The sequence below is a fragment of the Bos indicus x Bos taurus genome, chromosome 10, assembly GCF_003369695.1.
Source record: "Bos indicus x Bos taurus breed Angus x Brahman F1 hybrid chromosome 10, Bos_hybrid_MaternalHap_v2.0, whole genome shotgun sequence".
In the NCBI taxonomy this organism is placed as follows: Eukaryota; Metazoa; Chordata; class Mammalia; order Artiodactyla; family Bovidae; genus Bos; species Bos indicus x Bos taurus.
Window position 1 is genome coordinate 53,741,369 of NC_040085.1, and position 105,986 is coordinate 53,847,354.

At 39.5% G+C, this 105,986-nt stretch overlaps 2 protein-coding genes across 10 annotated transcripts in view; both read left to right on the forward strand.

Annotated features, from left to right (window-relative positions):
* The first annotated feature begins 1,233 nt into the window (after positions 1-1,233).
* GABPB1 (GA binding protein transcription factor subunit beta 1) lies at positions 1,234-72,820 on the forward strand. Of its 9 annotated transcripts, XM_027554032.1 has the most exons (10): positions 1,322-1,393; positions 38,280-38,401; positions 40,814-40,921; positions 45,903-46,070; positions 47,728-47,922; positions 49,844-49,991; positions 50,345-50,458; positions 63,874-64,059; positions 66,646-66,761; positions 71,312-72,820. In XM_027554032.1, exons 2-10 carry the CDS (start codon positions 38,396-38,398, stop codon positions 71,462-71,464), a joined length of 1,194 nt encoding a protein of 397 aa, XP_027409833.1. In that variant the 5' UTR covers positions 1,322-1,393; positions 38,280-38,395; the 3' UTR covers positions 71,465-72,820. The 9 variants fall into 9 exon arrangements, with proteins under 9 accessions (XP_027409837.1, XP_027409839.1, XP_027409834.1 ...); XM_027554036.1 differs by lacking the exon at positions 38,280-38,401 and having other exon boundaries at positions 1,234-1,393; positions 49,844-49,955; XM_027554038.1 differs by lacking the exon at positions 38,280-38,401 and having other exon boundaries at positions 1,245-1,393; positions 49,844-49,955; positions 66,646-66,780.
* A 15,217-nt stretch (positions 72,821-88,037) lies between these two features.
* The window catches only part of HDC (histidine decarboxylase), a 21,988-nt gene continuing 4,039 nt past the window's right edge, over positions 88,038-105,986 (forward strand). Inside the window, exons 1-10 of the mRNA XM_027554039.1 lie at positions 88,038-88,176; positions 90,969-91,141; positions 94,543-94,656; positions 95,612-95,734; positions 98,637-98,771; positions 99,000-99,143; positions 99,987-100,053; positions 100,889-101,051; positions 101,144-101,234; positions 105,209-105,307. Coding sequence (XP_027409840.1) covers positions 88,146-88,176; positions 90,969-91,141; positions 94,543-94,656; positions 95,612-95,734; positions 98,637-98,771; positions 99,000-99,143; positions 99,987-100,053; positions 100,889-101,051; positions 101,144-101,234; positions 105,209-105,307 — 1,140 coding nt within the window. The 5' untranslated portion in view covers positions 88,038-88,145. The remainder of the gene's footprint in view (positions 88,177-90,968; positions 91,142-94,542; positions 94,657-95,611; positions 95,735-98,636; positions 98,772-98,999; positions 99,144-99,986; positions 100,054-100,888; positions 101,052-101,143; positions 101,235-105,208; positions 105,308-105,986) is intronic.

Below are 105,986 nucleotides of genomic sequence, written 5' to 3' on the forward strand. Positions count from 1 at the left end.
ACTGAATGTTTACTCAGATAAATCAATGTTAAAGAAAAGCATGTGAGGATCCAAAGAAGCACTGAAAATATTAAAGAAAAAACAGAATACGACTCCTATGTCATTCATTTTATTTTAGGCACAACATTTTTGTAAGTTACACAAAGACAAATCTCTACATCAATATTACAAATAGGTAGGTGGAGAAAGACTGTTTACCTGAGGCCACCCTAAATCAGTGGGCAATATGTATTTCATTTGTAAACTCTTCTAAATTAAAATCTTGGTGCTCTCTCCCATATTCCCAATTCATAGATATAAGATGCCAAAAATTGTTAAGGTTGAAGATTGCAAAAGTCACTCCCTGGCTCATCTGTTAAGAAGTTTATCTACGTTACGGGTTTCTTAGCTACCCATTGTAAGTAAATTAAACTCATAAGACTCTTACTTTGCAAATCACCATTCTCAAATAAATTGGGGGGGGGGGGGGCGCGGAGCATGCAGGAGCTTATTTACCTGACCAGGGATCGAACCTCCGCGCCCTACAGCCGAAGCATGCAAAGTGCTAACCACTGGGCCGCCAGGTAAGCGCCCTCAAATAAACTTTTGCTACTTTCTTAATAAAATGCAACAAACACCTTAACATCCCAACCCCGGAAAAACAAGACTTCTACCTCTGAGTTGACAGTAATTCAAGGGAATTCAGCGAGCAGTTATTAGGATCTACAAAGTATAAGGAACCAACACAATGTTTAAAAAGGAGGGAGCTACACGAACATGTATGTTTTCATCTCAGCGCTCATGCGGGAGAGATGAGCACACGCACTTCAGCCTCCCACTCCTAGCCCCGCAGAAACGAGCGGGCAGGCTGCGTGGCCAGCCCGCTGCTCCTCCGCGCACATGGCCGGCCGCAGCTCCCACCCCCGTGCCGCGCAGGCGCTGGGCGAGCCGGGACTTGCGGTCGCCGAAGAGGGATCATTCCGCCGGTTTCTTTGTGTGGCTGAAGCTGTAGAAATGGCCTATTTCCCTCCTCTTCGTTAAAAACAAAAATCAGACCCTTTCGCCCTTTTTCTCCCGCCGGGAAGGGATCGGAGAGTGGGTGGGAGGGGGATCTGCTAACTAGGGCAGGGGCGGAAAGCCTCAGGCTAAGAGTCGACGAGGGCCGGGTCTGGGAGGGATGCTGGGAGCTTTGACTCACTCGCACACCATGTGTCCCTCCGCGCGCAGCACGGGGGACTTTTCGGTGGGGATTTTGGGCGCCGACCAGACGCGGCATTTTCGGAAAATAGCGCCCTGTGCAGCTGAAGCGCTTTGTGTTTAGCGGGGCCGCGTCAGCCCGGCAGGGTACGAGGCGCCTCGGGTCCCCGAACCACCTCCTGCTGCTCCCCCGTCGCCGCTCCCGAAGCTTTTCCAGGTCAGTGCGGGTCTGTGTAGGGCCCTGTTACCACCGGATGTGGAAGTTGATCTCTTCGCTGGTAAAAAATAATTCCACTTCCCCCGGAACCCAGATCATCCCCGCGATTTCCTGTTTATTGCATTAAGGCGCCGGGTTTCCGGGGCTCCTGGCCCCGCTTATTCCGCGGGGGTCGGCGGGGTGGGCCTGGGTCCCCGCTCCGCCCGCGCCGCCGCCGCGCTTTGTCCGCTGGCACCCCGCTTCTGGGAGGGGCGGGCAGACATGGTGGCGGCCGCCGCCCCCTCGTCGGCCCCGGCGCACCACGGCCTCCCCGCGGCTCTCCGCCGGGCCGGTGCCGAGCGGCGGCCCTGGAGCGGGATAGGGTCGGGCCAGGGCTGCGGGAACTGCGGCCGCCGAGTAGCAGGCGGTGGGCGGGCGAGGCAGGCTGGCGCGTTACGGCCTTGGCGCTGCCGCCCCGGGAGCCTCCGCTGTCTTTGTCTGGGCCTCCGGACCGCCCAGCCGGAGCGGGGAAGGGTCGGTGGGGGTGGCCGGCCCCCGGCACGCTGTGCTGTTCGGGCCGCGGGGCCTGGAGGCGCTCGGGCCGCGGCGGGAGCAGCCGGCTTGGCCGGCTCGGACAGGGTTAACGGGAGCGCCCAGCTGGTTCCGTGCGGGTCGGCCGCGGCGATTGCCTCGGCCTCGGGGACTCGAGTTGCTAAGGGAGGAAGCCAGCTGCTCTGGATGCTGGGGACTTCTGCTCTTGGCATTTGCCCGCCGGCATCTGCGGGTGCACGGCCTCCGGGACGAAGTTGAGAATTTTGCCAGGTCATTTCTGTCTCAGCACCATCAGTGTGTTTTTAGTGTGTTTTCTTTGAAGCTCTCTTACCATGTTGAACCAGCGTGCCTAGCCTCGAGGGTGCATCGTGAAAACCGAAACCAAAGGAATGATATAGGCCTGCTTTGTGTGTGTTTTCCCACTTGAAGCCTGTTTTCAGTACACATAACTCTTGCTTTAAACCTGATTGGACTGTGGCGTGGAGACATCTGTTCAAAGGAGGGGCAGAGACCACAGTACTTCTGAAGGGGGCTTGGTAATGTGGAAGTATCTTAAGTGTTCTCTCTGTACACTTGATTTGCTGTCTCGATTCAGGCAAGTTACTTTGTGAAGTACAGTTTTTATCTAGAAAATGGTTTGGTGTAATGAGTGCAGTAACTTGCCTTCCCAGAGTTAAAGCACCATAGTTTATTATGCAGAAGTTAGAGGCCAGAAGTTCTTTTTGCAGATAGTCTTTTTTCACACAGAGACCCACCCAGCTTGCTTTAAATTTCTTCTCACTGACATGTAACCATCGACCTTGACACTTCCACTTTCACGCTCAGATTTTGAGTTTAAGGAAACGAAAGATGCCTTTGTCTTTTTTAACATTTTCTCGAATTTATTTTCCCACAAAATAACAAAAGACTATTGCATGTTAACGCCAGTGATATTTTAGGCAAGAGTGACATTGTTTTGCATTTCTGATTCTTTTGAATGTTTTACAGAAGATAGCTGGATTCGTGAACCTACTTCTGCGTTCAGTTTGTTGTGGTATCACATCATGTAACTGCTGGTAAACGCCACTGTATACTCATTCCTTTTTTCAAAAGCTGAAAAATGTGTCATTTCTATCCTGCTCTCATTCAAATCAAATCAGGATATTATTGTAAAAGACTCATTTAAAAAAATACGGATAAGAAGGTTGTTTCCTGTGCTTTTTTCTTGAGCTCTAGCTTTTTTTCAATTTGGGATTTAGATGCATAAACATCATGAATAAAGATTGCATAATCTGCATATGATTTTAGAGACTCAGAATATTTGAAAAAAATTTAAATGATTAAACTTAATTTTTAATTCCACAACTTATTTTTAATGATGTACACAAGTAAAACACGAATCCCATGTTAAATTTGCTTGTGAAAACTTGTGTGTAAATGTAATTTCTGAAGTTGAACACTTCAAAGTACTATCGGAATGCTAGATTAAAAAGGAGTCCCGCAGTGAAACCTTTGGTGAAACTGCTTTTGCATTGTAACGCATATACAGATGTAGAGCTAACTTGTAACTTAAGAGTTCATGAGTTATCTATTTCTGAATCAGTCTGGGTGTTCTAGGTTGGAGGACGGTTGTAAATGTGTGAACACTTAAAGCCATACCTGCTTTGGTTTAATGGTTCTGAAATGAAGCTTCTGGTTGTTTTGTGAACTTTAGTCTGATTCTGTCAGTCTGTAGTTCTCTCCTGTTCCATCAACAGGAAGCATCTGGTCTGTCTTCATGTAATTGCTAGAAAATGCCAGGTATATTTTTGATGTTTGCTATTCACATGAAAATAAATATCAGATTGGATTTTGAGTTGTACTTCCCACCCTCAGTTCTAGATATACTTATGATGAGCTCATGGTCTATAGAATGGACTTTTTTTTGGCCCTTGAGTACCTTAAGTTAGCAATAGCAGGTAAAACAAGTTGTGAGGGGTTCAGGAGTCACTGCGAGAAAGTTTTGACTCATGAATTAATGATGAGGGTGCCGTAGCCCTTTGCAAGCAGGTTGAGCGTGGATAGGCTCCATCTCTTCTCTCTGCAAATACTAATAAGCAAACTGAAACAAAACCTTTAAGTTCAGGGCAACTTAGTTTTCCAGTGAGTCATTTCTTTGGTCCCTGAGCTTTCCAACTAGTAATCAGGTTTCTGTAGCACTAATGTGTCTACCTCAGGACAACTATAATTAGTATATTTAACTTTTTCTGAAGATGTTTGTTCCATCAGGCTCTCTGGTCAGTTTATTAGTGTTAGTATTAGGGCCTGTGTGTTACTTCACAATGTTGACAACAGAGTTCTGCACAGAGAAGATACTTTGGTGCAGCCACCTCTCCCGTTCAGACATTGGTGGGCTAATGCAGTTTTTATTTTTTGGGCTAAGTATGTCCATAGTGTTAGAGGCTTGACCATTAAGTGATTTCCCCACTGAAAATAAATCCACCTGTAGGGCCATTGGTCCACTTAGAAATAGAAACCTAAAATTCTTAGCCCTGGCTCTCTTAACCTTTTAATGGGAATGATTATAAAGGTTGGCTGTTAGGGCCCAAGATGGTAATGCACAAATAGTGTGGAAAAGACTCGATCATTTTAACTGATTGTACATTTAATATGAATGAACACTTAAAAAATTTTAAAAAGTAAATGCCATTTTGAAGAGCAAGGTGTCAGCCCCACTTTACTTTGTACTGGTTGTGTTGTACCTGGGGTATTATTTCAAATAGCATACTATCCTATTTTAAGTGGGATCTTGGATCAGTTCTGAAACTTTGTATCAGAATCAGCTGGAGAGCTCATTAAAAAGACCTATGGAGGCTCAAGCTTAAGTAGGATAGGAACTGACCCACTCTGTTTTTCTCACATTCCTTAGATGATAAACAACTAAGTTGAAAAACCACCCAACTATAGAGCATGGCTAGAGAATTTTGATTGTGGAGGGAAATGGAAGGGAGGAAAAGTTGAAAAACTGTGATCTTTGGCCCAAAAAAGAGAAGCTCATCTCTCCTGTCAGAACAATCAGGTTTGATTTGACCAGAAAGAACTAGGAGTAAGGGGTAGAAATTAGAAGAAGGCAGATTTTAACATTCCTGGAAGAAAAATTCCTCAACAGTATAATGGGTTGTTTCTGGTGGTAGGCTGTCCCCTTCCACTGATGGGCGTTCAAGTTAGGAATTCAAGAGAAGGGGAAATGGTGAGCCGAATCAGGATTTCGGCCAGGTTTCCTTAAGTTCCTTACGGACTGAGAGTTTACAAATATGTGTAGGTTTGCAGATACAAAAGTGGAAGAGCAAAAGCTAATTGAAACAAGTTAGCTTAACTGGATCATAGTTTTCATTTTCTTGGATAAGGAAAAATGAGTATTAAATGAGAGAACTATTTAATGAGGGTTTTTTTAAACCCAGCTGTAGTTTGGTATATTCAAAGCCTGAAAAATGGGCATACCTTCTGATGTGGAAATTTTAAGTGAATTTGTCTTGGTGTTTATTTTGGTGTAATAGAAATATACCAACAAATCGGTAGCTCTTTACAACCAGTTGCAGCATCATTGATAATAAAAGCTGCATATTAACACATTTGATTCCTTCCCCACATTAATCATATATAGTAAGTAATGCTGTTCCCATTTTTCATAAGAGAAAATTGAGATATAGAGAAATTACTAGGTAGCTCATCCAAGTTAGCAGAATTAGTAACTGGTAGAGCACAGACTTGGTTACAAGCAGTTCTATGCTGTAAAATTGTAAACAATTGAGATGTTTCACAGAATTAGGATACATGCCTACCGTGGGGGTCCTGCCTAGCCGTTTTTTTAATGCTTTGTTGTTGTTTAGTCGCTAAGTTGTGTCCAACTCATTTGCGACCCCATGAACTGTAGCCCGCCAGCTGCCTCTATCCATGAGATTTCTCAGGCAAGAATACTGGAGTGGGTTGCCATTTCCTTCTCCAGAGGATCTTCCTGACCCAGGGGTCAAACTTGCTTCTGCAATGGAAGGCAGAGTCTTTACTGCTGAGCCATAAAAATGTAAAAACATGAAATTATGTTTTGGTGTATGTTAAGTAAAAAAAGTAAATTTAAAAATATGATTTTATTTTTATTAAATAACAGGTATATTGACATCTGGAAGGAAATTGCCAAATTGTTAAGTGATTATTTCTGTATGTAATTTTATAGAAGACTGTTTTCTTTTTACTTACACAAATTTTCTAACTTTTACAGTGAATTTGTATGATTATGTATCTCTTGGGATTAAAAGGATTAAGGTTATGTTTCAATAAACATTAAAGATACTAGCATAAGCTGAGTTTGAATTTTACACTGTGCAATTTATGCAAGTTGACTAAGGAACTGCACATAAATGAGCATTTGAAAGTGCGTGAAGTGTTTTGTATTTGTTTGATTCCTTACCACTCTAATATATTAATTGAATAGGAAGAAACACCACTGATTCTTGCCACCCTACCTAATCAGTTCTGTATTTTATGTTTTTTTTTCACCTTATGTGTAATATTTTAAATGTTGTGTTCATCCCAGTTTAGTCACTCCCTAGTTCTGTGACTGTAGGCAACTTGCCTAATCTGCTTTACTTTCCTTCTTTGTGCAATTCAAATAATTGCAATACTTAACTCATGGTGCTTGGAAGGATTAAGTGAGTTCAGTTCAGTTCAGTCACTTAGTCGTGTCCGAGTCTTTGCGACCCCATGAACTGCAGCATACCAGGCCTCCCTGTCCATTACTAACTCCTGGAGTCCACCCAAACCCATGTCCATCGGGTCGGTGATGCCATCCAACCATCTCAACCTCTGTCGTCCCCTTCTCCTCCTGCCCTCAATCTTTCCCAGCATCAGGGTCTTTTCAAATGAGTCAGCTCTTTGCATCAGGTGACCAAAGTATTGGAGTTTCAGCTTCAAAATCAGTCCTACCAATGAACACACAGGGCTGATCTCCTTTTGGATGGACTGGTTGGATCTCCTTGCAGTCCAAGGGACTCTCAAGAGTCTTCTCCAACACCACAGTTCAAAAGCATCAATTCTTCAGCTTTCAGCTTTATAGTCCAACTCTCACATCCATACGTGACCACTGGAAAAACCGTAGCCTCGACTAGACGGACCTTTGTTGACACAGTAATGTCTCTGCTTTTTAATATGCTGTCTAGATTGGTCATAACTTTGCTTCCAAGGAGCATATAAATTGATGAGAAGTGTCTGAGACATACTTAATCGCTCAGTGCTGTGCTTAGTCTGTCAGTCCTGTACGACTTTGCAACCCCACGAACTGTAGCCCACCAGACTTCTCTGTCCATGGGATTCTCCAGGCAAGGATACTGGAGTGGATTGCCATGCCCTCCTCCAGATGATCTTCCCAACTCAAGTCTCCCGCACTGCATGTGGATTCTTTACCATCTGAGCCACCCAGGAAGAATTTTTTGTATATAGCTAAGGTGAAGGCAGTGGCACCCCACTCTAGTACTCTTGCCTGGAAAATCCCATGGACAGAGGAGCCTGGTAGGCTGCAGTCCATGGGGTCTCGAAGAGTCCGACACGACTGAACGACTTGACTTTCACTTTTCACTTTCATGCATTGGAGAAGGAAATGGCAACCCACTCCAGTGTTCTTGCCTGGAGAATCCCAGGGACAGGGGAGCCTGCTGGGCTGCCGTCTGTGGGGTCGCAGAGAGTCGGACACGACTGAAGCGACTTAGCAGTAGCAGCAGCAAGGTAGTGTTAATGTAACCTTTCAACAGTTGGTGCAGTAGCCGGCTTCAAACAAGTTACTATTTCTGCTGCAAAATGTATGAACCTTTACACCAAGTGGGGTAAATAAAGACTATAAATAACTTCATGTCAGTTTAGGTAAGGTGTTACTGCCAAATAAGTTATTTTGGGTTTCACAGCTTTTTTTTGGCTTTTGGAATTGCAGTTAAGGAACCTGTGGAATTTACTTAATTTTGAGTCCTATTTTATTTTACTATTACAACATTTTTAATATTAAAGCATGTATAGGAGGTCCAAGATCAAGGTGCCACATCACGGGGCTCTGGTTAGGGCCCTCTTTCAGATTGCAGACTTCTCTGTTGTATCCTTTTATGGTGGAAGGTGCAAAGGGACCCTTCTCAGGTCTCTTTTTATAAGGACATTTATCTCATTCATGATCTGACTGCACCTTCCAAAGACTCCTTCCTAATACCATCACTTTGGGCATTAGGAGTTCAACATAAAATTCAGGGTTGGGGAGACACACAAATTTTTAAACGTAGCAAACAGTATACTGTTTAAGTGAATGATCTAAAAAAATTTCTTACATCCTAACTGGCTTGTGTGAACTTTTGATCTTTGCAGTTACTCCACCTGTGCTCCTTTATCTGTGCTGTTCATGGGGACCCTCAGTTTGTCTCCCTTAGTTTATTCCTGTATGCATTATATATAGCCTCAACTGGACATCATCACTCCTTTCATATTTTACTGGACTCCTGTTGTCAAATCTTCCTACCTGTCTAGTTCCTGTTTTTCCTCAGAGATCGCAGTGTATTTGTTGGGGAAGGTAGGTAATTATGAAAATTTCTTGGCCACTGTAAATTTATGCTGTACAAATCCAGTGGACCCTTGCTACTTAGCAGTCATTTTATTAATCTGATATTTTGCTGTTGTTTTGTATCTTTTTTCTCTCTCTCAAGAGATGTCACTGACTTATATTTAATTGAAAAAGAGTATAGAATGCAAGCTTGCATGTTGTCACCGTGACAGATCTATCCAGTCACCTTATTTTGTAAACAGAATAGAGGAGGAATCTTGCTTTTCTAGGAATCTTGCTGCCATACTTAACTTTCCTTTGATCACTTTGATCATTAACTGCAGGGATTTCTCCTTACCTTCAAATATTGCAGTGTATACAGACTTCTGTTTTAGGAGGAAAAGAAATGACTTTAACTATTAACTACTGTTCTTTTTAGCTATCTTCCTCATTTCTTTATTTCAAAAATTTTAAGACAGTTAAAATATTGCTGCCCTCAGCTCTTTCGCTACTTCTTCCCTACATTATTGCAATTTTGTAATGACATTACATGTGAATGTGACATATTCAGACTGTTGCTTCAAGGGACATCCTTCCCAATGGTATTGGTTTCATCCTGGTTTTATTCAGTCAGTGTGTTGCTATTGACTTCCACTTAGGCTTCTTAACCTTTCCTGTCCTTGCCTTTCATGTTAGTGTGCTGTCTTGATTTTCCTTTTCTAGTTGCTTCATTCCTGGATTTCTGTTGTTGTTTCACGATCCTCTTAGCGCTGTCACTCCTCTCAGTCCTTGGCTCTGTGCTCACCTCTTTTTGTCTCTTCTTCATGGATGTTCTATATGTTGATGACCCATAAGGGTACTCCCCAGGCTGGTATCTCCAGTTGGTTTACCAAGTATTTCCTTTGAGAGGCTCAAGGAATTTCATTCTGTTTTTGGTTTATTATTACCCAACTTCCACCTACTTTATTTTTCTTTGTTTTATCATCATCATGCTTAAATCTTGAAGTCATCTGTGATATGTTTCTCCTTTATTTCTTATATCCATCAGTCAGCATTATTCTTTAGGTTAGTTTTTCCTGGATCTCTATTTTTGGGATTCTGCATTGCCTATTATTTGCCCTTTCTAACTTTATTTAATTATTTTAAAATATTTACTTAGTTATTTGGCTGCACTGAGTCTTGGTTGTGGCATGTGGAATCTAGTGCCCTAATCGGCGATTGAGCCCAGGCCCCCTGCATTGGGAGCTTGCAGTCAGCCACTGGACTACCAGGGAAGTCCTGCCCTTTCTAACTTTCTTCCAATCCATCTTGCATATGGCTGCCAGAATAATTTTCCTAAAAGTTTTTTGAGCCCATTGCCGCTAAACCTAAGCAGCCTGAAGAGAGAACATGTACTGTTGACCTTTGCACTCTCCACTGTGCCAAGCAAAGTGAATTGAACTTGTGCTGAATAAATGTTTGAATGGATCATCGTTTGCTCAAAACATAGAACGACTCTCAATTGTCTACAGGATAAAGTCCAAACTCTGCTTTCTGGCTTTCAAGTCTTTCTGTTTTACACTCTGCTTCTTTAGCCTTATTCTTGACTTCTTAACATCACCAAGATAGTATTTGCTCTATAGGATGCCATGCTTAGGCTTGACTCCATGTGTTCTTCCTTTTCCTTTTCCTGGCTGGTCAAAGCCTCTTCAGCCTAACAGTACTCTGTGCCAGGCAAGATTCCAATCTCTGGTGTTTCAGTAATGAACAAAACAGAAGACAAAATCTGTTTTCTTGGAGCTGACATTCAGTGTTGGGGGAGAGAGGGTGCAGTAAACAAATGTCAGGTGGTAATGAATGTAATGAAGAGTAAAACTGGATAAATGGATGAATACAGACACGAGAATACAATGTTAAAGAGAACGGGGAGTAAAGGATTAGTTTTAAAATGACTTGAAAAAAAAGAAGAAAACTAAAAAAATAAATGACTTGAAGGCAGGTTGGTACCTATCATAATTAAAATTGCATTTATCCCTGTCCCAGCAGCCCAACTTCAGGGAATTTATCTTACAGTTCTATGAAATGAAATGATGCATTTACAAAGTTATTAATTGCAGTGTAGTTTATAATAGCAATAAAGTCCACCTACAGTAAGCTGAGATGTATCCATACAACAGCATACTAAGCAGCTTTATAGAAAATGAGGAAGCCCTCTATGAACTAATAGGAAAGCATCTTCAGGATGCGTTAAGAAAAGCAAGTGCAGAAAGTATATAGTAATGCAGTCATTTGGTAACTATAGAAATATTGGAAGGATGTCCATGAAACTAGCAAAGGTGAATAATTGTGGCTGGGAGAAGACGGGAGTAGCATAAATGCTTCTGTTGAGACTTCAGTGTATACATTTCTATGCTTTGAATTTTTGAACTGTTGAAAACAGAAGAGCAAAGGAGAAGTAAAGTAGCCCCTATAAGACTTGATGATCTGCTGTATGTAGAGACAAGAGGAAGAGAGAGGAGTTGAGGATAGCTCACAGACTCTCTAATTTGGGAGGAAAAGAGGGTGATAGTGTTATCAGCAATACAAGAGGAAGACTAGGTTTTGGCTGGCATGAGAAGTTCTGGTCATGCCAGTTGATGAATGCTTTTACTCTTTTGTAGTTTTGTGTGTATGTGTGTGGCTGCTTAGTCACTCAGTTGTGTTCCACTCTCTGCGACCCCATGGACCATAGCCCACCAGACTCCTCTGTTCATGGTATTATTCCAGCAGGAACACTGGAGTGTGTTGCCATTTTCTCCTTCAGGATATCTTCCCGACCCACCGATCGAACCCACACCTCCTGAGGCTCCTGCATTGGCAGGTGAATTCTGCACCACTGAGCCACCTGGGAAACCCTGTGTGTGATGTGTGTGTATAATTTATGTTCTTTAGATGTAGAACTCGAGGTTGTCTTAAACATGAATAGTAAATAGTCATCAATAAACATTTTTTATCTTTCAATTACAGACATTTATATTCTGTTTTTCTTTGAAAACAGCTTTGTGGTGATGTCATAATTTTACAGTCAAATAGGGACATTGGTACACACAGATAGAATGTAGATAGCAATAGAGAATGTATATCTGATAGCTTATACGGGAAATAGGAAATTTATTAGCATAGTTCCAATTTAATTATATCTTTTGATGCCTGAAATTAAAAGCAATAAAAAGGGCTTTTTAATAAGAAAGTGACCTTTCAGTTCAGTTCAGTCCCTCAGTCGTGTCCAACTTTTTGTGACTCCCTGGACCACAGCACGCCAGGCCTCCCTGTCCATCACCAACTCCCAGAGTTCACTCAGACTCACGTCTGTTGATGGTGCCATCCAACCATCTCATCCTCTGTCATCCCCTTTTCCTCCTGCCTTCAATCTTTCCCAGCATCAGGGTCTTTTCCAATGAGTCAACTCTTCGCATCAGGTGGCCAAAGTATTGGGGTTTCAGCTTCAGCATCAGTCATTCCAATGAATATTCAGGACTGATGTTCTTTAGGGTAGACTGGTTGGATTTCCTTGCAGTCCAAGGGACTCTCAAGAGTCTTCTCCAACACCACAGTTCAAAAGCATCAGTTCTCAGCACTCAGCTTTCTTTATAGTCCAGCTCTCACATCCATAGATGACTACTGGAAAAACCATAGCTTGGACTAGATGGACCTTTGTTGACAAGGTAATGTCTCTGCTTTTTAATATGCTGTCTAGGTTGGTCATAACTTTATTTCCAAGGAATAAGTGTCTTTTAATTTCATGGCTGCAATCACCATCTGCAGTGATTTTGGAGCCCCCCTCCCCCGCAAAAAGTCTGACACTGTTTCCCCACCTATTTGCCATGTAGTGATGGGACTGGATGCCATGATCTTAGTTTTCTGAATGTTGAGTTTTAAGCCAAGTTTTTCACTCTCCTCTTTCACTTTCATTCTGCCATAAGGGTGGTGTCATCTGCATATCTGAGGTTATTTATACTTCTTTCAGCGATCTTGATTCCAGCTTCTGCTTCATCCAGCCTAGTATTTCTCATGATGTACTCTGCATAGAAGTTAAATAAGTGTCTCATGATGCACTCTGCATGTAAGTTAAATAAGAAGTGGAAATATCAGACCACCTGACCTGCCTTTTGAGAAACCTGTATGCAGGTCAGGAAGCAACAGTTAGAACTGGACATGGAACAACAGACTGGTTCCAAATAGGAAAAGGAGTACATGAAGGCTGTATATTGTCACCCTGCTTATTTAACTTCTATGCAGAGTACATCATGAGAAATGCTGGGCTGGATAAAGCACAAGCTGGAATCAAGAAGTGATCTTTAGGGTAGTTGAAATTGTAATATTTAAAACAATATTAAAACTGAGGGAAGTTTGTAATAGAGCATACATTTTTTTTTTTTTTTTTAAATATGGTGCATTGAGGAGTAACTGTATAAGATAAGAGGTTTTAACCTAATGGAGGAAAGGAGTCATGAAATGCATGGGTGCTGCTTAGAACAAACTCGTGCTGTATAATTTTGGATTTAAACTTTCTTGGATGACTTATAGTTCAGAATCTGATTTTGGAGGCCCTGATTTATCCATATGAGTTTTACTTGATTTCTATTTGGCTACTGTCAAAAAAATAAAAGGGGAGCATAGTTAAATCACATAACATGCCAGGACTTGCAAATGTATTAGTAGTTCTTTTCTGGGTTTATGTTAACGAGGATTTGGGTGTGGAATAGCAATAAAAAAGAGCTGTTAAGTAATTCTTGCTTGAGATTTAAAATTTTGACCATTTTATATCTGACAAGAGGATGTTATACTGGCAGTAGTTTTCTTTTAAAAATATAACGTTACATAGGATCATGTAACAGTTGGAGTTTTTGTTTTTTTTTTTTTAACTGCATGTGACATGTGGGGTCTGGCATGCAAGATCTTAATTCCCCAACCAGGGATTGAATCCTTACTCCCTGCAGTAAGCATAGAGTCTTAACCACTAGACTTCCAGGGGAGTCCCCAGAGATGGTCTTATTTGAGTGAGGGTGAAACTGTTTGGTAGCCTCCAACCTGTATTACTTACCCCTTCACTCCCTGTTTTCCTCAGTACTGCAGACCTTTGGAGCTTTGGGAAACCCAATTTGAGAAATGCTGAATTGGGCTTGGCTAAAGTTTTGGCTTGGATTAACTCTTACCTCTTATATATCTTTGTGTCCAGTTGAGTGGACAGTGGTAGAAAGGATGGTGAAAGCATAGTGTATAGAAATTAACTTTAAGAAGCATTTAATTAGTAGTTCTCAATTGGAGTGATTTTGCAAAAGCTAGAGAAATTTTTTTGATGTTGTGAAACAGGGTTGGGGGTTGCTACTGGTATCTTAGGGTGGAGAGTAGGGTTGCTGCTAAATATGGAGACACTCTTGCCTAGTTAAATAGCCACTTTGTATGTTGCACTATTCTAAACTAGTTACGCATTCAAATGACACTAAAAGAAAGTCTTGTCTCTACCCATAAGAAACTTAAAATCTAGCTAAAGCATCTCAAACTTAACAGTCTGTGGCCAACCTCCTTAACATCTGACCCACCCTTTCCCACTTCGACACCTTTATTTCAGTAAATAATCCTATTTTTCACCAAGTTGTTCAGGCTAACAGCTTAGTTGTTATCTTTGACTCCTCTTTTTTTCTTATACATTGAGGTCTGATAGATCAGGAAGTGGAGAAGGAAATGGCAACCCACTCCAGTATACTTGCCTGGAGAATTCCATGGACAGAGGAGCCTGGTGGGCCATGGTCCGTGGTGTTCCAAAGAGTCAGACACGACTGAACGACTAATGCAACATCAGGAAGACATGTAAACTTTACTTTGAAATATATCTTGGCATCTGGGTAATGGTGGGATAGATTATTTAAACCAGCCCTCTTTTTAGGAACAACTGAAAATGCTGGGTACAACATGTAAAGCACTACCTTAAGAGCTTTGAAAACTGGGGAGTGGTGGAATCTGGTGAGTCAGATTCCAGAAGAAAGCCTAAACCAAGGGAGGTTAGAGGAATACCTGGAGAACTGAAGGCACTTTTCCCCTGAGTGTGTTTGCTGATATCAAGAAATTTAGGGTTTCCATTCAACGGCCTTGTGGGATGAGATGGACAGAAATCAAGACTCAGAGCTTACCTATATAAGAGTCATATAAGAGATCTGTCCTTGTTAGGCTTGAACCTGTATGTCTACTCCTGAGAGGGAAGGATGAACCAGAGCACATCCTTGACCCCCTTTCATCCATTGCCTACTTCCCAGTCAAATATCAAAGGACTTCAGGCAAATTGTCTCAGTACTGAGTAGAACAGGAGAGAAAAAAAACACTCTACAAAATTGTAGCCCCAGCCTAGTGAGGTAAGGGCACCTTAATTTATAACTTTATTTGGATTGGTCCCTGACTGGTATTATCCCTTTGGTGTTTTGCAGAAGCAAATAGAAGTGTTCCTTTGAGTAATGTTCCTTCATGTTCGGTTCAGTTCAGTTGCTCAGTCCTGTCTGATTCTTTGCGACCCCATGAATCGCAGCACGCCAGGCCTCCCTGGCCATCACCAACTCCTGGAGTTGACTCAAACTCATGTCCATCGAGCCGGTGATGCCATCCAGCCATCTCATCCTCTGTCATCCCCTTCTCCTCCTGCCCCCAATTCCTCCCAGCATCAGAGTCTTATCCAATGAATGAACTCTTGGCATCAGGTGGCCAAAGTATTGGAGTTTCAGCTTTAGCATCAGTTTCCAATGAACACCCAGGACTGATCTCCTTTAGAATGGACTGGTTGGATCTCCTTGCAGTCCAAGGGACTCTCAGGAGTCTTCTCCAACACCACAGTTCAAAAGCATCAATTCTTCGGCACTCAGCTTTCTTCACAGTCCGACTCTCACATCCATACATGACCACTGGAAAACCATAGACTTGACTAGATGGACCTTTGTTGGCAAAGTAATGTCTCTCTCTGCTTTTGAATATGCCGTCTAGGTTGGTCATAACTTTCCTTCCAAGGAGTAAGCGTCTTTTAATTTCATGGCTGCAATCACCATCTGCAGTAATTCTGGATCCCAAAAAATAAAGTCTGACACTGTTTCCACTGTTTCCCCATCTATTTCCCATGAAGTGATGGGACCAGATGCCATGATCTTACTTTTCTGAATGTTGAGTTTTAAGCCAACTTTTTCACTCTCCTCTTTCACTTTCATCAAGAGGCTTTTTAGTTCTTCACTTTCTGCCATAAGGGTGGTATCATCTGCATATCTGAGGTTATTTATATTTCTCCCGGCAATCTTGATTCCAGCTTGTGCTTCTTCCAGCCCAGCGTTTCTCATGATGTACTCTGCATAGAAGTTAAATAAGCAGGGTGACAATATACAGCCTTGACGTACTCCTTTTCCTATTTGGAACCAGTCTGTTGTTCCATGTCCAGTTCTAACTGTTGCTTCCTGACCTGCATACAGGTTTCTCAAGAGGCAGGTCAGGTGGTCTGGTATTCTCATCTCTTTCAGAATTACCCACAGTTCATTGTGATCCACAGAGTCAAAGGCTTTGGCATAGTCAATAAAGCAAAAATAGATGTTTTTCTGGAACTCTCTTGCTTTTTTGATGATCCAGCGGATGTTGGCAATTTGATCTCTGGTTCCTCTGCCTTTTCTAAAACCATCTTGAACATCAGGAAGTTCACGGTTCACGTATTGGTGAAGCAATCCTTCATGTTACGGCTCCCCAAAATAATTTTTGAAGGACACTGACATGCACATAGTCAAAGATAACCAACCGTACACGCAGACAAACATGAGCAAGAACCAGTGGAAAGGAGAGACAGCAGAAAAAGATCGTCATAGGCATCATATATTAGAATTAGAAGATACAGGTTAAACAACCATAATTACTGTGTTCACAGAAATAACACATCTGAAGAGAGGAAGCAGAAAAAAATGGCATTGTAGATTTGAAAATAACAATTACAACTACTGGAAATAAATAGAGTAAATGAATTAAAAACTTAATGGTGCAGTTTGCAGCACGTTAGACCCATCAGGAAAATTTTTGAACTAGAATATAGATCAGACAGCATTATCCAAGATGTAGCTTCAAGGTAGAAAAGAGAACGATGGAAAATATAGATGACAGGGTAAGAGATGTGGAGGATAGCATGAGAAAGTCTTAATTGGAATTCCAGAAGAAGAGAAAGAAAGAAAAATAGGTCATTTAGAGAGGTGATTACTGATGTTTTCCAGAAACAATGAAAGGTACCAAACTAGGATTCAAGAATCCCAATGAATCCACATTAGAGTGAAAATAAATTCACACCTTGGTTCAGTTCAGTTCAGTTCAGTTCAGTTGCTCAGTCATGTCCGACTCTTTGCAACCCCATGGACTGCAACATGCCAGGCTTTCCTGTCCATCACCAATGCCCAGAGCTTACTCAAACTCATGTCCATTGAGTCAGTAATGCCATCTGACCATCTCATCCTCTGTTGGCCCCTTCCCCTCCCGCCTTCAAACTTTCCCAGCATCAGGGTCCTTTCTAGTGAGTTTTTCGCATCAGGTGGCCAAAGTATTGGAGTTTCAGCTTCAGCATCAGTCCTTCCAATGAATATTCAGGACTGATGTTCTTTAGGGTACACTGGTTGGATTTCCTTGCAGTCCAAGGGACTCTCAAGAGTCTTTTCCAACACCACAGTTCAAAAGCATGAATTCTTCGTCATTCAGCTTTCTTTATAATCCAACTCTCACATCCATAGATGACTACTGGAAAAAGCATGGCTTTGACTAGACAGACCTTTGTTGACAAAGTAATGTCTCTGCATTTTAATATGCTGTCTAGGTTGATCATAGCTTTCCTTCCAAGGAGCAAGCGTCTTAATTTCATGGCTGCAGTCACCATCTGCAGTGATTTTTGGAGCCCCCCAAAATAAAGTTTCTCACTGTTTCCATTGTTTCCCCATTTATTTGCCATGAAGTGGTGGGACCAGATGCCATGATCTTACTTTTCTGAAATTTGAGCTTTAAGCCAACTTTTTCACTCTCCTCTTTCACTTTCATCAAGAGGCTCTCTAGTTCTTCTTCGCATTCTGCCTTAAGGGTGGTGTCATCTGTGTATCTGAGGTTATTGATATTTTTCCCATCAATCTTGATTCCAGCTTCTGCTTCATCCAGCCCAGCATTTCTCATGATGTACTCTGCCTAGAAGTTAAACAAACAGGGTGACAGTATACAGGATTGACATACTCCTTTTCCTATTTAGAACCAGTCTGTTGTTCCATGTCCTGTTCTAACTTGCTTCTTGACCTGCATACAGGTTTCTCAAGAGGCAGGTCAGGTTGTCTCGTATTCCCATCTCTTGAAGGATTTTCCACAGTTTGTTGTGATCCACACAGTTAAAGGCTTTGGCATAGTCAATAAAGCAGAAGTAGATGATTTTCTGGAACTCTCTTGCTTTTTCTATGATCCAAAGGATATTGACAATTTGATCTCTGATTCCTCTAACTTTTCTAAATCCACCTTGAACATCACTGGAAGTTGAAGGTGGCTTGGAGAATTTTGGAGAATTTTGAACATTACTTTGCTAGCATGTGAGATGAGTACAATTCTGTAGTATTTGAACATTCTTTGGCATTGTCTTTCTTTGGAATTGGAATGAAAACTGACCTTTTCCAGTCCTGTGGCCACTGCTGAGTTTTCCAATTTGCTGGCATATTGAGTGCAGCACTTTCACAGCGTCATCCTTTAGGATTTGAAATAGCTCAACTGGAATTCCATCACCTCCACTAGCTTTGTGTGTAGTGATACTTCCTAAGGCCCACTTGACTTCACATTCCAGGATGTCTGGCTCTAGGTGAGTGATCACACCATTGTGGTTATCTGGGTCATGAAGATCATTTTTGTACAGTTCTTCTGTGTATTCTTGCCACCTCCTCTTAATATGTTCTTTTAGGTCCATACCATTTCAGTCCTTTATTGTGTGCATCTTTGCATGAAATGTTCCCTTGGTATCTCTAATTTTCTTGAAGACATCTCTAGTTTTTCCCATTCTGTTGTTTTCCTCTATTTCTTTGCACTGATCACTGAGGAAGGCTTTCTTACCTCTCCTTGCTATTCTTTGGAACTCTGCATTCAGATGGGTATATCTTTCCTTATCTCCTTTGCCTTTAGCTTCTCTTCTTTTCTCAGCTGTTTGTAAGACCTCCTCAGACAACCATTTTGCCTTTTTGCATTTGTTTTTCTTGGGGAAGCCCTTGATCACTGCCTCCTGTACAGTGTCCAGAACCTCCATCCATAGTTCTTCAGACACTCTATTAAACCTAATCCCTTGAATCTATTTGTCACTTCCACTGTATAATCGTAAGGGATTTGATTTAGTTCATACCTGAATGGTCGGTTGGTTTTCCCTACTTTTCTTCCAATTTCAGTATGAATTTGCCAATAAGGAGTTAATGATCTGAGCCACAGTCAGCTCCTGGTCTTGTTTTTGCTGACTGTATAGATCTTCTCCACTTTTGGCTGCAAAGAATATCATCAGTCTGATTTCGGTACTGACCATCTGGTGATGTCCATGTGTAGAGTCTTCTCTTGTGTTGTAGGAAGAGGGTGTTTGCTATGACCAGTGTGTTCTTTTGGCAAAACTGTTTGCCTTTGCCCTGCTTCATTCTGTATTCCATGGCCCAATTTGCCTGTTAATCCAGGTATCTCTTGACTTCCTACTTTTGCATTCCAGTCCCCTACAGTGAAAAGGACATCTTTTTTGAGTGTTAGTTCTAGAAGGTCTTGTAAGTCTTCATAGTACCATTCAACTTTAGCTTCTTGAGCATTACTGGTGGGGCAGTAATCCACAGACCTGGATTACTGTGATGTTGAATGGTTTTCCTTGGAAACGAACAGAGATCATTCTGTTGTTTTTGAGATTGCATCCAAGTACTGCATTTCGGACTCTCTTGTTGACTGTGGCTACTCCATTTCTTCTACGGGATTCTTGCCCACAGTAGTAGATATAATGGTCATCTGAGTTAAATTCACCCATTCCAGTGCATTTTAGTTTGCTGATTCCTAAAATGTCAATGTTTACTCTTGCCGTCTCCTTTTAACCACTTCCAATTTGCCTTGATTCAGGGACCTCACATTCCAGATTCCTATGCAATATTGTTCTTTACAGCATTGGACTTTACTTCCATCCCCAGTCACATCCACAACTGGGTGTTGTTTTTGCTTTGGCTCCGTCTCTTCATTTCTGGAATTATTTCTCCAGTCGTCTCCAATGGCATATTGGGTACCTACCAACCTGGGGAGTTCATCTTTCAATGTCCTATCTTTTTGTTTTTTCATACTGTTCATGGGGTTCTCAAGGTAAGATTACTGAAGTGGTTTGCCATTCCCTTCTCCAGTGGACCACATTTCATCAGAACTTTCCACCATGACCTGTCCATCTTGGGTGGACCTATATGGCATGGCTCATAGTTTCATTGAGTTAGAAAAGGCTGTGGTCCATGTATCAGTTTGAGTAGTTTTCTGTGATTGTGGTTTTCATTCTTTCTGCCCTCTGATGGATAAGTATAAGAGGCTTGTGGAAGCATTCTGATGGGAGGGACAGGCTGTGGGGGAATCTGGGTCTTGCTTTGATGGCCATGCTCAGTAAATCTTTAATCTAATTTTCTGTTGATGGGAGGGACTGTGTTCCCCCCTGTTGTTTGTCCTGAGACCAAACTATGGTTGAGGTAATGAAGATAATGGCAGCCTCATTCAAAAGATCCCATGCACGCACTCAATGCCTCTGACCCTGCAGCAGGCCACTGCTGACCCACGCCTCCACCAGAGACTCCTGGACACTCATGGGCAAGTCTGGGTCAGTCTCTTATGGGGTCACTGCTCCTTTCTCCTGGGTCCTGGTGTGCACAAGGTTTTGTTTGTGCCCTCTAAGAGTCTGTTTCCTCAGTCCTATGTAAGTTCTGGCATCTCTGTGGTAGGGTTAATAGTGACCTCTTCCATGAGGACTTATGCCATACCCAGGTCTGCTGCACCCAGAGCCCCTGCCGCTGTGGCAGGCCACTGCTGACCAGTACCTCCACAGGAGACACTCAAACACAGTTCTAGCTCATTCTCTGGGGTCTCTGAGTCCTGGTGCGCACTAGGTTTGTTTGAGCCCTCTGAGTGTCTCTGGCGGGTATGGGGTTTGATTCTAAATGTGATTTTGCCCCTCCTACCATCTTCCTGGGGCTTCTCCAGATATCTTTTTTTGGTGGGATCCAACATTCTTCTTTTGACTGTTGTTCAGCAAAGAGTTGTAATTTTGGAGTTCTTGCAGAAGATGAGCTAATGTCCTTTTGCACTGCCATCTTGAATTCACACATCATAATGAAATTGTAGAAAACCAATGACATTAAGAAAAATTTAAAAAGTAGCTGAAGGAAAAGATAACCATTGAAGTAGCAGGAATTAGGCTAACAAATGACTTCTCAACAATATAAATCAAAAGATAGTGAAATAATATCTGCAATATGAAATGAAATAAAAACAAAGGAAAAAGCCTGTCAACCTAGAATTTTATGGCCAGTGAAAATATCTTTGAAGAATGATGGTGGAAATAAAGATATTTTAAACAAAAACAGATTGTTATCAACATTGATTAAAGATAATTTAAACCAGCTTCATTCAGTAGAAGTTTTTGTAATGATAGAAATATTCTTTGTGCTGTTCAGTTTTGTAGTTATAAGTTACATAGGACTGGTGGACTCTTGAAATGTGGCTAGTGTGATTGAGGAACTGAATTTTTCATTAATTTAAATGATTACATGCACCTTATTAGTGCAGTCCTAAAGTATATACATCAGGTAAAATGAACCCCGGAGAAGGCAATGGCATCCCACTCCAATACTCTTGCCTGGAGAATCCCAGGTACAGAGGAGCCTGGTGGGCTGCTGTCTATGGGGTTGCACAGAGTTGGACACGACTGAAGCGACTTAGCAGCAGCAGAATGAACCCCACATGGTCAAAATAAAAGATATGAAGGGCTGAAAAATAAAGTGATATATATTTAGAAAATGAGAAGGAATAAGGACTGTATAGAACAGTAAAAATTATTTAATGGATTAAAAAACAAGACAATAGCAGAATGGAAATGAATGGGATTCTAGATTCTGGGGTCCTTGTCTAGAAGGAGGGTAAATTTAAAAAAAATATGTGGAAAACTTTGAATATATAAAAGGAAAGGTAAGAGTATGATGAACCCCACATATTCATTACCTAACTTCACCAGTGATCAACTCATGGCTAATCTGGTTCCACATATATCCCTCAATTAATTTATAACAAATTTCAAGTATCACATCATTTAATGTGTAAATATTTGTTTTTAATCCTAAAATGTTATAAACTTAAATATCATTGTCAGATCCAGTTTCTTATTATCAATATTAATTTCTTAATATACATTTAAGCACTGTTTCTTAATACACATTTAAGCAGTGTTTCAAATCTCCAAATGATCTTTTAAATTTATTTTATTATTTTTTTATAGTGATAATTTAATTGTTAATGCGTAAGTTCCGACAAAACTGTATGTATATTTAAACATTTTTATTTATTTTTTATTGAAAACATTTATTTAGATATAGATTTTTAACGTATATCACAAGGAAAATGTTACTTAAGGAAATTTGTTTATTCCTAAAAACTTCTTCATTAAATCTAAATGTATAAAATCTTGTTTTTAACTTGGAATCATTGTATTCCATGTTTTTCAACATAATCTGTTTGATCAAATTTTGTTGGTGATACAGCATTTCTTTTTTTAAAAAATTAGTTTATTTAAAATATAAATTTATTTATTTTAATTGGAGGTTAATTACTTTACAATATGGTATTGGTTTTGCCATACATCAACATGAATCTGCCACAGGTATACATGTGTTCCCCATCCTGAACCCCCCTCCCTCCTCCCTCCCCGTACCATCCCTCCGGGTCGTCCCGGTGCACCAGCCTCAAGCATCCAGTATCATGCATTGATTTGGTGATTCGTTTCACATATGATATTATACAAGTTTCAGTGCCATTCTCCCAAATCATCCCACCCTCTCCCTCTCCCACAGAGTCCAAAAGATTGTTCTATACATCAGTGTCTCTTCTGCTGTCTTGTATACAGGGTTATCGTTACCATCTTTCTAAATTCCATATATATGCGTTAGTATACTGTATTCGTGTTTTTCTTTCTGGCTTACTTCACTCTGTATAATAGGCTCCAGTTTCATCTACCTCATTAGAACTGATTAAAATGTATTCTTTTTAATGGCTGAGTAATACTCCATTGTGTATATGTACCACAGCTTTCTTATCCATTCATCTGCTGATGGACATCTAGGTTGCTTCCATATCCTGGCTATTATAAACAGTGCTGCGATGAACATTGGGGTACACGTGTCTCTTTCAATTCTGGTTTCCTCAGTGTGTATGCCCAGCAGTGGTATTGCTGGGTCATAAGGCAGTTCTATTTCCAGTTTTTTAAGGAATCTCCACACTGTTCTCCATAGTGGCTGTACTAGTTTGCATTCCCACCAGCAGTGTAAGAGGGTTCCCTTTTCTCCACACCCTCTCCAGCATGTATTGCTTGTAGACTTACGGATCGCAGCCATTCTGACTGGGGTGAAATGGTACCTCATAGTGGTTTTGATTTGCATTTCTCTGATAATGAGTGATGTTGAGCATCTTTTCATGTGTTTGTTAGCCATCTGTATGTCTTCTTTGGAGAAATGTCTGTTTAGTTCTTTGGCCCATTTTTTGATTGGATCGTTTATCTTTCTGGAATTGAGCTGCAGGAGTTGCTTGTATATTTTTGAGATTAGTTGTTTGTCAGTTGCTTCATTAGCTATTATTTTCTCCCATTCTGAAGGCTGTCTTTCTAAATTTAGGGCAGTTTTAGCTGCACAGCAAAATTTAGGGGCAAATAGAAAGGTTTCTCATACACCATCTTTCCCCATACATGTATAACCTCTGCCATTGCCAGTATCCGCCGCCAGAGTAGTACACTGTTAACAATCGAACCTGCGTTAACACATCATAGTCCATAGTTTACATTGTGGTTCATTCTTTGCTAAGTTGCTAAGTTGCCTCAGTCGTGTCCGACTCTGTACGGCCTCAGAGACAGCAGCCCACCAGGCTCCCCCGTCCCTGGGATTCTCCAGGCAAGAACACTGGAGTGGGTTGCCATTTCCTTCTCCAGTGCATGAAAGTGAAAAGTGAAAGGGAAGTCACTCACTCGTGTCCGACTCTTCATGACCCCATGGACTACAGCCTACCAGGCTTCTCCATCCATGGGATTTTCCAGGCAAGAGTACTGGAGTGGGGTGCCATTGCCTTCTCCAGGTTCATTCTTGGTGGTGTGCATTCTAGGATTTGGAAAAATGTATAGTGACAAGTTTGAGCATTCTTTGGCATTGCCTTTCTTTGGGATTGGAATGAAAACTGACTCGATGGACGTGAGTCTGAGTGAACTCCGGGAGTTGGTGATGGACAGGGAGGCCTGGCGTGCTGCGATTCATGGGGTCGCAAAGAGTTGGACACGACTGAGTGACTGAACTGAACTGATAGTGACAAGTATCCATCATTAATGGTATCATGCAAGTAGTTGTTCAGTGCCCTAAAAAAATGACTTTTAAAAATTTACATTTAGTTTCTTCAGACTGAATCCAGAGTCCACACATTGCATTTGATTGATGTGTTGGTTGGATCTTCTAAACTCTGTAGGTTTTGGGGGAAGGGGGAACTAAAGATTTTGACTACCTTTAGACTTTAATACCTGGAGAAGGCAATGGCAACCCACTCCAGTACCCCTGCCTGGAAAATCCCATGGATGGAGGAGCCTGGTAAGCTGCAGTCCATGGGGTCGCTAAGAGTTGGGCAGGACTGAGCGACTTCACTTTCCCTTTTCACTTTCATGCATTGGAGAAGGAAATGGCAACCCACTCCAGTGTTCTTGCCTGGAGAATCCAAGGGATGGCGGAGCCTGGTGGGCTGCCGTCTCTGGGATTGCACAGAGTCGGACACGACTGAAGTGACTTAGCAGCAGAATTTAATACATGGTATGATATCTAGGGAACCACTAAAGAAAGAGAGGATGTAACTTCCAAATCAGTAGATGAAATAGATAGAATGTTTAAAAAAAATCAATCTGAAAGAAGACAAGAAAGAACAGAAACTGAACAGAGAACAGTGGAAAGCATACAATAAGATGCTAGATTTAAACCTAGGTAGATGGCATCCCACTCCAGTACTCTTGCCTGGAAAATCCCATGGACGGAGGAGCCTGGTAGGCTGCAGTCCATGGGGTCACTAAGAGTCGGACACGACTGAGTGACTTCACTTTGACTTTTCACTTTCATGCATTGGAGAAGGAAATGGCAACCCACTCCAGTATTCTTCCCTGGAGAATCCCAGGGACGGGGGAGCTTGGTGGGGTACTATCCCTGGGGTCACACAGAGTCGGACACGACTGAAGCAACTTAGCAGCAACAGCAGCAGATAGTACTTAAAGGTAGAAATGTCCAAATGATTACACAGGTATCATCCTAGCACAAGGCACTATCAGCCTGAAATATTTTCGTAACTAGTATTCCTGTGTCAGTTCTTCCCACCTTCTATGTATTTCCCACATGACTTGAGTTGTTGTTGTTCAGTCACTCAGTCATGTCTCTTTGTGACCCCATGGACTGCAACACACTAGGCTTCCCTGTCCTTCACTATCTCTTGGAGTTTGCTCAAACTCATGTGCATTGAGTTGATGATGCCATCCAACCATCTCCTCCTCTGTTGACCCCTTCTCCTCCTGCCCTCAGTCTTTCCCAGCCATCAGTGTCTTTTCCAGTGAGTTGGGTCTTTGCATCAGTCAGGTGGCCAAAGCATTGGAGCTTCAGCATCAATCCTTCCAATGAATATCCAGGGTTGATTTCTGTTAGGATTGACTGGTTTCATCTCCTTGCTCTAAAGGGTCTCTTAGGAGTCTTCTCCAGCACCACAGTTCGAATTCTTTGATGCTCAGCCTTCTTTATGGTCCAACTCTCGTACATGTGTAGTTTTTTAAAAAACTAATTCAGTCACATCACAACCCTTAAGTTTAAAACATTCTAATATCTTCCTAGTAAACCGAATACAATCCAGACTCCTTAAAATTCCCAAAAGGCCCTACATGAAGTGGCCCATTCATACCTTTGTGATTGCATATCCTACTCTTCTACTTTTATCTCAGGGCTCGTATATTGGGTTGGCTAAAAAGTTCATTTTGCTTTCGTGTAACATCTTATCGAAAAACTCGAGTGAACTTTTTGGCCAACCCAGTGCTTGGCCTCTCTCTGGATCACAAGGAACAGTCAGAATTCTTAGCTTTAAGCACCAGAAAGCACCTCTGGTGAATTTTATAGGAAAGGAATACATCACAGAAAGAAACTCCTATCGTTACTGTGATTGGAATCTGCTGCCGCTCTTGTCGTAATGGATTCTATGTACTTCCTGCTTTTTTAATGGCACTATCACCTAAGTTAAATTCCGGCTTAAATACTTCTCTTTTGGAGAGGAGATCATATGACTGTATCCCAATTGCAAGGAAAGCTGGGAAAGCAGTTAACTAGCTTCAATAATAGGTGGAGGTTTCTTCTTTCAAGACTTTCTTCACTTTCTACCATAAGTGTGGTGTCATCTGCATATCTGCTCAATATCTAGAATTCCCTAGATGTTGAGCAGCTTAAAGATTGTTATATCCACCATGGTGCTTTTCTCTGGGATCCTTCCTTGCTTTGCCTCTTCCTTCATTTGTGTCTCTACTCACATGTCACCTCCTCAAGGAGGCCTGTCCTTAGACTTTTCTTAAATGGCAATTCTCTGTCCCTAATCCAGTACTCTGCATTTTCTTCAGTTCAGTTCAGTTCAATTCAGTCGCTCAGTCGTGTCCGATTCTTTGCGACCCCATGAATCGCAGCATGCCAGGCCTCCCTGTCCATCACCAACTTCCGGAGTTCACTCAGACTCACGTCCATCAAGTCGGTGATGCCATCCAGCCATCTCATCCTCTGTCGTCCCCTTCTCCTCCTGCCCCCAATCCCTCCCAGCATCAGAGTCTTTTCCAATGAGTCAACTCTTCGCATGAGGTAGCCATAGTACTGGAGTTTCAGCTTCAGCATCATTCCTTCCAAAGAGCACCCAGGACCAATCTCCTTTAGAATGGACTGGTTGGATCTCCTTGCAGTCCAAGGGACTCTCAAGAGTCTTCTCCAACACCACAGTTCAAAGCATCAATTCTTCGGCACTCAGCTTTCTTCACAGTCCAACTCTCGCATCCATACATGACTACTGGAAAAACCATAGCCTTGACTACACGGACCTTTGTTGTCAAAGTAATGTCTCTGCTTTTGAATATGCCATCTAGGTTGGTCATAACTTTCCTTCCAAGGAGTAAGCATCTTTTAATTTCATGGCTGCAATCACCATCTGCAGTGATTTTGGAGCCCCAAAAATAAAGTCTGACACTGTTTCCCCATCTATTTCCCATGAAGTGATGGGACCAGATGCCATGATCTTACTTTTCTGAATGTTGAGTTTTAAGCCAACTTTTTCACTCTCCTCTTTTACTTTCATCAAGAGGCTTTTTAGTTCCCCTTCACTTTCTACCGTAAGTGTGGTGTCATCTGCATATCTGAGGTTATTGATATTTCTCCCGGCAATCTTGATTCCAGCTTGTGCTTCTTCTAGCCCAGCGTTTCTCATGATGTACTCTGCATAGAAGTTAAATAAGCAGGGTGACAATATACAGCCTTGATGTACTCCTTTTCCTATTTGGAACCAGTCTGTTGTTCCATGTCCAGTTCTAACTGTTGCTTGCTGACCTGCATATAGGTTTCTCAAGAGTCAAGTCAGGTGGTCTGGTATTCCCATCTCTTTCAGAATTTTCCACCGTTTCTTGTGATCCACACAGTCAAAGGCTTTGGCATAGTCAATAAAGCAGAAATAGATACTTTTGTGGAACTCTCTTGCTTTTTTGATGGTCCAGCAGATGTTGGCAATTTGATCTCTGGTTCCTCTGCCTTTTCTAAAAACGGTTTGAACATCAGGAAGTTCACGGTTCACGTATTGCTGAAGCCTGGCTTGGAGAGTTTTGAGCATTACTTTACTAGCTTGTGAGATGAATGCAATTGTGTGGTAGTTTGAGCATTCTTGGCATTGCTTTTCTTTGGGATTGGAATGAAAATTGACCTTTTCCAGTCCTGTGGCCACTGCTGAGTTTTCCAAATTTGCTGGCATATTGAGTGCAGCACTTTCACAGCATCATCTTTCAGGATTTGAAATAGCTCAACTGGAATTCCATCACCTCCACTAGCTTTGTTCGTAGTGATGCTTTCTAAGGCCCACTTGACTTCACATTCCAGGTTGTCTGGCTCTAGGTGAGTGATCAGACCATCGTGATTATCTTGGTTGTGAAGGTCTTTTTTGTACAGTTCTTCTGTGTATTCTTGCCACCTCTTCTTAATATCTTCTGCTTTTGTTAGGTCCGTACCATTTCTGTCCTTTATCGAGCCCATCTTTGCATAAATGTTCTCTTGGTATCTCTAATTTCCTTGAAGAGATCTCTAGTCTTTCCCATTTTGTTGTTTTCCTCTATTTCTTTGCATTGATCTCTGAGGAAGGCTTTCTTATATCTCCTTGCTATTCTTTGGAATTCTGCATTCAGATGCTTATATCTTTCCTTTTCTCCTTTGCTTTTCGCTTCTCTTATTTTCACAGCTATTTGTAAGGCCTCCCCAGACAGCCATTTTGCTTTTTTGCATTTCTTTTCCATGGGGATGGTCTTGATCCCTGTCTCCTGTATAATGTCTCCATTTTCTTATCCTGCCTTATATTTTCTTCTTAGCAGTTATCACTACAACTTTAACTGATTGGTTGATTGATTAATTGCCAGGCTCTCCCTTTACTACAAAAGCTCTATGGGTTAGGGACTTGTCTGTTTTTGTTTGCCTTTCTGTTGGAAGATAGTGTATGCTAAGTAAACATTTGTTTAATGAACGAAGAGGAAGTGTACAGATTATGGCATAAATTGCTGATAAAAATGGAAAGGTAGAATGGTTGAGGAGTTAGCTTATTTAAGAAAAAGCTTATTTGGGAAGAGGAATGTTAGAAATGGGTTGGTTGAATATACAATGGATTAAAGACAATCTCTTTAACAAGTGGTGCTGGGAAAACTGGTCAACCACTTGTAAAAGAATGAAACTAGACCACTTTCTAACACCATACACAAAAATAAACTCAAAATGGATTAAAGATCTAAACGTAAGACCAGAAACTATAAAACTCCTAGAGAGAACTCTCTGACATACATCACAGCAGGATCCTCTATGACCCACCTCCCAGAATATTGGAAATAAAGGCAAGAATAAACAAATGGGACCTAATTAAACTTAAAAGCTTCTGCACAACAAAGGAAATTATAAGCAAGGTGAAAAGACAGCCTTCAGAATGGGAGAAAATAATAGCTGATGAAGCAACTGACGAACAACTAATCTCAAAAATATACAAGCAACTCCTGCAGCTCAATTCCAGAAAAACAAATGACCCAATCAAAAAATGGGCCAAAGAACTAAACAGACATTTCTCCAAAGAAGACATACAGATGGCTAACAAACACATGAAAAGATGCTCAACATCACTCATTATCAGAGAAATGCAAATCAAAACCACTATGAGGTACCATTTCACACCAGTCAGAATGGCTGCGATCCAAAAGTCTACAAGCAATACATGCTGGAGAGGGTGTGGAGAAAAGGGAACCCTCTTACACTGCTGGTGGGAATACAAACTAGTACAGCCACTATGGAGAACAGTGTGGAGATTCCTTAAAAAACTGGAAATAGAACTGCCTTATGACCCAGCAATCCCACTGCTGGCATACACACTGAGGAAACCAGAATTGAAAGAGACACGTGTACCCCAATGTTCATCGCAGCACTGTTTATAATAGCCAGGACATGGAAGCAACCTAGATGTCCATCAGCAGATGAATGGATAAGAAAGCTGTGGTACATATACACAATGGAGTTTTACTCAGCCATTAAAAAGAATACATTTGAATCAGTTCTAATGAGGTGGATGAAACTGGAGCCTATTATACAGAGTGAAGTAAGCCAGAAAGAAAAACACCAATACAGTATACTAACGCATATATATGGAATTTAGAAAGATGGTAATGATAACCCTGTATACGAGACAGCAGAAGAGACACTGATGTATAGAACAGTCTTTTGGACTCTGTGGGAGAGGGAGAGGGTGGGATGATTTGGGAGAATGGCACTGAAACATGTATAATGTCATATATGGAAAGAGTTGCCAGTCCAGGTTCGATGCACGATACTGGATGCTTGAGGCTGGTGCACCGGGACGACCCAGAGGGACGTCATGGGGAGGGAGGAGGGAGGGGGTTCAGGAGGGGGAACACATGTATATCTGTGGCGGATTCATTTTGATATATGGCAAAACCAATACAATATTGTAAAATTAAAAAATAAAATTAAATTAAAAAAAGAAATTGGTTGGTTGAAATCTGGGATTTGGAAAAAAGGGTCATGACCATTGCAAATGGGAAATATGAGGTCTGGAATAAGGTGGGCTTGTATGGAATTAGGAAGAACTATTAGATTCTGATGACTGTTGGAGGTTATTAAATGGGAGGTTAGAAAACTGGATGAAATGAATGTATGAGGTTGAAGTAGTTGATACACGAACTTAAACTGTAGGTTGAAATTTTGACTTGATTGCTACAGAGTAAAAGGTTACTCATTTTTTTAAATTAAAAATAAAATAGTATTTTCACATAGCTGAGTACTGTGCTGCTGTAAAACAATTTGATTTATACCTTTTTTCCCCCAGATTCCACATGTAAGTGCCGTCACGTGATACTTGTCTTTTTCTGTCTGACTCCCTTCACTGTGTATAATCTCTGGGTCCGCCCATGTTGCTGCATATGGCAGTATTTCATTCCTTTCTTATGACTGAGGAATCTGTTATGTGTGTATTGTTTCACATCATGGTTTTCTCTGGATGTATGCCGAGGAATTATTGATATTTTTACTTTGACAGCATTTGATATATATTGTAGGGTAAAATCCATAAGTTTTATGCTTCTGTGTGTGCTTGCTCAGTCACTTCAGTTGTGTCTGACTTGTGACTCCATGGACTATAACCTGCCAGGTTACTCTGCCCATGGATTATCCTGGCAAGAATATTGTAGTGGGTTGCCATTTCCTTCTCCAGGGGATCTTCCTGACCCAGGGACTGAGCCTGAGGTTCCTGTTATTGGCAGGCAGATTCTTCACTGTTGAGCCACCTGGGAAGCCCTTTTTGTTTATATATTAGGAGGCAATAGAGATACTAGCGTACAATTCAAAGAAACGAAGCAAAAAAACCTGACAGTGATAAGTTGAATTATAAATGCCAGTATGAATTTATGATTTAAAATATTTATTTCTTAATTCTACCTAAATACATATTTCTTTCTTAGCTCTGCCCGTGGAAAAGACCTAGAAAAAGTGTGTCCCTTTGGTAAAAATGAGTACTGCTCTTGCTCCAGTTTTGGTCTTTAAATACTTCTACCTAGGATCCAGAGCTCCTCAAGGAATGACTGATTCCAGGATTGTGGCAGAAACATACACAGTACAACTGGAACGTGTTTTGCCAGAAGTGGGAAAACTTTCACAGACACAAAAGCCAACCCAAAGAAGCCCTTGGCCAAAATTGAAACAGATTGAAATAAAAAAGAATAAGGAGAGTAATGTATAGAAACAAACAAAAAACCCAGAATAAATGGAAATGGCATTTATACCTGTTCTTTACTCTGAAAATCAGTAAACATTTGAACTGCCTTTTTAGTAGAAACTATATTATAGTTAATGAGGAATGCCAGATAGTAAATATAGAAAGAATTATAGAATTGGAAATCACAATTTGTTACAACCTTTTATGGAATAATTGACTTGGGCCAGGATCATTAATGGATTATAAAAGTGTTAGTCAAAAGGTTCATTGGTAATTGAATATTCACATGGAGCCAAAGCAAATCCACAGAGTTCTGGTTGGTCTTGAAGTAATATAATAAAGCTTGACACATACACAATATCGTTATGCTTTCTGTTGATGGATATTTAGTTTGCTTCCATGTCCTAGCTGTTGTAAATAATGCTGCAGTGAACATGGGGATGCATCAGTTTCCTTAGAATGAAACTAATTTCGGAGAAGGAAATGGCAACCCACACCAGTATTCTTGCCTGGAAAATCCCATGGACAGAGGAGTCTGGCGGGCTACAGTCCTTGGGATTACCAAGAGTTGGACACGACTTAGCAACTAAACCACCACCAAAACTAATTTAGAGGTGTAACAACCAGATGTAGTGTTTGTCAGCTTTAAAGTACATTTGTTTTTAGAAGGGAGCAGGAGGAAGCAAGATGGCCAACTTTTAATTTAGAATGTGGGTGATGGGGACATGGGTAGGTGTGTTTGTGTACACACACACACACATATATACACATATACATATACTTTTCTATGTTTGAAAATTTTTGTAATAAAAACTTTTAAAATAGTTTTCTGTCGATACTTAAATCGCTTGTAGTTTCCTTTTTTCTATTACAAAAAGTATTTCTATACACATTCTCATACATGTTGCTCTCTTTGTACACATGCTGTAGAATATACAAGGAAATAGGCTAGCTTCTTAGCAGTGGAATTCCTGAATCAGTGGGTAGGTGCTTCTTCAGCTCGACTAGATACTGATGAATTGTTCTTCAAAATGATTGTACTGATGAGAAAGAGGTCATGAAATGTACGACTTTTCTACTAGATGATGAGTTCTTTGATGGTAGAGACTCACATACATTTGTGTGTTTAGTTGCTAAGTTGTATCGGACTCTTTGCAACCGCATGGACTGTAGCCAGCTAGACTCCTTTGTCCATGGCATTTTCCAGGCAAGAATCCTGGAATATGTTGCCATTTGCTAACTCCAGGGGATCTTCCCAACCCAGGGATGGAACCCGAGTCTCTTGTGTCTTCTGTATTGGCGGAAGCCCCCTAGAGACTCACGTACAGAAATATTTAAATTGAATGAAATTGTATTTTAGGGAGATTGCCTGGCAGCAGGATGGAGAAACCAGAGTTAGGTCAGCTAAGAGGCTATTGTGATGTTTAAAGTATGAAGCTGTGAGTGTATAGGAGTAGAGGTAGTGGAGGGGAAGGAAGGAAATAGAAATCTTGGAAAGAAAAGATCAAAGTGTATGCATTCTTATTGTTGGATGTTGATACTTCACTCTTGTGCCTTACAACAGCCCCCAGTTGGTTGGTTCCACTTTATAGTAAACAAGTATGTTATGCTTTCCTGGTTAATTCAAAACTGTGTACTGGTCCAGATCTAATAGAGTTTTAGCCTTATCTCCATTCTATGCTCATACTCATTTTCAATCCTCAGTCTCTTTCTGGGATAAATACACGTGATTTAAGAGAGACTAGTAGTTGAATGAGGTAAAGGGACAGTGAGTTGCAAAGATGAAGTAGAGTCCAAAGTAGAATCTATGGATGTTTCATCCCCAAATCAGTTTGTGAAGTCTTACAAGGACTAAGGCTATATCTTCCTATAGTTTTTAGAAGGAAAGTCTATCTAGTCTCATAATGGAAAATTCATCGCATGCAGTTTTTCTAAAAGAATGCCATATATATATATATATAAACATATACATGTTCATATATATATTTTTCCAGTTTTATTAAAGATATAATTGATGTACTGCATTATATAAATTTTAAGGTGTACAGCATAATGATTTGATTTACATACATCATGAAGTGATTATCACAGTAAATTTTAGTGAATGTCCACCATCTCATATAGATAAAAAATTTTGTGGTGAGAACTCTTAGGATTTATTCCCTTCACAACTTTTATATATAACATACAGCAGTGTTGGAGAAGGAAATGGCAACCCACTCCAATATTCTTGCCTGCAGAATCCCATGGACAGAGGAGCCTGGTGGCTACAGTCTTATCGGATTGCAAGAGTTGGACACGACTGAGTGACTAAGCACACACGCAGCAGTGTTTTGTTTCTTTTTTTTTTTTTACTTAAGCATAAATTTAATAAAATGTGTGCAGGATTTGTTTGCATATAAATGGGAGACAAAGATGAAAGGATTCAAGAAAGATTTACAGAAACAGAGAAATTGCATGGATTAGAAGACTCAATACTGTTAAAATGTCAAGCTTCTTACCACCTTGATTAATTATATTAATCATGTTGCACATTACACCCCAGTACTTACTTATAACTTCTTATAACTGGAAGTTTGTACCTTTTGATTATTTTCATCCAACCCCTTCTCCTCACCCCCTACCTCCGGTTACAACAAATCTGTTTCCTTGAGTTTGTTTTTAAGGTATAATTGACCTACAACACTACAGTAGAATGTTGTATATAGATGCCCAAAGGTGAGGAAAAGAGCTATTAATATATTCTGTATTTTTTGGTCTCTATTTGAATAGAAAACTGTTACAACTTTAAAGGTCAGAGCATTGAGAATGGGCTATCCTGTATATATATATATTTTTTTTTGCTACATTGTAAGGCATGTGGGACCTTAGTTCCCTGACCAGGGATCGAACCCATGCCACTTGCAGTGGAAGTGCAGAGTCCTAACCTGGACTGCAGGGAAGTCCCTGTAGGCAATATTCTTAACCTGTAGCAAAAGCAATAGAATATAGAGGTGAAGGTAAAAGAAACAGATCCAATATGGAGTCAGATTTGTTTTCCTCTATTACAGTATCTTGTATTTATGAGTGTGGGTGGGAAATGTGCTGGGCAAAATCTGTATTTAAGCTCTGTGGTGGTTGTGTGGGATTTTACTATACTTTTGTGTCTATTTTTATATATGCTCAAAATTATCCAAAAAAGTAAAAAAATATAAAGACTACAATATTCCTTTATGGTATATATTAATTTAACTATTTGTAGTAAGGCATTTCAGTGTTTTCCAATTTTAAATAACACTACTATATATACATTGATATTTCAAATAGTTTTCTTGTGATTTCTATGAGTGGAATTACCAGGTCAAAGTGTGAAAATTTTAAAAGCTTTAGATATACACATAGTGTTAAATTTCTTGATGAAAAACTAGAAGAATTTTATTGGGTTTATAATTGTACTCATTGAGCATGGGGTGATATTGCACATTTTATTCTAAAATTTTGAATGAGACAAAGTTTATTATTAAGTATATTATAGTAGGCTTACATTTTCTAAGTGTTTTAATTCATTTTCTTTTTTGAGTGTTAATAGTTCACATAGAACTAATATTTCCATTTTATAGAGAGTTTTCATGTCCAGTAAATGCTGGAATTCTCACAATAGCTTTTTGAACTATGAATTCAGTTCAGTTCAGTCACTCAGTGGTTTCCGCCTCTTTGTGACCCCATGGATTGCAGCACGCCAGACTTCCCTGTCCATCATCAACTCCTGGAGCTTGCTCAGACTCAATGTCCATCAAGTCGGTGATGCCATCCAACCATCTCATCCTCTGTCATCCCCTTCTCCTCCTGCCTTCAATCTTTCCCAGCATCATTTTTGTGTACATGCTTTATTTGTTAAAATACCATTAGATTATTCCTCAGGATAAGAGCAAAGGTCATCCCCTGCAGAAACTTAGGATCTATGTACAGCATTTTACAGAAGACAACACTTGAGCTGAAGCCTGCATGCTGACCAGAGAAGGGTGACATGAGCGGACTCAGCAAAGAAAGGAAGTCAGGCAGGGAAGGGAAGGTGCCATCTGAATCAAACTTCGGCCACCATCAGGGCAAGTCTTGTGATGGTCACAGATTGGAGGCTGTTTTTGGAAGGATCGAGTACCACACAGGGGTTCTATGTGTCTTCACAGCTAGACCCAGGCTGAGGTGCCATTAGGTCAATGTCACTCAAATTTCTGGCCAGCCATACTCTTGCAGCAAAGAGTCCCAAATTGAGAATCAAGTTCCTCTGGAAGTCATTCCTGTCGGTGCCAAAGCAGTAGACACCCTGAAGCCAGTCTCCCAATGTTGTCTGGAATTTGGGGAGCTTCATTTGCTGAGGCTGCAGCGGTCATGCCAGCCCCACTGAAAGCCATAGCAGCACCTCCACTCTCCGTAAGAACTCTCAGTTCAGTCGCTCAGTCGTGTCCAACTCTTTGCGACCCCATGGACTACATAGCAAGCACGCCAGGTTTCTCTGTCCATCACTAACTCCTGGAGCCAACTCAAACTCATGTCAGTTGAGTCAGTGATACCATCCAACCATCTCATCTTCTGTCGTCCCCTTCTCCTGTCTTCAATCTTTCCCAGCATCAGGTCTTTTCAAATGAGTCAGTTCTTCACATCAGGTGGCCAAAGTATTGGAGTTTCAGCTTCAGCATCAGTCCTTCATCAGTCCAATGAATAGGCAGGACTGATTTCCTTTAGGATGGACTGGTTTGATCTCCTTGCAGTCCAAGGGGCTCTTAAGAGTCTTCTCCACATCACAGTTCAAAAGCATCAATTCTTCAGCGCTCAGCTTTCTTTATGGTCCAACTCTCACATCCATACATGACAACTGGAAAAACCATAGCTTTGACTAGATGGACCTTTGTTGGCAAAGTAATGTCTCAGGTTTTTACTATACTGTCTAGGTTGTTCATAGCTTTTCCTTGAAGGAGCAAGCATCTTTTAATTTTATGGCTGCAGTCACCATCTGCAGTGATTTTGGAGGCCAGGAAAATTGTTTGTCACAGTTTCCATTGTTTCCCCATCTGTTTGCCATGAAGTGATGGGACCGGATGCTATAATCTGTGTTTTTTGAATGTTGAGTTTTACACCAGCTTTTCCACTCTGCTCTTTCACTTTCATCAAGAGGCTCTTTAGTTCCTGTTTGCTTTCTGCCATAAGGGTGGTGTCATCTGCATATCTGAGGTTATTGATATTTCTCCCGGCAATCTTGATTCCAGCTTGTGCTTCATCCACCTTGGCATTTCACATGATGTACCCTGCATATAAGTTAAATAAGCAGGGTGACAATATACAGCCTTGATGTACTCCTTTCCCAATTTGGAGCCAGTCTCTTGTTCCATGTCTGGTTCTAACTGTTATTTCTTGACCTGTATACAGGTTTCTCAGGTGGCAGGTAAGGTGGTCTGACATTCCTGTCTCTTGAAGAATATTCCAGTTTGTTGTGATACTCACAGTCAAAGGCTTTAGTGTAGTCAATGAAGCAGAAATAGATGTTTTTCTGAAATTCTCTTGCTTTTTCTATGATCAAATGGATGTTGGCAATTTGATCTCTGGTTTCTGTGCCTTTTCTAAATCCAGCTTGAACATCTGGACATTCCTGGTTCACTTTCTGTTGAAATCTAGCTTGTAGAATTTTGAGCATTACTTTGCTAGCGTGTAAGATGAGTGCAATTGTGTGGTAGTTTGAATATTCTTTGACATTGCCTTTCTTTGGGTTTGGAATGAAAACTGACCTTTTCCAGTCCTGTGGCTACTGCTGAACTGTGAATTACAGAAATTCAAAACAAAAAAGACTTTTCAAATTAATTACTGGTAGTAAGTTCTGTTACCACTAGATGGCCCTCTCAGCAGGTACTTTGGAGCAAAAGTAGCTAGTTCATAGACATTTTGAAGTTCTTCTATAGATTTTATTAACATACATTTTAATTGGATTTTAAAAATGGTTTATATCAGATTATGATAAGCTGTTTTAGAAATAGTAAAGAAATTCAAGAGGGAGTTTTTTGCAGTGGGTTTTGTTGTGTTTTCTTCTCAAGAAGAAGAGAGTTTTAAACTAAGTGGCATTCAGTACCATACACATAATATATTTTCAGTAAATATTTTAAACCTTCATTAAAATTTATTGAATTGAATTAGGCTTCTCCATTTGCTTGTGGGAAAGATATTTGCCACTTTGCTAAAACAAAAAAGCAATCTTTTCTGCTAAGTCTTCAAGTGATTTTATATAAATCTAAGTCTTTATCTCTGAGGATTTAATATATAGATAATGAAGTAAGTAAACTGATGGCTTGATGTGGAGCTATGGTCCCCTTGGTCAATTTTGTTGTCCTAACAAAATTGAGCTCCTCTAAGGGTCGATTATTCTACTGTAGTGTTCATGGTTCCTGTCTGGTGAGAAGTATGAGTGAAATTGCTATATTTTAGTATTTTTATCATCCTAACTTTTACTATCTTGACAAGAAAATTAGAGCATCTTTGACTTTGGTCTTATTTGATCTCACATGTATGTTCTTCTGTTGATTTTTCAATCTTATTATATTCATTAGTTTTGCTTTTATAATAAATATTTTATTTTGCATACTCTCCTAGCTTGAAATGAAAGCTATAATTAGTACAGTTAGTATAATTAGTACAGTTAATATTATCTGTACAACTTAAAAATCATTGTATCTCCCTAATTTCAATATAAAGGGAAGTAGAAGAAAAGCAATTTATAATAATATGTGTATTTCAATATGTAAGTACTGGAGCAGATTGCACTAGATGAAGCAGAAGGTAGTGAAATGCTTGTACCTGTACATAGAATCACTATGAATGTAATAACTGTGAAAGCTGGTTACAGTGTAGTATTATATTGGCGATTCAGGTACCCAAGTGGTATTGGCATTGGTGACATCATTTTCCAAAATGGTGAAAAACTCTTAAAGTTCTGAATGAAAGAGATGAATTGTTGCATTCTAGAAAATTTGGGATTCATTAATACTGTGGGAAAATACATTGTGTTTACTTATTATTTATTTCTAGTTTTAGATATATTCAGTGGGACCTTTGAAAGTCAGCCAACATGTGACAGTTGTTTGCCATACTGGATTGTTCCCGGCATTGCTGGACCTCTAGTATCCCTGACACTTGCCCTTTAAATGAAGGTTAAGTATTCATCCCATCCTTCCTCCCAAGTAATCCCTAAAATGCCTCCATATAGCCAAAGGATCCACCAGGCAGTATGTGTGCTGAATGAATGCAGATTGATTTATTACTATGTAAGAAGGGGACGACAGAGGATGAGATGGCTGGATGGTATCACCGACTTGATGGACATGAGTTTGAGTGTACTTGGGGAGTTGGTGATGGACAGGGAGGCCTGGTGTGCTTAACGATTCATGGGATTGCAAAGAGTCGGACACGACTGAGTGACTGAACTGAACTGAAGACATATTTTAAAATGCATATTTGGGGGAAAGACTTATTTCATTGTAAAAGCAGGTTAATATGAAATTTTGGTCATCCATTACTATCTTTGTTAGTATGGCCAGTTTAGATTTTGCTCTGCCTCTGTAGAACAGGGGTCTTTCTTTTTTACCTTATCCACTCCAGTACTCTTGCCTGGAAAATCCCATGGATGGAGGAGCCTGGTAGGCTGCAGTCCATGGGTTCACGAAGAGTCGGACACGACTGAGCGACTTCACTTTCCCTTTTCACTTACGTGCATTGGAGAAAGAAATGGCGACCCATTCAAGTGTTCTTGCCTGGAGAATCCCAGGGACGGCGGAGCCTGGTGGGCTGCCGTCTATGGAGTTGCACAGAGTCAGACACGACTGAAGTGACTTAGCAGCAGCAGCAGCCTTTAGTGTAGGACATTATTATTGTAGATTCTTTGCCTAGTGAATATGATGTTAATTCACATCCAGCTGGTACATATTCCCTAGGAAAAATTCTTCATTGAAGAACAATAACCTCTTTTGATTTTAGTACTTTTAGTGGGATAATGGAATATTTTGGGTTCCGGTGACTACAGCAAGGTATGAATAAGAGAATGGGAGAAAAAAGAAAAGAATATCAGAAACTCAAGAGTGAAAATGTTGTGTCACAAAAAGGCATATAAACCCCCCCCCCCATAAAATCCACAAGAGCATATGGTGGTTTTTCTTATTTTTCACGTAGGTTATATTATGAATTATTTGTATTCTTACAGATTGAACAGCTATAAGAAATTCTTTCCTGTCTAGTGACAAATGCCTGTTTTGGACATAAGCATCTCACCTAGTCACCCAGTATTAACATCTATTCCTGGTTACTCTTTCTGTTTGGTATTTCTGTGTTATGAAATCTACTAAAAAATAGAATAATTTAAGCACAAACATGTTCTTTTGGGGACATTTTTTAACCAGCCCTTTTAGATTTCCTAACACCTCTATGTGTGATGTATTCTGTTCCTTTCTGGTATAAATAACCTCTCTGAGCTCTGTCAACATCCTTCTCAACACATACGCCTTTCCCCTCTTCCTAGATAATACTTGTTCATAGCAGACTGGGATACACTAATCAACCTGACACTCCTCTCTTATAATTTATTTCCCCTCAACTCAAACAGTATTCACTTTTTGAGACAAATTCATGCGCCAGTCATGTTTCTTGTGTAAATTTAAGGTGTTGTCTATCTTCCCTTCCATACAACCTTCGTATTCTACCTGTTGCCTTTCCTGTGGATACATATAACATCATTGAATAGTCTTTCTGGATTTGGGAACTTTCTTCTCCCTTGGATTCGAGCATTTCTGATACTTTAAAAATCTTTCTTTCCCTACGTATTCCTGTTATGCTCTTTCCCCAACAGATATTTCAGTATTTCTTATTCAAGACAATACACACACCCACCCACTCCCTAGACTGTGACGTTAGTTTTTTTCAGATACCTTGTGTATCTTGTATTCAGGATTTCAGTTACAGGGCATACTTACTTTATAGATGCTTAGTGAGACACATACTCTATTGATAATACTGTTAGACTCTCTTTTCCTTATTGTCATTAAATGTAAATTGTGCCTTTTCTGAAAGAACATACATGCAAATCCCTGTACAAGGATTGAAAATACTTATTTTCAAGTTCTGAGCACATTTACAAAAGAAAATTATGATAGATTTATTTTAAATTTTTACCAGTTAAAGAGGGTAATGTATTTACTTTATTTATGTTTATATTTGCGAGCTAATTTTATTGCTGCAGCTCCTCCGGTGAAAACAGTTTATTGCTAGTTTTACATTCTAGAGAAGCTTTCTCTACCTCTTACCTCTTCTATTTTTTTTTTTTTTTTTACTAGCTATGTTCAGAGAATTCAAACTAATTTTATTACCCTAGGTAAAAATTTAATAAGAAAGAAAAATCTGCTTCCAAAGTTCAAATAAAAATTACTTTTGTGTGATCTGTAGTTTCAGATTAACTATATCACAACCTTTTAAAGAGATAATTGAGAAATGACTTATTAATAAAGATAGAAGGGGAAAGAAGTCATGTCATAATATATAAATGGAGATGTTAAATTCACCTGTGTTTTGTTTAGATGTCCCTGGTAGATTTGGGAAAGAAGCTTTTAGAAGCGGCACGAGCAGGTCAAGATGATGAAGTTCGTATTTTGATGGCTAATGGAGCTCCTTTTACTACAGACTGGGTAAAGAATGATTTTAACGTTGTGGGTTTTTTTTTCTTTCTTCTTGTTCTCACTTTTTGTTTTTCCAGTTAAAAGTTTAGTCAGTATTGTGTTTATAAATGGTGAAAAGTAATTTTTTTCTTTGCAAATTTGTTTGCAGTTTTAGACTTACAGCTTTTTTTTATATAGTTTTTTTAAAAAAATATTGGACAACCTTATCTAAATATTCTGTCCAACCATGGATTTTTCCTTAAATTATGCATTTCAGTAATGTAGGATGAATGTAAAAGGTAGCTGCTTGAGATTTAATTTAAAGGCCTTATAAATAGCATAGATAGAATTTATAATTCAGAAAAAACAAATTTGGTGTTAATGTTATAATTGATTCTAAAAAGTAAAAGTGTTTGCATTTCAATTGATACTTGTGAAACTATTACAAACATGACCCAGAAGGAAGAAAGATATGGGAAGGAGTTCTTAGTAATTATAGAAGGCAATTGTGAAGAAGATAAAAACCTTAACTATTCAATTCTGCAGGTAAATCAAAAGGGATGTTCTTGGTAGTATGGAGGGTTAAGAATCTGGATTAATTCTCCCACTGGTAATGACTAAAAATTCCAGAGTTTTGATTTTGTTGTTTTTAGCTTACTTGTTCCATGTTCTTTTTTATTTTTTATTCAGAACAAATTTTTTTATTATGGAAAATTTCAAACACATTAACCCCTGCATACCCTTCAAAAATTATCAAATCAGATGAGTCTTGTTTTCTCTGTAGTCCCATTTACTTTCTTTATTTTGTATTATTTTAAAGTAAATTTCAGGAACCATTTTGTTTCATCCATAGATTTCAGCACCTGTCTTTAAAAGATAAAGATTTTTTGACTGAATATTAAAAAAAAAATTGTTAGTCCACCAATGAGTTAGACAGGGATTATCAGCCTGAAAAACCAGGCGAAGGCCAGAGCCAGAGAAATTTCACACTTAGAACATTTACCGACTCAGTACGTCTATTTGCTTGTTGGTTTTCCCACCTCCCTGGCATAGGTGACTTTAGAGGAAGACCTGAGACTGCTCACACAGAGAAGTCTTATAGAGATACTTTCCCCATAATACTGGAATCCCAGAGAGATGTACCTTCATGGTAAGGGTAAACCAGAAATACCCTTCCTTCCTCCTGCCTGCCCTTGCCCCTGTTGGATACTGCAAGACAAATCAACCGGCCTGATCTAAGTATCAAATGGAGAGAGGAAAATTTTTGTTGATGTGAATTTGGAGTCAAACATTTGTGGCCTTAACTAATAAATACTTATATATTCTGCAAAACCATGAAGTGAAAAATGAATTTAAAGTGATCTTTGGACTAGAAGTTTCCCCAGGTCTCTGACATGAGCAAATGAATATCCTTTTTGGAGGGACCTACTTCATCCCAGACTTTATATCCACAAATGAAATTCCACGAAAAATGAATGGTCGGAAATAATTGAAGACACAGGGACACAAAGCAACTTGGATAATAACCCACTGGAACAACTGATAGCATTAAGCAGACTTATAAGGACTGTAGATAAAATTTTAACAACAGATGAGGAGCAGCTGAAGAGAAAATTAGTAAATAAAAATCATCCACAGTGCAGCACAGAGAAGAATAGAAAATATGAATGATGTCAGGAGTCCTGAAGGCTAGTGTGTGAGAAAGTCTAACATATATCTGATCATAAATCTACAAGGAGAGTGAGAATAGGGATGAAATTATTTTTAAAAGATAATGGTTTAGATTTCCCAAGACTGGTGAAAGATGGTAGCTCACAGATTCAAGTAACCCAGTAAATCTCCAGCAGGATCAATAAAAACAATCAGTACACATCTAGACACATCATTGTGATCCTGTAGTACATCAAGACAAAAAGCCTTCGAAACACCAATGAGGTATCGCCTCACACCTATTAGAATGGCTGTCATCAAAAAAATCTTCACATAAATATTGGCTTGAATGTGGAGAAAAGGAAATTCTTGTGCACTGTTGATGGGGAAGTAAACTGGTGCAGTCACTATGGAAAATGGTGTGGAGGTTCCACAAAGAATTAAAAATAGAACTATCTAGCAGTTCCACTAGTATCATACTGCTAGTGTGATCTAGCAGTTCCACTCCTGGGTATCTTATCTGGAAAAAATGAAAACTCTCAATTTGAAGAGCTGCATGTACCCCAATGTTCATAGCAGTGCTATTTGTAATAGCCAAGATATAAAAGAAATCTGAGTGTCTACCAACACAAAAATGGATACAGGAGATGTGGAATATTACTCAGCTATAAAAGAATGAGATTCTGCCATTTGTAGCAATGTAAGTTAGAGAAAGACAAATACTGTATGATCCCACTTGTTTGTGGAATCTATAAATATATATAGCAAAATAGAAACTGGACTCACAGATATAGAAAACAAACTAGTAGGGAGAGAGAAGCCAGGAGGGACAAAATAGGATATAGGATTAAGAGATACAAACTATGTATAAAATAGATATGCAACAAAGATATATTGTATAACACAGGGAATTGTAGCCATTATTTTATAATAACTTTTAATGAAGTATAATCTATAGAAATACTGAATCACTAGGCTATATACCTGAAACTAATATAATACTGTAAATCAGTTATACTTCCATTAAAAAAAAAAACCTTGAAAAAACACCCAAAAACCTTAAGAAAAATTGTCAATAATACATAGAAATTCCCATGACAGTAATGACAAAGGAGATAGGGCAAATAGCTTGATATGGTACTTTACTAAAGTGAAAGTTTAAATGATCAATAAACATGAAAAGATGCTCAGGTACATTAAAATTGGGCAAATGCAAAGTAAAATCATGAAATACTATTGCATATTCACCAGATTAGCAAAAACAAAATTAAGAAGTCTGGCAGTACCAGCTATTGGTGAGGAGATTCATATATTGATACAAACATTTTGGAGGACAATTTGGCAGTACCTTGTAAGTCTGAATATGTACCTGCCCTAAGGAATAGCTATTGAACTTCAAAGAATATTCCCAAAGGAAACTCTTGTTAATAAACTTGAGACATGTGTAAGACTATTTTTAGTAGCAGCATTATTCATAATAACAAAAAACTAGAAATTTTAATGTTTAGAATAGATTGGTTAAATTAATTGTGGCTTATTCACTTGGTAGAAAGTTACAAAGCATAGAAAATAAGTGAACCACACTTAAATTCATCAACATGGGTGAATCTTAGGATGTTACGCAAAAGAAGGCAAGTCTCAGGGAAATACATGAAATGTGATTCTATTTAAGTAAAGCTCAGCAGGCAGAACCAAAGTATATTACTTAGAGATATATAGTAATAATAAAAAAAGCAAAGTAAAACAATGTTTATCCCAACTTCAGGGATTAAGGGAAGGGTTTTTTAGGGAGTGGCATGTAGAAAGATTTTAAATTTTGGTAATGTTTTATTTCTAGACTGTGATGGTGTTTACCTTATTTTTTCCCTTTAAACTACATATATGTATGAATATATATATGTATTTTTTGTATCATCAACCAAAAAGGTAGGGTCTCAAGAAGAAAAAATAAACCTTATAGCATACTAAGTAGAGCTCATGGCTGCTGAATGGGCTGCTGAGATACTTATTAAATATTAGAATATAAGAGTATAGAAAGGGCCAGTTTAAGAAACAGAATAGAATATGGAGAAAGAAAGGACTGTTTAAGAATCTTCTTTGATCTGCTGGAATGACCATCCCTTAAAAATACAAGGCTTTTAATAGTACTAAAATAAGTATTCCAAGGGTAAGTGAATTCCATTTTTACCATGTATTAAGAGCACATGCCTAGCTTTGTATTATGACTCTTGCTGTGTGACTTCAGGCATATGAATAACCTCTTTGTGCTTAGTTTCTTTTACTGCCAAATGAGGATAGTAATAGTACCTATGTTATAAGGAGATTAAATGAGATAATAAGTGTAAAGGCCTTAGAATAGTGCTTGCTATGGAAACAGAAGCCTTAGTTGCTATTATTACTGTAGTGGTGTTAGCAAATCACGTGTTCTAGTGAACTATCTTGGTTCTTTAAAATGAATGCCTTGATAATCATAGAGTTGTAGGGACTTTCTGTGCTTCTAAATGCTTGGGATATAATGTAATTCTAATTTTGACCTGTTAAAAATTATACCTCTGATAAAGCTCTTCTTCACATATTAGTATGTATTTCCCCTGTATGAATGTTGTGTTAATGTAGTGACTGGGCCACATGGAATCAATTTCAGGAGAACTGGGCTCTGTTTTGGTTCTTTTTTAAAAAATTTTTATTGGCACATATAGTTGGTGATGGACAGGGAGGCCTGGCGTGCTGCAGTTCATGGCGTCGCAAAGAGCCGAACATGACTGAGCGACTGAACTGAACTGAATAGTTGATTTACAGTGTTGTGTTAGTTTCTGCTGTGAATTTTGGATATGTCTTAACTCACCTTTGGCAGTGCACCTCAGATTAGATTTTTCCCTTGAAAAATGACTGTATGAACTCCTTTAAAAAGATTACTGAGGTGCTGTAATTCCTATGAAACAGTTTAATGTAAAAATACACATTAGCATTTATTTGATATGAGTTTCATAGATGAAAAGTTTTGTGTGAGTAGTATAGGGAAAACATCCTAGTACTCAAAAATTTCTCAAACTCTAATTTCTGATGAAATTAATTTTGTTTAGACTATTGATCTGATAAAAAAATACAGCACGTTTGAATTAAATAAAATATTGACTTTTCTTCCTCACTGAGAAACGAATGGGACTTCTTGAAGGTTCCTTTGAAGAGACTGTGATCAGCAAAAATTACTCCTTTTCAGTTTTGAGTTACTGTTGTTAACATTTGATAAAAAGATAATCTGCTTGCTCTGTGGACACAATATATAAAATATAAGGTAGAAATAGAATTATATTTAAAAATGACTATACGTGTGGGTTTTTTTTTTTTTCTTGTGGTGTAGCTGGGAACTTCTCCACTTCATCTGGCAGCACAGTATGGACATTATTCCACCACAGAAGTACTACTCCGAGCTGGTGTAAGTAGAGATGCCAGAACCAAAGTGGACCGAACGCCATTGCATATGGCTGCCTCTGAGGGCCACGCCAGCATAGTGGAAGTTTTGCTTAAGGTATGTGTTCTCTTTTTCTACTCTGCTTTTGAAAGTCAGCCCACAGAGGTTTATAAAACCATAGTGGTTTTGTAAGAGGGAGAAGGGAACTAGTTTTGTTACTGGCCAGGGTCCTTGGACTCCTTAATCAATAGAAGTTAGTAAGAGACCAGACAAGAAATTCAGGCAGGAAAAAAAAAAAGAAAAAGAAATTCAGGCAGGGCTTTTTAGGGACTTGTGCTTCAGCATGAGGGAGTGAAAATAGGTAACAGGTTCTCTTGCTCATTCTTTGAGGAGGGAGAAGCTGGTCCCTTAAATAGGGTGAGGGTAGGGGCCAGTCCAGCCATTAGGTAGGAGGGGTTGCTTGAGTGGACTGCCCTCCCCCTTGCTGGAGCTGTGTATAGCACCCAGCTTTTGCTCCCAGCACCTCAGAAGTGGCAGTTGGGATTTTGGTCGTTTTGTATTTAATGTTCATAATTTGCCCCAATCGCACATGCAGTTATTTTTAGTCCCCATGGTTTCTCTGTATTCTGTTGCTAGAGGAGGTATTTGTCCAGGTGTAGGCACTGCAGCAAAGGGTCTCAGGTCCCAGCCTGTCTCAGTTTGATTGAATGTCTGCCTTTTCTATGCCTGTTATCTCACTTTTTGTGTGTAACCATTCATTTAAATGAAAATTATCTTAAAGTTTTATTTTGTGGGGGGAAAAATTTTGTATGTATGTTTTTAGTTAAGTCAGACAGTTTATTTCTTAGATCTTGGTCTTTGCTATCAGCGACCCATAACTTTGTCTTACTCAACACATTTTAAATGTACATTGAAGGGAATGTTAGTTTGGATAATTAACAAACAAACTAGTATGGACAGGGCTTTTTCTTTAATCATCTAAATGCCAAAGAGAAAATTCTGAAACAGAGAGTGTTAGATGTAGATATTCTTTTTTTTTTTTTTTAGATGTAGATATTCTTAATCTTTTTTATTCTAGCCTCTAGATCAACTTATCTAAAAAATATACAGTGTAAGCCATAAATACAAATCATATGTAATTCTAGATTTTCTATTAGCTACATTTAAAAAGTAAAAGTTTTTCATATTATATTTTATTTAATTCAGTATATATAAAAAATTATTTCAATATGAATCAGTATAAAATTATTACTGAGATGTTTTACATCCTTTTTTTGGTGTGATGTCTTTGAATTCCTGTGTATTTATATACACAACATCTGTATTCAGACTACATATGTCTAGTGACTACCATTATGAATTGTGTACCTCTAGAAAGATCCCTATTAATTCATTATATTGCACTGGTTTTGAAAGCAAAGGATATTTTTGTGTAAATAAGGGGATGGAGGGTTTTGGAGGAAGCCATATGGTTTTCCTTCACTCCTTATGCCATTTTAGCCCTTCATGCTCATGACTGGGTGGCTGAAACAATAATTGCTGTATTCCTGAGAAATTAGAAAGAAGGCAGTTGGGAAAGCCAGCATGATAGGAAACTGACTAAGTAACAAATGTGTGGTGATTCTGGGAACATGGATTATTCAGCACACAGAAATAAGAGTTGATCATGTTAGTAACAAATTCTTGGTTTAAAGCACAATGGTTAGTATTTTCATATCAGGACTTTTTTATATTTCATATTTTAGAAATTTCTTATTTTGAAATATTTTTATAGCATGGTGCTGATGTTAATGCAAAGGACATGTTGAAGATGACAGCTTTACATTGGGCCACGGAACACAATCATCAAGAGGTGGTGGAACTTTTAATCAAATATGGTGCTGATGTACACACGCAAAGTAAATTTTGTAAAACTGCATTTGATATTTCAATAGACAATGGAAATGAAGATTTAGCAGAGATACTACAGGTAACTTTTGGCTTTAACTTAAAATAGAAAATAATAAAGGTCTCTGTCATATGAATGATTTAACTATTTACCTTATAGGTTTTTTTTTTAATTTATTTTTTAATTGAAGTATAGTTGCTTTACAGAATTTTGTTGTTTTCTGTCCAACCTCAACATGAATCAGCCATAGGTATACATATATCCCTTCCCTTTTGAGCCTCCTTCCCATCTCCCTCCCCATCCCATCCCTCTGGGTTGACACAGAGCCCCTGTTTGAGTTTCCTGAGCCATACAGCAAATTCCCATTGGGAATCTATTTTACATATGGTAATGTAAGTTTCCATGTTACTCTTTCCATACATCTCACCCTCTCTTCCCCTCTCCCCATGTCCATAAGTCTATTCTCTATGTCTGTTTCTCCATTGCTGCCCAGTAAATAAATTCTTCAGAACCATTTTTTTAGATTCCATATATGTGTGTTAGAATACGATATTTATCTTTCTCTTTCTGACTCACTTCACTCTGTATAATAGGTTCTAGGTTCATCCACCTTATCAGAACTGACTCAAATGTGTTCCTTTTTATGGCTGAGTGATATTCCATTGTGTATATGTACCACAACTTCTTTATCCATTCATCTGTCGATGGGCATCTAGCTTGCTTCCATGTTCTAGCTATTGAAAATAATGTTGCAATGTACAACAGGATAGATTTTTCTTTTTCGACCCTGGTTTCCTCAGGGTATTATTTAGCTTATAGTTTTTCATTTTGGACATTATTTTGGACAGACCTATTCCTCTTTCACTTCCTTTTTGTTCATTACTGTTTATTTTCCTAATTATAAGACCATAGTCTTTGCATGTAACATTAGAAGATTAGATAAACTGATGAGTTTCGGTGTTTTTAAGGTTCTGAATTCCCTTCTAGACATTTTATTCTATTAATTATTTTATTGCATGTTTGGATACCATATCATTTTTCAACTCTGTTGTCCTCCCACTGAAGTTTTTTTTAAGTAACCATAATAATGTCCCCTTGGTGAGTAATGGTAGTCTTCATCATTCTGATCGGTTTATTTTTTCATCCTCAAAAAAGTCTGTTTATGAACACAGTTATTTATGGCTTTTGGACAAGTTTTCCTAATAACCAGCATTACGTCTCTTTTCTTTAGCTAGACAATATTGATGTAAATTATCTTCTTTACTTATTGCTTCTTGTTCTTCTTCCCAGTAGAACTCTTCTATAAGACCATATGAGTCTATTGAACTTCACCTAGTTACTTAAAATATGTTGTATATTCAGGGAAATAAACACATGCTGTGCTTCTTTCAATTTTTTTTTCTTCTGACTGCAGTTTGGGGCCTAGAATTGAGGATGGAGAACAATTGGGAAGGATGTGCTTTATATAGGTAGTGTTATATATTGCCAAACATAGTAGAGAACATAATTTTGATTTAAATAATTTGTTTTCTCTAACTACAGGGCAGCAGAATATCTTTCAGTTGTAATACATACCTGTGTGTGTGTATATATATATATATATATTTTTTTTTTTTTTCCTTTCCCCTCCGCACAGCTTGTAAGATCTTAGTTCCCTAGCCAAGAGCTGAACCTACACCCTTAGCATTGAAAGCACAGAGTCCTAAACACTGGCCCACCAGGGAGTTCCCTCAACTGTGTTCTGTAAAAGTCTCTCAGATACTAATTTCTCCTCACATGGGATTTTTGCTGCTTTATCTAATCAGGAAACTTAGGATATAAATCCATACCTATGATTTACTTCTGTACTTTCAATAGACCATAAACAAAGCTTTTCATTTGTATTATATAATTCTTGGATTACAGAATCTTCCTTTATATTTGTGTTTGTATGATATTAAAAGTCTGTGCTGTATGTTCTGGTTGTAATTCTGAAAAACAGCTCTGGTAATTTGTTGCCTAGATTGCTATGCAGAACCAAATCAACACAAACCCAGAGAGTCCCGACACTGTGACGATACATGCTGCAACACCGCAGTTTATCATTGGACCTGGAGGGGTGGTGAACCTAACAGGTCTGGTATCTTCAGAAAATTCATCCAAGGCAACAGGTATTGAGATGCATATAGGATAGCTATTGGGATTTTATGCTTTAGTAGGTATACATCCTTTTAAGAAAGGACTGTTGGAGAATAAGGGTAAGATTATATTAGCCACCTTGGTTTTCTTTCTTATAATTGGCAAAAATCAAACTTTTATGAGAAAAATAATCTAAAGAAAGGTGATACTGCAAAACATACTTACAATATGACCTTTCAAAAGCTAATGCTATCCAAGCTTGTTTTCCCAAAACTAATATTATCCAAGCTTCATTTAACAGTTGAATAAAGTAAAGTAGTTTGTCAGAAAAATGCCCTAGATTAAATTCCTTAAAGATTCAAACCTGTTTTCTCCTTTCTTGTAGATGAAACGGGTGTGTCTGCTGTTCAGTTTGGAAACTCCTCTACGTCAGTATTAGCTACGTTAGCTGCCTTAGCTGAAGCCTCTGCTCCACTGTCCAATTCTTCCGAAACTCCAGGTTAGAAAAATAAGTCAAAATGTGTACATCAGAAGTTGGAGATTCAAATATTGACAAAGGCCAGGAAGAAAATTTGGAAGGTGAAAGGGGATAGGCTTGAGTTTATGGCCATCTGAGAAGGTCGGGCAGGGTGAGGGTGCCCATGCTATCCACTCTAGCTGATTTTATTAAGATCCTCAGTCTGTGTCGCCAGGTTCTGTTTTTTTTCATGGGAAGCTGAAAATCTGGGTTTTAAAAGGATATAAAAATTTGGCAATCAATTAAAATTAATTAAAATTATTAACAAACTTGTATGATTCACGGGAAACATATCTGCTTACCCAATTTAGCTTTGTTTTACTAGGCTGTGACTTTGTGTAAAAAGTAGATAAATATATATGAACTTGCTGTCTTTCTCATAACTTAAATTTTGGCAGTTGTATTAGAATGACTTAAAATCTTAATGACTGACAAAACCAGGAAGTAGCATACCAACAACTACCATTATAGGCTAACCTGGGGTTAAATGATTACAGACAATATTAATAGCCAATTTAGATAAGGTTTACCTTATATTATATTATAAGGTTTACCTTATTATATTCGGTTGGCCAAAAAATTCGTTTGGGTGTTGTGGAAAAACCCAAAAGAACGTTTTGGCCAACCCAGTACTTAACCAAACTAGTTCTTGCTGTAATTATGTAAGTGAAATTCTTTTTTTAATTAGAGAATTAAAAAAACTCCACAAAATTATTTTTCTTACTGTAGTTTAAGCCACTATATTTGGACAGTGCTTATGAAAGTAAAGAATAATGTTGTTTTCATTATTTAAATTAATGGTTTTTTTTAGTGTGACTAATAATAATAACAACAACAGTTCACTGCGTGTTTACTGCGAGTGCTTTCAGGTCAGTTCAGTTGAGTTTGGTGTGTGCTTTGCACTGTGGCAAGCATTTTATTTACGATCTCATTTAATCTTCACCAGAAAGATTGAAGGTAGATATTACTGGATTTGTGTCTTTAAGGCGGTGACTGGAGGATGTATTTTTTAGGGGAGGGAGTACCTCTCTCTCTCCTTTCTCTCTCCCTCCCTCCCTCCCAACTCCCTCCCTTCCTTTCTCCCCACACCTCCACCCCCAACTAGTGATAGTAAACATTTCTTCATTCTCCAGCTTCTTTAGCATTGTAACCAGTGTTTGAATCGAAACCTTTGTATTTGGGAATCTGAAGATTTTTCTGAATCCCCTTTTCACAGTAGCAGCTATGTGCATCATCCTATTGACGTGTGGCTTTTATGACCTGTGCCAAAGGATCTCTTCAGAACCTTTGTAATTGCAAAAGCGTATCAGAGAAAGTTAATTTCATTGGTGGGTTTCTGTTTGATTAAACTTGTAAATATTTTTGCCTTTATTAAAGTACATATCACTGTAAATGCATCCTTTCTTCAAAGTCAGCTGAAGTATTGGCATTTAGACGTTTGGCTCCATGAATTGGTCATAACAACTTTTCTTCAACCTTTGAAAATGTTATGTGTGGTCTAGTCTGAGAGAATTGGTAATAATAGTTGACTTTTATTGCATGTGACTTGCAATCTTCTGTGAACACAATAATTTTTCATTTCACTGCTACGTCATAGTGGGATCTTTCTGAAGATACTTTAAGAGTTTGAATTAAGTTTAAGTTCAGGTGAGTACATTGACACCAGTGTAAACAACTCAGCTGAAGTGTGTAATCACATAAAGAAATAGCTTCTCACAGGTTGGTTTACACATGCTCAGTCAAGTTATTTCTCTGCCTCTTGGCTGTCTAGTTTCTGTTGATATCGGTTGTCAGACTCATCCTAATTTAGAAATGTTGTATGATTTTTCAAGGACATCTCAGGATCTGGGAAATTAATTAATACGTCCATTTGTATATGATGAAATTGAGGTTTTGTGAAGGTTAAATAGTTTTGCACAAAGTAGCAAGGCTATTTAGTGATGAAAGGAAGTTCGTGCTCAAGGTCTGACTTATTCCTAAGTTGTGTGTCTGTGGCTACTAAGTACACTGTTTCCTCTATGCAGTTTCTTCAGGTTATAATTTGGTTTGTGATAAGAATAAATATTTGTAATTATCACTACTTTTACTTCTGAGGTAAATATGTTGAAACAGTCTGTTGAAATAAATGTCTTCCTTTTTGTCCTAAATGGCTGAAGAACAAAATATAAGAACCTTCAGTACACTAATTGGTCTGCTCAGATTCTTTCCTTTTACTGGTGCTAAGTATTGCAGTAAACATGTCTTCTGATGCTATATAACCAGACTGTAGCCGCAAGTGAACTGCGTTTGAAATGGAGGCTAGCTGGCATATATGGTCCTATATATAGAAAATTGGTGCTTATGATAGTCTAGGAAACCATGCTATTTCATTTGAACTATGGCTTTAAAACATTCTTTCATGATTATGTTAGAAGCGTCTTTGATGTATAAAACAAACCTTAATGTTAGTTGAATGGGAGCATCATAGAGGAAATTGGTCTAGTATAATGCTTTCACTGTGAAACCCAATGATACCTCCATCTTCTTGATGTTACAAGCAAATATAACTTCGGATTGCCAATTACTTCCTTACTAGTATTTTTATTAAATATTTCCAGTTTTGTTCTTTCCTCATAAACCTTTATTTTGCTAAGCATTTAACTTGTTTGATTAAATTTTTCATCTCCATGCATAATTTTCATAATTATTGGTCTAATAGAAGTACAAAAAAGTAATTCAATAAGTCTCATTATACCCTGATGAGTTTGGTGCTAATGTTCATTTTTACTGGTTTTTTGAGAGTTTTTGTTTCAGTTCCTGAGTCCATAGGCCTATGCTAATTTTCATAGTTATATTAAATAATTACTAGCAGAGAAAGCAATGGTACCCCACTCCAGTACTCTTGCCTGGAGAATCCCATGGACGGAGGAGCCTGGTGGGCTGCAGTTCATGGGGTCGCTGAGTTGGACACAACTGAGCAACTTCACTTTCACTTTTCACTTTCATGCATTCAAGAAGGAAATGGCAACCCACTCCAGTGCTCTTGCCTGGAGAATCCCAGGGACGAAGGAGCCTGGTGGGCTGCCATCTATGGGGTCTCACAGAGTTGGACATGACTGAAGCGACTTAGCAGCAGCAGCAGCTCTATCTTGGTACAGGTGAGGCCAGAAAAAGATGATGAAACAATTGATGTAAGTCATAAATTAAATTTGGCATCTGCCTGTAATGCAGGAGACCTGGGTTCGATCCCTGGGTTGGGAAGATCTCCTGGAGAAGGGAATGGTTACCCATTCCAGTATTCTTGCGTGGAGAATCCCATAGACAGAGGAGTCCGGTGGGCTACAGACCACAGGGTTGCAAAGAGTCAGACGCAACTAAGTGACCAACAGTTTTACTTTTGATGGTTAATATGTACAGGGTTCTTGCTATGAGCTTGTCATTGTGCTGAGTGGTTTACTTGCATTATTTGCATTATGTCATTTTGTTGTCACAATAGTCATCTGGTTAATATAAGGGATTACTCAGCAAACTCATAAGAAAGTGATACATCAATCAAAATGCTAAGTTATTTATTTTTAACTTCTTTTTAAGGAAGGATACAACTGTCTTTTGATACATTAAATTAGCTCATTTTGGAAATAAATCAGTGAAAAAATTTCTAGCCTCTAATAAAAGTATCAGGGCTTCCCTGGGGGGTCAGTGGTGAAGAATTTGCCTGCCAAGCAGGATATGAGGGTTCAGTCTCTGGGACAGGAAGATCAACTGGAGAAGGAAATGGCAACACACTCCAGTGTTCTTGCCTGGGAAGTCCCATGGACAGAGGAGCCTGGTGGGCTGCGGTCCATGGAGTGGCAAAAGAGTTGGAAATGACTTGGCGACCAAACAACAACAACAACAACAACAACAACAACAAAAAGTATGCCTCCACAGTTTACAAAATACTTGTTTAAAACATCCTTTATAGGAACTTCCCTGGTGGTCCAGTGGTTAAGACTCTGCTCTTCTAATGCAGGGGACGTGAGTTTGATACTTGGTTGGGGAATTAAGATCCCACGTGCCCTGTGGGGAGTTCAAAATTTTTTTTAAAAAATCAAAAAAATAAGTCCTTCATAATGTTGGAAAGGGATAATTCAGGAGAAATATCAGGCAACTCAAACATTAATATAATAGTTGTCATTTTCTGTTATTAAAACTAGTAGAATTTTTGCTTGGAGATAGTTGGAAATGATCTTGTTAATTTATGTACCCAATGATTAGAAGGCTGTATTCCTTTAAATATTCTGTGATTCAAGTTTTCTACTAATTTAAATTCCTCTCAGTTATGTAGTTTGAATTAATATGATAATATCATAAGAGTAGCTTTCTTACATTTTGTGTGAATCAGAGTCACCTTCTCAATAATTCATTTGCCGCAGTTCTTTCCCAGTGGATTCTGATTCAGTAGGTTTAGGGTGAGGCCCTGACATCTGTATTTTTAATGTGTTCTCAAAAGTGACTCTGATGGCACACCAAAATTTAAGAATTTGACGCAAATTTTAGAAGATCTATTTCTTACTACTAATACGTTGGATATAAAAACTATCTAAAGATTGTGAGTGTACTACAGCAAAGATTTGCTTGAATAATATATATTTCTTATTTATTTCACTTTTATGTGTAATTTAATATTTATTCAACTCTTTATGGGGTGCATAGGTGAATCTCTACTAAGGAAAAGATGTAGGCGAAAGGAATGGCTTTCTTAATAGCTTTAATAGTTGAGTATACTGCTACTTTGGTATAAGAAGATGAAAGAAAAACTATACAAAAAAACTATAAAAAAAGGTCTTCACGACCCAGATAATCATGATGGTGTGATCACTCACTCAGAGCCAGACATCCTGGAATGCACAGTCAAGTGGGCCAAGCATCACGACAAACAAAGCTAGTGGAGGTGATGGAATTCCAATGGACCTAAAATCCTAAAAGATGATGCTGTGAAAGTGCTGCACTCAGTATGCCAGCAAATCTGGAAAACTCAGCATGGCCACAGGACTGGAAAAGATCAGTTTTCATTCCAATCCCAAAGAAAGGCAATGCCAAAGAATGCTCATACTACTACTACTACTACTAAGTCGCTTCAGTCGTGTCCGACTCTGTGCAACCCCATGGACTGCAGCCTACCAGGCTTCTCTGTCCGTGGGATTCTCCAGGCAAGAACACTGGAGTGGGTTGCCATTTCCTTCTCGAATGCATGAAAATGGAAAGTGAAAGTGAAGTCGTTCAGTCGTGTCCGACTCTTAGCGACCCCATGGACTTCAGCCTACCAGGCTCTTCCATCCATGGGATTTTCCAGGCAACAGTACTGGAGTGGGGCGCCATTGCCTTCTCCCAAGAATGTTCATACTACCGCACAATTGCACTCATCTCACATGCTAGCAAAGTAATGCTCAAAATTCTCCAAGCCAGGCTTCAACAGTATGTGAACTGTGAACTTCCAGATGTTCAAGCTGGATTTAGAAAAGGCAGAGGAACCAGAGATCAAATTGCCAACATCTGTTGGATCATCAAAAAAGCAAGAGAGTTCCAGAAAAACATCTGCTTTATTGACTACACCAAAGCCATTGACTATATGGATCACCACAAACTGGAAAATTCTTGAAGAGATGGGAATACCAGACCACCTGATCTGCCTCCTGAGAAATATGTATGCAGGTCAGGAAGCAACAGTTAGAACTGGACATGGAACAACAGTTCAGTCGTTCAGTCGTGTCCGACTCTTTGCAACCCCATGGACTGCAGCACGCCAGGCCTCCATGTCTATCACCAACTCCCAGAGTTTACTCAAACTCATGTCCATTGAGTTGGTGATGCCATCCAACCATCTTATCCTCTGTCGTCCCCTTCTCCTCCCACCTTCAATCTTTCCCAGCATCAGGGTCTTTTCAAATGAGTCAGCTCTTTGCATCAGGTGGCCAAAGTATTGGAGTTTCAGCTTCAGCATCAGTCATTCCAATGAATATTCAGGACTGATTTCCTTTAAGATGGACTGGTTGGATCTCCTTGCAGTCTAAGGGACTCTCAAGAGTCTTCTCCAACACCACAGTTCAAAAGCATCAATTCTTCGGTGCTCAGCTTTATTTATAGTCCAACTCTTGCATCCATACATGACTACTGGAGAAACCATAGCTTTGACTAGATGGACCTTTGTTGGTAAAGTAATGTCTCAGCTTTTTAATATGCTGTCTAGATTGATCATAACTTTTCTTTGAAGGAGCAAGCGTCTTTTAATTTCATGGCTTCAGTCACCATCTGCAGTGATTTTGGAGCCCAAAAAGATAAAAGTCTGTCACTGTTTCCACTGTTGCCCCATCTATTTGCCATGAAGTGATGGGACCAGATGCCATGATCTTTGTTTTCTGAATGTTGAGTTTTAAGCCAACTTTTTCACTCTCCTCTTGCACTTTCATCTAGAGGCTCTTTAGTTCTTCACTTTCTGCCATAAGGGTGGTGTCATCTGCATATCTGAGGTTATTGATATTGCTTCATCCAGCCCAGCATTTCTCATGATGTACTCTTGCATATAAGTTAAATAAGCAGGGTGGATATACAGCTTTGACATACTCCTTTCCTGATTTGGAACCAGTCTGTTGTTCCATGTCCAGTTCTAACTGTTGCTTCCTGATCTGCCTACTGATTTCTCAAGAGGCAGGTCGGGTGGTCTGATATTCCCATCTCTTTAAGAATTTTCCACAGTTTGTTGTGATCCACACAGTCAAAGGCTTTGGCATAGTCAATAAAGTGGAAGTAGATGTTATTCTAGAGCTCTTGCTTTTTCAGTGATCCAACAGATGTTAGCAATTTGATTTCTGGTTCCTCTGCCTTTTCTAAATCCAGCGTGGTCATCTGGCAGTTCATGGTTAATGTACTGTTGAAGCCTGGCTTGGAGAATTTTGAGCATTCTTGAATAGTATGTGAGATGAGTGCAATTATGCCATAGTTTGAGCATTCTTGGCATTGCCTTTCTTTGGGATTGGAATGAAAACTGACCTTTTCCAGTCCTGTGGCCACTGCTGAGTTTTCCAAATTTGCTGGCATATTGAGTGCAGCACTTTCACAGTATCATTTTTTAGGATTTGAAATAGGGCAACTGGAATTCCATCACCTCCACTAGTTTTGTTCGCAGCGATGCTTCCTAAGGCCCACTTGACTTTGCATTCCAGGATGTCTGGCTCTAGGTGAGTGATCACACCATCGTGATTATCTGGGTTGTGAAGATCTTTTTCGTATAGTTTCTCTGTGTATTCTCGTATTGCAAGGAGATCCAACCAGTCCATCCTAAAGGAAGTCAGTCTTGAATATTCATTGGAAGGACTGATGCTGAAGCTGAAACTCCAATACTTTGACCACCTGATGCAAAGAACTGATTCATTTTAAAAGACCCTGATGCTGGGAAAGATTGAAGGTGGGAGGTGAAGTGGATGGCAGAGGATGAGATGGTTGGATGGCATCACCAACTCAATGGACATGAGTTTGAATAAACTCCAGGAGTTGGTGATAGACAGGGAGGCCAGGCTTGCTTCAGTCCATGGGGTCGCAAGGAGTCGGACACAACTGAGCAACTGAACTGAGTCACTGATACTGCTACTTAATCTTTTTAAGAATTGATTTATTAAGGAGCAAGCTTCAGGTAATTAGGATATAATTTTTTTTCCCTCTTTATATTATTTTTTTTTTCAGTTTTATTTATTTATTTACTTTACAGTATTGTAGTGGTTTTTGCCAAACATTGACATGAATCCACCATGGGTGTACATGTGTTCCCCATCCTGAACCCTCCTCCCACCTTTCTCCCCTTCCCATCCCTCTGGGTCATCCCAGCACACCAGCCCCAAGCACCCTGTATCATGCATCGAACTTGGACTAGCAATTCATTTCACATATGATATTATACATGTTTCAATGCCATTCTCCCAAATCATCCCACCCTCGCCCTCTCCTACAGAGTCCAAAAGACTGTTCTATACATGTGTGTCTCTTTTACTGTCTCACATACAGGGTTATCATTACCATCTTTCTAAATCCCATATATATGCGTTAGTATACTGTATTGGTGTTTTTCTTTCTGGCTTACTTCACCCTGTATAATAGGCTCCAGTTTCATCCACCTCATTAGAACTGATTCAAATGTATTCTTTTTAATGGCTGAGTAATATTGGATTGTGTATATGTACCACAGCTTTCTTATCCATTCATCTGCTGATGGGCATCTAGGTTGCTTTCATGTCCTGGCTATTATAAACAGTGCTGCGATGAACATTGGGGTACACGTGTCTCTTTCAATTGTGGTTCAATTAGGATATAATTAAAATAAAAATGTGATACCTATTGTCAAAATCATATGTCTCAAATTGACATGAGAAGGATATTATCACTTTGAGCACTTCAAATATAAAACAGAGTAATTATTCACTGTCATAGTCTGTAGATTCATTAAGGTTTATTTATCTGTAACTCATGTGCCTCTTAAAAGTTTTTCTTTATTTGTACACACTGTTACTTGGTATACTGATTTCTGCCCAAACAGATAAGAAAAAGTTTATAGATGATAGCTACTCCTATGAAATTGTATTTTAGCAGGTGCTGATTAGTAAGCTTTGATAAAATTTTGATTTAAAGAAAAGATTACCTCTTTATAAAAAATGTATATGTATATACACTCTGTCAGGGACTAAGTGTGGACATCTATTTAAACTGAGGGAATGCGTTTCTTTTTCATCTTTTAACTCACCTCTAAGTTAAGAAGGTTTCTATTTGCTGGAAGTTACCATCATAGTGTTTGATAATTTTAAGAATTATATTTTTCTTTTGTCTGATATTTCATCTTCTTATACCAAATAAATCTGATTGCAGTTTAGTTGTGGTTCATTTTTGCTTGTTAGTATTTACGTTCTTTTGCTTTATTTGATTTGTCATAGTAGTTACCTAGCCAGGTAAGAGATTTACCATCAGAAAATTATGTATGAGTTCTAGATGTTTAGATACAATTGACCATTTCACTTGACTAGAAAGTTGTGCAGAGGTTTCCTTAAAATATGCTTTTTTATTTTTTTCTTATGCTCTCATTTCACTAATTTTAGAAAAAGCAAACATCTTCCTGAAACATACATATTTGAAATGTTCTCTTAGTATATTTTCCTGTGCATGAAACTAAGGGGAGTTTAGTTAGGAGTCTGTGGCACTCACCTGGGGAAGAAGTAATGGTAGCATGGATTAAGATCTGGCAAAGAGATAATAAGAAGTGAATAGAGTTGAGAGTTATTTGGATCATAGCTCAGTAGGTAAAGAATCCACCTGTAATGCAGGAGACCCTTGCTCGATTCCTAGTTTGAGAAGGTCCGCTGGAAAAGCGATAGGCTACCCACTCCAGTATTCTTTGTCTTCCCTTGTGGCTGAGATGGTAAAGAATCTGCCTCCAATGTGGGAGACCTGGGTTCGATTCCTGGGTTGGGAAGATCCCCTGGAAAAGGGAAAGGCCATCCACTCTGGTATTCTGGCCTGGAGAATTCCACAGTCCATAGGGTCGCAAAGAGCCAGACACGACTGAATGACTTTCACTTACACTTTATTTGGATATAGAATTGGAAGTTAAAATTGTTAGATGTAGGCCTTAAATATACAGTGTAGTTTTAGTCCTTTTGAAATTAGCTCTCAGAAAACTCTATTTTATGGCTTTTGTTTGCAGTCTCACATTGATGTTGCATTGCTTAGACTTATTTTTTTTCTTGTGGCACAGCTTTATAATCCCTTGACTAAATGAATATCTGTGACTACCCTTCTTTTTGTCTTTAGTGCATCTTTGACTAATTGTTAATACAGTGGTTTTTCCAAAGGTATAATGAGTCTGGTGGCTGTTTCCCTCCTTTCTCCTAATAGTGAATTGGCTTTCAGGGATAAGTTAGTGGAGCTGATAATACTGTTTTGTTTTTGCCTGGTTTTTTTTTTTTTTAAATTTCAGATTCGAATTCAGGAGATAATACTTTTGAAATGTTATGCTTTTCTTCAGTAAGCATAGTTTCTGTTTTATTGTTGAAATGTTTATATACATAGAATTTTCAGTCTTTTAAGAATACCTCAAAGACAGTTTTTTCCTTATCTTAGTTGAATTTTATGGCATTAAAATTCAAAAGTTAGGTTGAATAAGAGGTCTCAAATATTTTCAAAGATGGTGCAGGTTATCTAGCCTCTCTTTGTATATTACAGCTTGACTTTTAAATCAGCAATGAATATTTATTAGTTATTTTGTTTTATCTAGGAGTTTTATATTTGGATATATCTGGATTTATAGTTTTTTTTAATGACATTTTTTGTAAAGTTTTTAGGTTTTCTCTTTTATTCTTATATGTTTCAACACTTCACTGTTAGGTTGTTCTTAGGATTACTCAGGGGATACTTTGTTTTCTTACATAATTGGTTTCCTTATAATTTTTTCTTAATTCCTCACCAAAGTACAACTTAAAAAGAAAGCTTTTTAGATGAAAGGCCAGAACTCTGTTATCTTAATGATAGTCATTGCAAAGAATACAAAGATGAAAGTTCGAGTTGTGTCTTGATTATGTGTGATCTCAGAAATTTCTTATGTATGATTATGTTTTAGAAATATTTGCTACTTACAGGTACCATTCATCCAGAGTGAACATTTCTTTTTCATGTGGATATTTAAAAGAAAAATCAAAGCAATAGTTAATGTGTTTGAAAACCTCAGTAGTTATTCTATCGAATATATTACTGCTTTATGCCCTACATTTCATTTTATAATTATCTTCCTGAAATTTTCTTAAGTGCTTGGTGATAAAGTGTAATTATTGTTTAAGACAAACAAAAATGAGAGAACCGAAAACATAAAGATTATTTGCATTTTGAATATCATCTGTGGTTTGTATTGTGATCTCTGATTACCCAAGTAACAGAGTCGCAGAGTTACAGCCATATCTCTTGCCATGAGTTCATCCTTGAAAACTAGGGTTTTGTTTAAAAAAAGGAGTTTGTTTAATTAAGGCATATCTGTATTTAGTGAATCGTGTGGTTGTTGATATCCAGGTTGTTCTACTGGAAGTTGGTAGCAGCTTAGCATGTTTCAGAGTAAATGTGTATCTGAAGGGTAGCATGACTTTAGGAGAGAATTATTTTATTTCATTGCACTTTTGGTAAAGTGTTACCTCAAATAACACATTTCAGAGAACCATATCATTTAGAAATAGTTTTTTTTGTCATTTCCTTTTTCAGAATTAGTTATATTAAAACTTTTTTTCATAGAAAAATTGGAGAATGAACTTTATACCTTGTACCTGTATTCACACCTGTTAACATCTTGCCACCACTGCATGTTCACACACAGACACATGCTTTTATTTTGCCAAATTATCTGAAAGTAGGTTACAGGCATCATGGCACTTGATCCTTAAATTCTTCAGCATGTATCTACCAAGAACAAGGACACTTCCTACATACTCACTGTTCTATTATATTTTCTACAAACATAAACATTAATTTAGTAATACTATCTGACATGTGATTCATATTCAAGTTTCCTCAACCCCAAAATGTCCTTTATAATGGTTTGTTTTCATCTGGGATCCAGTCAGAATTCACACACTGTATTCAATTATTTTGTCTTTTGAGTCTCCCCCAAACTAGGATAGTCCTGCTGTATTGCCCTTTTTTTTTTTTTATACTTAAAAAAATCTGTTTATTTGGCTATGGAGGGTCTTAGTTGCGGCACATGGGATTTAGTTCCTTGACCAGATCTAGCTCCCTTTGTTGGGAGCACGGAGTCTTAGCCACAGGACCACCAGGAAAGGCCCCCTTGCTTGTTCTTTATGACTTTGAACTCTGTAGATTCATTTGAACATTTTGTCTCTCAAAAACATTTCACCAATATTTTTTTTTTAACATCCATTGGTGATGCTTTCTTAAATAAGTTATTACACTGGGGGTTACAGTGATAATTTTTCTTCTTTTGTTAATTAATATCATTCTTCTATCAAGAAGATCCTAGTTCTTTCCCCCTTTCTCTCTTCTTTCATGAGATATTATCATGGATAAGTGGATTTTTAAAAATTCAGTGTGTTTGCTGTCCATTTGCTGTCATTTTTCCTTTTGATGCCTTTTTTTTTTAAATGTGTAACATATATATATATAGAAAAATCCGTTAATGTATAGTTTAATGAATTGTCACAAGGTAAATACTCTTGTCTAATCTCATTGCTCAGTTCATAAATGGAAAGTACTCATTATGTATACTGTGTCTGATTTACACCACCCAGTATGCTCTTTTGTCAGATTTATCCATGTTTTGTATTTAGTCACTTTAATTGCTATGTAGTATTCCAGTGTGTGAATCTACCATTTTGTTAACCAGTTTGTTTATTCATTCTACTTTTGACGGATATCTGATTTGTTTCAAGTTTTTGACTAATATGAGTAAAGCTGATATGAATGTTTGTGAGTATATCTTTTGGGATCAGTAGTTGGGTATAGAATTGCCTGTGGGAAAGGATTTTGGCAATTTCTTTACCTAGGCAAGACCTGGAGTGCTGCTGTTTTCAGCTGCCAGAATCCTGTCTGAACCTTTCATGAAATACTGAGAGCATAGTTTTGAATTTTATTTATGTAAATGTTAATGTATTATTTGATATCCAACAGTACCAGATCTATGTGCCACTTATTATAAAGGCAACCCTTGCTCACACAATCCAAAAAGGGAGTGCTGTTTATTCTGTCTGCTTGAGAAGTACAGAGCTCCATGTTTTGTTGGATGGGAAATGTATATCAACTCATTTGTAAATTTAGATGGAGTATCACCACATACAGTATTTTATTTTTTGGATTTTAGAATTTTATTAAGATGGTGTAAGTACTTTGTCATATCTGTGACCTTAGGAGATCTTATAAATTTTGCACCTCATAGAACTAAATGAAGGCAGTTTATTTAAACACATGTATGCATACGTAGCTGAAACTCCCTTATTGTAAATTGTGGAACTTGTAATCAGCTGTTTACATAGGTATCTACAGCACCACTAGAGACTGAATTTAAAAACCATGTAAAAGCTCTCCTGTATAAGAAAAATGGCTTCCCTGGGGGCTTAGATTGTGAAGAATCTGCCTGCCATGCCGGAGACCCGGGTTCGATCACTGGTTTAGGAAGATCCCCTGGAGGAGGGCATGGCAACCCATTCCAGTATTCTTGCCCGGAGAATCCCATGGACAGAGGAGCCTAGCAGGCTACAGTCCATGTGGTCGCAAAGAGTCGGACACAGCTGAGTGGATAGCACACTCATAAGAAAGAAGCAAGGACAGCAAAAGTAGCAGAGTAAAAACAAACTTCTCTTCATGCTTCTATGTATGTTCATTGATTTTCACTTTTTTTTTTCCAGTAGTGGCTACGGAGGAAGTAGTTACTGCAGAATCTGTGGATGGTGCAATTCAGCAAGTAGTTAGTTCAGGGGGTCAGCAAGTCATCACAATAGTTACAGATGGAATTCAGCTTGGAAATCTGCACTCCATTCCAACAAGTGGAATAGGTCAGCCCATCATTGTGACCATGCCAGATGGACAACAAGGTGGGTAGAAGGCATTTACATAAATGGTGTTTATTCTTAATTCTCAGGAAATTGGACAGTACTTTTTCCTAGGCCATTTAATACAATTCAGATATTGTATGAGCTTGTAAAAACACTATATGAGAAAAGGCTACTTAAAAAGAAGTTGGACACGGTGGCAACTTTTAGCAGCTTTGTTGATAATTGTCCCATTTTTTTCATTTTGAGTAATAAGAGAGTAGTAATAAAATGGATGAAACATAAGCCCCAGATACATTTTAATCAAACTAAAAGGCTGAGAAAACCACAAAATTCCATATTTTAAGTGATTGCCAAAAACATCTTAAAATCTAAGCCAGGGCAGGAGAACCCTGAGGGAAACCCGTAGTTGTGCATCAAGAAAAGGAGTTGAGCTCAGAAATCAGCAATAAATATACACTTCCAGCAAGACAGGGCCCAGTCTGAGTGGGCAGTGCTGCAAGTAGGGTTAAGATAGACTAGACGTGAAAGCTGCAGGAAGCAGAAAGAGAAGGTGCAGAAAGTTCCTATCTGAGCAAGCATCACCCTGTACCCAGTATTTCCCAATCCCTGCCCTGATCTAAAAGAAAAGTATGTGCACATATAACCTTCTGGAAAATGACTCAGGATTGTAAAGACTAAGTCTCTTCATGGCCATGAAGAAAGTGGGGGAAAGAGAGGGCTGGAGGGAGAAGTCCTCCTAAACTAGGTTTGATTGAGAGTGGCAGGGAGGTATGGCCTTGCAGAGAGACTAGGTCTCAAGGAAAGATTTTGTTTCTTTAGCAGTAGAGGAGGAAACGCTTGACCTGTGAAGCCTGGGAGGCTTTTCTCTCATGCAGGTGCTCCAGGATTTGGATCAAGACCAAGTACTTTCACAAGTTTTAAGAACGAATTCTAACTATATAGAAAAGAAGAAGCTTTCACTCCAATTAAAATAAATAAATTTATATTTAAAAAAAGCTTTCAGAGTATTTGTTTTAAGCAAATACAACACTGTTTCCAAAACTTGATATTAAACACACAGACTAATCTCATTGATGAACAAATGGAAAGAAACTCATGTTTTTGGATCAAATGACTCACTGTCATAAAGCTCTCAATTCTTCCTGACCTAATTGATAAGTGTGATGTGATGGGGGCGAAAGGCTGTACTAATTTACTAGGACTGCCATACAAACTATCACAGTCTGGGTAACTTAACAGAAACTTATCTTCTCACAGTACTGAAGGCTGAAAGTCCAAGATCAAGGCACTGGCAGGCTTGGTTCCTTCCGAGGCCTTTCTCCTTGCTTACAGGTGGTTGCCTCCTTGCTGTGTCCTCACAGAGTCATCCCTCAGTCTGTGTGTCTTCTGCGACCCAACCTCTTACAAGGACAGCAGTCACACTGTGTTAGGACCCACTCAAAGGACCTCATTTTACCTGTTTAACCTTTTTAAAGGTCCTGTCTCCAAATGCATTCTGAGGTACTGAGGATTAGGAAGGACTTAAACATTTGAATTTTGAGGGGGACACAATTTAGGCCATAATAAAAACCAATAGGTCTTTTTTTGGAACTTGCCAAACTGATTCTGAAATTTATATTGATGAAAGAGGAGGAAGAGCAATGAGGGGAACTTACTGAATATTAGTAGAAACATTTAAAGCCTTCACAATTTAAAATTATAAATGGCATATGATTATATAGACTATGTAGACAGTCCAGTGAAACAAATGTAAACTTCTCAGTTCTTTTTGAGTAAATTTTTAAATGTAGTATGATATGAGTTAAAAGAAATACTTTAATTCTCAGTATTTCTAATGTTCTTAATTAATACTGGTTTTACTATTTTTCATTTGTTTACGTTTACAAATGACAGTAAGAGATTTTTTAATGTTTTGACATTAGAAGCTGTAGGACGGTTGTATTTTCCCCAATGATTAGTAAGATTGTTTTGCATAGTTTAAGCTTGTACACTCATTTTTACGTTCTTGCTCTGTTATGCAAAGCAAGGACAGCCTCTCCCTCTCAGTATATTTACATTTGTATAAATAGATACTAAAAACTGGGGCAAAGTCCAACAACCCAATGGATGAGCAAAGCTTATGAACAGACAGTGTTCGTAATAGTGTGTCCACATAGTGGAACAGAATGCAGCTAAATTAAAGAAAGCTCTGTAAGTCTTGATGAAAGGTACCTAGATATATGAAGTGGAAACAGCAGATACTTTGATGAAAGAAAGAAGAGAATTGCAAATTCATATTCATTTTTACATGAATGAACACAAGAACAATGCATAAGAAACCAATAAAAGCAATTACCTGTTAGCAAAATATGCTTGTTAAATATTATTTTGATTTTGAGCCATATGAATGAATATATTGTCTATAAAATTAAAAAATAGGCACTTTAAATGATAGTTTTCAGTAAAAAGGCAAGAAGTTGAAGACAAAAATATGGACATTTCTCATAAAAAGGAAATCAGTGTTATGAAATAACTGGCTTTGGAATATATTTATCTTAGATGAGTTGCATCAACAATATCAAGACTAGTTTTAATTCTTCTAAACCTATCTGAAAATGAAGTAATGAGTAAATTTTTTCATTTTAGTATTAACAGTACCAGCAACGGACATTGCTGAAGAAACTGTTATAAGTGAAGAACCGCCAGCCAAAAGACAATGTATTGAAATAATTGAAAACCGGGTGGAGTCTGCAGAAATAGAAGTAAGGAGTCTTTTACCCGGTGTGTTTTGCTGCAGTCATCCAAAATAAATTTCATCTGCTTTTTTTTTTGTCTTTTATATTTATTACTGACAGTATTGTTTTGATATAGAATGAGTACTTTTTTGTCTAGTTTTTTTTTGCCTTATTCATATAGCAAGCCTTCAATAAATAAATATTGAATGAATGAATGAATGAGTGAAGAATCTGTTTGTAACAGTCTTTCATCATGGTAACATTGGAATGTCTTTGGTCTTTGCACTTCATCCTTTATTTTCTATTAAATTTACATACATCATTCTCACAGTCACTAGAGGGAATGTCACTATATATTGACTAAACATTTTTTTTCTTTCAAAAATGAAATGCAAATGTCTATTTGGGCTGGAAGATCCTCTTAAAGAATGTTGGAGTTTGTCAACTGAGTTATTTTTTTTGAAAAAGCCATAGATAACCGCTTATTTCACTGTTGAGTCCATTAAGGAAATTAAATGTAGACTAGCTGTTGATAGGGTCACCTTTTTTTTTACCTCTGCCAATCTAGTTTGAATTGTAAACTAGTTTGTAAATATGACTATTCCATAGTTACCTCAGATTTTTTTCTCACATTTCTGTAAATAGAATTGTTCCCCCAAGTTTATAATTAACTACATCAAAATGAAAATAAGATCTTTCTTGAATAACTTTTAAAGAGCAACTGCAATGTAAAGACAAGAAGTTTGGATTTGAAATTAAATGAGCTGGATTTGAATCCCACTTCTTGCCCCTCCTATTAGCTTTGAGGCAAGTTATCTTACCTTTCTGCACTTCTGTTTTATTTTCTCCCACATTTGAATTTAGGATAACAATATCTGCATTTTGGGGGTTTTATGAGAGTTGAAAAAGTCAGCCTATTGTTATATTCACATTCATAATATCTAATATATGTGAATAGTAAACATCGGTATTTAGAAATTCTTTGTTAAGGTTCTTGTTATTATACAAAAAAGAGGATTTTAAAAAATGTCACCTAAAGGAAACGTAGTTCTAACTGAGGACAGTTAGAAAATATTGTTGCCCAAATTCATTTACATGTAAGACTAGTGGCCACAATCTCAAAGTATATATTACTGAGTTAAGAAGAATTTAATTCATGGTTTAACCAGATGTTTAGTAATGTTTAATTATTGAGGGTGTGTTGTTTTATTTCTTCAAAATTTAGAGTAATAGACTAAAGTTCTTATAAATTAACCATTTATTTCATTGAATGGTGTCAGTATACTTATTTTTTAATAATCTTTAATATCTTTTACAGATAAATCAGTTGATCTTTTTTTTCTGACATAAAATGAAAAAGATTTTGTCATGTACTTTGCTTTAACTATTTAATAAAACACTTTTAAATTACTTGAATTTTTATTTAACATAAACTGACTTAATTCAGCATTTCTTTTAATTGGAGTACAGTTGATTTATGTCAGTTCACCATTTTTAAAACAGTGAATATGCAGCCTGTAGCTTTTATTTACCTAACAACCAGGGAGACTTGCTGTTTTCTTCAAATTTCACCCTGATTCCACCTACAGTCTTTCAGAAACCAGGGAGAATAATTACAAATAACAAGGAAGTATGAACTGAGATATGTAAAGTAACTAGAACCAAGGAGACAGCACTTCAGGGAGATGGAATTTTACCTTGATATAAAGAACTTAAGGAAGTTAGAGTTTCAGCTCAATTTTTGTAATTGAGTTACCTGGTAATAAAAATCTTATTTACCATCACCGGAAATGTTCAGGCCAAAGTTGCATAATCTTAGAGCTACTGCAGAGAGACCTTGAAGCATAGAGTGAGCAGAGATGGTAGAGGCGGGCAGGGGATACAGAATGAAGAGAGACCTCCAATGTTTTCATTAAACTGTTTTCTTAGAGTACATGAAGTAGTTCTTTGGATTTTATTTTCGTAGATGACCAGTAGAGTTGTCTTAGGGATATATTTTTATATTCCTTTCTAAGTGATTGCTTGGCCAAAAACCTCAAGAGTTTCTCAAAATCAGTGGTTCTTAACTGGAGCAATTTTGACCCCAGGGGACATTTGGCAATATCTGGATACATTTCAGGTTGTCACAATGAGGGAAATGCCACTGACATTTAGTGTATGGAGGCTGGGGTTGCTGCTAAACGTTCCATAGGGTGTGTTTTGCCTTCTGTTCAGCCTTCATAGTGGAAAAGCAGCCACAGACAGTTTGGTAATGAGTGGGTATGGCTGTATTTCTGTTAAACTTTATTTATAAAAATAGGATCATGTTTGGCCCATGGCAGTTAGAGGATGTTTGCACACAAGCCGACAGCTCACACACCCTGCCTCAGTTTCTTTTTTAAAAAAATATTTAATGGTTAAGAATATGAGTCTGGAATCAAATTTAGGTTTGAATGATAATTTTCTGAGTGTGATTGGTCAAGTTATTTAACCTTTCAAGGCTTGGCTTCCCCATCCGTAAGAAGGGGAAAATAATAGCACCTACATTATCAAATTGTTGAAAGGTTCAAGTGAGAATGCATGTGAAGGACTAGTACAGTGGTGAGCATATAGTAAATGCTCAGTAACTTGCTATTATTATTATCTTCTAAAAGTTACACTGAGGTATGGTAGAAGATAAATCACTATTATGATTTTTTTGCTTTATAATAAAGTAAAATAAATTGGAATATTAAAAAATCATATATAAAACTGTTAAAAGATAATTGCTAATAGTTGAAACAGAATTTGAGAATCTTATTTGGAAATAAAGCAAATTTGAAGTCTTTGTTCCGTTATTCTATTGCCTAATGTAATAATAATATATCGTTGGGCATGAAGTTGTAGTGTAAGATAAATATCTTCCTTACTGGTTTCATAAACTGAAATAATTGTGAATCTCTTGCTCTGTCTAAATGTGAATAAATAGCTAATTTTATAAGATACCTTGAAGTTTATTTTTTCTAATATTTCCTACCAAATTAGGGCAAGTTTTTATCTATATTCAAAACTTAGACTGGCAAAGGATCTTATTAGGACAGGTAAAATTGTAAAACATTTAAATGCACAGCTGTGTGTTCTCCTACCAGAGCAAGGTGGTCTAGCATGTACCCTTTCTAAAGTCCTGCAGGTCACTGACGGACTGGTATCCATTGCTTATATGAGGTTGGCATCTTGCCTGTAGTAAGGAGAAAAGAGGAGCAGGGTAAGGCTTAGGCATTTCTTAACTTGGAGATGATGGGCACACCTTTCTTCTACTGTACATTTTATGTAATTGGACAATTTGGAGACTACATGTGCAATCAATCACTCCAACTTTTGGTGGGCTCATGGGAAAAACTAATGTTGGATCTAGCTTCATTCCCAGTGTAGGGAAGGCAGTGGGATCACAGGAAGGCAGGACTATTAGACATGTTCCTCCTTATGGACCATGTGAATAGTGAAGGGAAGGGAATCTTTTGGTGTTCCCAATGGACGTGGGTCAAAGAGAGAGTGGAAGAGACCCTCGTAGTGTTCTCTTTCCCAGTAAGCTGCCGACCCCTTGCCTTTACCTTCAGTTCTCTCTGGTTAAGTGTCTTGTCCAGTGGGAACCTGGCCTCATTTTGTGACCAGTAGTTCTGCTCTTGGCCCCCACCTCATTCAGAGGGCATGTGCTTCTGAGATGAGATTGAGCTTGGGTCTGTGCAAGTTGAGTTTTTGTCCATATGCTTACTGGAGGTATGGGAAAGGAGTTGAAATGTTTTCCCTTAGACAACTGTATAAGGGCAGAGTGAGGAGGAGGAGAAAGAATATCATTTTCATTGGACCAGATTAGTGTTTCACCTCTCAATTTATTCAGGAACTTAATACATGTGTTTTACAATATATAATGGATCACAATAGAGAAATTAATATTTTACTGATTTGTAAAATGGTATAATTTAGGAAATACTCATCTAGACCAGCCCTCTTCATTTTGAAGGTGAGGAATCTTGCTTGCTATCATAGGAAATGATAGTTTTAAACACAGTAACAGTAGAACCTCATAAACCTGACTCATTGTGTTATGGGAAAGCTACATCATCTCTGAGCATCATTTTTCTCATCTATAAAATGGGCATAATATCTATCTTACAGACTTGTTATTGGAAACCACCTTGTTAATCAACATATATAATGGGTTTTCAATGAATACTATTTTTTTTATAATTAGTAGCTTTTTAACATCACAGATAAAGATGTAAAGAGGTATGGCTATATATTTCCCTATTTAAGTTTTTCACTAGTTTTTATAGTTGGTATAAAAGTACAGGTACCCAGTTTGGGTTCATCATGGTAGTTTTATTTCGAATTAGCAAATAATTTCCTTGAGGTCAGAAACTAGTCTTTATCTCATATTGAGGAGCTCAAAATGAGGGCTTTAATTATAAGAGAATTGGTTGAAAAGGCAAGATGTCTCAGAAATACCAATAGATGGCTACTTTTAACTACTACAGGTTTCTTTATTTGTAGGATATATACTTGAATGTGTTAATGTATTTGTGCAGTTATGAAAAAAAAACTTTTTTTTTGTTAATTAGGAGAGAGAAGCTCTTCAGAAACAGCTGGATGAAGCTAATCGAGAAGCACAGAAATACCGACAGCAACTTCTAAAGAAAGAACAGGAAGCAGAGGCCTACAGACAGAAATTAGAAGCTATGACGCGTCTTCAGACTAATAAAGAAGCTGTTTAATTGAAATGAACATATAGTTTGAGTTTACTTTTGGTCAAGAAAGAATACAATCTTGAACTGTACACGATAAGGTGCAGTCATGGAAAGACAGGATAATTGAAGAGACTGCAGATGGATAATTGGACTTAAGCCATGAGCTCTGAGTTCTTGTAACATAAAACTTTAGAAGTTGTGAAATGTATTTAAAACTGAATTCTGTAAATAGTTTTTTTTTTTTTTTTACAGTTCCAAATGAGTTGATAAAGATTGTTGAAGAGATCCAAAAACACAATAAGCCACCGTTTTTGTGAATTCTTTTTGATATTAGTACAAACCTTAATTTCTCAGAAATGGAACAGTTTTAAGGGTGATCGTTGTTGATTAGACCAAATGTGTAATAATTATGTGGTGGACTGATGCTGGAATTACTCCTGTTGGTATAAACTTCTATATGAAGAGAAGATTTCTACCAGGAAATCTTTGTACAGCTTTAAGTTGTCTCAGATTCTCTGAAAACATTTTTTAGAAAGCAGATTTTTATATTTGTTCAATTTCAGCTATACCCAAGTAGATGTACATGTATATGAAGCAAATATTTTTTAAAACTTTCTGTTTGTACATATTCTGCATGTTTTATAATTTTGGAATGCATCACTTGCATAGGTATTATTTTTCCCACAAAGATGATGAAAGTTACTAGGAAAGAAAGAAACCCTTTTATTCTGTAGGTCCTTGAAACTAAGTAAGCTAGCAGCTGGTTTTATTGGAATGACAATGTTCTTGGAAGGAGCAGCTTACAAGATATCTTGAATTTTCAAACTGCAAAATTTATGCTTTTTTGAAAATTTCGTAGTGGGGATGTGAAACTCTTCTGTGCCTTCCATCATGATTTCCACATGAAAGCACTTTAAGGCACTGGATTTTAAGATAATGTTTTTGGAAAACTCAAAACATGGGTTTCTGAAATACTTCATGGACTCATTTCCCCCCCAGGAAATTATTCTTACAGAAAAGAAAAAAACTGCTTTTGTATGTAGAACAAGAACTTTTTGTACTACAGTGATGCTATAGATATGTCTAACATAACTTTATCTTCTCCCTGTGAAAGCTGTAAGTCTGTGCTGTGACTGGCTCTCATCACAGTATTGTTGAATTCCACAAATGTATGGACATTAAACTCAGACATACTGTTGCTTTTTTTGTAAAACATAACTTCAAGCTCTTTTCTTGGTTTATTTTTTAATGTTTTATTGCTTTATGAAAATGTTTAACCCTAAGACCCTTCTAGATTACCTATACTGTATAAAGAAGCAGTTACCCTTAAAACTGTACTCTGACCTACTTTTCTATTTTACAATTAAATATCTTTTCCACATATGTTCAGTGTAGACTTATATTTTTGACCGCATTTTTTCACACATTAAAAAGTTTGTTCTGTGTATTATGGCAATATTCCACCCTTGCTGTTGAGTCACTAAGTCATGTCCAGCTCTTTGTGACTCCATGACTACAGCACACCAGGTCTTTCACTGTCCCCTGGAGTGTGCTCAAAGTCATGTCCTTTGAGTGAGTGATGCTATCTAACCATCTCATCCTCTGCCACCCTATTCTCCTTTTGCCTTCAGTCTCTGAGCATCAGGATCTTTTCCAGTGAGTTGGCTCTTCTTATCAAATGGCCAAACTATTGGAGCTTCAGCTTTAGCATCAGTCTTTCCAGTGAATATTCAGGGTTGACTTCCTTTATAATTGATTGGTTTGATCTTGTTGCAGTTCAAGGACTATCAAGAGTCTTATACAACACAATTTGAAAGCATCAATTCTTTGACGCTCAGTGTTCTTTATGGTCCAACTGTCTCATCCATATGTTATTACTGGAAAAACCATAGCTTTGACTATACTGACCTTTGTTGGCAAAGTGATGTCTCTGCTTTTTAATATGTTGTCTAGGTTGTTCATAACTTTGCTTCCAAGGAGTGAGCATCTTTTAATTTCATGGCTGCAGCCACCATCTGCAGTGATTTTGGGGCCCAAGAAAACAAAATTTGTCACTGCTTCCACTTTTCCCCCTTCTATTTGCCATAAAGGGATGTGACCGGATACCATCTTAGTTTTTTTCTTAATTTAGCTTTTTTCATGTTGAGTTTCAAGCCAGCTTTTTTACTCTTCTCTTTCACCCTCATCAAGAGGCTCTTTAGTTCCTCTTCACTTTCTGCCGTTAGAGTGGTATCATCTCCATCTTTGAGGTTGATATTTCTCTTGGCAGTCTTTATTCCAACTTCTGAGTCATCCAGCCTAGCATTTCGCATGATGTACTTACTCTACATAGACTCGATGGACGTGAGTTTGAGCAGGCTCTGGGAGTTGATGGACAGGGAAGTCTGATATGCTGCAGTTCATGGGGTCGCAAAGAGTTGGACACGACCGAGTGACTGAACTGAACTCTACATATAAGTTAAATATGCAGGGTGACAATATATAGCCTTATTGTATGCTTTTCCCAATTTTGAATCAGTTTGTTCCATGTCTGATTCTAATTGTTACTTCTTGACCTGCATACAGGTTTCTCAGGAGACAGGTAAGGTGGTCTGGTACTCCCATCTCTCTAAGAATTTTCCACAGTTTGTTGTGATCTACACAGTCAAAAGCTTTAGTGTAGTCAGTGAAGCAGCAATGGACCTTTTTCTGGAGCTCCCTTGCTTTCTCCTTGATGCAACACATGTTGGCAGTTTGATCTCTGGTTCCTCTGCCTCTTTGAAACCCAACTTTTACATCTAGAAGTTCTCAATTCATGTATTGTTGAAGCTTAGCTTAAAGGTTTTTGAGCATAACCTTAATACCGTGTGAAATGAGTGCAATTGTACTGTAGTTTGAACATTCTTTGGCATTGCCCTTCTTTGGGATTGGAAGAAAAACACCTTTTCCAGTACTGTGGCCACTGCTGAGTTTTCCAAGTTCGCTGACTTATTGAGTGCAACACTTTTAACAGTACCATCTTTTAGGGTTTTAATTAGCTCAGCGGGAATTCCATCACCTCCACTAGCTTTGTTCGTGGTAATGCTTCCTAAGGCTCATTTGACTTCGCACTCTAGGATGTCCAGTTCTAGGTGAGTGAGCATGCCATCGTGGTTATCTGGGTCATTTAGACCTTTTTAAAATAGTTCTTCTCTATTCTTGTCATCTCTTAAATTTCTTCTGCTTCTGTTAGGTCCTTTCTGTTTCTGGACGTGGTCAAGCAGGAAATGGCAAGATTGAACATTAACATCTTAGGAAAAAGTGAGCTAAAGTGGAAGGGAATGGGTGAATTTAATTCAAGTGACCATTATATCTACTACTGTGGGTAAGAATCCCTTAGAACAAATGGAGTAGCCCTCAGAGTCAACAAGAGTCCAAAATGCAGTACTTAGGTGCAACCTCAAAAATGCCAGAATGATCTCGGTTTATTTCCAAGGCAAACCAACATCACAGTAATCCAAGTCTATGCCCCAACCACTGATGCAAAGAAGCTGAAGTTGACCTATGAAGACCTTTAACACCTTCTAGAACTAACATCAAAAAAAGAAGTCGTTTCATCATAGAAGATTGGAATGCAAAAGTAGGACATCAAGAGATACCTGGATTAACAGGAAAGTTTGGCTTTGGAGTACAAAATGAAGCAGGGCAAAGGCTAACAGTTTTGTCAAGAGAACGCACTAGTCATAGGAAACACCCATTCCCAACAACACAAAAGATGACTTTACATATGGACATCACAAGACGGTCAATACCAAAATCAGATTGATTATATTCTTTGCAGCCGAAGATGGAGAAACTCTATACAGTCAGCAAAAACAAGACCGGGAATTGACTGTGGCTCAGATCATGAGCTGCTTATTGCCAAATTCAGGCTTAAATTGAAGAAAGTAGGGAAAACCACTAGACCATTCAGGTCTGACCTAAATCTAATCCTTTATAATTTTACACTGGAGATGACCAATAGATTCAAGGGATTAGATGTGGTAGACGGAGTGCTTGAAGAACTATGGACAGAAGTTCACAATATTGTACAGGAGGCTGTGACTTTGGGGGAAGTCCACTTTTTTCAGAATCTGTTATGTTGGACTTTAATTGCTCAATCATCTATGCCTGACTCACTGTACTATACAATAAAAACTTAGACAAGAATTTATAACTAGAAAAGGGTATGCTTTTCTCTTTTAGCTTCTGTTTTGAAATGGGCTGGAAAAGCTTTGTATTCTACTTATTCTCAGTGGTGTTATGGGCAGAGATTTAAAAGAACTGAGAATAAAATACTAATAATAAGAATTTTCAGCAATCCACATTTAATGTGTTTCTAGTACATAATGATGGATTTATAGTTAACGGTCATCAGGTTGCCACATTGATAGCTAATTATTTCCACTTATGTGTAAATGAACACCTTCCTTATTTTCTTTTTTAGAAAACAATCCACATTTGCAGTATTTGTGTGAGAAACAAAGATGCCTGGTGATATTTTTGCATTGGGTTAAGGATGTTTCTGTTTATATTTTCATGAAAGGAATGAAATGCTGATTTTAAATGAATAGACACCTTCTTGGGCAGCCCTTCTCAACTAGGGTTCTGTGAGAGAATCAAACCCTTGCAGAATCAAGCCCTAATGTCCTAAAGGTTAGGGCCTGATGAATTAATTCCTGGTAATGCATTAGTTTCCTTCCCGTGCATCTGGAATAGTACTGGTTAGGTACTATCTAGACACAGTTCATTATGCATCTTGATTGCCTAATTACTTAATTAAGACTTCACTGTGTAGAGTTGCTAGAACTCTGGGATGATTAATTCTAGGTTGATCTGTGGTGATTTCAGGAAGCCTCTTCTGACAGCTGGTATCTGCAGAGACTGTACTCAACTAATTTTCATTTATTGTTACTTTATTTATTTCTCAATTACTTCCCCAAAGGGCTTGTGATGTGATTTATTTTTATTAGAAGTTATTTTCTAATGTCAGTCTTTCCTAATATCAACAGCAAGATAGTTTTTCATTTACTCTAGCTCTGGATTTCTCTATGATGGTTGAGGGTTGGGACTTGGAGAGCTTTCTTCTGTGACATTCAAAATAACAGCTGAAGACCAAAGGAAATAAATGTGAAATTCCGTTTAATTTGGACTACACATGTTTTTAGCAAAAAGATCTGTATACAAAATATATTCAAAACATATTGCTAAAGGAAATCTGTGCCAGCATGTTTCTTCAACATAGTCATTTATGATATTTGCTGAAAAGTAGAAGAAACCCTTGCATATAACAGGAACTGATGAGTTGACAGACATATTCACGGATGCTTTATGCTGATATGATTTTTTTTAATTACTCCATACAAAGTTTCTTCCAGATAAAAATCTATAAAATTTCTTTGTGTCTTAATACCTGAAAAATCAAAATATATCAAGAAGAAAACCCTTTTCAGATAAAATCACAAAACAATTGTAGGAACCTTTATATCCATATGGATGGGTTCCCAAGCCATCAGCACTCAGGCTTATATAGCAAATAGAAAAAAAATTTTTTCTATTCACCTAGCTTCTATTGAGTAAATATCTCCTTCCATCATGTCAGATCAACTGAGGAATGAGCTAACTAATATATTCGTTATTTCATTAAGTCATATTTACTGTAGTTGGATTTCATTATAGATAACTAGTCTCTTGTAGTTTTGAATGATGTTTGCTATTTGCTTTCTCTGTTAGGTGAGAACATCTCAGTGCACATGGACTCAGTTTGACGTAAGCTCTGAATTCATTCTCAGATTACTCTGTATAATTTATAATGGAAAATATACCTCTGATTCCAAATGAAAATTTTGATATCAATATTTTTGTGACTTACTGAAACTGTTTCCAAATATGCAGTCTTACAGTTTTTTACATCATTTTGATACCCTGAGCTCCTTTTAAAAGATTTCACTTTAATAATAATCAAATAGTGAATATAATTTGCGTATGGTTCTTGGGACTCTTCATTTTTAGATAAGTATTGTAACTCTCCCCAAAACTGCTGTTTTCCTCCTGGAAAAATTCTGACCTGATCTCTATGATTCTGTCCAGTATTCTCTGTTAACTGCTTGCTCAGTTTTTCGTTTGAGTGGTTTTGATCTCATGTGCATGACTAATATGTTATATGTTTTCTATGTATATAAATAAATATAATTCTAGGCTTATGGATTATAATTTTGAATTTTATGAATTTTAATGTCTCCTTTGTTTTTCTGTAAGAAAATATTTTTCTTGTATGCCAGATTAAACTCAGTAAAGCATTAACTTTTATATTACTATTTTTCATATTTATCCTATACTTGCCATCCTTATACTCAAGAATTAAGTTTAATTTGCTTTTGCATATTTTGCTATAGAAAAATAACATACATTAAGAAAGCTTACACCTAAATGAACCTGTATCCTCTTTTTACAAGATATTTCAGTGTGCCAGAGAAGTGACTACTTCCAAACTTTTCCTTTCATACCAAATTTCATAAACATAGGGTAGAGTTTTCTGTGGTTCTTAAACTTTGTTAAATTATCATTTTATACGTCATTCTGCATATCTTTTTCAGTTAACATTTTAGACATTAATTCGTATCTGAATATCTAATAATTCATTTTGACTGTTATATAAAATTAAATAAGGATATAATAAGTCCCGTACACATGAATCTTCAAGATGCAGACTTTCAAAGATGCAAACATTCATGCCAGCCCCTGTACGCCAGCTATCGTGCTCTACCACTATACTTTTCAAGGAACTATACTGTAAGATTAAAAATGTTTTATTTTCTGTGTTTGTTTTCTATATACATATGATCTGTGTGAAAAGTATTATAAACCTATTATAGTACAGTGCTATATAGCCTGTTGTGTTAGTTGGGTACCTTGGCTAACTTTGTTGGACTTACAAACAAATTGGACTTACGAAGTTGCTCTCAGAACTCATGCGTATGTAGGGGACTTACTGTATACCATGTGTATTTATTTGTTTCATGTATAGAGATGTCACTATTTTGGGCTGTTATAAATAATACTTAATGAATAGCCTCATATGTTTGTTATCTTTGTATGTGCATGCATGTACTAGGTTTTTCCAGAAAATGGAATTGTTAGATGATGGGTCAGCAGTTTTACCCAACATTGTCCAATTGCTTTCCAGAGTGGCTCTGAATAGAAATGAGAATTCTCACTTCCCCACATCTAACAAACACATGATTTTATTATACTATTTTGCCAGCGTTCATTGGTCTGAAATTGTTCTCATTATTTGTAATTCCCTATTATTAGTGAGGCTGAACATTTTCCCCTGTTTCTTGTCCATTAGCGTTTATTCTTCTGTGAATTGCTAGTTCATGGCCTGTTATTTCCTGTGTATTTTTCATATTGATTTGTTGATGTTTAATATTTTTTCTGGAAACTAATCTTTTGCTGGTGGTAAATATTTTCCCCCAGTGTCTGACTTAAAAAAAGCTTTTTAAAATTGTCTCAAACGGTACATGTTTACTAAGTATTATGTGCAACCTAATGCCAGGCTGAGTTTGAGTATTATATCAGTGTAATACTCAAGGAGCCTATATATAAAGTGGAACGAAGTTTTAATTTACAGCTTGAATCTTTTTCTCTTTTAGTTGAATACTATCTCCTTTTTATTATATATACTTTCCCAGATAATTAGAAAAAATTTTCATTTCCACACTTATTGTTTTTATGACGTAATATACTACTCAAGGTAACTTTTTCCCATTCTTGCTCTACATTTTTTAAAAAAATATTTTACAGTTGTGTTTTGAATTGTATTTGAAAGGACAATGAATGTTTGGATTATTGCATGTGATGTGTATTCAAACATTCAGAAGCATTTATAGCAAAACCTCCAAAAATTAAAATTTCACTAGCCCTGACCCTAAAGCTCTGGTGTCTTAAAAGCTGTAGATACCAAACTTGAGAGAAGCAGCCTGTTGTGATAGAAAGACTATGGATATTGGAGCAGATAATCCTGGGTTCAGATCCTGGTCCCTTCGATTATTATTTTGTGTAATTTTAGCCACGTGTTTTAATTTCCTTGAGACTAAGTTTCTCAAGGATGAGACAGAAAATGGCTTTCACTAGGTTGTGAAGATTGAACCAAATCATATGTGTTAAAACTGCAAGGCTGGACACAAAGGTGTGATTTTCTGCTGTCCCAAGGGAGTGTGTCTGTCCACTCCATCCTTATGCTACCTTCCCCAGTGAACAACTAAGCTTGGTTGCTCTTTGTACAACTAGTTGCTCCCTGGAGGAAGCTGGACTTCCTTTTCCCTCCTATCATGTAACCTCTTTTAGACTGGCCCTAGCCTACGTCTGTGCCACATCTGTGCCCAGTGCTTCTTCAGGGGGCAAATAGCATTACTATGGGCACAGCAGTCCCCTTTCATTACATGGCTGAAAGTGAAACCAGTTCCTCAGTTCTAAGCAGTTCCTTGAGGGCATAGCTCTCTGTCTTCAGTCCTACTAATTCCTTTGTTTCCAGTAAAATCTTGTTTCCTTGGTGGCAGTTTCACCACTATATTTGCAGCTCACACTTCCCCCGTTCATCAGACAAGCATAATATTTCTTTGTGGAGTTTCTCAGTGAAGCTGGAGTTCTAGGCTCTTATTTCTGTTGTTGCCTGGCTTTAAGGCACACACCACTAAACTTCTTACTTTCCTAAATTCAGTTAAAAGTGAAAAGGATAGACCAAATGTGGAAGACATCACATCTCAGTTCTTTTAAGCAGAACTTAAAACATTCCAAACAGCAAATTGTATAAAAGTAACAAGTTATTACTATAACTTTATATAATCTGTTCACATCTAAAAGAAGGAACAGAACTCACTGTATCTATGTGTGGAAAGATGGGGAAACATTGATACACTTACTCTTCCTGGAAGGCATTTTGCAAAACCCACCAAAACTCTTTTACTCAGCAATTCTACTTCTAGGAATTTATTGGAAGAAATATCTCACTGGGCAAAATGTTCTATTTTAATCCTATTAATAGCAACAAACAAAATTCCCCAAACTTAATTGTCCAGATACAGGATTGGTGGAAGATTCCAGTATATGCATATGGCAGAATGTAATGCAGCCATTAGAATGTTAAACAAATTCTTTTCCTAGAGTGCAGTATGATTAAATTTTTAAATGTCACATGTCTTAAGTGTGAGGTATGTGTGTGTGGTGAGTCTATACATGGAGTTACTAGGAGGTGTACACTGTGAGTATGAGTGTGGCAAAAGATGGAGTTCTAGGGTGCGTGGGCTCAGTAGTTGCGGTGCTCGGCCTTAGTTGCCCCACGGCATGTGGGACCTTAGTTCCTTGACCAGGGATCGAACCACATCCCCTGCAGTTGAAGGTAGATTCTTAACTGCTGTACCACCAGGGAAGTCCCAAGAAAGTTGCATTTTATTATAATCACATCTTTAAAAAAATTTAGTTTAATTAAAATAGGTAGTAAATGCTCATTAAATAAGAAAGTAAATAAATACAGTAAAAATAAAAGTTATAAAAGGCAGCTGTGCAAATCCTCTTCTCACCTCCAGGCCTATCTGCTCAACTCCTATTCCAGGTAACTACCATTATTAATTATTTATTAGTAATTTCAGTTTTACTTTTTGCAGGGAGCCGCATAGAAGCAAATGTATGCTACATTCTCATTTTCCCCATTTTTTTCACAAATGGTACACTCTATTCTGCTCTGTGCTGTTTTCCTCATCCCTTGGAGTCTACTCCTTTTTCTGTAGAATTGCACTGTGCCTGTGCCTTAGTTAAATTAGTTTCCTAGTCATGGACAGTTACGTTGTTTCCAATCTTCTGCTACTAATACTCTGCTGCAAAGAATCCCCTTGTATGCATCATTTCACAGGTGTACAGGGATATCGTAAAGTGGAAGAGGTGGGTCAAGGGCAAGTGCATTTGCAGTTTTACAGATATTTCCAGATTGCCCTGCCACCTCTCTTTCAATGGGAGTACCTGTTTTGCTTTCGGCTTGCCCACAGACTGTTATTAGCAAACAGAATGTGTTATTCTGGTAAGTAAAATGTAGTAGCTGAGTATAGATTTAAGTTGATTTTCTCAGTTATGGGTTTTGTATTTTCCTTTATGCTAATTTCTCTTACTATTCTTTGCCCAATCTTTTCTATCAGAGTGTTGGCCTTTTTCTTCTTGCTCGTGTATTATGAGTTGCAAGTAGTTTTCCTCAGTTTTTCACTGTCTTTTGACTTTCCTTATGGGTGTTTTTTTTTTTTAAATACAGTTGAATGTATAGTTTCTGGCTTTTGAGCCATAGCTAGAAACATATTGCTCACTCTGAGGTTAACCAGAAAAGCATCTAAATTTTCTTCATGTAATTTTCATCTTCTTTTAAAAAAAAAAAAATTTATGTATTGGCTGTGCAGGGCTTCAGTAGTCGTGGCTCTGGGCTTTAGAGCACAGGCTTAATTGTTGTGGCTCATGGGCTTAGTTGCTCTAGCCTGTGGGATCTTCCTGGATCAGGGGTCGAACCTGTGTCTCCTGTTTTGGCAAGCGGATTCTTTACCACCAAGTCACCAGGGAAGCTCCTCATCTTCCTTTTTTTAACAGCTTTGTTGGTATGTAATTGACATATCAAAAATGCATTATATATTTAATGTATATAGTAATAAGTTGATGACCTCGGACATATGCATATACCCAGGTGGTGCTAGTGATAAAGAATCTGCCAATGCAGAAGACATACGAGATGCAGGTTTGATCCCTGGGCCTGGAGGAGGACATTGCAACCCACTCCAGAATTCTTGCCTGGAGAATTCCATGGACAGAGGAGCCTGGTGGGCTATAGTCCATGGGGTTGCAAAGAGTTGGACACGACTGAAGCAACTTAGCACACATGAAACTGTTACCTAGATTATAGTAGTGCTTTCATGTAATTTTATGCTTTTATTTTTTACATTTATATTTTAAATTCTTTTGGAACTTATCAAGGTACATGGTGAGAGGATTGGATACAACTTATTTTTTTCTGGATGACTACCCCTTGTTTAAGCACTTTCCTGATCTGAGTTGCCATGTTTATTATATGTCTTTAATTATTTGTTCTTTTTGTCTCTTCGTATACCAGTATTGCATTGTTTTACTTATTAAAGCTTCATAAAGTATTTTAATACCTTCTTCATAAGAGCAGAACTTCCTTGTTACTCTTATAGTTTTCCTCATTATTCTAGTTTATTCATTTTCCCTTATTAATTGTAAAAATGGCTACTGAATTCAAAACAGAACACGCTAAGAACCTGTTGGTGTTTTCACTGGGGTTGTGTTAAATTTGTAAATTAATTTGGAGGAAATTGATATCTTTGTGGTGTTGAGTCTTACTTTACAAGAACATGTAGTCATGTCTTCTTTTATATCATTCAGCAGCAATTAAAAAATAAAACTTTGTTTATTATGTTCAAGAAAATGATAGTTGAAATTTTATAATTTGGTAAGAGATTGAAAACTGTAACAAACCAACCATTTGTGTAGGTTTTAAATTTTTATTTATTTTTGCATACTTTACATAGCTACTAAGAGCAGTCAGGAATGCCAGTATTTCCATGCCAATACAAGTACATGGAAAAAAATGACAATAGTGGGAAAGGAGTCTAGGCTACATACCTAATCCCAGTGGAGAAGGAGGAGACCATGGAACAAGAGGTTGCCTCTTAAAACACTGATAAATATTAATAATAACACCTTGCATCCTATATACTGCTTTCATTAACTGTCTTTTACAACATCTCATTAATTTTTTTTGTCCACGCCACATGGCATGCAGGATTTTAGTTCCCTAACCAGGGATCTAACCCATGCCCCCTGCAATAGAAGCACTGAGTCTTAACCATGAGACGCCGGGGAGGTCCCCACAAAAACTCATTAATTAATAGAACCTCATAGATTACGACAAAACAGAGTAAATACCCATTTTGGTGTGGCATACTAGAAGAAAAAGAATTTACCTGCTAGTACACATGTAAAGAATACAACAACCAACTATGGGCGAGAGCCCTAATAAAATGTGATTCTTAAGTTTTGTTGGAAGTATAACACACATATAGAAAAATAAAGAAAACCTAAGTTTCAGCTCAATGAATTTTCACAAATTAAATGCCCCCATGTAACCAGCATCCAGATAAGAAAATGAAACAAAACTAGGATCCCAGAAGACTCTGAGTCTCCTTCCAGGCACTCTTTGCAAAGGGTAGGTACTATCCTGTCTCATAACATCAAGTATTTATTTTGCATAAGCTTGTACTTCAGATAATGGAAGTATACTGTATGTACTCTTTTGGCATATCCAAATGTATTTACCCATAGCATGGATGACCGTTTGAATCCAGTGTTTACCTGTTACGAATATGTGAGCATTCTTGCACATTCTTATGTTGATCATATAAGAGTATTTTTGTTGGTTAATTACCTGAAAGTGAACATTTTTTTTAGCATATATATACATATATATGTGTGTGTGTGTGTGTGTGTATATATATATATATATATATATATATATGTTTAGCTATGGAAGATAATATGAGAGAATATTTTCCAGGATACATGTTTAAATTTATGCCCCGACCTGAGTGTATGAGCTCCAATTGCTCTTAATATTTGCTGTCTTCCTCATTTTAGCCCTTTGGGTTTTGGGGTAATATGCCCTTGTGGTTTTAGTTTGAATTTCCCTGATCACTAATGAGATTGAACATCTTTTGTTACATTTATTGACTAGATATCCTCTTTGAAGAAGTACCTGTTCAAATTTGTTATCTATTTTTTCTATTGGATATACTGTCTTTTAAAGTTGATCTTTGCATGTTCTTTTTATGTCCTGGGTGTGTCCTCTGTTGAATATAAGAATTATGGGGAAAAGAATACCAAATGGAAATTCTAAAACTGAAAAATATACAATAACTGACATCAGGAAAATCAATAACCAGGTGTATCATCACATTAGATACATCTGAAGAGAAAAGTCAAAGATAGATCAGAGGATAATTGCCACACTGAAACTCAGAGGGAAAAGAAGATGGGAAACAAAACAATATAAAATATAATTTTATATATAATTTATAATTTATATAACACATTATTATATAATATGTATATATATTTTAACCAGTTTAAAATAGTTAAAAAGTTTAACATAGGCATAATTGGAGTTGTAGAAGAATCAAAAAGAAGGAGCAGAAGCAACAGTTGAAGAGAAAAATAACTCGGAGTTTGTCATTGAAACTTCTTAACTCAGTTTTCGTGTGCTCAATAAACGTCAGCTATTATCACTGTCAATATTATTGTTTTTCCTACTCCTGTGAAAACTTTATACTATTGACAATATCACTGGATCCAAATCTACTAGGACATTTATTCATCAAAGACCTTATGTTCCTGAGGTTTTTCTCCTCCTGCTCCTCCTCCACTTCCTCGTGCTTCATCAACAGCTTTATTGTGGCAACCCAGTCCAATATTCTTGCCTAGAGAATCCCGTGGACGGAGGAGCCTGGTGGGCTGCTGTCCACAGGGTCGCACAGAGTCGCACACGACTGAAGCGACTTAGCATGCATGCATGCGTTGGAGGAGGAAATGGCAACCCACTCCAGTATTCTTGCCTAGAGAATCCTATGGACAGAGGAGCCAGATGGGCTGCCATCTATGGGGTCGCACAGAGTCAGACATGACTGAAGTGACTTAGCAGCAGCAGCAGCATACTTTAAATCCTATTTATTTTTCCTTTTTTGTTATATTTACTAGTTTATTTCTTTTATTCTACATGTAAGTGATATCATGTAGTATTTGTCTTTCTCCAACTTATTTCACTAAGCATAATATTCTCTAGGTCTATCCATGTTGCTGCAAATGGCAAATTTTCATTCTTTTATGGCTGAGTAATATTCCATCTTGAACCAGGTTATCTGTTGATGGGCACTTGGATTGTTTCCATGTCTTGTCTACCGCAAATAGTGCTTCTGTGAACACTGAGGTACATATATCTTTTCAAATTCATTTTTTCCAGATATATGTGTAGGAGTGGAATTGCTGGGTCATGTGGTAGCTTTATTTTTAGTTTTTTTTTTTAATTTTAAGGAATCCCATACTGTTTTCCATAGTGGCTGCACCAATTTGCATTCCCATCAATAGTATAGAAGGGGTCCCTTTTCTCCATACCATTTCCAGCATTTTTTATTTGTGGACTTCTTGATGATAATCATTCTGATTGATGTGCGGTGCTACTGCTCTGTGGTTTTGATTTGCATGATGAAGTGGAGCATCTTTTCCTGTGCCTATTGGCCATCTCAGTGTCTTCTCTGGGAAAATGTCTGTTCAGGTCTTCTGCCTATTTTTAAATCAGGTTTTTTTTTAATGTTATATATTTTGGATATTAGCCCATTATTGATCAAATCGTTTGCACTTTCTCCCATTCAGTAGGTATCTTTTCATTTTGTTGATGGTTTCCTTTGCTGTGCAAAAGCTTTTCAGTTTAATTAGTTTCCATTTGTTTATTTTTTCCTTGTATTTCCTCTGCTTTAAGAGACAGATCCAAAGAAATATGGCTAAAATTTATGTCAGAGAGTGTTCCATCTCTGTTTTATTCTGTGAGTTTTATGGTTTCTGGTCTTACATTTAGGTCTTTAATCCATTCTGAGTTTATTCCTCTGGGCTTCCCTGGTGGCTCAGGTGGTAAAGAATCTACCTGCAGTGCAGGAAAAACCCAGTTCGATACCTGGGTTGGGAAGATACTCTGGAGAAGGGAATGGCAATCCACTCCAGTATTTTTGCCTGGAGAATTCCATGGACAGAGGAGCCTGGAGGGCTGTCATCCATGGGGTCACAAAGAGGACACAGCTGAGTGACTAACACACAAGGTATAAGAGAATATTCTAATTTCATCTCTTATATGTAGCTGTCCAGTTTTCCCAGCACCGTTTATTGGAGAGACTGTCTTTTTTCCCTAAGCTGTCAACCTCTGGTAGCTGGTACTCTACCTTTTGTCTCTACAAATTTGACTATTCTGGACATTACATGTAAATGACATGATACGATATGTAGTCCTGTATAACTACCTTCTTTCACTTAGTGTTTTCAAGGTTTATCCATGTTGTAGCTGTTATCAATAGCTCATTCCCTTTTATTATATTCTGTTGAATAGATGGGTGGATGGAGATATAATGAACTGAGATGGGGAAGACTGAATGAGAAGCAGGTTTTTAGGGAAAGACTAAAATTCAATTTTGTAACATGTTAAGTTTGCCATACCTAAGAGCCACACAAGAAGATTTTTCTGGTAGGCAGTTGAATGTAAGGGTTTCAAACTCAGAAGCCTGGGAGGGCCTCATGGTAAGAATTTGACATGGGGTTTTTATCTATAAGGATATCACTTGGTAATATTTGTTTCTTTATTTTTAATTTGTCTGCACTGAGCCTTAGTTGCAGCACGTGGGATTGTCCATCTTCGTTAAGGCACACAAACTCTTAGCTGTGGCATGTGGGATCCGGTTCCCTGACCAGGGATCAAACTCCACATGCCACAACTAAGAGTTGGGCATTGGGGGTGTAGAGTCTTAGCCACTAGACCACCAGGAAGTCCCTCAGCTGTTAATATTTTAAGTCATAGAAATGTGGAGGGGGGAGTCATAGAAATGGATAAGGCCACCTAGGAAGAAGGATGCTGCTGCTGCTGCTAAGTTGCTTCAGTTGTGTCCAACTCTGTGCGACCCCGTAGACGGCAGCCCACCAGGCTCCTCCGAGGGGAGAGCAATCCCTTGAATCATGCCCGCACTTAAGGGCCAGTCAGAGGAGACAAGCAGCCAGAGAGCTGGAAGGAGGAGCGTGAGGGGGCATGCCATGAGAGGAGTAACCATCAAACTCCACCAGGGGGACAGAGAACAAACGGACTGTTCTCTTTGACACCTGAAAGCATCTGATCACTTTTTACTCACAAATCAAGCTCCAGGAGTAGTGTTCCCCTCCCCACAGTAGTTTCCACATCTCCCTTTCCAAGCACAGGCATGCACAGCCGGTTAAGTACTCCAAGTGTTAAATCTCAGTGATGTTTCCATTTTTGCTTTTTTTACTCATCTGTTTTCTTATCACTACAGCAATAAGTATTATCTAGTAATAATAAAAAAAAAATCCATCGTATTAGATGATAACATCTGCCTGTTCCTGAGCACCCGTGTGGCCAGCAGAACAGCATCCCTGTAAATGCTGTTTCTCCCTCCTGGCTCAGATGGGGACCCAGTGGCAAGAATGATACTAACAACCTTTGCTACTTAGTCGGCACCTGCTTGGCTTCATTCTGGGCTACAGAGCTGGGAGCTTTGTGTGAGGCTTGTCCTCCACTGTATGAATCCAGGGGCAGAAAGAAAAGAGGGCTCTTTACCATATCCACCTGGAGGCTGCCTGCTAAGTGCACTGTTTAATTAGACATGCCTTTTATCCTAGGTCTCTGGACCTGCTAAAGTTGTGGTCTCTGCTCCCAACAAGGACTGGGGGAAGAAGGGGTGGAATTAATTAAACCTAGAGGAAGAGACATTGAGGGGTGGAGCTAAGGGGGGAAGAGAGGAGAACCCTTTAAATAAAGGGTGCACAGAGGGCTACCCAGGACCGCATCCTCTACTGCGTCCTCTGCAAGAAGGAGCCAGCCCTGAGCCCGAGGGATATGATGGAGCCTGAAGAGTACAGAGAGAGAGGTGAGCATGGATGTCCCTGGCCTTTTCCCCATGGCCACTCTTCTAAAACTGCTGCTTAGATGTTGGGGTGTCTTTTGACTGGAGCATTAGAGCTGACTCTTGAGAATTGGCTTCTGCAAAATCTTTCCTGAGAAGGGAATGTGGGATCAGAGTTTAAAACTTTTCCCAGCCTCTTGTTCATCATCCCTCTCAGGCAGCAACTCTCATGGATGTCCACACTGCTGAGCCACGTTCTTCCTTTCCACTTTCCCACAGAATAGGGCATTTGGATTTCTGATCCACTAAATGGGAAAAGGGGGGATCATTCATTTTCTGAAAGAGAAAAGAATTCCTCTTAGTATTCTGCAGTCCCTGCAAAAATCTTATCTTTCTTCCTGTTTGTTTCTCTCTGTGTGACTCTGCCTGGAGAGCTCTTTCATTTAGTCATTCATACCGTATTTAAAGAGCACCTACTGTGTCTCAAACCTTCTGTGATGAGCAAAACCAGATGGTTATCCTGTTTTTCAGGCATGGCTGTCCTAAGAGGGGAAATAGGTAGTTGCTTATAATTTCTCTTTTTGTAAGTGTTTATATCCTCATCCCCACTCGTAGGTTATTTTGCGGTAAGTCATGGTCTTATATTAAAATCCAACTTTTCCTCTCGTCTACCCAGACATAACTCACTAAGTAGCTATGTCTTTGCATTTCAGTGGACATTAGCTTATTCCATTGCTTTCCAAAGGCATTCAGCCAAGAGCAGGTTCCTGTGGACATTTATCCTGTGTGTGGAACACAAAAACATTCCATACAGTCCCTGGACAAGGGGAGGGCTAGGTCCAAGGCTCTCAGAGCACTGGGGGGTTGCTGCTGCAATCACGAGAGGCATCAGGCCGTGGGACGGTTGGAGGAGAGCACAAAGAAGAGAGAAGTACTGGGAGTTTTCACAGTTTTGTCTGGGGCTAGTTCTGTTCATAAGAGTTTTTCGTGAGCTGATGCATTGGGAAGACATCAGATTCTCTTTCCTTGTCTCTCTCTTTTGCAGGCAGAAAGGAGCCTAGGGAGTCCTAAGGAGGAATGATAGATATTGAGAGAGACGGAGAGGGAGAGAAACAATGACAGAGACAGAAAGAGACAGAGGCTCTGAAGATAGAGACCCTTTTCTGCAGAAATGAAAGGGAAGAAAGGATAGATAATTTGCAGTGACTTCAAGTATTTGACCTGGGTGTTTTTCTTCCCTATTTATTTTTTTCCCTATTAAATCCTCATTTAATGAAGTATACCTCTTGAACATATCACACTTGTTCAGGGATCAAACGTTTGGGTGGGTATGATTGCAGTTAAGAAAAACATAGGGAAAGGAAAGACTACAGTGAAGTCTTAGAGTAGAATTTTCAAGAGATTTATAACATGTATAATATTCAATCAACGTACCACATTTTCCTATTACAGATTTCATTCTTGGTTATTCACTGGAAGTAGATATAAGAAAAAGGGAACATGATTTGACTCTTAAGACATGAAATCTATCTATGTATGAAACACACATAAAATTTGTTTCTAGATTATTTGGAAAACATGTAAAGGAGAATCTTTCATAATTGTTGCTTTGCTTAATCTATCCCACATTAGCTTTATAAGGTCTGAGTTTTCTTCCTTATTTTATTCGTTCATTTGACAAAATTTTTTGAGCATCTGAAAACTGTTCCAGGCACTGAGGTGTTGGTGGAGACAGAACTGAGGGAGATAAGTTGATTAAGAGATAGTCCTGCATTTCCCCAAGATTTCAGGCTAGTGCAGCGTTCTTAGTCTGGGCCTGTGGTTGTACTTTGGGGAGTCCATGCACCTCAGAAATTATACACAAAATCGTATGTGTATAAATCTACAGTTTTAATCAGATTCTCAAAGATATTCACAGGTCCAAAAATGTGAGGAATTAATGGTCCAGTGGAAATGGTGAACTAATAGAATTTTTAAATCTTTTATCAGAACCTGGTATGGCAGCTTGCCATTTGTGCGAACAAAGAGTATAGGGTGTGTGTGTGTGTGTGTGTGTGTGTGTAATTTCTGGTTAGAAAGAGCCACAGTGTTTACCCTGAACCTATAAGGTGATGAATAAATACATATGCTGTTTTTTGAAAAGAAAAAGAAAGGTGGGAGAGTTGTTCAAGATTGATATGGAGAAGGGAAGGGGAGGAAATATAAATACTTTATCTTGGTGAAATGGCAACCCACTCCAGTATTCTTCCCTGGGAAATCCCATGGACAGAGGAGCCTGGTAGGCTATAGTCCATAGGGTTGCAAAGTGAAAGTCGCTCAGTCATGTCCGACTCTTTGTGACTCCATGGACTATACAGTCCATGGCATGCTCCAGGCCAGAATACTGGAGTGGTTAGCTGTTCCCTTCTCCAGGGGACCTTCCCAACCCAGGGATCAAACCCAGGTCTCCCTCATTGCAGGCAGATTCTTTTCCAGCTGAGCCACCAGGGAAGCCCAGGGTTGCAAAGAGTCAGACACAACTGAGCAACTAACACTCTCACTTTTTTACCTTGGTTTTAGAGTTTGAGGCCTTGGAAATTTTCCCTCTTGTTCATTTATATAGTCACATACTCTCTGCATCATTCATTCACTCCTTTGCACACCTCTTAATTTTTTAATTGAAGACAAGCTGTGTGCTGGGGGTCAGACCCTCCCTGACTCAGCCCATGAATCCATCTCCTTCCTCACCAAATCTCTGGCCCTAACCCAAGGGCAATGGGCATGGGTTAGCCAGGCCCAGTCAGGGGACATGAGGCTGGCCTCTGCCTCTCTTTTAGGAAAGGAGATGGTGGACTACATCTGCCAGTACCTGACCACTGTGCGGGAGCGGCGGGTGACTCCAGACGTGAGGCCTGGCTACCTGCGAGCCCAGCTGCCTGAGAGTGCGCCCATGGAGCCCGACAGCTGGGACAGCATCTTTGGGGACATTGAGCGAATCATCATGCCTGGGGTGAGATGCAGTCACCTCAGGGTGATTCTGGATGTCGGGGTGAAGGAGGGTGGGCACTAGGCCTGGAAACCCTGCTTTGGGTAAACGTGAGATGACCCCTAGGCCCTAGACCACCAACATCCCAGCCTGTCTCCTAGGCACATGGAGGGCTGGGACTTGGACTGAAGTTAGGTTTCTGGTGCCAGGACTGACCTGTAGAATTGGGTGGGGAGCAGGAGGGAGAAAGAACTGCATCCTAGGGCCTGTCTGACAGAAGGATGGAGATCTGATGGGATAAGGTGAGTGGTGAAAATTGGGCCAGAGGGGGAAGGATGACTGTGGGGAGCAAGATGGAGCAGGGAGGTGGGAGTCGGTTCCTGGTGCTCCCGTTGGCAGAGCTGAGGGCTCTCCTATGGAATCCTGATATGTGCCAAAGGGAACCAGGGAAGCCAAGAACACCCACCTCTGAGGGTATTCCGATTGTCAGGTTGGGGGGCCAGGAAGCCAAGTGAGTCCCAGTCACTTTCCCCTCTGAAGTGGGAACTATATCCTTCCTGACCAAGAGAGATCTCCTGATGGATCTGCTTTTCAGGAGTAGGGCAGAGCTCCCCCTGAGTCATCTATACTCTCGATGACAAGGGGCACAGCCTGGTGACAGTGTGAGGGGGCCAGGGAACTGACAGAGGCTGGCTGCTGCTTGGGGCTTGTGCTGGGGCCACCGTGGGCTGTGATGGTATCCCAGAGCACCAGGTGAGGAGCTGTGCCCAGTGCTCCTGCTGCAAGTGCACTGTGCTCCTCCCACTGAGGGGCTGCCTTTTACTGTGCTCCACGCCACGTGCCAGGCACCATATTAGCTACATTGTAGACTGGCTTGTTTTATCCCCAAACTGAGGCTCAGACAGGTTAGTTGTTTTTCCAAAGTGACAGTTCTCCCTGCATGGAGTGCTGGTGTCTTGAAGCCCATGTGTCCAGCTGTCCTTCCCCAGCATGACTTGACACTTGCTCCCATCGCCCCCGAAGAGTTTTGGACTTAGATGTGCCAGAAGTACACCTGGAGGCAGGGGCAAGATAGTCTTCAAACACAGCAAGTGATAGCAAATTTGTACAAAGGCAAATGCTCATCTCTGACCATTCAGCCTATTTCACAAGCATCGTTTGACATTTTCTATATCAGTAAAGCTCTACCAGGGAGGCTAGCTTCCTGATAAGATTATCTCATGGATTTCATTCTGTAAAATGTAACTGGCGGAGTCATCAACCGTAATTTGCTAGTGAGACCAAAAGCAACTGTCAGAAGAGGTGGAAATGAGCTGATTCATTTGACTGAAAGAAATTCCAGCAGTTGCTGGGGGTGTGGTTAAAGAGGTTCATTTCTGGACCTAGAGGTCTGTCTGTTTTGATAAGCATTCCTCCAGCTTATCTGATCTCATGTATCTTATTAGAACAGACAATTGCCTCTTGATAAGGCCAGGAGGTGGAAGCCCTTCTCTGGGTTTCCAAAATACTGTCACTAAGCACATTGATAATGAAGACCCAATCTTTCATCTCATCTCTCAGGCTGCACCAGCCTCTGAGAGTTGGCCTGAAAGCAGATGGCCCTTTGCTTTCTCATATGGGTCAGTGCCTCATTGAAAACTGGGTTAATTTCCCCCTCCACGCCATGCCCGAGACACAGAAGAAGAAAAACTCTTTTTGCCTTAATTCCAGCCTTGGTTTGCGAAACCAAGGGAGGGAGGGAGAGAAGAGCAGGGGGAGAAGGCAGAGTGCCATCCTGCTTAAGTGTTGAGCTCCAGAGTCAGGCAGTCCTGGATTTCTGCCATCTGTCCTTACCAGATGTATGCAATCATGGGGATGTTGTTTCTCTTTGCCAGCCCCAGTTGTTATCTGTAAAACGGGGATGATGGTAGAAACTCCTAATAGGAGTACTGTGAGAATTAAATAAGATAACGCATAGAAAGTGGAAGATGTTGTTATTACCTATGACATCTGCCTGGTGAAATTCAGAGGAAGAGGTCTGTTACCTAAGAGTCAAGTCAGGATGTAATATGTTTATCACCATGTGATTAGCTTACCATTAACATTAGTGCTTTACATTTTACAAATTTCTTCCCAAGCTAATTCACACAACTCCAGGAGATGGGATTTATTTTATGATGAGAAACTGAGGTCGAGAGAGAGAGAGGTACAGGGGAGGATCCTGGTTTTATGAGGTCTTAATTGGATGCAAAATTTGGGACCCCCTTAAATAAAAAAAAAAAATGAAGAATTAATCTTGAAAGAGACCCATGTAAACATGGGACCTTGATGCTTAAGTTCATTAGCATCACAGTAAATCTGCAAGGTCATGCAGCTTGTTAATAGCCAACAGGTAGGACTGGAACCTGTGTCCTTGGGCTTAAATCTTGTGCTCCTTCTACTATACACACTCTCCAGAACACTGTCCTTGCTCTTGAAGGATTAAAGGGATTTGTGCACATGAAATACCTCAGTAATAAACTACAGTGTTATCTCATGGGCTCTCAGTAGGGTAAAATATCTAGAATGAGAATGTTCCATGGGTTTGGGGAAGGGATCAATGTGGGCTGGGGAAGGGATCATGGAGGAAATGCACTTTCAGTAGCTTTCTAAGAATTATTAGGTTTTGGAACATCACGTCTGTATGAGAAATGCCTTCCTTTGGGGAACACAGCTTTGCTCAAAGACGTGATCACAGATATGAACGGGTCATGTTTGTAGATTGGTGAGATGAAGCCAGAGGAGGCCGATGAGCCATCAAAAATGTTTCTGAGATTTGTTGTAGAAGTCCCTGTCCACTGGCTCCTCCTTTCATCTGGGTAGTCCAACTGTGGGCTCAAGGGTTAACCTGGAAGCAGGGTCCCATATCCTTGGACTGGTATTTCTGTCCTCTGGTCTCCTCCTCTCTTCATCTCTACTGGGAAGCTCAGGACAGCTTTGAGCCCATGCACACTGACCTCTGCAGGAGCTGCCTGCCCAAAGAACTAGGGATGCCTTTTGCAAATGACTGGATGAGATAAGCCACCTGCTGCTACAGGGCACAATCTCCCCTTCCTTTTATTACTGGATAGGAGTGCTGTGGGGGCTAAGCATTGGAGACTAATGCAAAGAGTACCCAGAATTCACAACTCTGATTCCCATAGCGATTTTCATCTTGCATATTCCCTTCTGGTCTTTGCCTATGTGCAAATGCTCCACTGATGAACGAGCTTAGAATAGGAGAAATGTGGGCAGCAAGAACTGTGAATATGTCTTATTTTTATGGATTTGTGTCACTCGTTTGGTTGTCTTGATAGTGTCAGCCAATCTCTAGGGTGGGTGCTTCCCCATGCCAGGGAGGATCTCTGGAGGAGGAAAGCCCTGGGACCTGCCCCCTGGTGCCACCTGTGTCTATGCTTTGCCTCCAGGTGGTGCACTGGCAAAGCCCCCATATGCATGCCTACTACCCAGCTCTCACCTCTTGGCCATCACTGCTGGGAGACATGCTGGCTGATGCCATCAACTGCTTGGGATTCACCTGGGTGAGTAACAGTGGCTGTGGCTATAACCAGTGGTAAAGAGGGCATAGCAGGAAGGGACATCCTGGGACAGACATATTTTGTCCTGGCTTCTGAACAGGGTTTCAAGGTAAATATTAACAGTGGCTACTTTCTTTGAGCTTAAGCTTTATATAAATGACCTCACCTTATTCTTTAACCCTATAAAACTATGAGTATTGGCCCCATTTTGTAGGAGCCAATTAAGAAATTAAGGCTTAAGTAACTTATCTCCCCGAGACCACACAGCTCATATAGATAGAGATGAGATCTGGACTGACATCTGGTTATTACCAGTTTCTGACATTCTCTAAGCACTTTGATACCTAGTGGTGACATTGTCTTTGAGGGGTTAGGGATATTCCCTAAGACTTCCCTTAATAAGCTCTTAAGCACCAATCAGCTTTAAATTTTGCCAGAGTCCTCCTAGAACAGCTCTGTATTTTAAGCCTTGACTATTATAGGGTGTGTGTGTGTGTGTGTGTGTGTGTGTGTGTGTAGGGGTGGGTGCGTGGGGTGGGTTGGAAGCTGGGAGAATTTCTATCTTTTCCAGGAGGAAGTGGTTTCTTTCTTAGTCCTAAAACTTCCCTCTGGCCTTTAGAATGCTTTTCAGTTGGATATTTTAGGGACTTAGGGAGCCAAATGGAAGCCAAATGGAAGTTTCTGGGCCTGTTTGTCCATAAGGCTTTGGAGTCACAGGAGAATTTACCTCGTTGAGGATGGCATGAACCAAAGCCCCGTTTTCTTTTCCCCTTTTGGTCTGGCAGAGGATGGGGCAGGGATGGGACACAGGACCCGAAAGTGGTCCCTTCTCCCTTCTCCAGGGACAAGATAGGTTAGGCCTAGGGAAGGTCAAGGCAGAGACAGATGTGTTTGGGGGCCGGTGGGGGCATCTTGGTGCCCTGAAGCAGTCCAGATGAAGTTGCTTCCCCTTTTTCAGGCTTCCAGTCCTGCGTGCACGGAGCTGGAGATGAACGTCATGGACTGGCTGGCAAAAATGCTGGGACTCCCGGAGCACTTCCTGCACCACCACCCTGGCAGCCAGGGGGGAGGCGTCTTGCAGGTGCCTCCTCGTAGCATAGGGACTGAGTAGGAAAAGATAAGCCAAACTTGTCTGGGCAGTTCTCAGTTTTCTATGGACTTTCTGCCATGTCACTCACACCACCGTCACTGCCACTGCTGTCGCCATTACCACCACCACTGTCACGACCTACGTGACCATCACAGATATTACAACCCCACCACAGTCCTTGCTCCCTCCATTGCTGTCACTACCATCTTGACTTCTGTTGCCTTTAAATGCAGCCACCACTGTCTCCACCCTTCTTTTAGCTTTTTTTTGGGAAAATGATTAAAATGTCAACAGGGCTTCTGAGTTGGACACGACTGAACGACTAAGCACAGCACAACACAAAATGTCAGCAGGGTTTCCCAGGTGGCGCGAGTGGTAAAGAATCTGCCAGCCAATGCAGGAGATGCAGGAAACGCTGGTTTGATCCCTAGGTCCGGAAGATCCCCTCTAGGAGGACACAACAATGCACTCCGGTTTTCTTGCTTAGAGAATCCCATGGACAGAGGAGCCTGGCAGGCTACAGTCCATGGGGCCGCAAAGAGTCAGACATGTACTTAGCATGCACTCACAAACACACAAAAAATGTCAACATGTGATCACATTTCTGGGATCACCTGATTCAAATTTCTTAGTTTATAATCTGACAACTCCCCTCTCTTGTCCCGTGATACACCTTATGGTAATTGGAAAAGAGAAGGCAAGCACAGACTTCTTACCCACCCTCCTAGGTCCAGGAGATCCTTGCCAGTGAGAGAAATTAACAATCAATTTATCTTATCCTCTAATCCTGTCTTTTGACTATCTGTCAAATGATAGTTCTTCAAATATTAATGTTTTTGTCAAGAGCAGTGCAGCACAGAGGAGCTTGCTGGGTGCCTCCCATAGGCTGTGCACATTGCTAGGTACTTAATCTATAAACCCTTGACATTCATGAGGGCTTGGTTCTGAGACCTTTGAGAAGCCCCAGATTCTTGAATTCTTCTGTAATGTGTCATTTTCTTGATTTTATGATTAGGTAAAGAAATAATAATCATAATTTTTATTCCCTCAAAGGGTGGATGTTAGGATTCAGTGAATTCATCTATTAAATAAAAGTAGCTGTGCTGCCCTGAGGTGAGAACTGGGATGTTTCCTGCACCCATTTGCTAGCTAAGTGACTCCCTCTCTCACTCTAGTCTTTTAAAACGATTATGTATTTATTTATAAGTTTTTGACTGCACTGGGTCTTTGTTGCTGCACATGGGCTTTCTCTAGTTGTGGCGCATGGAGGCTACTTTCTAGCTGTGGTGCTTGGGCTTCTCTTGTTGCAGCACACAGGTTCTCGGGTGTGCGGGCTTCAGCAGTTGTGGTACTTGGGCTCGGCAGTTGTGACACACGGGCTTAGTTGGAATCTTCCTGGACCAGGGATCAGACCTGTGTCCCCTGCATTGGTAGGTGGATTCTTAACCACTAGGACCACCAGGGAAGTCCCATCTCCTTCCAGTCTTGTACTAATTAAATCTGACCCTCACAAGAAAGACAAATTACTGCATGTTGTAGACCTTGTGGGTGTTAGCAGATAGTTACAGCTTCAGATATTATATCTGGAAGAACATGCTAAATGTCTGCTGGGCACGATCTTGCTTTTCATCTAATTATCTCAAGAATCCTGTAGGTAAATAGTGTCATTTAGACATCATCCCAGATGTTTGAAACCAGAGCACTGGAGCTCAGAGAGGTTAAAATTTTGCTCCAGATCATACAGCTGGTGAGTGGAAGAATGAGGCTTCAAACCCCAGGCCTGTCTAAATCCAAACAGTGCTTTCTCCTGTATCCATCAGCTCTATGAACTTGGTCTGGTCCTGTCATCTCCCTGAGCATCACTGTCCACATATGTAGACAGTGATCATGTGATGCAGGTCAAGTAGGATGGCAGAAAGTTCTTTGTAAACTATGAATTGCTATATAGATAGAAGGTGGTATCATTATATTATTATGACTATTCTGCTGGCTTCCTTACTGTGGAGTAATTTTTAGCCACTGAATATCTTGTGGGATCTGGTCTATACCACTCTCTATGACACAGTCTGCCAGGCTTTTCAGCAGTGACCAATCAGTTGTAGGTCACCTGAAGATTTCAAGGAGCCAGGACACCGAAGTCTGAGCAAACGAATGACGAAGAACATCCAGATTCTTGGGAGGTTGCTGAGGTGGCCCCCAGGGTTCCCACAGTCATGGCCAGAGCAAAATCCTGCCTAATCTTTTTTGGATTATGGTGGTCCCCTCTGGGAGGCAGCGAAAGAGTCACTCTCCATTTTATAAACGGAAAGAGCTTTCTGGAGGGGCGATACTAGCTTAAGGTCACAAGAGCCATTGGCAGCAACACTGTGGCCCCAGTCCTCTCGCCCGTGGGCCAGGACCCTCCCTCTCTGGGATATCCCTGCGGAAACAAACTCCATTTCACACAATACTGGGTTAGCTAAAAAGTTAGAGTTTTTCCATAAGATGGTATGGGAAGATCTGAGCTTTTTGGCCAAATATCTGAACTTTTTGGCCGAATGAATACATTAAAAGTTTTTGTTTTTTTTTTAACACAGGGAACAAACATATCTATAAGCAGACATGTATCAAGCATTCTCTGGACATTCTCTTTTTGGTGCCTGTAGCCTATAAAGATGTTGTTGAAAATTGGAAAGTTATAGGAGAGGGAGGTGTCCCAGGAATGCATAAGAGGTTGTGAATGGAGATGGAGAACAGGCATGCGAGCTGGGGAGTGGGGGGAGGCAGCTCCTTAAGCAGGAGCTGTGTGTGTGCTTCCTCAAGAATAGCTATTACACACACACACACACACACCTATGAAGCTAGGGAATTTGTCAAGAGAATACATGGAGAAGCTACCCTTCTTCCACTGCAGAGCACAGTCAGCGAGTCCACCTTGATCGCCTTGCTGGCAGCAAGGAAGAACAAAATCCTGGAAATGAAAGCCTCTGAGCCTGAGGCGGATGAGTCCTTCCTGAACGCCCGGCTTGTGGCCTATGCCTCCGACCAGGTGAGTTGCCTTCAGGCTTGGCTTCTGGAGTCTTAATCCTTGAGTGATTTCCCTGTAGACAGAAGCTTGCTGGGTTCAGGGCTACTCAGGCCTGGGAGATTTTCCAAGGAACTGTGGGATAAGACAATCATCAGATACTGTATTTGCTTCCCTTTGTCTGGTTTCAGTGGTTTCTGGGAGTGCTCATTCCCGGACGACTCTGCTAACAGGTTTCCGTGGTCCTTCTAGGCCCACTCCTCGGTGGAAAAGGCTGGTCTGATTTCCCTGGTCAAGATGAAATTTCTGCCTGTGGATGAGAACTTCTCGCTCCGAGGGGAAGCTCTTCAGAAAGCCATCAAGGAGGACAGGGAAAGGGGCCTGGTGCCCATCTTTGTAAGTCAGACCACGTTCTCAGAACAGTAGAGTTGGAAGGGGAGGAAGGAATTTTGGCAGAATTCAGGTAAGTAACAGGCTGCAAACAAGAGCCAAAAGGTCCTCAAATACATTGTTTTATAAAGTATGAGTTGGTATGTTAGGAAATAAGTTGTGTGGGTCATAACCAGCACTAAAAGAAAAAAATAAGAAATAGAAAATATGAGAGTACCTTCCTGTATTGAGAATATGCATTGTGTGGTAAAACTTTTATTTCAAATACACATGTGTGTATGTCCTAGGTGGCTCTCTAAAAGATATTTCTTACTGTTGTTGTTGTTCAGTTGCTAAGTTGTGTCCAACTTTTTGTGATCCCGTGGACTGCAGCACGCCAGGCTTCCCTGTCCTTCACTATCTCCCTGAGTTTGCTCAAGCTCATGTGCATTGAGTCGGTGATGCCATCCAAGCATCTCATCTGTCGCCCTCTTCTCCTTCTGTCCTCCATCTTCCCCAGCATCAGGGTCTTTTCCAGTTAGTTAGCTCTACACATAAGTTGACCAAAGTATTGGAGCTTCAGCCTCAGTCCTTTCAATGAATATTCAGTGTTGATTTCCTTTAGGATTGACTAGTTTGATCTCCTTGCAGTCCAAGGGACTCTCAAGAGTCTTCTCCAGCACCACAATTTGAAAGCATCAGTTCTTCAGTGCATAATTTCTTACTGTGGGTCATGTTAAAACAGTGTGAAATACCCGCTGTTCCAGTCGGATGCATGGGGTAGATAATGTCTTTGACGAAATCTTTTTTCAGGCCAAATGTATCACACCAGCCTATCTTCCCATGTTAACTGCCTTTGTTTTCCCCCAGGTCTGTGCAACGCTGGGGACCACTGGGGTCTGTGCATTTGACTGCCTGTCAGAGCTGGGCCCCATCTGTAAGTGTCTGCCCCGTCTGGCTAGGAAGACAAGTGATGAGTTTTAACATGTTCCCTAGAATAAGAGCCTGAAGCCAGCTCAGTGGAATTCTCCTGTCCCTCCTTGGTCAAGGCACAGAGTGTGGGAGGAGTCACCAGAGGTCACGAGTGCCTTCTCCCAGGCAGCCAGGTCACCGCTTCTACAGTGGGGGACTGAGCTGACCTCCCTTGCATCCTATCCTGGAGGCAGCAAGTGGGAGGTCCTCAGGTCTCTCACCCTCTCCCTTGTATGTTGAAATCTGCTTAAAGCAGGGTGTATCCAAAACACAGGGTAAATGAGGCATAGTGGAATATTTTCTAGTCTCAGCTAAGAAAATGAAAAGGGCAGGGCAGAGTAAACACCCGAGTGTGGGGAATAAGGGCAGAAGAGAAGCCCAAATGTGACTGTTCAGAATTCTCAAGTGAGAAGCCCACGAGGGAACAGAGCCCCTCCCTCTCTCATGTTTGTATTGGATGCATTAACCTTGTTCTCTGGGCCAGTGGTAAATTGGTTTCTGTTCCAGAAGGCTCTGAGTGGAGCCCAAGAGGGTGTTGCCCGTCTGGTCGGTGAGAGGAAAGGCCAGGGTGAGGCTCGTAGGCTTTCCCCATAGGGGTGGCCCTGCCTCCCTGAGCCCCACTCCTTGCACTGACACCCTCCCCCTGTGCCCACATGCCTCTGTGTCCCATTCCGCCCTGGGCATCCTTGTCCAGTCCTTCCCTCGCAGCCAGGCCAGGCGAAAGATGCCTTTTAGCTGACTGGCGACAACCAACGACCACCCGCGCTGCCACCCCCAGCAGGTGACGTTTGCCTCCGCAGGTGCCCGTGAGGGGCTGTGGCTGCACATTGACGCTGCCTACGCAGGCACTGCCTTCCTGTGCCCCGAGTTCCGGGGCTTTCTGAAGGGCATCGAGTATGCCGATTCCTTCACCTTTAACCCTTCCAAGTGGATGATGGTGCACTTTGACTGCACCGGCTTCTGGTGAGTGTGGCAGCCGGGCCCCCAGCCTGTGGGAAGGCCTCGCTTGCTCTAGAGAGGCCTGAGCCCACTGATGCCCGTTTGGAACCCCACAGGGTCAAGGACAAGTACAAGCTGCAGCAGACCTTCAGCGTAGACCCCGTCTACCTCAGGCACGCTGACTCGGGCGTGGCCACCGACTTCATGGTGAGTCTGGACAGCCTGGCAGCCTCTAAGATGGAAAACTGGCTGCTTCTTATCCCCCAAGGCTCTCCTTCCCTCACATTCTGAGCCCATCCCACAGTATGACCGCCGTGTACCTTCAGATTCAAACCGTGCCTGAGCATACGGAATGAAACCCAGAAAACTTTATAAAAAACCCTAGAAAATCTGACCAACCTTTGAGGCAGTGTGCAAGTTTCCTAAGTATCTGTGGCATTTAAACATTCTCCCAGTTCCCTTCTGCCTCCGTCCTGGGTAATCTTTTCTGCTTACTCCCCAGCAGCAGAGCAGGGTGGAGAATTTCCACAGGCAGGAGAAGAGGCTCCTTGCTTACACCACTGTCCTCCTTTTGTCCCTGTCGAGGCGCTGTGGGAAGCTACACGATGGGGGTGGGGCAATGGGTACCCTTCCTGAAGTTCTGGATGCCTCCAAGCATTCCTTCCTGCCCAATAGCTGCACCTCAGTCTCTTGATGCTGTCCACATTCTCAGTCTGTACTGTCTCTTGGGGAAATAACTTCTTCAGATTTACTTCTCAGTCTGAAGATGGGTCCTTCCTTTAATTATAGGGGAGACAGGGATGTAAGAGCTTCCCAGGTGGTGCTAGTGATAAAGAACCCCCCTGCCAATGCAGGAGACTTAAGAGATGTGGGTTCAGTCCCTGGGTCTGGAGGATCCCCTGGAGGAGGACATGGAAACCCATTCCAGTTTTCTTGCCTGGAGAATCCCATGGACAGAGGAGCCTGGCGGGCTACAGTCCATGGGGTTGCAGAGTCGGACAGGACTCTTAGCAACTTAGCACACACACACCCAGTGATGGAAACTAGTAAATTACATATAACATAGCCAAAGCGAGGGATACTGAGATGAGCTGGCTCTGAGATTCCATACAAGCAGTGGGCTTTTGGGAAACTTAGTGAACCTCTCTCAGCCTTGTTACATATAACATAGCCAAAGCGAGGGATACTGAGATGAGCTGGCTCTGAGATTCCATACAAGCAGGGGGCTTTTGGGAAACTTAGTGAACCTCTCTCAGCCTTGACTTTCTCATCTGCAAAATGGGCATGGTGATACTGGTTTCATAGGGTATTGTGAGGCTGCAGTGGAAACATACATGTAGGTCACTTATTCCTGAAAATGTGGTACATGCTCCATAAATGGTAGGCATGACATTTCTAAAAGCTCTTCTTTTAAGCTGCAGAGATTTGTTGTATAGTAAAGAGATTAAGTATGTAGGTACCAAAGACAGATGACCTGTATTTGAATTCTGGCTTCTCCATTTATTAATTTGTGTGGACTTGGGCAAATGACTTAAACTATTTAGGTTTTCTCATCTATAAAATGAGGGTGAGGATTGAATGAATGAATTCAGAGAAGCACAGAGAGCAATGTCTGCTATCTGTGAGTCATTTTTTGCGAAGAGACGGTTCTGTCTTCTTGCCTTGGGCTGAAGCATCTAGCCCTTTTAGTCCTAAACTAATCACTCTATCATCTCTTGATTATATTGGTTACTATCCCTTGGACCAGTTCATATTTCTTTAGATTTTTTTTCAAAGCTTTTTGATTAGAATTTCTGACAATAAGCTTACAGTGGTCCGGGAGGACCCTCCAGAAGTTGATAAAAATAGAAGAATAATGGTTCTTTCATTGCTACTGCCCTGTGTATTGGGTTTTCAGTATTTTTTTTTAATAAAAAAATACAGCAGCCCAAGGGCCAGATATCTTTAGGGATAATTCTGGGTTTCTCTCGTGAGTATGATATGATGCCTATTTTCCTGTAAGTAAACTTGGATCATCATAACTTAAGAGCATTTTTTTACCTTGGCCCATTTTGGATTTTATTTACTTTTTGTGTTTTTGTTTTTTGTCCACAACCCTATCTCAGGATCTTCTTGTGGCTCATTCCCATCACTTTCGAGATTTTATAGTGCTCTGTCTCTTGCAGATCACTCATAAGAATGTTAAATTGAACTTTTCTTAGCACTGATCCAGGGAAATCTTACTATGAATATTTCTACAACCAGAAGGTGCTACTTTATTTTTTCCTCCCCCCACCTCTAATCTTATGGATTTTAATTTTCAAATCTTGAAGCAATTCCTAGAAACTTGAAGCTGCTGTCCGTTGTGATCCCAGGGATCTTCACTGCTGCTCTGACTCATACCTCAAGCTCTTTTTCACTCAGGTGACTGAAACTTTAAATAAAAGCTCAGCCATTTAAAGATGAGCCAGAAATAGAGCAGCAACCTGGTAGAGAAGACTTGAGGACTTCATCCCTGGGACCCTGGAGCCACCTATTATCAGGGCTAGATTCCTCTGACATCAGGAAGCTTCCTCTTCTCCCCACAGTTAGTGGAGAGGGCATTGTCTTGTCCTTGGCAGGGAGACTGGCAAAACCTTGATAGGACATAGAAAAGATTTGGTGATACCTTGAGTATCACCAAAGAAGAGCCATGTCCAAATTTCCTGTTCCAACAGAAAATGTCAGCTAGAATCACCCTCCTGGGTCAGCAAGGATTGATTTCAGAATAGTGACAAGAGGAACAACTGGGGGATATGGACAGACTGTAAAGAAACCAAAATGAAAATCATCTCTGTTTCTCATTTAATTTGCTGGTCAGTTATAATAGTCAATTGGCCATAGCCATCTGGAAAATTATATTTTTAGGAAAGACCACTATTATCCATTCAATAGTCTGCATCTGGAGTGTCCATCTAACTAAGGGTGGAGTTTACACTTTCCTTGTCACAGGGATTTTTGTCCTGTATCCAGGTTTTGATGCCCTCTGCTGGTAGAGAAAGTCCCCAAGCTGGTCGTCAACACTGGAGTGTTTTGCTTAGAAATCAAAGGCTTAGTACTCGATACAAACATTGTCCATCAACCAAGGGGTCATGTCCAAAATGTGCCTGAATCGGGAACTGGGGTGAAGGATGCAGATGTGCACAGTTTTGAGGATTAGGCCATTCTGTGAAGGACTAGATAAATATTTGATGGAACAAATATTTATTTTTAGTCAACAGAAATTGTGGCAAATCTTTCTGACACTTGAGGAGGAGGTCATTTGAACTCACAGTACTCAACAGGACAATTGCAAATATTTTCCAAACCCTTTGCTCTGTTTTCAGACCTTAGAGATTGGCGTAGAATTGGTTTGAACATTTTCAGCTCTTTGGTGCCCGCAACCTTGAACTTTAAGCTCGGTTGGACTTGGTCACCAGGAGCAAAGGGTCAATTTGAGTGTAACAGAGGCTGATGAGGAAAGGACAGTGATATTAAGTAATGATCATCTTGGTTCTAGGCAGAAATGCCGCTGTGATTGGTGGCTCCCATTTTATCATCTAAATAGCCAACATCTACTGACAGTTTCCTGTGAAGCTCTTCACCCTGGTTCTCTTCACACCGCTTCCCTGGAGGTGCTGCTCATTCCTGTCTCACGAGGAGCCAGTGAGGCAGCAGTGCCCGAGGGCACAGGCAGTAAGAGGAGGAGCTGGAGCAGAAACCCAGGTTTTCAAGACTCAAGCATCTGAGCTCTTGACCCCCACACTTTACATTGTTGTAAGAGAAATAAAACTTTATTTTCTGGAATAGAAATAAAACTTTATCTTTTGCAATTCAAGTAACTTAGGTTCTTTATAGAGAAAGTTGTATTTCGCCCTATCTTGAATTTCAGCCTGGGGTGAAACGTTTAGCATTTAAAGCAAACGTCTTCTCCTTGGTTCAGGGTTATGGACTTGACGTCCACCTGTGCTGCTCTTAGGGCCAACTTCATTAGGGTTTGGTCACATGATGAAGCGGCCTCCGGGTAACTTGCCTGGCTTCTTACCAACCGGCCCGGGAGTCATGGTGACAGCATGCATCCCTGGAGGGCTGTGTGGGCAACTGATGATGAAGCCCAGGGTGGGTGTGTGGGAGCAGCGGGGGTCCCTGTCTTTAACCACGAGCATTGTGTTCCTTTGTTCTAGCACTGGCAGATCCCCTTGAGCCGACGCTTTCGCTCTATTAAACTCTGGTTCGTGATTCGGTCCTTTGGGGTGAAGAATCTTCAAGCGCATGTCAGACATGTATGTAGTGGGCAGATGTGGGTGGAGCCTGGGCTCTCTTTGTGGCCTCGTGGGGAGGAAGGCTGGTTTCTGCTTTGCAGACCTGCCCTAGGGACTTGTGATGTATGGTTCAGATGTCTGGGCCTGTTCCTGAACTCCTGGGACTTGATTATTCAGGGTGGCCATCTGTTTGTTAGCTAGAGGATCACTGAGCAGAACGTGACTCCAAGGGCTGTCTGGTGTCTGTCCTGCCCACCTGAGTGTCTCACCATCCCTTCTGCTACTATCGAGTGCCAGGTGGGCATGGCCCGAGAACCTGGTTTGCAGAGAAAGAAATAGAGAGTAAATCAAAGGGCGGCATGTGCCCAGGGTAGGAGCCTGTGTTTTAAATAATTACTCGCATTGTCACAGCTGTCTGGAAATGTTAGTCACTCTCATGGTTATGCCAGAAACCTGGCTCTCCTGGCTTAGACATGTAGACCTACCGAGTCTGCATTATGTCAGTAAGTATTTACTGAAGGCATATTTGGTACAATTTATTTCAACTCAATTCAACAAAAAAATTATTGTGTTAGGAAAGAGACCCAGAGGTGACTGAGATAGGTACAGTCCCTCTGCCATTCTTTTTTTGTTTGTTTGTTTGTAAACCTTCATATTTATTAAACCTGCACATGTGATAAAATTGCATTGATCAAAATAC

What these genes read in the sequence shown, in the direction of transcription:
- GABPB1 (XM_027554029.1), top strand. Translation starts at nt 1,431, where the DNA reads ATGTGGAAGTTGATCTCTTCGCTG. An exon ending in TAGTGGAAGTTTTGCTTAAG is followed by an intron (nt 46,071 to 47,727) that starts GTATGTGTTCTC and finishes ATATTTTTATAG; the next exon opens with CATGGTGCTGATGTTAATGC. An exon ending in CAATTCTTCCGAAACTCCAG is followed by an intron (nt 50,459 to 63,873) that starts GTTAGAAAAATA and finishes TTTTTTTTCCAG; the next exon opens with TAGTGGCTACGGAGGAAGTA.